A 127194-nucleotide genomic window follows, 5' to 3' on the forward strand; every position below is an offset into this window, starting at 1 on the left:
CATCATATTTCGCCATGAAAAAATGCCTTATATGTAACTCTGCATCGTCACTTCTCCACCATCATTTAGCATGTGTGGAAACCATTTAACACCAGTGTGATGAAAGAAAAAAGATCCAGTAAATCTGGGTAACTTTATTAAAATGATGACTTATCTCAAATAACGAGAAATCATTATTTTTAGAAAGTTTCTCATTATTTGGAGTTACTAAGTCATTATTTTGAGAAAAATTGAAAAAATGAAAATTCTTTCTATAATGACTAACAGGATCTTTGTTTTATCATCACACGACTGGCGGAAATTGTTACATCCCTCCCGTCGCTCACCTGCAGCTCAAGCATACCTACTCTTCTTTGACTTTGCTCATCAAACTCACAAACCTTTCATGGTTTAATGGGTAATAGATAGTATGACTACTTTGCAGCTAACATGCTAATAATGTTTTACAAAGATTAAATAAACCATGTTTCCCATCGCCAGCTCTGACAAGTTGAAGTGAATGTGAAACTTAGCTTGCAAAATACCGATACATAGCCTGGCTTTTCCTCTGATAGCCTTTGTTTCTCCATGGCGTTATGTCATTGGTTTCTTAGCTATGTGACATATGAAACCCTGGTCGTCAGGATCACTGCTTTTGGGACTGTGATTGGTAACTGCAGTTTCTAGGTGAGAATGCTCAGCCATGGTATCAACTGCTTATTTTGCTCATGATATATCTTGTAGTATGAACAACACATGGACATATTAACAGGGTTACAAACTTGATTTTCATATTTTCATCTTACAGTATCAGGCCAAAACAAATATGCAATAATACTTTGGTTTATGACCTCATTCCTGAAAAACTAATGATGTTCCTATTCAATTTTGTTTTTAATGCAAATTAGCAAATATAGGCAAGCTAGCATTACAGATAGTGGACAAGGTTAACATTACCTGCTAACCATGCATGTTAATATTGTCATTATGAGCATGTTAGCATGCTGATGTTAGCGTTTAGCTCAAAGCACCACTGTGTCCAAATATGGCCTCACTGGGCTGCTAGCATGGCTGTGGACACCTTAACATGTTTTATACATTAGTGTGTGTATTTCCTTTGTTATGTTGGCTCACTTCTGACATGTCTGTCCTCTTTGATTACAGCATGACCAGTCAAAGCTCCACTGGTGTTCAAGCGCCTTGCTTGTTGGCACCTCATCAGTGGTCAGCAACTAACATCTTGGGAGCAACTGACTTGCACTCAACATTTTCATACCAAGTTTACATGATGCAAATTCAGTCAGAAACAAAGCTAAATTTGTTCCCACAGTCCATCTGTATGAAACTTAGTACGATGATATCAGTTTACCACAAAATGAAACACGATGATCTATACATGTTACGGCATTACTGAAACAATATTAGCACATGAAGCTCGTCATCCCGTCTGCTGACTCTTTGTCTTTGTAAATAAGCTTATAATTAACTAGGATTGGTCAGGCTGAATAGAAAGCCTGCCTCTCCTGTCTTTTCCATTGCAGAGTCACTGCTGATTCATGCACTCCACTGTCAACAGAAAAGCCTTTCATTCATGCTGCCTCCCCCCACTGATGAAGTCAACATGGCACCACTCACCAAAAAAAAAGTGTTTTGAATTGCATCATCTTCAGTTTACCAGGACCTCTTGAACACTGACAATGGCCTTTGTCTTAGACTGTGCTGTATTTTAAACTTGTCTGTTAACCATTTATACAGTAAATCATTTTCAGACCAACAACATTTTGTAATATACTGTGTGATATTCAGAGAAAATTCAGAGATTAAAATTGTGAATTTACAAGACAAAAATGTAAATAATTTCTCAGAAGTTTGCCTTTTGGGTTTTCTGTCAGAAAGTCAGATGACGGAGCATAAAGAGCGTCAAAGTCCATAAAGGGAGGACGTTGTGGTGGATAAATGGATAAATAAACACAATGTCTTTATTGGGCATTCAAACAACGTTCACTCAACATCTCAATGTTTGCTAGGATTCCTGATTTACCGATGAGGTTGAGCCAACATTGCAAGGTAAAGACGCAATGTGGTCCCTTGACAAAACAAATAAAAAAATAAAACACTGTTTTTCCGAGTTTATTTCTTGTAAATCTGTGCCTTTATCATCCCAGTGAATAGTTTTTCCTCAGAGATTTGTTTTTTTTTTACTCTTAAATTTACCACTTAAATCTTACTGGATATCCAAGTTTTTCTCGTAAATTTGTGAGTTTTTCACATAAAATTACCATTTTAATCTCAGAGAATATCCATGTTTTTCCTCCTAAATTTGTGATTTTTTTTCTCATAAACTTATTACTTAAATTTAAAGAATATTCAAGTGTTTTTAGCGGAAATTTGCGGGGGGGTTTTTCTCTGAAATTTAACACATATCTTATTAAATAGCCAAGTTTTTTCTCCTAAATTTATGACTTTTTCATGTAAAATTACAAGTGTTTTCTCGTACATTTACCACTTAAATCTTACAGAATATCCCAGTTTTCTTTCCCATAAATTTACCACTTTGATCTCAGGGAATATCCTTTTTTTTCCTTATAATTTTGTCACTTAAATCTTACAAAATATCCAATTTTTTGCTTGTAAAATTACCATTTTAATCTCAGAGAATATCCATGTTTTTCCTCCTAAATTTGTGATTTTTTTTCATAAACTTATTACTTAAATTTAAAGAATATTCAAGTGTTTTAAGCGTACATTTTTTTTCCTCTGAAATTTAACACTTAAATCTTATTAAATATCCAAGTTTTTTCTCCTAAATTTGTGACTTTTTCACGTAATATTACAATCACGTGTTTTCTTGTACATTTACCACTTAAATCTTTCTTTTTCTTATAAATTTGTCACTTAAATTTGAAAGAATATCTACGGTTTTTCCTTGTAAATTTTAGATTCTTGCAAATCTACCACTTAAATCTTACAGAACATTCAAGTTTTTTTTTCTCGTAAAATTACCACTTTACTCTCTGAGAATATCCAAGTTTTTCCTTGTAAATTTGTGAGTTTTTTTTACACATAAAATTACCACTTTACTCTCTGAGAATATCCAAGATTTTCCTCGTAAATTTGTGAGTTTTTTTACACATAAAATTACCACTTTACTCTCTGAGAATATCCAAGTGTTTTCTCATAAATTTGTGTTTACTTTTTCTTATAAATTTGTCACTTAAATTTCAAAGAATATCTAAGTTTTTTCCTTGTAAATTTGTGATTTTTTTTCTTCAAATCTACCACTTAAATCTTACAGAACATCCAATATTTTGTTTCTCGTAAAATTACCACTTTAATCTCAAAGAATATCCAGATTTTTCCACATAAAATTTCCCCTTTAATCTTTAAGAATATCCAAGTGTTTTTAGCGTAAATTTGCGATTTCTTTTTTCTCGGAAATTTAACACTTAAATCTTACAGAATATCCACATTTTCTTGTAAAATTGTTTTTTCTCTGAATACTTCCCCCTCCCTGGCTCTTTTTTTTAACCTGCGATGGTCCTACTACACCATCGTACTTATGACACTTACTTAACCATAGAATTAAAACCTGACATGGTATATGTGTAATATATTAACTTCTGATTTAGTTTCTTAACAGAACTCTTGTTTTGATGATGTTTCTATAGACACTGAATGACAATACTTCCATGATCAGGCTACTATGGTAATAAGAGCTGAACTAGTTGGCCAGGCCAACTCTATTCTCTCCTGAGGACAAAGCAAAGCTGCAATGAGGAAGACGAGACACCATGAAGAGGTGAGAGGAGTGAAACACAATCTTCTCCCACCAACAGAGGAGACAGTCCAGGAAAACCAGGACTCTCTCTACAGCTGTGTCTCACACTCACACAGCTATAGTGTGTGAGTAACACAGTGGACAGAAAAGAAGAATAAACCACAGTGTAACATCGTCAATAGACTTTCACTAACAACTCGTCATGTTTAGACATTACTGCAAACTTTAAACTTGATAAATTAGAGCCTTGTTCACCTAATCAGTTGTTAGTTACTATATCAGATGGGCACCATGACTACATTAACACGCACACTAATATCCCATTATTATTCCCAATATGACAATATTTTGAATTTGATGAGGGTCATGTGAACAGCATATTCTGTTCAGATATCCCAAATTAGGCCTTATTCCAAATGTAGCATTTTCCAATTAAGACCTGTGGGATATATCAGCATTTTTCACTTTTTAGGATCATTCTTTGGACACGTACACAGCATATTCTGAACATGAGTTTTAACAGGGTTTTTTCCACAGTTTGTGACATACGAGAAACACACTTACATTTAACATTATAAAAGACTTGCATATCAACAGGTTTTTGAATGTGCGCAAATTTCAAGAAGGTGACCTAAGCAATTAAAGAGGGAGGCTGTCCAACAAGTCTGCCATCGGGGGAAAACTGCGAAAAATTCCTATTTTAATGCAAAGAAGTAAAATGGCATAAGCTGCTAAAGCCGTTCAACTTTTCCATATTTTGAAGTGATAAATGACAGATAAGGGCGCGTTAATCGGAGTATGCACAGCTGCGTGTAAGCAGGAATATTAGTGGAATATTCATTTTCAGCATCTATGTAAACAGCTGAGTGGGCATATTGTCTCTTCAAGAGTAAGACTGGAATGTCTGGTGCAAGTAAACTTGGTCAACGAATCTTACCGTCGCTAGTAGTGACAGATCAACAGCTACAATTAATTTGTATTTGTCTTACTGTCAACAAACCTCATGAGAAGACCAAAATTTGTAGGGCTACACCTGATTCTGCATTTAGTCACGCAAATCAGAAACGACTGTTCAATATGAAATATTTGACTATCCATTCCTCTTTTTCCACACAGAGTTTGAGAGTTTATATGAGGTTCAGCAGGATGCTCAGGGTGACGGTGATGTTCACGTAACATAGTTAACAAGCCAAGTTAACCCTTCGAGCATGCTAACTATGCTAACGTTGGAACAGAAATGTGCAACAAAAGCTAGAGACTATATTGTATTAAGTGGCTGTGAGCTTTTAATTCATCCTTTCTAAGCACAAGGCAGAATCTAACATTATCTAACAGCCTGACTGGGCAAATTATTTCAGCCCTCTGCCCTCTCGGGACAGCTGCCTCAGTCTTACTCAGCTTCAGCCTGGGTCTGGGTCTGCAGCTGCCTGTACCAGAGAGCAGAGCAGCATGAACATGAGGAGCACTCACTCTCTCAAGAAGTATACTCACTGACCAAAAACCCACAACTGCTCGACTTCAAAAAAAATATCTCATTCGACTGAGGGGTCTCTGACTGATGATTCGAATCTTCAGCTTTAAGGGGGCAGCCTTTAAAACTAGACCACTTCTTAATACTTTCCAACATCCCTACCCTTCTGTGGCAAGTTTTTTTTTTTTTTAAAAAGGTTAACAAATAATTAATAATAATTTTTTTAGAAGATTTTTCTTAAATGACACTGGATGCTGTCATTTTTTAAATCAAATGTAACTCAAAACAGGAGTAAATAGTGCTTTTGTTGGGGACTATTTTCAGATGCGGGTTAATACAGATTTGGTGTTCTGGCGAGTATTTACAGCCCCAGGACGGCTTATGATTGACTCCAAATAAACTACACTGCTTGTGGTTATCATAATGAAGGAACATGACAACAGTGCTGTTCACTGTTTAGTTTTTAATACCTTTTTTCACAAAACAATACAAAGTATAAAAAATTGCTAACTGCTAAATCTGGTACATTTCTTCTGTTTAAAGAGATGTATGATTTCTGTACATGGTCTCCAAGGAGTAAACCAGCTTCAAGTCTTCATATCATTTTACTGTTCATTCTCTCCAGCACTGTAAAACTTGCACACTGACATCGTATCCCCCGGCTGTCATTCTGAATTACCATTTTGGTCTTGCACTATAAACTACAGCTTGAATTGCTCTGAGTCATCGAGTGTTTAACTCCTGCAGGAAGGTGGTGTAACACTGCTGTTAACTGTCACATCCTGTTGGGGAGTTGCCCTCATTTGACACTATTCCTGTATTTCTAACTGCTTGCTGGGCATCGAGCCAGCGCTGACAGATAGTTTCCTCTCAATAGATCTCATATGTCCAATCACCTGTAATTATACTGTCTCAGGGCAGTAATAAGAGTTTTAATGCTACCATCTTTAAAGGGCTGTGTTTGAACATGTCTGGTTCCTTTCATTTTCAAAGACCCTTACGAGGAATTACAATGCAGGAGGAAGTACCTTGACATCCACTATGACAGACACACACACAGCCTTACAACAACACAGGAGTGGTGGTTGTACAGATTTCAGCTCCTTCATTTCAAAAATTGTGACATACTGTAATTACCGTAACCCACCCTCTTTTTTAGGGTCTCATGTACCCACACAGATGTGTTTCCCTGTGTCCAACACACTATTTTACCGACAGCTTCTCACCCTCAACCAGAGCTACAGCAAGTACCCTCTGCTTGAACATTTTAGTAACTAGCTGCTAATTACTGTAAAATAAAAAAATTAAATACAGTAAAAAATGGTAGATTGATTACAGAAAAAAGACATAGACAGTGATCAGGGCCTAATGCTTCATGTGTCTTGACCCTGAAAGTCAGCAGAGGCCTTTCAAGTTTACAGCATTTTTGTTTAATTAGTAAAAAGCCATAAATCACAATCTCATAAAACGGCCCATATAAAACACACGCAGGAAACCAACTGTCAACCCTTCATGTAAATGTTAACATCAGTAAGAGTCATACAACTGTGGCCTGTGTGTCTGCCACTGAATTAGTCTTTAGTGAGGAGAGCATGACTGACATTGTGTCAGTAAATGTGTTTAACTGCATTTATGTCATATGACTGTCAGCCTCACCCTACTAGTTTAGTGGTTAATTGAACATCCTGCGAGGAATAACATCAGAGCTGGATTTTTGAGCAGCAATCAAAACAGAGTCGTTTACAAAATATAACAGAAGACTAAGAGAAAACAAACCATTTTTTCTAAAGGATGAATATATTACCTATTTCAGCATTTTAAAAACGTGTAAATCTGATGGTTTTACAAGTTTCTGGTGTTTCAAAGGGTTAGTTCAGATTCACCAAAGTCACACAATAACACTAACTAACTGATACAGGCAGCAGTAGACCAGCAACTCCTGTGTTCTGGAGGTAAAATGACTGTTTTTGTCAGTGGAGTTTGGCTTTGAAGAGAGCATAGATAGATATAGGAACAGGTAATATGACCTATAAATCATATTGCAATATTTTTAGGCTATTTTGCAACACACAATTTATATCTTTATATTTTGAAATCACCTCTTAAATAGACTACTAAAATACTTAACTACTAAATTAGGCCTGTCACGATAACAATTTTGCTGGGCGATTAATTGTGTCAGAAATTATTGCGATAAGCGATGCTGTTTTTAGGCCATTTTTTAAACTTATATAATGATAATAAAGGCATAATGATGCAAGTACAGCCTTTAAAAGAGAAATAAACATTTATTTAACATAATATTAAGGACTGCAAAAAAGAAAATTTAAATATCCGAAATAACATGTAAAAATATCTAAATAAATAAATAAATACAAAAAATAGACTCTCAGTCTCTCACTCTCAGCTGTGCAGTTAAGTTCTTCGTATTCACTCTTTTTGTTGAGATAGTTTTCAGAACAAACCCAGCATACCGGCTCGTCCAAATTACTGGGCTCCCCTCTGTCATTTGGTTTAAATCCAAAACACTCCCACACAGGGGCTGTGGCATTTGGTTTAGGAACAAGTTCCCTGTCTTTCTCTTACGCTCAACTCTCTGTTTTTTTCTCCGCCTCGTCTCCCCCTCACGAAGATCGCACTGTGTCTGTAGCCCATAGCCCCGCCACCCCCACAGAGACAAAGACACTCGATGACAAGAGCTTTCCCTTCGTTCATTACGCTAATGAACCAACTCACCTGGCTGCCAGACAATGCATGGCAGTGAACACTCTTGTCGTCCAGTCTCTTTGGTGGAGAGAGACGAGGAAAACAACACGCATGAATATGGCAATTAATTGCAGCCAGAAAAGTTATCGTCTCCCTTTTAATTTATTGTGCAATTAACCGACTTATCGCATATCGCGACAGACCTATACTAAATAAAGTACTGTTAAAATAAAGTTAAAAAAAGTTCTGTTACACTTGAGTTAAATTAAATATTTTTATAATGAAACAAATCAAAGCGGTACCACTGGTGCTTTTATAATCTGAAGTATCTGGCTCGTTTCATGCTTGACGTGTTTGCTGTGAACTTAAATTCCGTTAACAGTTGGGAGCAGTTAGGGGAAAGTTAAACCATAAAGCGGCACTGTTAAACGTGAGGATTCATTCACTGTGAGCTGAAAACAAACTAACAGCTCTCAAGTTCATATATTGATAATATTTTGAAGTCGTACTGGTGCTCCATGGTTGCAAAATGAGACAAAACGGTTGCGGTCTAGAGCCCTTCACGCATCGCCTGCTCACACACCATCGTCCAGGAAAAAATGGTCTGAATGGGTGATGGAGTGCGTGTGACATATCATGTTTGTGAGTCTTTTTTTTGTGTGTCTGTGAGAAGTAGAGTTGAAAGGAGAGAGCAGGAGGACCGAAATGCTGAGGCAAGCTTAAAAAAGAAGATGTGACAATTTATATTCAACGTTTGTGATAAAGTCATTTTATATATCCCATGTGGAACAAGCTGCGGAACATCAAGTATAATTGATATATTGCTCACCTCTTGATGGATTTAACAGCTTCAGTTCCCCGTAGGAAAGAGCTATCTGACGGCAAGGTAAAGCAGTGAAAATATTAGAAATGTAGAACTTTTAACTGACACCGAATTTATTTAGGTGGCTAGAATAGGTTTTGCTGCTGCTGCTCCCATCCAGTCCAAAGATGGAAGTTCAATTTTCCCCTCAAAGACACTTTCGCAGGACATGTGGGCTGCACAATATCAAGCCCCTCTGATGACTAGATGACATCACGAGCACTTCACAGGAAGTCTGGAAATACCTCAACAAGATACAGCATCAGTATTTATGTGAGCACTCCCATTACGACCAGAGACCAACAGTGTGTCATATTCAGTCGAAAACTGGATCATGTCCACCTCAAACACGGAGTAAACCTGCAGAGATGTTTACAAGGTACAGCAGGTGAAAAGTGGAAGCAGTTACAGCCATATCTAGGTGTGTGACGATGTGAAGGGTCAAGGTAGGGGCAGGAGATAAAGGAAATCATACTCTTCCTATAATCAACAGCATGCAACCCTGATAGCAGAAACCAAGACCAGACATCATAGTGGCGACAAAACTGTAGTGCCGAATTTAATAAATTTGTATTTAGAATATTAAATATGGCCTCATAACTTGTGTTCAGATGACTCTACGGTATTGGAAGGAACCTCAAACTCCTCACTAAATATGTGGATAATTCAAATGATGCGTGTGAAAAGATGCTGGGAAGATTAAATTGGAAAAATGATATGGTTAATGAACAACGGAACGTTTCAGCAGATGAATGTCTGGAGGGAACTATTTGATCATGTAAAGACACTGATAATGCCATGTGGTACACTTGTAAGTGACACGTTGCACTAATGATTGGCTTACCACTGCAATGATTAGCTGCCTTTCCTGTACTAATGTCTGTGAATATTTACTGTGCTCCCTGCAAGTCTGTTTTTGTTTTTGAATGTCATGTAATTTTGTTAATGATTTCCATGTTTAAATGAAATAAAAATGTTAATAACAAAAAAATAATGTCAGCATTAAAAATGACTCAAATTCATGTTGTATTGATGGATGTGGTATTATTTGTATTTCCACTAAGAAAAAGATCAGTGCAGCTTTGCTTTCACATCTAATGAAATCATACAGCTTCCTGCTACAATACCAGACCCAAAAAGTGCTGTGAAGCCATGCAGCCTGTGTGCTGAAGCTTGTGTTTAATAACAGCCTTTGCATGACACTATCATACTGACTAAAAGACAGCTCGACAACAGCGTGTCTGACACTTCAACCACACCAAAGCTTCAACACAGTGGCAGGAACATCACATCAGACATTTCCTCTAGCATCATTTTCTGTCTTTGTCTATTGTCCAAAGTGTGCAACAGTACCATGTATATAACACTGACTTATCCAGCAGAGTTTTGTGGTAAAATACAAATACAGAGACCATGGAATAATAAGAGTAGTTCAGAAAATCCTGCATTAAATCAGCAAGTGAGGTAACATTTCAGTTTGAGTTCCCATTGCTTTAAATGTCCCTTTCAAGACCTTTACAAGCTCAAAATAATTTGTCTTGTAACTGTCACTGTCATTATTCTTCTGTACTGATTCTCTCATTTATATTACTTACTGGTGTTTGTTTCTTACTTTTACTTATATTACCATCTACTGTCTTTTTATTGTCTAATTTTACTGTCTATTTGCCCTTGTTTTAATGTGTGTCATTTTTAAAACTTCATTAAAAGCACTTTGAGATTCATCTCTCTATAATTTAAGTTTATTATTATCAACTAGTGAAATATTGATTCTGTCAAACTGAAAGCCAATAATTATCATCACACTAGGGGCGGGTGTATGGCCCTAAAATAATATCACAATATTTCATGGTATTTTTGTGAAAACGATACTCTTGACGATACAACAAATTAGTTTAAAATATATAATTTTATTTATAATTTAAGAACACAGAATTGCAACAAAATAGGTGATATCGTTTTACAGTTTTCTTCAAATATTCAGTAAAAACTAAAATGATCTCTCATTTCAGTAACTCACAGTGAGATTCAGATTCTGTATACAATATCAATAGTTCAATAAAATAAAATATACCACAAATTACACATTTAAGCAGCTCCCAAATACAAGAAAATTTTCCCCTGGGATCTATATATATATATAAATCAACAGGTGATTTCCTTCTTTTAGTAAAATCCTAAATGATTGAGTTGTTTATTTTTCCACCTGGACCTTTATGCTCTGCCATTTCTCCTCTAATCATCACGCTGTAACCTGTGACAGGCTGTTATGATACCACAACTATTGCACATTCACATATACAGAGTTTTTTGTCGAGAGTCACATAGGTTTGCATTTCCAAGGGTTTATGACAAAATCATTTGACAACACCGACTCCTGTGTGTGCACGGCGAGAGAGGAGAGGGAGAGACACTGTGCTGCTGCCAGAGGAGCCGCTGAATGAGTTCCCTCTGAGTGGTAATCCGCTAAAAAAGTCTGAGAAGTCCGGGGCTGTTCATAAAATATTCAGGACGCCACAGTTTATTCCACACTACTGAAGCTGCTCCTCTTTTTGGAACCACCGCAGAGTCGGTAGTAATTTAGCTTTCAGCCATGCTTGTTGTCGCCGTGGGTAACAGTATGACATCGATATATCAACAAGTCAAAATATTGCAAATATCACGATATGAATTTTTCCTATCATATTTTCCTATCACATATCATTTATAAAAATTATACACAATATGTTATGGCAACATCCCTACATCACACTACAAGCTTTTGAAAGTCAGACACTCAAATGTGTATCGACTGACTGCGCCAAGCTAAATTCATGCAAGTTAGACATTCTTATACTTTACTGTAAACATTAAAACACACAGTTAATCAAATCACACGAGCTGTATGGCGTTCAGCAACGACTACCTGATTCATCAACGGTCTACTGTACAAGAGTAACCTGGACTTTACCCTGTCGGACGACAGTGGGTCAGTCGGATGTTATAGTCAAACACTGGCAACATTAAGGTTAATAGTACCAATAAAAACAGTAATGGGCAAAAGGGTTACATAATGCTGAGCATAAAACTATGAGCATTACTCACAGATCTACAGATAATGACAGCTGTTAGTACAGAAAGCTGGCAGTGTGTGTGTGTGTGTGTGTGTGTGAGTGTGTGAGCGCGCGCGCGTGTGTGTGTTTTGTAGGATTTAGAGAGGCTAGGCCCAGCTGAGGTGGTTAATCTGAAGAGTAGGAGTAGAAACTTTGTTCTGACGCCCTCAGGCCTCGTATCTGACACCAGGTGTGTCAGGTGTGTGTGTCAGGGAGAGAGAGAAAGAAAGAGAAAAAGGAAGAGAAGAAGAAGAAAAAAGGGAAATAACGCACAACAAGTGGAAACAAGAAAACCACCATAGAGCTAAACTACGTATTTTGTCTTTCTGACGTCCAACACATGCAGGTATTTTATTCATCCTGTGTGATTTGATTTTTTGGATGAGATACTTTTTATATACTTACATAATAGCTTCAGTTTTATAAAGCTGCACGACACACAAAAAAAGTCATATTGCGGTTATTTTGACAGATATTGGTGGAAATGGTATTTTTTGAGTTGTTTGAGTATTTTTTTGCCTGTAAAGTCCCCGTGGAGTTTATCCACATTTAACCCTTAGATTTTCAGTCCTTTAAGGGTCATTCAGACTAACAATAATATAATTTCAAGGAATGCGCGATAATATGAGCACGTCATCGGTATTGACTGATATTGGCTTTAAAATGAATCGACAAACGCACTTTTTCTTAATTTGCACAATGAATGAATATTACATACATTGAAAAGTATTGTATTTCATGTCTCCATCAGCTGGTGGGCCATCATGATAAGAGCATGCATGCATAATATGAACTTAACTCCAGTACAGAAGAAACCTGATGATCACTAAAATTAGGTGAGGAAAAAGTGGATATATTGATATCCGTATTGCTTATCAGCCAAATGAGTAGTTATATATTGGCATATCAGTTATCGTTAAAAAAAAATCCAAAATTGTGCATTTTTAATGAATTCTGTAATACTGTGATACCATGAATCCGTGATATCTTCTGAGGCATTTATCATACTGTGAAAATCTCAGACCACTGCAACACTATTACCAATAAAATAAGGGCAGTTTCCTTCACAGTCAGACAGAAATATTATCCTGCAAGCCATTATCTACTTAGATTTGAGAAAGACATTTTTGTTAACTGTTAATTTTGTTTAATGTATCCAGAAACAATGCTTAATCTGTTTTGGCAATGTCTTAGCAATTTTGGAAAGATGTATTTTGTTGATAACTGTGGGTTTTCTCTTTACTGGGAAAATGTGCTGTTTGGTATATGCAATAACAATAATAAACTTACGTATAATCAATTTCATGATCATTGTAGCAAAGTACTGTATTCATAAATCCAAATTTATTCTGAACCTTCATATTTAGTATTTGAAAATTTTAAACTAAACAGTACATTAAGACCATTTTTTACTCAATAGATAAGAAAGCTACAAAGGCTTGTTTGTGTATTTTCTGGACTGTCTACAAAGATTTAATATAAAAACAGAGTTAGCATTTAAATTTGTGCTTTTCTTACAGTCACATGTCAAAAATGTCTTCATGAAAAGGGCATGTTAATCAATTAAAGCACAGTGTTTTGCTACTTGGAGTCTCCTTGTCTATTTCTGGTTAACGTTATGCTACCTAACATTACCTGTTGTTAGCTAGCATACTGTAGGTGGCGCTACATGTAGTTAGCTATTGTAGCTAACAACATGTAGCGCCACCTCGGGTTTACAAATTAAATCTTTTACAACAAGTAGTGACAGCAGCTCTCACCTGTTGGCTCCTTCCCGCCATGCAGCGTCATAACGAGCTAAACAGCTAGCAGGAAATATTCGAGCCCACTCCGTTAACTCAGGCGGAGTTTCCGGTGAGATTGAGGCACGCGCCGCGGCGTAACTCCGGTTTAACCGACCTCACGGCTCGATTTCGCCTCTCATCTTTTCATTACTTGCATAAATTAGTTTTAAATAAATAATTAAGCTATACAAAGTTCTCAGAATCACTGCTGATAAAAATGAAGCCGAGCTGTAACCGGCATTTCTAAAAACAGCGCTTCATCTGTAAATCGTCACGCCATTGGCTCTTATTTTGCGCAACCGGAAGTAAACAAGGAATCTGATTGGACAATTGAACACCGACGCCCACAATGAACGTGATTGGACAAACGCACTGTCCATTTTGTTTACACTCAGGTAGAGTGGATTTAAAGTGTCCTCTTGCCTCTGTGTTTACATGTAGAGGAGGTTAACTTTTAACTTCTATACATATAACATATATACTGCCAATATATTATTAACATTATTTTTTATGTTATTACTAAAATTAATGTTATTGCAGCTCATTACTGCCATGCCTCTCTCTGTCTCTGTCAACTCAATTCAATAAGCTTTATTGGCATAACATTTCTTATGTGTTACTAAAGCACAATTACAATTTAAGACAGTGAAAATTCAAAAACAACTGACAACAATTTTATCTTATTTCATATTTAATTTTTGAAAAGAACTTTTTTGTGATGTCTTCATATGTGCTACACTGTAGCAGAACATGTTGCTGTGTCTCCACCTGTCTCTGAGGACAGAGCTGACACAGCCTGTCTTCTCAGGTCTGCCTGTGTCTGCTGATCTATATGTCCAGGCTGTGATCACTACATAGTCGGTATCTTTCTTAGTGTCTGATCTGTCACAGTGGTCAGATAGTTTGTCATCATGTACTGTCTCTTTAGGGCCAAATAGCATTGAAGTATATTTTGGATTTTTGTGGTAGATGTCCAATAGATGATGTAGTTTTCTTTTTCTTTAGCTATAATTTGGTTGGGCTGGATTGCATGAGGGTTGTCTGTCTCTCCCTCTCTTAATATATACTTTTGTCATATGGATCACTGCACATTTATTATGTTGATCTGATATGTACACACTACATCTATTTCAAGAGGGATCCCTACTCAGTTGCTCTTCCTGAAGTTTCTACCATTTTTTTCCCCTGTTAAATGTTTTTTTGGGATGTTTTCCCTTATCCGCTGTGAGGGTCCTAAGGACAGAGGGATGTCGTAAGCTGTAAAACCCTGTGAGGCAAACTGTGATTTGTGATATTGGGCTTTATAAATAAAATAGAATTCAAATTGAATCTTAACAAGAGGATGTGGTGACGCAGCACTGTCATTTCAATTTAAAATCTCTCTGTCACCACAGGCTACACCTCTTCTCCTCCATGGCTTGTATAAAGACATGTATACAGGCTGTTTTTACCATTTGGTTTGAAGGTACAGGTGTGTGAGTCAGGCATGTAAATTGCTGACTGTTAAAATCCACTGGAACAAATCATTTTAAACTAAACGCCACCATTTTCAAGGCATACAACTATAATATTATGCCTTTTTGTTTGTTTGTTTGTTTGTTTGTTTTTCCTCCACTTGATCTCTTTGTTTTGGTTGTTGTCAGTGTCCAGTATCCTTTTTTTTTTGCACATAAATGCAACTTGAGATGACAACCTATGTTAATGTTTTGTACGTTAATGAAAAATCTCTATAAGTAAAGTGTTTAAAAAACCTCTTTCCATGCATTAGATTTAGTGCTTCTCCATTGAAATACACAGATATGTTGCCATTATTCATCTGTTATTGACAGGTCTCCTTCCTTTTTCCATCTGACCTTTATATATTTTGTCGAATAAACTTTTAGACTGTGGGGAGATTTACAGAATCGGGAGATGACCCCTCTGTTAGTATCTGATTTATATGCATTTATAAATAGTTAAATAAAGGGTTCACTGGCTTCTCTGATATTCTTCTTTTTGATTTTTTGGTTGTAATAATTTCTTAGTTAGAAGTATATAAAATGCTCTGAAGAGAATTAAGTGCACCAAACATCCACTTTTAATCTGTTTAAATAAGGTCACCAGTGCATTTTCTTATTCTTATCATTATTATCATTATTACCATTTTATTTATTCATCTATTTATAAATTTTCAAATGTTTCATTCCAGCAATTTTTATCATCACAGTGTTTGTGTTTGGTGCATTGCCTGCACTAAACACCCATTTTTAAAAATCTATTTAAGACAGACAACCAGTGCATAATATTATTATTATTGTCATTATCATTATTATTATTATTATTATTATCATTACCATCATTTTATCTTATTTTATTTCATTTATTTATTTAAGAGACAATCCCCAACCAGTGTATCTTAATATTATTATTATTATTATTTTTTATTATTTCTATAATTATTATCATTATTATTATTATTATTATTATCTTCATCTTCATCATCACCATCATTTTATTTTATTTTATTTTATTTTTTTATTTAAGAGACAATTCCTAAGTCTGACAAAGAACCACTAAAACTTTTTTCCTGTTTCATTTCAGCAATTTCATCATCATTACATTTTAATTAACCTTTCATTTTTCGTTTCCTCCTGTTATTAACTCTTTCAGTGTCATCAGCACAGTGTCAGCATGGAACCATAAAAGTTGTCTCGCGACATTGTGTCAAAAAATAAAAGTTTTGTGACTCACGAGGCAAAGTTTCCCCGCAAACACTGCAAACAAACCAACAGCGTGCCTGCGGACACTACAAGACTGGCAAGCGGTCAAATCCCAAAGTAGCATCCTCTGTCCTGACTTCATGTTGCTTAGTTCAGACTTTACAACGGAAATGATTAATAAAGCTCTGGTTGTGTTTGCCTCCCAGTGAGTGCGCTACCTGTCAATCTCAGCTCCTGTTCCGGTGTGTCCTGGCACTCCAACAAACCGGCTACAAGTCCACAAGTCCCGACATCTGCGAGTCTGTACAGGGCCTGGGCCGTGGAGTGGAGGAGGCTGGGTGAAGTTTGCAGCAGTCGGTGCTGAATGGTTCACTGACACTGCAGCCCTGTCCGAAAACACAGCCCGGGTCTGAGCTCAGGCTGCTGGCGTCACTTCTTTGCTGTCTTTGTACAACACAAAGATCGTCTGTGTATCTCAAGATGGATCACTACACTCACAGAGACTTTGGTTAGTTAATGAAACCTCTTTCTCTTATGGGTGGCTTGAGCCCTGAGCTTTAAAGGGATAGTTCGACCCCAAATAAAAAATACATAATTTCCCTCTTACCTGTAGTTCTATTTATCAGTCTAGATTGTTTTGCTGTGAGTTGCAGAGTGTTGGAGATATCAGCCATAGAGATGTCTGCCTTCTCTCCAATATAATGGAACTAGATGGCACTCAGCTTGTGGTGCTCAAAGCGCCCAAAAAATACATTTGGAAAAACTCAACATCAATGTCTCTTTACAGAAATCATGACCTGGTTACTCAAGATAATCCACAGACCTTGTTGTGAGCAGCTTCATGTAGGAACTATTTTCTTTCTATCAAACTACACCTGCCAACCATATCACCGCGCAGAGGGAAGCGTGCATCTACTCACAGACAAGCGAGAGGCTTGTGCTTGTGACAGCACAATATGTAAATATTAATGCCGTCGTCCTCAGATAAGCTGTAACGTTAGCTAGCTCAGTGTTGCTAAGTGAGCTAGCAGTTACTACAAACTACACTCACCAACTATATCACTGTGCAGAAGGAAGCGTGTATCTACTCATGGACAAGAGGCTCATGTGAGCGTGACATGTATACATTAATGGCGTCCACTTCAGGTGAGAGGGAGCTGTCCCTTTAATGTATAGTTTTGTTAAAATTCACCTTTTTATTTTGTGATATTTTCCCACTGGAAATTCTAATGAATAAACATGTTTAGTAAACATCCTTGTTTTCTATATTTTATTGCACTATACTTTATGATTTTTGGTCCAAATGGCTCTTTTGATGACACACTTTGTGGGGCCTGAGTGTCATTGTAAAAGATCTGTGATATAAGATGGGACCTGATCATTAACAGCCTTGAAAGCAGCACCAGGAGCCGAGAAGAGACGTTGGTACTAAGGGTGGTGAGCTCACACTTTTTACCATCAGTCAATATCCTTGCAGCCTCCTGTCAGGAAACCAGGTTTAGTTCAAACTAAAGCTAATGCAGCTTTGTTGCACATTGTCGTTACATATTTCCTGTGACACTACAAGAAGATTTCTCTGTAGAGTTTGGATGTTGCTTCTGTGTTCATGTACATGTCCTCACTGTTCTAGGTCCTACTCATAGCAGTGACAGGCTTTGTTAATCTGTCTTAGCCCTGTCATTGGCTGGTGACAGCTGGAAACATTTACACATTTCCCTTTGTTCCGTTTTTAGTTCCTGTCTTTTCTCATTTCATTTGATCTAAGACTTTGTTTTGCATTTCTTGCTCCACTCTTTGCGATAACATTTTTTAGCACCGAGTGAGAGCTCTTCGTGTTTCTGTTATCTCTGGTCCACAGTCAGGCTGTCAGCCCACTCTTAAAGGAACATGACACAATTTTGCAATATTGCTCCACTGTGTGGCTGCAACTCTCCACAACAAACAAGTTTAGTGCTTTGGTTTGTCAAATGTATTTAGACATATGATTTTAAATCATGGCTGCTGTTTCACTCACAGGCAGTAAAACCTTGGCTTCAAAACAGACAGAATTTGTAAAGTTATTAAGGGTTTCTTTCATTCAAGCTGAAGTGCAACAAGTGATGGGAGTCAATGGTAAATAATTCTTAAAAAAAATGTTTGGACCCTTCACTTGGACTATTCACTTCACCAATAACAACACTAAAAGTGGTATACCAGTTTGAAATAGTTGAATAAGAATATATGGTTTACGTTGTCTCCATCATCTGGTCAAACATTGTCACTACAGCTGTTTATTCTGGGTTATGCCTGTCAGGTCCTTCAGTAAAAGGGTCCTCACTGATTGGACAGGAATCACCAATGAAACAAGAAAAATATAAGACCTTGTTCTGCTTTGAACAGTAACTTACGAGTTAAGAATTCTTGAAATTACGTCTTCTACTTCTTTCTTATTCTCTCAAAAATACATAATGTAAGCACATGCTAACATTCTTCATTTCAAAAGTTTAACTTATGCATACAAGATGTCTCTACTTCACTGAAAAGTCCAATCTCAGAGTTTAATATGTGCACTGGAGGCTTCATGTTTCCAAATCACACTTGTCGAAGTTACATATTGGACCATGACTGGCTTTCAAACTATTTGTGATTACACATAATCATGTTGTACAGACACATCTTAAAGAGACAGTTCACCCAAAAATCAAAAATACATATTTTTCCTCTTACCTATAGTGCTGTTTATCAGGCTAGATTGTTTTGGTGTGTGTTGCCAAGTGTTGGAGATATCAGCTGTAGAGACATCTGCCTTCTCTCCAATATAATGGAACTAGATGGCACTCAGCTTGTGGTGCTCAAAGCGCCAAAAAAATAAATTTTTAAAACTCAACATCAATGTCTCTTTACAGAAATCATGACCTGGTTACTCAAGATAATCCACAGACCTTGTTGTGAGCAGTTTCATGTAGGAACTATTTTCTTTCTACCAAATTACACCTGCCAACTGTATCACAGGGAAGTGTGTGCATCAACTGCTAGCTCACCTAGCACCACCAAGCTAGCTAACATTACAGCTCAGCTGAAGAGGACGCCATTAATGTTTAAATCCCAAGCTGACACGAGCAAGAGCACACTTCCTTTACTACTCAAGCTCTGTCTGTATGTTGTAGACGCATAAAGGCCAAGGCCTTCAATGTGGCGCTGGAAGAGAAGCTGAAAGTTGTGACTCAGACCGCACTTAGTGAGGAGGGAAGGGCTGCACAGGACAAACTCCTCAAGGATGAGGAACAGAGGTCAGACGAGAAGTAGCCACGCTGGCCCTCGTTTGATATGCACAGACAAGTTCATCCCACCTCTTCCACAAGATCGCTTTGGAGACACCACAGCGCTTGCGTCTCAGGTCCCGGCACCCCTTTGCCACACATGCCCAAGAACTGCTCCATACAACATCATCTGATACCTTGAAGATTGCCTGGGTCAAGGCAAGATGGAGGGACCAGTGAAAGTCAGCAGAACCATCAGGCTCCACCACTACACTGAAGACCCCACAGATGTGCCCCGCCAGCACTTGACCCGAAAGCAATGGACAACCCTCAATCGCCTAAGCACAGGCTCAGGACGCGCCGGGGCAGCAATGCAAAAACGGGGTCTCGTGGACAGTGCCAACTACGAATGCGGGATCCTCTACAAACTGTGGAACACATAATGACCAGCTGCCCAAACACCAGCCACCGAATGGCAAGCATGGTCTTATTGACCTGGACGTTGAAACACTGGACTGGCGTAACTCAACGGAGCTGAAGGTCTATGGACATATGCCAGAGGATGTAGTTTTGTAAAAAGAAAACAGTTCCTACATGAAACTGCTCACAACAAGGTCTGTGGATTATCTTGAGTAACCAGGTCATGATTTCTGGAAAGAGACATTGATGTTGAGTTTTTCAAATAGATTTTTTGGCGCTTTGAGCACCACAAGCTGAGTGCCCTCTAGTTCCATTATACTGGAGAGAAGGCAGACATCTCTACAGCTGATATCTCCAACACTCTGCAACTCACACTAAAATAATCTAGATTGATAACAGCACTACAAGTAAGAGGAAAAATATGTATTTTGATTTGGGGTGAACTGTCCCTTTAATGCTTTATGTAACTCTAAAAGAAAAAAGGAACAACTGATAGCAGATAGATAATTTAGAGGAATAATCAAACCATGACTCGACAGTTGTGATGTGATCGTTTATTGCAGCAACAAAAAAGTGAAGCTAAGCAAATCTGTATAAAGAAAAAAAAAATGTATTGTTATTTTAACAATTTCCAAATATCTTTATCCATGTTGTCATTGTCAAACATGAACCAATACTGTAGATCAACTCTTATGTGTGCATGTAGAACATATCTCATTATATCCCAGCAATCCCAGAAATCACTCAAACCATGAATGTAGGAATGGTTAACACATCATTTTAAAATTGTTACTGATTCAGGGTTTTCTGCTGAGACATGGTGGTTTTCATACAATAAAACAAAAAACTAAATATGAGTGACCAGATTTAGCAGATTAGCTAAAGGACTGTAACATTAAATATGTAATTTTTAAATCCCATTTACATTGATTTTTACTTTCTATTTCACAAATTCTCATACTTTATCTAAAGCTGCTATAGCATAACAGGCCTTTAAACCAGTAACTTGATTCTAGCCAGCAACAGGGGGGAAAAAATACAGAAATGTCAAAACTAAACAAAACAAGCCAAATACACATCCTCCAAAACTTCTGTAGTACTGTACTGTAGAAACTCAGCTCTAAAATGCAGTCGTGAAACAAAAAGGCACAAGGAAAAATCTCTGAATGAATAAACACATCAAAACAGCAGGAACAACTTTCAAAACACGAATTTTCAGAGTGGTGATCTCTGGAAGTATGGACCACACCACTGTAACCAGTGGTCCCAACATGTCTAACATTTTCTTTCTTTAAAGCAAAGACCCTCCAAATCATGAAGCCCAAAGAAAAGACAACACATAATCAGCGTGTGATTAAAATGAGCTCACAAAGGAAACCCAGACAAAGCAAAGACGGCCTCTTCACCTCGCTAATGAGACGGACGGGAGATGCTTTCATAAGAGCTGATGTTAAAACTTTTCCTCGCAGGAAACTACACAAGCATGGAAAGTGATCTAAAGATGTGGAGAACATGTAGCAATGTACCGTATATACAGACATTATGGGAAACACTGTTCCCGATAATAAAAACATCCACTCCTACAGTGAAATATGGAGGGCACTGCCTCCGATACGAACGCACACTGGTAGGCAAAAACTACCTTCTTCTTTTTCTTCACATTATGGAAGACACTGCTCCCGATAATGCTGTCAGGACAAGAGGCGTACGTGTACCAAGGGACCGCTACTGACACTCAGAGGTGTTCGGTAATACTTTCCAAGGTGTGATATGTGAGCTGATCTTGTCTTAAAGACCAATCCAGTGTCAGTTATTAAAAAAATTACCTCAGAGTTGTGCGGTGATCGTTCAGTGCTCAGTACCGGCCGTCGGTCGACACGTACGCTTCTGTTAGCAGATGCTGCTTTTGTCATTTCGACAGTATAACTGTCATAATTATGGAAGGCACTGCTCCCGATAATTATACACTATTATTATTTTTTTCTTATAAAAGGCAATAAAAAAACTATTTATAGTGAACCCTGCCACTGATAAATAAATAACACAATAAATACGACGTACGGTTTGTTTCAGTGCCACATGGTTGGAGACCTTCTCCCCATTTTTTGAAAGGCCTACAGAAAATTAATGTCAGGAGGCGGCCGATTGAGGTAATTATCAAATTCAGATTTCTTTTTTTAAATTGCTGCATGAAGTTAGGACTTTTAGATCAACACTTCACTCACAAAAAAATGACAGTTACTCACCACGTTAGGTTGAATTCATGAAGAAAACTTTGAATTTCTCACATGCCTTCACTGTGAACGAAGAATCCAAAAAAAGGCGAACATGCCTCATGAATTGAACTAAACGGGGACAGCGTTCAACAACAGCAAAACTATATTAAAAGAGCTGTTTACAAACTCACACAGCTGGTGCGGTATAATCCAAGTCTCATTTATCCAGTCATATTCTCAGCACTTCACAAAAACACGCATTTCTGCTAGGACCTTACAATTCCCAATACGTCAGTACCAACAGTCTCATGTATGGATGAGTAGCATGGATGGTTAGCATTGTCCCCTCAAAGTAAGATGGTCCCTGGTCTGGTGACCTGTCCAGGGTGTACCCTGCCTTTAGCACATCTTCCTAAACATTCAAACAGTGCTAACGGCATAGCACCAGGCAGACAATGAAGATATTCATCTCAAATCGATCGCAGATCAAAATCGTATCAGACTTTGTGATTGTCCTCTAACACAGAAACAGGCCTGCAGTCCATTTTGCAACGGAGTGAGTTAGTCGGTCACAGGCAGTCACACTCAGCTTGTGTCTGAACGCCTGGCTGAGTGTGGCTTGACGAGGCTGGCTGCTAGCGCTATCATCATAAGCTGTGCTAGCTCGGACCTCCTGGTTCACTGCTAAATGCTTTGTGTTGAGGTGATATTTCAGACTTTAAGTGCTCGGGTGGTACGATATTCCTTACTCCAGAAACTGCAGAGAACAGTGCTCCTATCAACTGTTCCATTTGGGCATTTTTTTTTTTTTTTTTAATGTAAATGTTCCATTCATGGGTCCAAGCAGCATCGCCTCGTCTGCTTCTGTCATAGGAAAAAGCCACTGTGGCACACCAGGTCAAAGGGCACCATGGACCAGTATTTCGACAGCCTTAGTTTTAACAAAAGTGCATGTGTTTGGGAAGTACTGAGCATATGACTGGATTAATGAGACTTGGATTATACTACACGAGTTGTTTGTAAACAGATGTATTGATAAAATTTTGCTGTTGTTACACGCCACCCCTTTTAACTTTAATTCATGAAGAATATTCGCCTTTTTGGATTCTTTGTTCACTGTGGAGGCAATCAAGAAAATCAAAGTTTTCTTCGCGAACTCAAGGTGACATGGTGAGTAACTGATACACAAAAGCTCATTTTGAAGGTGAAGAACTCTTTTAAAAGATAAATGCAGCACAGGTGTAACGGTGCCAAGTAACATCAGCTGATTGTCCAAAATCTACTCCTAGTTGTGTTCTGTGAAAAACACTGCTGCTGTGTTATTGTTAATTAATCTGCGGTCCTTTTCAGCAACTTGTGAATCTCTGATGGTGAGTCAAGTAGTAGATTTCGGCACAGTATGAAATTAGAGCTACCAACAGAAACCAGCTCAGATGTGAACACAAGGATTAGGCAGCACCAGTGGGTTTAATACCAGCAGTTTAGATTTGTATTAATTATGGTAAACAGGTGGATGTTAGCTTATAATGTCTTATTGGCCTTTTGAATTTCATTCATCTCTGAGCTGGAGAATACAGCCTCTCCTGTATTAATGACCTGATACTGTGCTGAAAAAGCCTCAATGTCACTACATTCAACTCATTCGTTGGGTAACACCAATTCAAGAAGTGCTGCCACATGACGTGGTGATGTGAAGGTAGACGTTAGTAGCACCAAAGTATTCAGAATGCGGCAATTATTGAAGTATTTTTTTTTCTAAAGTGAAGAAAAGAAAAGAAAATGACCCACTAAACTTTTTTGTTAAGGCGTAAGGCTTAAGTACATCTTTATCATTAATGTTTGGCTTCATGGAAATAAAATGAGCTCATCACTCGAGCGTTGAAATTATGGAACAGAGGTGATTCTCATTTAGTAATGGCTCCACTTTGATCATTTCCTCATCTTAAATTTAAAAAGCTGTGCATCTGTGACTGTTAATGATCACAGCCGACTGTCAGTTGTAATAAGAGGGTCAAATTATTAACAGAGGAGACTGGGGGGAAACTACTTTTTCTTAGATTGCATTATCCATAGCCCAGATGTCCCCTGCCAGCGAGTTGGCACAGCCCTGAATGGTCCAGGTCGCCAGGGCAAACTGGTTACGGAACAGGTCGGCGTCTGCGTCAGGGTGGTCGGTCCTGAGAGCTTCAAGGTGGTTGGACAGGGCCTTGAGAGTGGGAGGTCCGGAGCCCAGCAGGATGTGGCGGAAAGGACTCTCTCTGGGAGACACGTAGGGGGACAGGAAGTTCCTTTCCACCTACAGAAACAAGAGCAGGAAAATGAGATGATGGACAGAAGGAAGACCACGATGGTTTCCAAAAGTCATTGATCATCATTAATTATATCTAGTCTAAAATAGAGTTATAGTTACTCAAGATAACACATAAATCCTATCACTTCCTGTGTCTGTCCTTTCAAATTAAATTCCCACATGGTCCAGTCATATAGTTTTTGATTTATTTTGACAAGGCGCAGCTCCTAATAGAGCTTTATGGGTTTTTTTAAAGTTTGTTTTTTTCGTGCACCTAAGTGACAGATGACATCTTGCCGACTAATGACCTTTCTGGACAACTAATGTCTGGTCAACTATTAGGGGACAGCCCTATTAGCTAGCTCAATGGTGCCAGGTGAGCTAGCACTAGATACATGCTTCCTTTTGCGTGGTGATACAGTTAGTGGGTGTAATTTAGTAGAAAGAAAATAGTTCCTATATATATATATTATATAAATATATATATATATATATATATATATATATATATATATATATATATATATATATATATATATATATATATATATTCAAGAGAAGGCAGACATCTCTGTGACTAATATCTCCGACACTTTGCAACTCACCCCAAAGCTAGACTGATAAATAGCACTACAGGTAAGAGGAAATATATGTATTTTTGGGTGAACTCTCCCTTTAAGAATTTCTCTGCACTATAAATATGGATGACTATAAAAGCGACAATCAACATTAAAGATCGTAAAAACAGCTTTTTAGTTAAACACTCTAAAACTGATGATGACGCTGATCTGCTTCATCGGGACTGTGTACATGACGTTCGATCAGGTTTGACTGACCTCTAGTGACCTGGCAAAATAAGCCACCAACTTTATTAACATAATCATATTTTCGGATTCTGGTTAAGTGTGAGGAAGTAGGTGACATCACTTTTTCTCAACTGCCCCATCAACTTCCATCCAGTGAAAACAAAACAACACAAAAACCCCAGAACCTCTGTTCCAACCTTGTCTTACTATGAGCAATGACTGTCCTACATGAACACACTACTTCCTGCCAGCAGCAAGAGTGCAGAACAGTAAAGTACATACAACTTGGATTATTTATATCTCATACCTCACACTTGAGGCACATTAAGGGTTGAACATGGGTGCATAACCACAGAATATACAGCAATAATTTTGTTATTGCACTTATCTAGTCTTGGTCTTACCGTCATTATGCGGTCATTGATGACACGGCACATCTCAATGTCCTCCAGGTCACTGTTCTGGATGTCTGACGCCAGCTGGCGAGAGGCACGGCTGTAGGAGCCGGAGGCCGACATCAACCACTGCATTGTCAGAGCCTTGGGCAGCAGCTGGGGCTGCATCTGGAAGCACATGGAGCATCCACAGGGGATATTTAGTGCTCTGAATAAACAAAACTAAATGGATGTGCGTCTGGGCACGTTGGGGTTACATAATCAAAGCAGCAATTAAAGGAGTACTTCACCCACCAAATGATGATTGGTATATCAATTATTGACCACGCGTTATGTTGATTTTCGAACAAAAAATGTTTTTCTCACATGCCTCCACAGTGAACGAAGGATCCAAAAACTGAAAATTCTTGATTAAATGGAACTAAAGAGGGGCTGCATTTCAGAACAGCAACACTATATAAAACAAATCAGCTTACAAACTCTCACAAAACTCGTGCCGTATAATTTCCTCTTCTCTCGCACTCCATGCAGAGTCGGTGTCGTCAAGTGATTTCTATTAATATTGTATACAGAATCTGAGTTACTGTTGTTGTTTACAAGCTAAAGAAATTAGATCATCTTTGTTTAGTTTTTACTGAATATTTGAAGCAAACTGTAAAACTATATCACTTATTTTGTTGAAATTCTTTTTTTTTTTTTTTTTACTAATTTGTCATATTGTTAAGAATATTGTTATCGCAAGAATACCCTGAAATATCGTGATATTATTTTAGGGCCATATTGCCCACCCTTAGTTTTGATATAGTTTTGCTGTTGTTAAACACGGTCTCCTTTTATTTAAAGTCATCAAAAATTTTCCCCATTTTTTTGGATTCTTTGCTCACTGTGGAGGCAAACAATGTTCTTTATGAATTCAACACAACAGACGGTGAGTAATTTATATACAAATCATATTCAGGGGGTGAAGTATTCCTTTAAGACAAAAAACAGCAACAAAATCAATTAAAATGCATCAAAACAGTTAAACTGTTTCCTTTACAAAGCCTGTATTTAAAATGGTGAGTTAAATATACCAAGTTTACTGTTTAACTATCTCTATGCAGACAGACACGGCATGCACATGCTGAGTCTTTGAGGTAACGACGATAACAATCAACTGTTGGGAAAATTTAATCCAAGTCAGCAAGAAAACAACGGGACACTCACCCTCTGAACAGCCTTGACCTTCCCGTTGATCTGAGCCACGTGAGTACGTATGATCTTGTCGTACTTCATCAGGTCCATCCGCAGCAGATGATCATGGACCAGCCTGAGCACCATGTGACCTGCGAACTGGGTCGATGTTTTAGCCAGCTGAGGAACCTGGTTGCCCGTAGCTATGTTCAGTCTGTCCCGGGTGTCCAGCTTTGTGCCAAAGAACTGGTAGTCCTGAGAGGGACAAGGAAGATGTGTTGAGAGTTATAGTGAGGAAAAATAAATTCCAAGATGAACCAAACGGCTCAGTGTTCAAGGATGTCCATGACTATGGGTATTGACTTAAAAGGATTTATTTTAAGAGTAATTTCAACATTTTCAACCTGGACTGTGTTTTCCCATGTTTTTGTGTCTAAGGCGATTTCATGGCTGTTTCTGGTTAAACAAAATGCATCTCAGTCTCTAACAAAAAAATCTATCTCTGTAGGGATCCTTTCCATAATGTTATCAGACACTTAGAATAACAATCTGAGCCCGTCAGTGGCATAAACAAACACTTTTTGCAGCCTGTTTTTGAAGCTCTTTCGCTCAGTACTGGACAAGTTTCAAAGAAACCTTGTCTTCGTTAGTCACTTAGACACAAAAACACAGGAAAAGGGTCCAAGTTGAAAAATACCAAAGTTATTTTTTAAATAATAGTAGTAAAAGAGGATGACTTACTGAGTTACCAGCGGTGAAACCAAAAGAGACTGAGGGAATGCCAGTAAAGGCAAGGAAAGGATAGGCAGCACTATCCAACTTCAGAGGCTCCAACCTGTAAAATAAAGGCATGCAAGATGAAGCTTTCGCTGCCCTTTCTCCCAGCATAGGTAAATATTTGGATTAAGAAGATTAGGTTGCGAACATTTGCCAAGCATGTGAATGACAGCTATTCTACACATTCCAGCTGTGGATGTAATACTAGTGCGAACAGCTTGGATGTCATGGTGATGTATAAACACTGTGGACGTGACTGGACCAACAGCCTGGTCAGACTTACACATTTGATTCCCAGTTTCCCCTTGCATATTGAGAAGAGAGAGTCCCTGTCTTGGTCTTCACCTAAGGAGAAGACAATTATATGTATTTAATATTCACAAATAAATTGATAATAGTGCTGGCTTGTATTAAATGTGCTTCATTAATACAGATGTGGCCTTACCTCAGTCAGAGTGCTCTCGATCAGGCTGTGCATCAAAGGACTGGCCGCCACTTTAAATCCTTTCTGACCTGGAAAGGAAGACTTATAATCAGTCTTTCTGAAAACCACACAAATACATACATACATACATACATACATACATACAGACATATTGAAGGAAGTGTAGTCGCTTTACTGGAATTTCTTACTTTGATACAGTGCCACTAACAGGATAAGCGATTACCGAAATATTACTCAATGAAAGATTGAATAATGTTCCGATAAATTCATATTTTTGATTTGACAAAATGTTGGTATAGTAGGCTGTTAAATATTTAAAAGCCTTAAGAATAAGAAGAAGAAGAAGAAGAAGAAGAAGAAGAAGAAGAAGAAAAAGAAGAAGAAAATACCTGTTACAACTCCATCCAGATCGATGTAGGCGAATGCTTTCATGCTCAGAGAGGAAAGATAGCCCTGGATATATAGAAAAAAATAAATAAATGCATTAACAGAATTAAGGAGGAGTACTAACACTTATCAGAACTATTATTGCAAAAAAAAGATGCTGATTCTCACCTCCAGCCACTCGGTGGCACCAACACTCCCATATTCTCCAGCACTCCAGCTCGCAAACACAATGCTTCTCCGCGGTTTGAATCCGTCTGAAAAGGAGATAAGATATGCACGTTAACAGAAGAGCAGAGCCCTCACTAAACAGGACATGCTCATTTTGATTAAATATTTCTTCAGTTGCTCAGTGACTCATGTTGATATGATCTCAAGTGATCCATCAGTAATATCTCAAAATCTAGCACTGTCTGACATTACACACTAAACACCAGCTGCCACTGAGACTCACCATTCTTCACCATATCTGAGATGGAACGTGCCAGTTCAACGAGGACGCTGGTGCCAACTGTCGATGTGGCAAAACCTGGACCCCATGCGTCCCTCTGGGCGCCAATAACAACATATCGATCTACAAAAACCAGACAGGGTACATTCATCATTCAAACTGTTTATTTAACAACCGAGAGAAAACGATCGGTAAACTGAAAATGAATAGCTCGTTGTACCTGCATCCACAAAGCCTTTGATGACCCCAAAGACGTTGTTTATCTTTTTCTCAGTGAGGACGTTCCTGACTTCCACGGTGATAACATCGCTCAAGTCTCCCAGTTTGTTGAGACCGCCCCACCCATCCGGCACATTCTGACCCCCCAGCTGCCTGGGGGATGCAGACAGTAAAAATGAATGCTATGTAAGATCCTGCAGTCAACTGTAGCAGATAATCAGAGTACATACATACATTGTTTTAAATGGTACACAGTGCATATGAATCATACCTCAGAATATTGGTGGCCATGCCTGCTGTGATGGTCTGGGCCAAGATTTTCGGAAGACCTGAAGACTGGACAGGTGGAAACTGGGTGTGGTTGAAGGAGGGGAAGCCTGGGGTGTAGGGATCACCTGAACCCATGTGGACCTGCGGGAAACAGAAAGAAGATAGTTATTTGAAAAACATAGAAGTTTTACCAAGTTTGCCAACAGCTATGATTTGACTGTGACATTTTTAATGCTTTCGTGCATACTTCTAAATTTAAAATTAGGAAAATTACATGAAAACTAGAATTACTGCCTCGCAGTTGTTTGCCTCCGCGAACCTGTTAAGTTGCAGTTACAGTTTGCATCTATGTCTGTGAATTGGATGGTTCACACACACATCTTCCCTCCCGACAGTACAGCAATCTATACTATCAGCTCAGTTTCAGAAATTTGACATAATTAGCCTGTGAATTATTGAGTTAGGGCCAAAAACATATTTTGTGAGGTCACAATGATCTTTGACCACCAAATTCTATTCACTTCATTGGAGTCCAAGTGGATGTTTGTGCCGAAATAGAAGTAATTCCCTCAAAGTGTTCTTGAGATATCACGTTCACTAGAATGAGAATGATGCAAGGTCACAGTGGCTTTGACATGTGACCATTGACTACCAAAATCTAATCAGATCATCCTAAACTCAAAGCAGACAAAAAGTTACCTTTGACCACCAAATTCTATTCACTTCATTCTTGAGTACAAGTGGAAGTTTGTGCCAAATTTGGAGAAACTCTTAAGGTGTTCTTGAGATAGTGTTCACAAGAATTAGAATGATGCAAGGCCACAGTAGCCTTGACATTGGACCTTTGACCACCAAACTCTAATCACATCATCCTTGACCAAAAGCGTACGTTTGTGCTAAATTTGATGGGCAGAGACGATGCGTTTATGAGAATGAAACACAGTGACCTTTGATCACCACAATCTGATCGGTTCATTGTTGAGCCCAAGTGGATCTTTGTGCCAAAGGTATTCTTGAGATATCGCGTTCATGAGAATGGAACACACAGACAGATAATCCCCCCGGGGATTAATAAAGTATTCTGTTCATTGACAAAAAACAAATTACTCCCATTAGAAATAATCCTGTTCAAGTACTAGTTTTAAGGCTTTGGCTCCCCCCATCTGGCTTATTATTAAGTGGCTGGCTTGTACTTGTGACAAATGTTTATTTTTAGAAAAGTACTGTGTCAAGTTTTCAGGTTAAAAAAAAAAAACAAAAAAAAAAAACTATTACCATGGCTCCAAAAACAGATTTAAAACTGATGGACTGATAAAACTGATGCATTTCACCTTCACCAGATTTTAAGTTGCTCCAAGGTAACCAAGATAACTTTTAACCAAATTTAAAACTGATTTTTAGACAAATCACTTTATTCCTATTAAAACACTGCAGGTAAGTATGAAAGTGAGTAGTATATGTGGTCCTGCGTAGAGGCAGGTTTTATGTAGGAATATGGTTATTAGAGTGAGTAAGGTTATGCCACATTTGACCAAAACGTTTGTACAAGTATTAAGTAATAAGACAGTATTAGGTTCAGTGATTTTGACAAAAAGTAATTAAAAGATGGATAAATTAAATTAGACAAAATGTTTATGGCAATTAAACTCAGAAATTCAATTAATTTACGAACATTTATTGACCTTTAAGGCCTAAAAACTGACATTCTGAGTTTTTAAGGACCTGCAGACACCCTCTTGATGTTTTAAGTGGAGCACTTTGCCTTGCTGCTGAAACGTGCTACATAAATAAACTGTCCTTGGCGTGCTGGAACCTGTTTTCTCTCATGGACAGTTTTGCTTACATTCAGTGGTCAGTGTATGAACTGTCCTTGAGTCCAAACAAGCATGTCAAATACATTTTCTTCCTCACAAAACATTGGCAAAGCTTATCTTTTTTAATACTTGCAAACCTACATTGTAAACTTCCATGTTTACAACGACAAGTCATCCCTTCTTCCCTGCTTTTTGCTCACTACAATTCTACGCAAATGACCACCACCACTAATGGACTAATGTGGAACCATTAGCAGTTTCATCCCGTGCTTGGTTTTGAATGGACTTCCTTTCAGTCAGAAGAAAAAGCCATCTCATATTACCACAGTACACGTTTCATAACCACTTAACCTTAGATATCCCGCATGTCCCAACTAATAAAGGCAGAACTGGTTCCAGGTGCTACACGCCTTTACCTTTCTTTACCTGGAATGAACTGCCCTCAAACTTGAGTCTCATGTTCCACTAGGTGATTTTAAAGTTTAAGTCTCCAATGTTGATTTTTATTTGTAGTACTGAAACTGTTATTGTAGCTGTGTTGTTTCTGTTTTGCTGATTATGTTCTTAAGTTGTTTTTTTGTTCTGAGGTCTTAACCTCAATGTGACTGCCCACACTCACATGTCCAAAAAGCGGAGTGTTGTCTCCGATAGGGTAATCCTCGGGGTCTGGGTAGATCAAAACAGCAGAGGCACCCATTTTGGCAGCATTGGCCACCTGAAAATAGAAAGAAAAACAGGTCATGGAAATTACTATTATCAATGACAGCAAAAGAATTTGGACAAAAATCACACACTGATGAAGGGAAAAAGAAGTAGTTTACAGTGATATTAAAAGGTCATACTACACGCGATCACATCACTCCAGTTTTAGCCTCTTAAAGCGGAATTTATACTTTTGTGACAGACCCTACACTGTAGCCTATGGCATCACCTTCTCTGTTGTGAGCATTTATACTTGTGTGGTGGTGTGTCTGTGTCACTCTGCAGTTACACCATCAAAACACTAGTCGGCAGTAGGCTTTCTATGAAGTGCTGTTAAGTTCACAAATCAGCTTCACTATAACTCACAGCATTCACAGACAAAGCATTTGTCTTTTGTTGGACACATTTTCCCCACAAACACAACATGCTAATGTTATTAGCACAAGCCTATCGCATTTTACATTGTATAAATTAGCCTAGCAGCTAGCGGAGATTTCCCCTACTCATATGAGCTTCATTTCCATGGAGGGAAACGGTTTTAGCTAGCTTTTAAGAGGAGGTCTGCGACGCTGCAACGTGTAGTTACATTCTGGAGAGGTGCATGTCAGGCTATGGCATAGGCTCTACATCGATGCAGAGCCTATGCCATAGCTACGGCATCGATTCAACACATAAGTATAAATTCCAACTTACACTGGCACCCAGTATGTTTCAGAATAGATTTTACTGATTACTTTTAAGACTCTTCATGGTCTCTCTCAGTTATATCTCTGACCTCTTACTGTGTGCCGTACACACTAGGACATACTTTGAGGTCCTGCGGCAGCTGTCTTTTGTCTGTTCCAGAGGCCCAGCTGAAAACTAAAGGGGATAGAGCGTTTGCCGTCACGGCCCCGAGGCTCTGAAGCAGTCTGCCTGAGGAAATCAGGTCGGTCGAGTCAGCGATCTCTTTTAAGTCCCTTCTAAAAACACACTTTATTGGAGATTTTACCTTTTTCAAGGTTTTCAAGTTCATTTAAACTGTCTTTTATTTTCACAGTTTTTATACACTAAAGTGTTTTTATCAGTTCTTTTAAAAGTGCTTGATAAAGAAAGATTATTAGAATTATTACTATATATTATTTTTACCAAAACCACTCACCTTCTCGGCAAAGCTGATCCGACCAGCTCTGACCAGCAGCACCCTGCCAGTCAGGTTAATGCTCTTGTCCCGCAGCAACTTCAAGTCATTTTCCTGCCCGTAAAATCCATACAAGACAGCACCCTGGAGCAAATACAAATACATTTACTGCCTTTTTCTCCGCTTAATTTTCAAAAACCTTCTCTACTTCATTCAGCTCATAGATTACCGTTACTACTCCGTTGGCACTGTAGGACAGGAATCCCTCTGGGCGCTCATCGCTCCCATTCTTGAAACTAAATCTGTTGGAGCCAGTAGCTGGGGGGTCCTGAACCTTAACAAAGTGCTCATCGGTCCAGGTCATCATGCCGTACTCTTTAAACTTCTTGACCACCTTGTTCGCCAGAAACTCGTCACCCGAAGAACCAGCCCGGTGTTCGTTAAGGGACAACTCACTAGGATTGGTAGAAACAAGAGCTCACGTTTAAAATTGTAAGACAAGTAAAGACATTTTGCCTCAATGCAGCGTGGGATTCATATTTACTTGAAGACAGATTCAAATTTGTCTGCAGAGACTTTCTGAGCGAGGAGGTTTTTGACATCGTCCCAGTCCATCAGGGCGGCAGCACCTGTCTCATGGGGAATGGGCCCCTTGACACGGACCATGGAGGCTGAGCAGATAGGAGCTGCATCCTTCTTCCGATGAACCAGGTAGCCAATCAAGTACCCTGTAAGTGGCATAGGTTTTAAATGAGGAACCAGGGAACGAGAGAGCACACAGACAGAAAGGACAGTACACATCCAAGGGCAGACTAAAGGCATCAAGTTACAAGTCTAAAGGGCACAGTCAGCATTTTGAAATGCTATACCACCAGCTGACTACAACAGCACTGTACAATATGTACAACTGAAACCGCCCAAGAACGTTCCTACATACACACCCAGTAAATTACATTTCATTGAATCAACTGCTCAGTATAAAAGCTTACCTCAGTCTCTCTGTGTTGCTCAGAGAGACATGGTCACACTTACACTACAGATTTTAGATAAGGAGCAGACACTCTTTCTGAGACTTAGAACATTAACTAATTACGTTTTTTCCTGGTTTCAGTGTAAAAAGAGTTATATCTAAAATATAGTTTAAAGCGCAAAGCTGTGTGTCATCAATAAGGGCGAAGGCATCCGGCGTTTCCTGGTGACACCATCAATATATATTGAAAGTAGTGGCCCTAAGATTGATCCTTGAGGAACACCAAGTCATTTTAGAGTGATGCAAACTTAATGACAGTGACAGTCTCTCCCATGTTATGGCTTGTCTCAATGAGTCCAAATCTGAGGTCCTTGTTTTTGGACCACCAACCCGACCTAACCAAGGTTGTGCAATCATGCTGTCATCAAATTAGAAACACTGCAAAAGTAAAACTTTTTTTTTTAATCTCAAGCAGACCTTGACCTTGTTTCTATCCTTCTTTTATTAATTTTATTATTAATATATTTTTATTACACACTCTGATTTATCTAGTCTTAGCCTATGTTCAATGTTTTTATTGCTGTTTTTATCTTAATGGTGTACACTGTTTTATTTGTCTCATAAAGCACTTTGTAACTGTGTTCTGAAAAGTATTATTATAATTATTAATAATACCATAAATGCAGCATCTTCATTAATGACCCCCTCTTACCGATGATAAAGATGAGGAGGATGGCTGCTGCCATGAAGCAGAGGTTCTTCGGTGTGCGTCCAAGCTTTTGAGCCACGTAAGGTTTGCGGGTGGAGTTGTGATTGAGGTGCTCTCCCACGCCATTTCCTCCAACCTCTTCGTCCACGTCGGACGCCAGCTTCATCTCCACCTGGCTGTTATCGCCTTCCATGTTCTGGGTCAGGTTGAAACGGGTGTAGGAGTGGGGCTCCCCGTTAAACTGTAATGACAGACCGATGCAGGTATGAGGAGAAAATAAAGTTTATAATTTAGCTAAGAACGTATATTTTTTGAAGATGGAACCTTTGATTGCAAGATATTCAGCTGGAATCTCTGACCATTAGGAATTTGCATAAAGTGTTTTTGTAAAGTTATGACTCGATTGATGTATAATGAATGAATGAATGAATGAATGTATAAAGGATCATCCTTGTATGTTCCAACATCAGCACTCAAGTCTTTAGTACCACTTTCTGATGAACCCTTCTTTAAATAAATGGGTATAAAAGCTTGTAGCTAATGACTTAAAGCTGCAGTAGGCAGATTTCCAGAAAAGGCAAAAACAAAAACCACTAAAATTTGAGGATAGACCCCCAGAGCTGGGGTTTACGATGGCTGAATTTAGGTTGCTGTGGCCGCTAACTAGGCATCTGTCTCTAGAGCTGCTGCCTGTTGTCCTACCGGCGACATAGTCTGTAGCAGCAGAGAATTAGGTGGAGGACACACTACTTTGGTCAGTGATGAAGACCAATTTTTGGGCTACCAGGTCACAGCAACTAGAGTTAATTGTTATTTATAAAGTAAAAAACAGTAAAATACTAAAACAAAAAGAACCAAAAGAGCTCAGTTTCTGTTTTGACTCACTTTTGTGATCACCCACTCTTTCTAGCTGTTTTTTATTCTCTGTCTTTTCACAAAGTATGGTAATTAACTAATCCCTCAGTGGCGTTCACTATTTTGATCACTGTTTCACTATTTTGATCAGAATGTCTTGCACTCGAACAGGCTACGGTTTCTGACAAACCACAGAAAGGCTTTTGGGCCTAAGAACATGGCAGATAATCCTCAAAGCACAACTTCATCACGTGCCAATAATCAAAAACAGAGATATAGAATGTCAAACAAATGGATAACAAAATTAACTTACATCAGTTGCTTTCTGAGGGCTCTTAAAGAAGGATGGTAGATGACTAAGTATGAGCACCACGTAGCAGACCTTCTACCTTGATCCGTCAAAGGGGAAATGGGAACTACACTCTGTTTTTGTTATAGTCTCCGTGTCTACTTCTTATTTCAATGTATATGTAATTTCAAAAATATTGTAACAAACCAACACAAACAGCTTGTGCTGGGTAAATGCAAATGTAAAAGTAAATAAATAAAAATATACATTTAAATGGTGAATAATGTTTATTTTGCCATTTGTCTGACAGGAAGTAGTTCACCACTGACAGGAAGTAGTTCACCATTGGTCAAACCAGGACTACGTGATGTTCATTTTCAGTCTCCTTACTTTCTGTGACAGTTGTCAAAATCTCAGGGATTATTTATTTTATTTATATTATAGAATTTTTTTTGCTGTATTTATTTTTGTTGTTATTTTGTTGTTGTTGTTGTTGTTGTAGTAATGTATTCACCATTTTGTGCCAGGGAAATAAAGATATCTTCTTCTTCAAAAAGCTTCAAATGTGCATAAATTTAATTATACAAATTTATGAAACATTTGAAATAACCTTCAGGCTTTAAAAGCCTTTACTACATTTAATGTATCATATCCCCTCTCTAAAGTTTGATATTGCTGTGAAAACAAATTTCTCCTTCAAACAACTATTTATTCAAGGTTTTGGCCAAAAAACAAAATTTACAAGATTACATTTGAACACATTATGTTATAATTTACCTTTGCTTAATATTTTTTATTGAATAGAGCTTAAAGCATCAATCCAGTGCAACCTCAGTTTGCAGCTCGCATTAACTAGCTCTCCCGCCAATTTCAACAAGGATTTGTTGTTCCCTTTTTAGCATTATCAGGGAAACAAAAGGGCACATCATCTGACATGTCCATAGTGAGTTCACAGCGTTCTTTCGTCCTGAAGACGTCCCCCGGAAGATCTGTCGCCCCAACGCGTTTTCTATGGTCCCTGGGGAGACGGGATGCTGTTAAACTCAAGCCCTGCTTTTGAGCCTGAGCAAAACTGATTTGACACAACAGAAAAACATCGGCCACTGCCATCGGTGAAGATCATTTTAACTGCCAACAGGCCGATGGTAGCCAACAAGGCAAATACAAGCCAATGGGACAATCATGAAATGGTTCTATTCTGCTTTTACTGAGTCAGTTCGTTCTTTTAACATCGTCTGTTGGTTTGGTCATCTGAGCCTTGAAACAAGAACAAGTTGGAAAAAGTGATCAAGTTGTTCTGTAAGATCACCGGTGTTGCTTTGAATAACCTACAGCGTCTGTATGAAGAGAGGGTCACCTCTAAAGCTCGGTCTCTTGCCTCAGACTCTCAACAACCCCTCCATGTTGAGTTTCAGATCTATCCATCAGGGCGGAGGGTTTGCCTCCCTAAATGCAGCACTAAGCGTTACAGATCGTCCTTTGTCCCGTCTGCTATCGCTCATCTTAACCAACAGTGACACTAATTGTCCATGATTTACCCCTGACATTTAAGTTTTACCTTACCTTACCTTAATGCAGATGTTCGGCTGATAACTCAGTGCATCTCTATTTAATGATGCATGATACTTAACTATTGCAGATTTTTTTTTAGTTCATATTGGCACATGGTTGTTTTTCAAGAGCAAAAAAAAAGAAACAAAAACATTTTATAAAATACAACTCATTTAAAAGTGGTATTTTATGACCCTTGTAGTGATTAGAAAAATACTCTCATCACTAACTCAACAGGAATTTACAGCACTTAATATGCAACTTAACTGCAGTAAAAAAAATTTCAAGTCACTTTGCCTAATAATCATTCAGCATGCTGTTGATAAGTCATAATTATTTGTTCACAAGATGGAAAAAATATTCAATAATGCAACACGGGCAGTTACAATAATACTAATTTCATTAGTGGTGGTAAGGAGAATTCTTTGGAGCAAAGCTTGTTATTTTCGGATTTAGGATGTTATACTCACAATTTTGGATATCGTTGACCTTGCCTGGTCCATTGCTGCTTCAATCTAAAAAGGGAAACAAACAGGAGAAGTCTGTTAATAAATCATCTCACCTAGAGACAGAATGATTGTCGTCGTCTTTTTAAAAATGTCACTCCACCTTGAGTATTAAACACTCATCCCCTGCAGACTTGATGGCTATAAATAAAATGTCTCCTTTCCACAGCCCTTTTTCCGATGAGTGTTTCAGCCTCACATGGCAGATTTTAGGTGGAATTTTGTGGAGTGTGGTCTTATTTCAGTACAGTGTGTTACTGTCTCACTTCTAGGAATAATGGGGTGTCCACAGAACACGTCCCACCTCTTGTCCAAACATCCATGGGGTTTCCTCTGCTGCTAACTTGAAAGGCAGCACTCTTCCTGGGCACAAAAGACCAGTGTCCAGCACAGGTCAACACAGACTCGGTGCCTCCGTGTGAACTCTTTTGCCAGAAGAGTACAATAACAGAATAACTAGCTTCCCACTAGCTTCGATTCGAAAGAGGAGCCAAACAAAGCAGGGTTTCAAATTAACAGGGGAACAAGACCCGAAATACAAGTCTTTTGTATATATATTTTTTTTTAAGTATTTTCATATACTATCAGTGGAATAAGAGCTATGTATGTGATCGCCCTCAGAAGAGATGCCCGTTATGTAAGGTGCTTCAGCTATGGATGGTCAGATAGGTCAAATCCTGCATCTCTTAACACAGAGTTTCTCAAACTTTAGTGTATGATAAGGGTGGGAATCACCAGAGGCCACACAATAAGATATTATCACAATACTCAACTCATGATACAACATTATTGCGATTTTAAACATGTTGAGATGCTGATTAGTGCGATAAAATATATTGCAATTTATTACCTTTTTTCAACTGCAGATTATGTCCCCAAAGGAAAACTTTGTCAACGTCTGTTTTAGCCAATAAGATAGTTTTCAGGCTGTCCGTGTCACTTGAGTCATTTTTATCACAGCAAACTGAATCTAGTGGACTGAAAAAGCAGCAGCAAATCAAAAGTGTAATTTGTATTTCTAATATTCATAATTTATACAATCATTTAAAAAAAAACTGCACTGCCATCGGCCACCTTCAGCGATGAGGGTGTTGGAAAAACACTTAAAAAAAAAAAAAAAAAATGACATGAAACTGCTTTATTCAGCAGTCTTACTGGTTTAAATCACCTGGGTTCTCATTATAAAACAATGCGCAGGATCCTTACTAAATATGTGCGCATGGACAAAACCTTAAAATGGCGTGCACCAAAAAATATTCAATTTCTTCAGTCATGTTTCCACCTCACCATCTGTGTCGCCAATTTCCTGTCTCCATAATGTTTGGAAAAGTTGTGATCTATAAAAACAGACTGATGGGAGAAACATTGACCCATGCTTAGACAGGAAATGGCGTACGCCTCTCTCAGGCCTCGTTTTGTGCGTACGCAAAGAAAGATGGTAAATGGGCCTGCCTTTCTAGTCATCCGACCACTCAAAGCACATTTTACAGTACGAGTCATATTCACCCGTTCACACACATTCATACTACCACACAAGGTGCCACCTGCTACTCAGTTTTTGGCATACTTTCTTTTATAGATGGAACAGCCATCAGGAGCAATTTGGGCTTCAGTATTGCTCAAGGATACTTCGGCATGCCTGGAGGTGCCGGGGATTGAACCACTGATGTTCCAAATTGTGGACAACCCCTTCTACCTCTGAGCTACAGCCGCCTCCAAAGACTGCACTGGATAATGCAGCTCCCGGTAAAAATCTCCTTAACAATAAACACTGAAGGAATCCTAACTAGGAGAAGTTTCAGCTGGTTACAATCTGCACATGACACTGCATTTACTACAAAACAAGTGTTTGACAATGTCTAATCATAAACCAAATTTGCTTTCATACCTCATTCTTCTCTGCACATTTCTTCAGATTACACCCGTATCAGAAGAATCATCATTTCTGTTACAAATGCAGATTAAGGAGCGAGACAAATGATGCTACAGTATACAATTTCTGACCACTCAGTGAGATTTCTATTGATTCACTGATATCTGACACTGCACAGTCACTTCATGCCCTTCTGTAGCTGTGGTCCTTTTGAGTCACAATAGTAACCATCCAACTGACAACACGACCTGAGCCACAATATAAGCAAATACCTACAGTAACCAAATAAAAAGTCATTATTATTATTATTATTATTATTATTATTATTATTAGTATAACTTCAAAAAGGTGACACAGGTCAGTAACGTCAGTGAGATACACAGAATTTAGCTGTGGCTTGGTAGAAGACACTGTATGCAACTACAGTAGTCAACAAGTCTAAACAAGGCTCATCACACCCATAAACATCCCTTGTGATAAGGTTCACAGGATAACAGCACATGTAGCAACACATGCACTGAGATAATTAAATTGATTTCATAATAACAGTCAAAGGTGTGAGAAAAGGAAGAGTAAACATGTTCAGGCTTGGCATACTAAAGAAGCTTCACTGGAAACATACTTGTTGAGTGACAGGTCTGAGGTCTTTGTGCCCTTTTGGGTACTTACCCAACGAACAACACAAACGCTGCACAACAATCACAGTGGCATCACTTCCTCGTTCACCATAAAAACACAAAGTTGGGGTTTTATAACGTGGCCCATACAACAAGGGATGCAGACAATAGAAGCAGGGCAAAGTTACACCATGTTTCTATGACAATACACACGGACAACAATGCAGATGTTGAAAACACACATGGGGTTAGAGGAAGGCCGTCTGATAGTTAACACGGAAACATTACAGACAACAAAAGGCCACGTAACCAGGTTAGAAAACCGTGACCTTTTGTTTCCATCTCTCTGGCTACACAGGGCTCTTTTTAAAACTCCTTTAAAAAAGTATTTTTAAATACACATTGGAGAGAGGAAACCAGTGTCAACTGCACAACAACTTTATTTTCTAGGTCCAGGGATCCTTTTCACCAGAACAAGACCTCCACGTTCAATACATATGCAAGATACCTCAGTAGGTGACATGTCCAGGGTTCCCACAACAAGATTTCAAAACTGTTCCATGACTTTTAATAAAGCTAGATTTAAAATTCTGTTGGAGCAGCACATTTGATGAAGACTTAGATTATCCATAAAACAGACAAAAGCATAGCTGTCAAAGCATAATCAATTGATAAAGGTAAGTGACTGTGTCATGTGTCTCAGGATGTGATGGGTCTGTCTTTGTTTGTAGTGCAGGGACATTTAGCTAGTGATGGTTTCTGTCAGTATGCTAATCTAATTTTCATGTATTACATACGAGACTACAAGAAAAGCTGACCTATATAATATGATTCGTACACTGTAATGAACTTCATGCATGGTAAAAATTGTTTTTCCTGGGAACTATTTATTTTAATGCAAACATAATGTGTGTCTTATTTAATTACTTGGTCTAATATTACAATAATGGAGCATCATCATGTAATCAGAGCAAAATTTAGCCCCAAATTGATGGTTATTGTCCAAATGAAATCATGAAAAAGTAAGTGTTATATGGGAGTTGTTTTGTGTACTGTCACACATGTAAAGCTGTTGTGGACTGCTGGAAGAAAAGCTGCTGCAACGCAGTGCCAAATGGGGATCCCAAAAAAGTTACCTTTCAAGGACCCATAACAATTTTATTTCCTCTTGTCCCACTTGCCCACCGCTTTTCAAACATAGATTGAAACTATTCAAACATTATTTCAACTGTCTGGAAAACATGAAGGGAGAGAAGGAGCGCAGGGATAAAATGAAGCAACTTTCGTGATGTTAAACAAAACTTTGTCACACAGACGCATATTAGAGCTACTTTACGTCGACAGCTACAGAAAATACATTTGCCGTTATGTTACATTATGTGGAAGGTTATCCATGCAAGATTACTGTAACAATTTCATTACACACAACAAAATTCAATGACTTTACCAAAGCATTCAAGGATTTTTATTAATTCTATGACATTTCTGGGCCTAGAAAATGTGACTGAAATCTCATGACTATTTCAGTCTTTCCATGACCTTGGAAAACCTGCATATAAGGGTCCTGACACACCAATCCGGTCGGCCGTTGATCAATGTCAGGTCGCCGCCGAGTGTCTGTCACCATAGTTTTTGCGATGTGTCTGTTGGCACTAGCCGGTCCTTGTCAGCTGTTTTTCAGCCAATTCAGTGTGTTGGAATTAGCATCGGACACGACAGAGCCTGTCAGTGAATGAAATCACTCTAATCGACAGTTCATCTTAGTACACGAGACGGAAAACGAAAGTGATGAAAGCAAACAAACTTCATCCTTTGCTCTTTTAACATCAGGTTGTGTTGTTAATGTGCTAACTGGCTAACTAGCATCTTGAATCCGTCCTATCAGTCGTCTGGTTTCCCCTTTTTGAATGGCGAATACACACTACCACCACCCGCTGGTATGGTATCTCCTCTTGCAGGCGCAGAATGTACTATGAGTACAGTTGGTTGTAGTCTTTGCGATGTGTAAGATGATGAGACACATGCAATTTGAGATGACACAACAGTCGGCCTTTGTCACCACGAGTTCTTTGATGTCGCTTTGGTGTGTCTGGGCCTCTGGGCCTCCTTTTTAACAAAAGGCGTTTCCATGAAAAGGTAGCAGTATTTCACACATCTCCACCTTAAACCATCCAGCTAACTTCTTCAGACACAAGCAAGGCATGATGTGACTGAGAGCGCTGTCTGACCTTAAAAGAAGAACATAACAGACCAAAACTTGTCAAACAACCCCGGTCTTATCAAGCTCTGTAGGTTTATCAGCAGCTTTTCACAGTTCACTTATATGTAAGAATTATATGGACGCAGGGGTTAAACCTTTACCACACTTGCCGAACTTTGGACTGAATTAAACACTGCTTTGTTGACAGTGGGCTCATGCACAAACCACATACCCCAAGCATAGTGAAATTTGGCTCACAACTTTATTTGTGCACCCTCTGTTCAGTGTATTCTGTGATGAAACAGAAGTAAAGCTAAAACTAAAACTGAAAACATGGAGCTCGTCCGCACTGATTATGATTTGTGCTGTGCCATCACACAGCAGAGAAGGAAACTCTTAATGATCCCTTCGGGCCAACTCACAAGCTCCACTGGAAGGAGATCCTAAACTAGGGTTTGCGTGAGGAGAGCCTGTGTGGGCCAATGCCAAGGGGACACAAACGATCAAGCAGGCCTGCACTAATCTGCAGAACCAAAGCATGGTCCTTGGTCCTCTCTGACAGCATGCTCCCATGCCAGCACAGATAAAACGCCCAACACGTACTCTCAAGTGTGTATCAATCAAGCAAATGAGGACACAGTCATGTTGGAACCCAGCCATATAATAACTTAGCTTGGAAAACACTTTGGCTATGACAGGCATTATGAAGCACAGCTAACTTTAGAACCTGGCCTCATTTAACCCCAGGACTTCCTCGAGCTTGACAACCTTGAGGGTTGGTAGAACCAAGTGCATTAGACTTAAAGGTCACAAACTAAAAGGAATGAGCACCCTGCTTTGCAACACAACTTAAAGACACTTGGGTAATATGGACTTGTAAAAGGTATCAGACCAGGCTTAGCTGTTTTGTAAAGCTAATAGCTCTCTAAGGTGGGCAGAGCTATGTCTATAATCTTACATACCAAACATACCGGGCCTTAATACTTTAATCTGATTAGCTACTCTTTCAGTTGAGAGACCTATGGATATGAGCAACATAAAACAGAACACAAATCAAGAATAAATAGCTGCGCACACAGCATATGAACAACTTTTAACACCGCACTGACAACTCCACTAGAAGGTGATAGAGTGTGCTTCATGTCCTTGACGGGGTCAACGAGTGAGAGGCTCGACTTGTATCTCCATTGAATAATTTTTAGCCAAGTGTGTGCAGGAGAGAGATAGTAAGAGTAAACTTGAGTCACGCCCTTCTCACACTCGCACCCTTAAACCTGTTAGGCAGTTGAACTGAATGACAGCAGGACCACACAGTTCCCTGAACCTTAGCCAAAGTAATTGGACAGAGTTGATCTGCACTCATTCGAACATTCATAGTCAAGGCCAAAACAATGAGACGTGGAGCAGCCTGCCATTCTGTTATCAGGACTTGTTTTCCTCAACATAATGCAAACTGAATGGGAAAGAAACTAAACTTAAAAAAACATGTGAGACACTGGAAAAAGTGTCCAAGTAAGAAGTCAAACTTGTCTTAATTTTTGTCTAAAAATGTATGAAACTTTACAATACATATCTTTAAAGCCATTTTCTCCAAATTTGTTTTTTCTCATATTCTGAGCCAAGAATCTTAACTTCAGTAGCACTAACATACACCAAACTTTACAGTTTTATTTCCATTTATGTTCTGAAGGTTTTCACTGCCGGTTTATTCATATATTATTCATAGCCTGGTTTATGTAACTTTTGTTCCTAAAAACACAGTGAAGATTGATATTTTTTTTTAAACAGTAGTAGACATTATTTTCTAATTTATGTGCTGATAAGAGATATCCAAAATTCCTTCTGTAAAAACCTTTGACTCCAATATGTCAACAAAATGAAATTTCTGCTCTGGAAATTAATGCAAACTATGCATTTAATTAAATAATGTATCCTTTGCCAAGTTATACATACAACTTAAGAACAACTGGGGAAGTTTCAAGGTGATATCTATTAGTTAAAATTTTACCTTATTCACCTGAGGTGTCTCCCCTTAAGAAAAAGTTAAAATTCTCTGATTCCCGCTTCTTGAATGTGACTATTTTCTGGTTCCTTTACTCCTTGGTGACAGGAAACTGAATGTCTTTGGGTTGTGGATCAAGCGAGAAATTTGAGGACGTCAACTTTTGCTTTGGAAAACACTGATCAATATTTTTCACCATTTTCTGACATTTTACAGACCAAACAACTAATCGAAAAATAATTGACAATAAAAATAATCATTAGTTGAAGCCCTACTGTCAGTGTTTGACAGGTGAATTCGTCTCTGGTTTCCAGGGTCAAACATGTTGCAAAAGTAGCTTCCTCATAGCGTTCTTAGTAACTTAACAAATCCCCTTGAAAAAAAAAAAAAAACACGTAGTCATTGCTTCATAAATAGGTTACTGAAGCTGTAGCAAGAAGACCATTGTTCAAACATTACAACAGAACTATTGTGAAGTCAGTGAAGGGTCACTGAGGGGGGGCGAAGAAGTCAGAGGTGAACACGCCCTCCCTACAATAACTGAGTGAATCACACTCATTCACTAATTAACTTAACTGAACATGCACGCGAGTCCACTGTTAGTGGACAGCCCAGTGTAGATGTTTTATAATGCTGACGTGATCACTACACTCAAACAACAAGCGAAGTCATACCTTACACTGCATAATTATTATTGCTCATCAGTGCAAACATACATTTGCCACAACGATGAAAACATATCATTATATGTTAAAGACTGAACCTATTTGTTTACAGGGCTCTGCCTTTAGCAAATGATCAGGTTCCTAATGCACCGTCTTTATGTGGAAAGTCAGGACCTGGTGCAGAAGGCAAACTGCATCCTAACCCTGCATGGTGGGAGCAGTTCAACTCATCCAAGAATAATCTGTTATCAGATTTCATTAAATGGTACGACGGCATTTTATCAGATGTTCTCAACCAAAAGGAAAAGCCATATCGACTTCTTCCTGTTAGAGTAAAAGTCTTGAGGGATTCCTGGAGCCATGCAATTAAGTGAAAACCCTGTCTAACTAGTGGTTGAGCTTTAACTGGAAACATGCACAAAGCATCAGGAAATAGCAGCGTTGCTGTGGAGAAGCACTGGACTTGACTTAATTGTTTTAAATCAATGGTATTTTGAGCATTGTACGTGCCTGTGTGTAGCTTGAGATCTATTCAAATTATTTGAGAAATCGTACGTGCAACAGGAGAGCAATCCCAACTACACGGCATTGTATATATCTGTATAGGGTGGAGCAGGAATAATTCCTAATCCAGGAAATGAGTTGCATTTTTGCACTCTCAGTTTCCTTGTCTCGAAGTCAGAGGAATTTTTGAGTAGTTTTCCGTTAGACGCCTTAAATAAGGTCTGTGGTTAACAAAGGTTCAGCGACTTTCACGTATTGTTCTACGACAAATGTACGACATTTTGAAGCCTTTACATGTCTTTAAAAAGACGGTTGCTAACAAGTGGCTAATGAGACTACAGAGGGTCATCCTGCTAAACACAGCGTTACAGCCTCTTTGCGGTGACAACGTTGAAGCCATGCCACAGTAGTGTAGTTCATTTATAGCATAACATTAGTTTTCTACTTCAGGTGATTGGACATACGCTTCAAAAAAAAAAAAAAAAAAAAAAAATCACATAAGCGATGTTCATTTGTGGAGATTATCTTGCTAAAGAAAACATTTAGGCATCAAACACACAGAGCTTATTTTCTGCAATAATCCAAATCCGATGGAAGAATACTTTTGGCATTTTGACGAGGCCACCAAGGTAAAACTAACTTTGGTGTCGCCCTAGAAAAATGTGTCAGCACTCTATATGTAGATACAAATCATTACTTCAATTAAATTATTATCACATAGTGTACCCTTTCATCATAGTCAGAGACAACAGAACAACCTGCAGCTCACTGGTGTCAATTGTATCACCAATAAGCTGGTTTACTTTGTAAATAAACACTTGGAAAACTGACAATTATACGGTTTAACAAAAGGTTATTATAGACATGTACAAAGCAGCATAAGATATTTTCTAAGACTCGATTGATTAGATAATTCCTCAAATTAAGAAATTTAATGTCAAATGTTTCTCTCTGATTAAAATCCTCTTGAACATTATCACTTTTAAAAAGTGATAATGGTGGCAAAAACTTTTTTAACATTCAGGGCTTAACGAGAGAGATCATCCGATTGCCTGGAGGAGGAACAAAACCTCGCTGGACTAGTAATTCCAACACCTCACTTGCCTGTGGTAAAACAGAATTTAACAGCTTTTGTTTTGTAGTGCTGATGATGAAAGTAGACAAAGACTGAGTCATCTTGCTTTCTTCTCATTTCAGTTGGAAGCTGCACATGTATAGTACTGATCGGGTACTTCCTAGAAAATAGCAGCCAGTAATGAAAATTTCGAAACTGAGGTGTCCTGGAAACAGGAGTTTGGTTGGGTGATGTTAGAGGATGTGGGTGAAGCTACATGTTGCGCAATGTGTTGTAAGTTTGAGAGCAAGAAGGATGAAACGGTTGTTTTAAAGGCACATCAAGATGAGGATTAAACATGACAATTAACTAGTTTTGTTGTTTTTTGAGAACTGCTAATAAGTAAAACAATTTGGGCACATAAAAGTTGACTTTGGGACTGATGTTGACACTGACACTAAATCACACATTGGTCTAATCCTGCTGGCATCTTGCAACATAGCCAAACTATTTCCACCCCATTTTGTCCAGTTTTGCAGAGTGAACTCAGGCACAGACAGACAGACAGACAGACAGACAGACAGACAGACAGACAGACAGACGGATAGACGGACGTAGGAAACTCTGTCGAGGGGGGAAAAACTTAGGTGTGGTGGACAAATACCAGCGGTGAGAAAAGGGAACAAAGATAGGGGTAGCACGAGAGGAGAAGGGGAGAGGGGTCAGGGGTGCGGAGGAGTCATTGTGCCGTGGGGGAATCATGTGAGAGTCACATTGGGGAAAAGCTCCAAGTAGCTCATGGGAAAAAAAGACCAAGAAGTAGAACAGTGTGGCAGACAAATCCCATTTATTAGGGCCTGCACAAGTATTTCTATTACAGCAGGACATTCTGAATTACAGACCTGAGCTGCAACACAGAGGAGACAATGAAAACTTGTCAGCTTTAGGTAGATTTTTTTCTGTAGTGCATGTTCTGGTGGTCACTTTAGTGGGTCCTACCTTTATATGCAGGGGATCCACCGAGCAGCACCACATTGTGTGCATGTCACACAGCCTTTGTGGCAGTATGGAGATAGATTTGTCTCAGCGTTTTTATGTGAACGCATCAACAGTCTGTGTGTTAATGTGTTATCTGTAAATATAAAACAAATTCTACAAATACAAAGATTTGTAAACTTAAAAAAAATATTTTGCAAATATGAAACGACTCTGCAAATACCCAAATTCCAAAACTAAAAAAATAAAAAGACTCGGTGTGCATGAAATAAAAAGCTGCAGGCACAGAATTGAGATTCACAAATAAAAACTGGATTCACAAATATCTGTTCGCTAGCTGAAAATGCTAGAAAGATACTCAAATACTTTTCATGTATTTGTAAATTAACTGAATGTATTCACAGATATTTTCATTTATTTCTGGAATTTGTGTATTTGCAGCTGTGTTTTTGTACTTTTGTTTTATATTTACAGATCACAGACTGTTGGTCTGTTCTCACAAATAATATTAAGACAAATCTATCTCTAGTCAAGTTAAGGCGGTAAAAGATACTTTCAGATGACTAACACCACTGCAGATGCGATTACAATTGCAAGCAGGTCTTTCTTTATTACTGCTGTAATAAAAAACAAGTCATACCTCATTTACTGTGTATGTGACCTTACATGCAACAGTAATTTATTGCACTTTTCAAGACAATGAAAGGCAACAGCTTGTCGAGTTCACCTGCTACTAGTCTGAACAGCATGTTGAATGTTTCAGTAATGACTAATAGCACACTATTCCCCTTAGGGACAGCTCATCCATAAACAAATATAGCTCCGCTTCTACCACATATTCACATAACGTCTAAGAGAGACATTTTCAGCATCAAATCAAAACCGTTTTGTCCACCTGCCATTGTGCCAGATGGATTGTGAGCTTGTGAGTGAAGTAAATCAAGCAGTCACTTTCATATTTCACCAGCATTTGCCTGGTGCTTATTTCCAATCTCTTTTTAGCTGCCTCTAAATGAGCACAAGCAGGTTGGTTTATTTAAAAAGCAGTCTAGACTGAAGGATCCAGCTATGAATATTGTGGTAAAGATAGCTTATCTGTGCAGCAGTCCTATTGCTGCCTGTCAAGGTCAGTAAACAGGGCCAGTGTCATGTCTACCCACTGACACGGTTACCTCTGAGCAGGAAGGGTCACTCAGGGGAGGCTAGCTGTGTTTAACACACCGCACAGTGCGGATCACTCAGCAGATCTGCAGGACCTGCTAACGTGACTACTGGCTACCCTCATTATGGCGCCGTTGTTGCATTGGCAACGTGACAGCGATGTGGATACAGATTCATATCGACAGTACGATGAAGAGGAAACGTGTCCTAACACATGTGACAGGTGGTGTGACTGCCTCCGCAACATGCCAGGACGCGCCAACGTTAGTATTACATTCACGAGGGTAGCAAACTTACAGCTACTTAAAGGAGTTAACAAGATATATAATATGTTTGGCATTAGTTAACATGTTCTCCAAAGACAAACGAGGGTTTTCTGTCTTTCAGCAGAGCAGTCTTAGCACAGTAGTTGAAGATAAATCTGTACAATAAGAATTAACACCCCTCAGTTTGAAACCTCTGTAACTAAGTAACCGTTAGCTTCGTTAGCTCCGTTAGTCGCGGATAAATGTCTCACCTTCTCTTCACCACAGCTTCTCTGTCAGCCTTTGACACGAGGTTCCTCTGCTTGCTGCTTCCACGATATGTGCTCTGGTTCAGCCGGTGTCCTTGACCACGCTGCTTCCAGTTATACCTATCAGATTGGACCAACCAGCGTACTACTTTAACGTCACTTCCTTGTAGCGTGCGCCAAATTACACACAGAACTATCGCGAGATCTCAGTGGGGGCTCCACGTGCTGTTTGACATTGGTGTGTCAGAGAAGTGGCTGTGGATGTGTATAACATGGAGCAAGTGGTTTTTCTTGCCTCAAATGTTTGCACTCATATTATAGATGAAAAACAAGATCCTGTGAGTTATTATAGTGACAAACTTTATCACAATAATGACTTAGTGTCTTAAAATGATGAGTTAGTAACTCAAAGTAATAAGAAACTTTGTCAAAATAATGAGTTATAGCTCAAATTAATGACTTACTCATCTCAACATACTGACTTGTTATCTCAGAATAATAAGAAGCTTTATGAAAATAATGACTTAGTACCTAAAAAACATTAAAACTGTCACAAAAATTTGACTTGCTATCTCAATATACGGAGTTGGTATCTTAAAATTATGACTTGGTATACCAAAATAATAAGAAACTCTCTCAGACTAATAACTTAGTATTTCAGAGTAATGAATTCGTAACTCAAAATAATGAGACTTTATCAAAATAATGAGTTAGTATCTCAAAATAATTAAAAGTGTCTCAAAATAATGACTTACCATTTTGAAATACTGAGTTGGTATCTCAAAGAATGAGAAACTTTCTGAAATAAAAAAATAAATAAAAAATGAGTTAATATCTCAAAATAATGAGAAACATTCCAAAAATAATGACTTACTCATCTAAAAAAAATGACGTAGTATCTCAAAGTAATGAGCTAGTATCTCAGAATCACTAAAACTGTCTCAAAATAATGACTCACTATCTGGAAATACTGAGTTGGTATCTCAAAATGAAAAGAGGCTTTCTCAAAATAATCAGAAGTTCTCTTAAAATAATAAGTATCTCAAAAAATGATCGATTTTTTTTTTCAATTTTTTTAATGTGTCAAAATATTGAGAAACGTTCTCATTCAATGAGTTGTTTCTAAAACTAATGTCTTACTCATCTCAAAAAAAAAGACTTACTATTTCAAAATCGTTAAAACAGACTTAAAATAATGAGTTACTAACTAGAAATACTGAGTTGGTGACATGTTATTTATGACATTTATGACATGGTATCTCAAAATAATGAGAAACATTCTCAAAATAGTGAGTTATAGCTAAAAAACAAAAAAATCAGCAATTCAACATAATGAGAAACGTTCTGAAAATACTTATCTAAAAAAAATTAGAAACATTACTTAGTCAATATTTTGAAACCATTTCTCATTATTTCAAGATATTACCTAAATCATTATTTTCAGAACTTACAGGATTTTTTCATTCATCATCATATTGGTGAAAATGGGCTTCTATACTTATTTTAATGAAGACGTTTATGTGAGCAGATAACTTTAAATGTTAAAACAGACAGCTCTTTTGGATAGTAAACAGAAAACCATGAAATTAAATAAGGTCATTGTCAGTGGTGAGAAGTTATTACATTTATATAGTCCCATGTCACAAATCACAGTTCGCTTTACAATCTGTGCAGCACACAACTCCTTCTGTTCTCAGACCCTCACAGTGGAGATGGAAAAATTCCCTCCAATGGAAGAAGGATGGAAAAAACCTCAGGAAGAGCGACTGAGGAAGGATCCCTCCCCCAGGACGAACAGAGGTGCAACAGATGTGCAGAATAACCAGCACGATAAAATTACAATATGGATAATCCATGTGACATGATGATACATATAAAGACGAGTCTATATTTATGAAAACTCCACACCAGTAGAGATAAAATGAGTAAAGCTTATGTTGCATAATAAACTTTTTGGGTTCCTGTATAGTATTTTGCATCGGGGAGAAGCCACCTCAGTCATGGATTACCTTGAATGACCCCCAGTGTGTCACAGACAGGTCGGCGACTTCAATGTGCAGCTCACCTTGAAATGAGAACAAGCACAACACCAGTGTGCCAAGCGCTAGTACCTTTCAGACCCACAGTCCAGCTGTGAAAACATCAGCTCTGGTAAAGGAAAGTGAGTGCATGCCTATTTAGTTTGGTCATCAGCGTGCTGACTAAGTCAGACACACAGATTTTTTCCAGTTAAGATGTCTGGGACCTTTTGGGCTCCTTCTTTTCTAATATCCACAAGTAATGCAGTTTTATACAACTTTAGTTAAACGTGCAGGATTTGGAAGCCAACAAAATTATTTAGTCAAAGTTAAAGTCAGTGTTTGATTGACCTTTACTCATCAGAAAAACAGCACATCTGTTCCAGCAGCTTGAAACCCAGACAGTATCAATAATTTGGTAATTATACCCCCAGGTGTTGTGTCCATACAGACAGGGCTGATACATCTACAGCTCCTGGGATTGGGCATTTGTGGTGGGCAGCAGCAGAGCAGACGCCAGTGGTAGTAAATTATTAGTAAGTCTTTGTAAACAGGTGGCTCTTTCTATTTTTTGAAGTATGGTTTTGCAATCTCATTACAACCCTGATTCCAAAGAAGCTGGGACACTGTGTAAAAATGTAAATAAAAACAGAATGCAGTGATTTGCAAATCTTTTTGGGGCTTTATCCAGGGGAAAGTTGTGACATGCTCACAAAAGTCTGGAACATGTCACACATAAACAGGAACTGGTAAAAGATTAATGTATCATGACTGGGTTGAAAAGAGGCATCCTCAAAAGGCTCAGCTGTTTACTGCATGGACTTTGTAATGAAATTAAAGATTTCACCATCTACAAGCCATGATATCATCAAGAGATTCAGACAATCTGCAGAAATCTCTGCATTCAAGGAGCAAGGCTGAAAACAAACACTCAATGTCTGTGACCTTGATGATGGTATAAAGGATATGACTACACAGGCTCAGGAACACTTTGGAAAACCATTGTCAGTAAACACAGCTCATCTCTGAAGCTACCAATGCATGTTCAGACTCTACCATGCAAAGTGAAAGCCATTTATCAACAACATCCAGAGACGCAGCCGACTTCTCTGGAATCTCATCTGAGATGGACTGATAGGAGGAAAGTGTGCTGTGGCCTGACGAGTCCATCATAGACGCTGTGTCCTCCGAACTACAGAGGAAAAAGACCATCCAAATTGTTACCAGCATAAAGTTCAAAACCAGCATCTGAGATGGTATGGGGATGTGTTAGTGCCCATGGCATCATGGGTAGCTTTGCATCTGTGAAGGCACCATGAAAAGTACATATAGGTTTTGGAGCAACATATGCTGCCATCCAGACAACGTCTGTTTCAGGGATGTCCCTGAGTGTCCCAGCAAGACAATCAGACACATTCTGCTTTTAAGTAACCGCCCAGGTACTATACCAGACCGGTGTCTCTCTGAAGTTGTCAAAAACTAACACTGTTCTTTCATGTTGGTATGATATGCTGCCGGTTGCCAGTCTCTCAGGTGAAAGCCGATGGTTGTTGGACACAACCACACCACCTTAGTTGGATTTTTTGCCCCATTAAAGTTTGTTGTTGTCCCAACATTGATGCTGCATGACGCTGTTAAACAATAATGGCCGGTACTGACTTCCTGTTTGAATGTAAATCCTCATGACACACAAAATAAGACAAAGGAGACCCCAAACTGTTGAGCAACTATAGTCGCATTTCAAGTAAGAATGGGAAAGCATTTCACATTCACAACTTCAACAGTTACTGTCCTCAGCTCCCAAACACTTACTGAGTGTTGTTAAAAGAAAAGGTGATGTCACACAGTGGTAAACATGCTCCTGTCCCAACTTGTGTTGCAGGTATCAACATTAAAGTTCATCAGTTTGAACATTAAATATCTTGTCTTTGTGCTGAATATAGGTCAGAAAGGATTTACAAACCATCACATTCTATTTGTATTTGCAGTGTCCCAGCTCTTGTTGAATCGGGGTTGTGTTTACCGTCACTTTTAATTATTGATTCTTGAACCTAAACAGCCTCTGTAAGGTTGTGTTATTGTCCCTCTAATTGTTCTTTTGGGTGTCTTCAGTAATTACATGTTTATGCCCAGTGCAGGCTGCTAATGTATATTTTGTGCAAACCAGTCTTTGGGAGGTCTGAGCTCAGGTTTAATAATTTTCCCACATTGTAATGTTCCCACATTTTGGGCCAAGGTCCATCAAGTGACATAAAATTATATCATGATACTATACTTTTTTCAGGTAGCTGTATTCAACAACCACCCCTTGTTTTCAGACACTTAAAGCAACTGTATATCTCCTGCTGAACAAAACAGTCGACTCCATGGGAAGATATTTCTGTCCTTTCCTATAAGGAGCCGTCTCACAGTCAAGGATTTAGAGTTCTGAAAGTTCAACAGCATTTTTCACAGCGAGTCGTCGTTGTAGTTTCATGCAGTCGCAGGCCAAGAATGTAAAGTCGCCATAGAGACTGTCGGCAGATTGAACTGTCTCTTTTTTTCTGTGTAATCATTACATGACACTCTGATGTGGCTGTTGTCGAGCAACAGCTAATAATGCCTGAGCCTGTGTTGTTTGGTTGAATTGTTAACTCGGAGGCAAATATGTTGGACGTGAACAGCACAGCAAGCTTTCCACATTACAGTACATGAAACTGCCACCCCGGCACCTCTCAGAATGAATATTAATGCAAGGTGGAGGTGGCTCTTTGCTTTCACTGGAAATGTCTGACCTCTTTTTTAAGCAACTAATAAACACATGACACAGACTCAGGAGGCTGCAAGACTAAACCACAGCGGTGAAATGATCAAGAAACACCTCATGCAACACCTTAGTTCCTTCCTTCATGTGAAAACATCCTCTTTGGTGAATGAATATAGGAACAGGCTTTTAGATTAGCACTAGATCTTGTTTTACTTGAAGTGCTGAGACAAAAAGTGTGGAAGCTACCTTTCAGTCTGTGATTGATTATGTTGACATACACTCACTGTTAATGCAAACAGCTAATCAGCCAATCACATGGCAGCAACTCAATGCATTTAGGTATGTAGACATGGTCAAGACGACTTGCTGAAGTTCAAACTGAGCATCAGAATGATTTAAGTGACTTTGAACGTGGCAAGGTTGTTGGTGCCAGACGGGCTGGTCTTTAAAAACTGCTGATCTACTGGGATTTTCACACACAACCATCTCTAGGGTTTACAGAGCATGGTCTGACAAAGAGAAAATATCCAGTGAGCAGCAGTTCTCTGGGTGAAAATGCCTTGTTGATGCCAGAGGTCAGAGGAGAATGGCCAGACTGGTTCAAGATGATAGAAAGGCAACAGTGACTCAAATAACCACTGGTTATAACCAAGGTCTGCAGAAGACCATCTCTAAACCAACAACACGTCCAACCTTGAAGCAGATGGGCTACAGCAGCAGAAGACCACACCAGGTGCCACTCATGTCAGCTAATAACAGGAAACTGAGGCTACAGTTCACACAGGATCACCAAAACTGGACAATAGAAGATTGGAAAAACGTTGCCTGGTCTGATGAGTCTGGATTTCTGCTGCCACATTCAGATGGTAGGGTCAGAATTTGGTGTGAACAACATGAAAGCATGGATCCATCCTGCCTTGTATCAACGGTTCAGCCTGGTGGTGGTGTAATGGTGTGGGGGATATTTTCTTGGCACACTTTGGGCCCCTTAGTACCAACTGAGAATGATTTAAACACCACAGCCTACCTGAGTATTGTTGCTGACCGTGTCCATCCCTTTATGACCACAGTGTACCCATCTTCTGATGGCTACTTCCAGCAGGATAACGCACCATGTCACAAAGCTCAAATCATCTCAAACTGGTTTCTTGAACATGACAATGAGTTCACTGTACTCCAATGGCCTCCACAGTCACCAGATCTCCGTCCAATAGAGCACCTTTGGGATGTGGCGGAACGGGAGATTCGCATCATGGATGTGCAGCCCACAAATCTGCAGCAACTGTGTGATGTATTCTTTATGATTTGGCAGGTTGGATATCAGTGACCACCCACAGACAACAGCACTGGTATATTTTCATCTATAAAGAAATATTGGGCAAACTTCCAGCCTACCTCTGCACCTTCTGTGTGTCAGCTCTGGTAGTTTCCAGCTACACTCCTCCAAGTGGTTGCCTATCAATGAATCCTGTGTTTTAACAGATCAGGGGAAAACCACATTTTCCTATTGTGCACAAGGAGATGGAACAATCTTCAGAAAGATCTAAAATTAGAAACACTTATTTCCATCAATGAATTGAAAGAATGTGGTGACAGAGACGTGTGCTTGTTTTTACTGAGAGGCCACTATGTTTGAATAGTTGTTATTTTACCGTGGATTTTTGTATTATGTGTTGTATTTGTTGCATTTTAATTGATTTTGATCCGTCTCAATGGGACTTCCTTGTTAAACAACGTAAAATTACATATTTCTAAATAATAAACTGTTCGTTGAAGTCCAAAGCAAAAGCTCAAGACATCAATGGGTAATCGACTAAGGAAGCTCATAAACAAGACGTTAGATAAGAGAGTCTGTGCAGTATATGTTAACAATTAACATCATTGAGGAAACACAGACGAGCTCCTGACTGTCTGAGTTGTAAAATATCTGCAAATAAACAAACAAAAGTGATTGCAGAATTGATTTGTTCCACACACACAATGCCGACATTTTGGTTCACAGTCAAATGCACTCAGTGCTCTCTTTACACACCCACAGTCCAACACGACATCTTTACAAAACTCATAACAGCCTGTGTGTGTGACTGAGCTCATAGCTAAAGGTGGTGTTGTTCTGTCCTACATTATACTGAGAGTTGTCCTCTTCATTTACATACAGGAGGGGTGCAGCACCTCTAAATATAATGCAGTCACGCACAACACCACCTCTGACGATGACCTCAGTGACAAAACATATAATATTAGTAACACCTACATGACAGTGTCGACAGAAATAGAACATTACAGGCATCGTGAAGATAGACAATTTGGCAGAACAATTGTAGTGGACCGTATGTGTACCTAATAAAGTGGACACTGACTGTATATTGACAACTATTGAATGCATTAAATTTCCTACAGATATTCAGGGACCACCTGCCAAATGAATTCCCTTCAGCCTCAGCTGTACTTTGTGTTAAAGGTCCAACGTGTCAGATTTTTTGCCATCTAGTGGTGAGGTTGCAACCAACCGAATACGACTCGCTCATCCCTACTTTTCCAAGCATGTAGAGCAACACATCCTCACTCCGACCTCGTCACATATCGACGTTTGGGTCATGGACTTTCCACGTCGAGATCCAACATGGAAGGTACCCTAAGTGTGTTGGTTGTTGAAGTTCTGGGACGCCATGTCAAGTTCAGCTTGTTACTTGCATTGTCATCTTTCAAGATACACTCCTGTTTTCACAGGACATGTACAGTTTGCACACAAAATGAATGCACTATGTCTGTAAGACACCACAAATTTATGTTTTTTTCCTTCAGCCACAAATGCTCGTGGTTATATTTAGCCAACCCACACACGTGGTTGGGTTTAGGAAAAAAGAACAGGGTTTGGTTTTATATTCATACGGGAAGTGAGCGCCGGCCTCCATGTGTGAAAGTCGGTGGTTGTTGGAGTGCTGATTGCACTATAAGACATCAACAATATGCTTTCACTATCGGGGTCATCATGAATATCATGTCCAGCATCACTCAAAGAGACTGCTGGGCCGAAGAGACTCTGCAAAAACAAGCTGCACCAATATTAAAAATGCATAAGATCTTAATCAAGCACTGGCATTTTTCATAACAAAAGTTACAGTTCAATGCCATTTCATGTACTTAAAAATCCTGGATTTTTAAGACTGTTTGCTTCTCACTAAAAAGGATATGTTTACTAAAAAAAAAAAAAGGTGACAACTGTGCTGCTGCTAGAGAAACCCACTCTGATCTTAGAGAAAGCTTCAGTTTCTTGGAGGAGCACAATCCTCTCTGAGTCGAGAAGAAGCATTTTCCGTTTCCCATAATGCTGCTAAATCCCATTAAAACCCTCTTTGGTGAACACTGATCTGTTTGTTTATGACGTGAAGTCAATAATGAGATCAGATTTTTCAGGATATAAACTCAGTGACAGGGATCCTTTCTTTGAGAGAAGCACATGAGGGTGGTCTCACTACAACCACAGCTGGACTTATAATCTACTTCGGATAAATCCTATGTTGCAGGATCTGACAAAACAAGCCTGTTAATGATAACTTACACTGTGTACACATGTCTTACAGGGCACCGTTAATTAGATGATTCCCAAACGCCAGGTGAAAGAGATTTGTTTTTATTCTTTGTCTTCCTGCAATAAAAGTTTGCAAGTATTCATACGTATGAAACTGCAGGTGATTTATTGTGTTGATGACAGAGGAAGTGTAAATACTTGAACCCCTGAACACCTGTGTTCTAGTTATGCAAAATCACAACAAAGAGGGGAAGAAGTCAATGAAAGTCTCTTCTCTATTTCTGTGTTCTGTTACTTCTAGTACTTCTTTGTGACATTCATCTGATAACACTCCATGCACAGCAGATATTCGTTGTATAATAACCGACAAGGCTCAGAGTGGCTCAAAACGAGGACTCACCCTCTGGTTTTTAGTCAGCACGGAAAATAGAGCTCTTCTGAAGTTTAGATTTGGTGTTTGGCCTTGGGAGAGGTGTTTTTTTTCCTACAGGAAACCATGAAGGTGCTGACACAGACAGTCGCAACCACAGCGCACACCTGCAAGGCAAGGGGGAGGTGGACCAACTCAAACCAAGATCTCCTCTGAAACCCATTATGACCTTATATAACCGTGCACAGGCGAAACCAGCTTCGGCCAGCGTGTTTGGAGTCACGCTACACCGGCAAAACAATTGATTAATGTTGGATGAATAATCAGGCAACACAAGATGCAGTAGAAGAAGAAAAAATGTTCCAACCACGTGATTAGAAAACTTTCACATATATTAGGTGGAAAACAAGGTCATTTTAAGTGTCTAATTTCCTGTCTCTTCAAGCCTGCAACCACCCAACATCTGCTGTATGATTCATAAGAACAAACCTGACACACACTCTTTTACATGCTCTCTTCCATCCCGCCTTTTTCACATGAATATTATCAGCTGTCGCCGTCCAGAAGCCTAACAGTCAATGCATCACTTTCGCAGAAAAGATATCGTTATCGCTGACCCACCCATGAGCTCTGCAGGGGGGAGACTCACAGATGGTACAATCTACAGTACAGTATAATCAGCGTGTAACAGTACCCTCTGTACGCTTGTGAGAGACAATGTGAGGTGACAGCTGGAAAGATCTGAGACTTGATGTTAAAAAAATTTACAGCTGCACGACTGTAAGATTTTACTGGGCCATATGCATGAAAAGCATCTGTATAATACTTTATATTATCTTGCAAAATGTCCTGCACTTTGTCCTAATTGCAATTTAAAGATACATCGTCGAGAACGTTAATAAAAACTACACAGAAAATTGCGCGACTATATTTCCAATTCGGACACAAAATTTGTTTTTTCTCATTGGAAATTCATAATGTTTTAGTTCAAATAGTTGTGTCCCCAGGTTTCCACACTACTGTTACCCTACACATTCCCCCCTCCAAAAGATCTGAGATGTTACAGAAGTCAAATGATCAACGGAGAAGCATCATTTGAGTCTCCTGAAGGCCATGGGAAGGCTAGTTCTCTTACTTTAATTTCTTTCTTTCTTTTTGATGATATTTTTAAGTATGAGTGAGAATGTCAGTCCCAACATGCAGTCCTGTTCAGAGGCGTCATAGTGGAGGGCAAAGTGGGACTGATTACCCGGGGCCCCAGTTGGGGGTGGGGCTCGAGAAGCTTGGAATGCAAAGTTTGGTTTTGTTTGCAGTTTTTATTTCTTAGCAGGGACATAGCATCAAATTCTGGGCCCTATGCATAAGCAGTCTCTGTAGGCCCCATGTCCTTGATCCATGTCTCTCTCAGTCAGTTTGTGATCTTTCCCTTTCCATTCTATCTTTTCCTTTTTGGACCCTTGATTTCCCTTTCTTGTGGGACTGCATGAGAGTGTGTGTTGGTGCTCCAGCAACATAAACAGTCACTTACTCGGCTCAAGCTATGTTTAAAGACAGAGCCTAGTGCAGGGTTGAACTAAACCATTTTGCACTTTTAAGGGGTTGAGAGGGTCGTCAGAGAGCTTTTCAGGCAGTTAGTTTGAAGAAAGATACTCACACATCCAACTGTCTCAGATGCAGGTGCGTTGTAAAATATCAGTTGAGTCTTTGAACAGAAAGTCCTGCACATTGTTCTTCTTCAGCTTCACAATTTAATAGCAACACTAAAGTTTCGGTCCTCCTGGACCTTCGTCAAGAGTGTTGAACACTCTCGATGGAAACGATAGTGTTACAAATAAATTGTGAAGCTGAGCAAGAGCAGTGTGCATGATTTTCTGTTCAAAGGCTCAACTGATTTATTCGGCAAATAATTAGAAATATAAAAACCAACTTTTTATTCCAGGCTTTTAGAGGGCTGCCCTCCAACTGCTGCACGGGGTAATCGGTCCAACTTTTCCCCCCACTATAATGCCCTGTTTCTGAGTAAACAGTGCCATAACTAAATTAAAATTTGATGACAAAAGCTGTTGAAAGACTGAATTTATATATAAAAAGACAGTGGAAGCTCACTGAGGCCCCTCTCAGCCCTTAAAGGCGCAAAATGGTTTAGTCCACCGCGTCTTTACATGCAGCTACAGCTGAGTGATGACTGCTTATGCTGCTGGAGCACCAACGTACACTGTCATGTCTCTCCCCAAGAAAGAAAGGGAGACAAAGCAAAAGGACTTTGTGAATAAAAAATTCAAAAGGTGCGAGAAAGACATGAAACAAGAAAGGACAGGCAGGGGGCCCACACAGACTGATCCTGTTACTTAAATAATTTCTTAAAATTTATAGTGTTTTTTTTTTCTTTCAAATATAATTTTGGTAAACCCCTTAAAGGTGCCAGTGTCATCATGCTGTCATCACTGATGTCACGTGGCTATGTTTCACGTATTTTGGAATGATATACTAAAACGTCAGTCCTGTTACTTTCAGTGCTGTTTCTCACATCCTCCATGTAGAAACCTACTGAAAAAATATAAATGAAAAGGCCTCAGACTGACCATTACACATTCCAATTAATTAAAATGTGTGTTTTTAGATACAGTGCTGAAAAATGATAAAACACAAAGTTTGATTCTCGTTACAACATGCAAATGGCACCGATTTGGCTGAATGTACTAATAGAATAGATAAGGAAGTAGTGACTGCTAATTATGGCCACATGTCTCAGTGTGTTATTTCCTTCTCAGCACACGTAGACCACACATTAAAGATTATGAGGAAGTAAGGTGAGATACAGAGGGATGTACACACATCACGCATGTCCATTAGATCCCCAAAACCTAACTGTTCATACAAAATCTGAAATTTGCACCTGTTCTAATGCACAAATTACTTAAATATTGAAGCAGTCACAGACACAGTGCAGAGACCATCATGGATGATGCAATTCTGACCCTGGATGAGAGCAGCCAGGGTCCTTGAGGGGGGGGCGGGGTGAACATCTTTTTTTTGGCGAGCTGCAAAGGAATGATATGCTATCTGTCTAATAACACTGCCAAGCTTATGTACACAGGGTTTGGCTCCAGAAGGCTCTCTGGTTATGTAATGACCTTGGTTGGTTTGGGACAGAGGTGAACAGTCTACCTTGTGCTCAACATCATGTCATGCAGCCTCTGATGGTGTGTACGCCTGCATTTACATGGGTCAAATTATACTATAGGTGTTTCTGTATCTCCTCTTATTCCATTTTTTCTTCTTTAAATGCAGGAGTTTTGCTTGGTGCTGATTATAAAAGGACTTTAGTCTAATCTAACCATGACTCTTGCTCTGTACCGTAAAATGAAACCAGCAAGTACATTTTGCATTACTCATAATTACAGCTTCTCTTTCCATCTTGTACTTTGCAGTAATTCAAATAAAGCCCCAACGTGCATGACATTTGAAAGCTGGTGTGCAGTATCTGCAGCTGTGACAACAGTGACCACAAGTGGTCGGTACAAAGAACAACACCCAGAGTGAGGTAAAAAAAAATATTTATTGGACAAACATGTTCGCCTCAGAGACTTTCAGCAGAAGCAGATCTGCTCATTAACACCATAACACATCACTCACACATGAATTCATTCAACAAACAGACACCAACACTCATTATCTAACACACACACACATAAACACACAACTTCATATCTGCAAACAGGTTGGACATTATTTTTTTTAGTGGCTGGGTCTGAAGGGGAATGGCATCCCCGTCATGAAAGGCTGAGCGGGGTACTGAGGGTGAGAGGAGGGGTGGGTGGCCAGAGGTGTGTGTGGGGTGTGTGCTGGGTGTGCGGGGTGTGTCGGGTGCGAGGCGATGGGGGAATGAGCTGCGTGCGGGCTGAAGGCCAGTGGAGGGGTGTGGATGTTGTTGTAGTACATCACTGGGCCTGACAACACCAGCTGGAGCAAACTGTGGGGACAGAGGACGCACAGAGACGACAAAGAGGAGAGGACAGAGAAGAAATGTTGAGATGGGACAGGAAACATTTTGTTCATCGCAATTAAAGTCTGAGAGTTGAGACACATCAACAGTGCAAAGGACCCTCATGAGGATGACTACTTGTCTGGCTTCAAAACTGGATTACTGTTCTAAACTTGCCACTTTATATATATTTTCTTTTACCTGACTAAAATGTACACAAACTTATGTGGGTGTGGAATTAACCTGACACTCTTTGGCAGGGTGTTTACTGCAATTGTGCTGATGGTCCTAAAACTGATCCCACTGTGTTGTCAGTGAAATTAAACACACAGCAGGCTGAGGACAGCACTATTTCTTTTGAGGGAAAGCAGCTGGAAATGGCAGCAGAAATGATGTGTACATGTCTTTAAGGCTGTCCTGAGTGCAAAATTGTGAATCCTAGGATGGTGAAGGAATGACCCTCTGTACTCTCCCTATGATTGGCTAGTACTTGTTGCCTTCCTTGGTTAGGTTTCGGCAAGAGGAGTAGGACTGCTTAAGGTTAGGGTAAGAATGTCAGGGTAAAGCCCCGATCATACAGAAAATGTTTTAGCAGCTGTGAATGAGAATGAAGCTTTTTGCTTGCTGGTTTTGTGTTGCGACGTGTCTCGCATTTCTGCGCTCTAGGCGCCTGGCATTTTTGCCAAAGCACTCTGAACTCCTCGAGTTTAAAAAAACTTCAACTCAGAGCAGAAAAGCGCTTCATGTCATCTCTTAATTTATCATCTTTTTTCCCATTGTCCAATCAGATGATTCGAGAGGGGGCCCTTCTGCGGTGGTCACAACAAGTTTACAGTTGGTAAACAATGGAGGAGAAACTGGTGGTAGCGGTTGCTGGATACCCAGAGCTATACGGCCTGACGATATACACCAGGTTGTCAAACTGCCCCTGAGTCATCCTAAAATATGCCTGGAAACAGCATCATGGAAGCAAAACTCCTGGACCAACTGGTGGTACTCCCCATGATCCGCCCTCTTTTTTAGGGTCTCATGTACCCACACAGATCTCTGTTTCCCTGTGTCCGACAAACTATTTACTTAGGTTTTCCGCCTCTTGAGCAAAAGCGAAATGCCACTGTCCCTTTTCTCTGATTTCTCCGGTTATGTAGCACCAATTTCAAAGTTGCATCTTTCTACTGCATCTTTCCAGCACTGAAATACTTCTCTAACATGGGGGCATCGATTATAACCATAGAACTACATCGGTATATAACACTAAACTTCTACTCTTTAGTTCTAGCTGAAACCAGGTGACCATGGAAATGACTGTAAGGTAAATGGGTAATAGGCAGTAAATGGTTCTTACTTGTTGTGTGGCAAGCGGGAACAGATGGCTCTCAGGTCCTCTGTAGAGACAAGGCAGCATGAAATAAGCACTCGAACATCACCACAGCATGATGACATAATCCATACGACAAGCGATCAAACCAGTCAGTCAGTTACGTGTTTAGTCAGTGCTTAAAGCTCAAATCTATGTCTCTTCGCACACTGTTGCCCTCTGCAGCTCTACAGCAGAGGAGGTGGAGATGCTGAAAGGTTATGTGGAAGCCTGATTTTTTTTTGAGTTTGAGTCCCTATAAAAACTGAAAATTTCACTGGCTAGGAAACAGTGATCCTGTTTGGCTTCTGCTTAACTTTCATTCATGAAAATACAAACAGGGCATGAAATGTGTAGCTTCAATGAAATAAAACAAGGAAACACTTTCATCGTAGCAAAGCACCTCGAAGGCAGACGACCAGAGTTATTCCAAGAATTCAAAGTTTAAGGCATTTTTAAGCCCATGGCATTTATTTTTTTGTTGTTTTTCTTACAGTGGTACTGAATTGGGTATCTAGAATAGTGGAATTTCACTGGTATTGAATTCCTGGTATCAAGACATGTCCTCTCACTGATCTACATTACGATAGAAAGAGCAGGGACTCTCCACCTATTGTAAAAGTGGCTATTTGTTTTATGATACTCCACCACACAGATGGATTTAACGTATCACAAGACACTTCCTGGATAAATACAGGGTTCCTGAAGCTTGAGGCAAATCAGATTTAAGACTTTTTAAGATTTTTTTAATGCCAGAACGAAACATCACAATGAAATATAAAACCCAATTACTAAGGGATTGGAAAAATCCCTAAAAAAAAAAAAAAAAAAAAAAAAAAAATTATTTAATCCAAAAACATGACTTTTGTCTCGTGGCAGAGACAAGGGTTAAATTATTTAAAAAAAAATAGATGTCATCAACTATTTTAAGATTTTAAAATGCAAGGCCAGACATAAATCATTCAGAAAAACCTACTTCTCATGTCTGAGCATTTTTAAGACTTCTGGAAGACTGATTTCAGACATTTTTATACAATGTAAAGCCTTATTTTTAGATTAAATGCAATGCTCTTTAAGATTTTTAAGAATCTGTGGGGAACCTGAAATAAAAGCTGAATAGATAAATTGACAATTTGTAATTTAAAAATTACATTGGCCAGAAAAATAAATAAAAAACTTGTCTGGAGCATATTTGAGTCTTACAATGTCAGTAACAGCCTATTAAGTCTAATTCGGTACTTTAACTTTGCAGCATTAACGGTGAAAGCAAACAAATCTATCGACATGCTATTAAATTCTCTATTTTCCTTCAAGACTTTTCAGCTTGTCTAGCTACGAAAAAACTTAGGACAAACCACTGCTGTTTACGGTCAGCAAAATTCATAAGAAAAGGAAGGAATTCCAAAATAAAGATGTTAAAATAAAATAAAAAACCCCAACTGTGATTAACGTAATATCATTTTTGTTAAACCCCCAGGGAGCCACTGGAGAGGGGCTGAAGAGCCGTATGCAGCTCTGGAGCCTCAGGTTGCCGACCCCTGTCTTAGGCAGACAGCACAGTGGAAACTGACAGTACAGAGAGAAACAGAGCTCACACACTGAGCTTGATTTGAATATGTCAAGTTAATTTTCAGTCTCAGGTCCATTAATGCAGCGACCTTTTTCTTTAAGGTAACCTATAACAAGGCAAGAATCTGTAATGTAAATCTAATCCCCCTCCTTTATCCACTTTTCTAGCCTCTAACTTCTGCACCACATTTATCTTTTCCCATCTTACCTCTCGAGCAGAGCAGAGCTCCGTTGGCCATGGCCACCTGCAGGGCCTGTGCCAGCCGGTCCAGGGCCAGCTGAGACTGTGCACGTGTATCTGTGGATGACGTGTGTGTGTGTTTGTCGGCCTGGTCCAACAGCCTGGAGAGGTCTGAGGTCAGTGCGGCCAGGGACTCCAACTGGAGCAGCGCCAGGCGACCAAAGAGCCCCTTCTCATTGAGTATGTTTGGCAACAGCATGAGGACCTGAAAGTGACAGGAGACGGGAAATTGAGTGTTGGAGTTGTTTATTTATATGCATAAAAATGTGTTCTGTAGGTGAATTTATCTAAACAGACCACACACCTGTAGGACACTCAGATGGAGAGCGGAGAAAAGAGGCCCCACCTCTGGCTCCCTCTCAGTGGTGCCGTTGGTTAAAACCTGCTTGTTGTCTCTCCTGTAGGCCAGGGGGGCTTTGACGCACCAGCGCACCAGCCCCCCTAAAGGTGTGACATCAAGCGAGCTGATTGGCTGGTTGCCAGAGAGGGGCGTGTTCAGGAAGGTGATGAGGACCAGACGGGGGTCGTCTTGGATCCACGACACGATCATCTGGAGGAGTTCTAAAGGAGGGGTGAGCTCTTCTGAAAACACAAACACACACACACACACACACACACACACACAAAGATGATGTTCAGGATAGAAACACTCCAGGGTATTTCAGATTTTAGAGAGGTCAAATCTCTAGGTTTTTTTTTTTTACAGCCCCTTCAGAATGTTGCAGTCTCAACAATTAACACAAATGTAACCAGTCCCTATGAATCCTATCCCTATGGTCCCAGTTTTTACATGTTTTTGTACTTTTGTGTTCTCCCACCTGTGTTGAGGTCATAGAGGGTGGTGACAGCAGTGATAAACTGGCAGCAGAAGCGTGGGCTGGCGCTGTGGATGTTCTGCAGGGTGGGCCCCGAGCCTGGCACCATACTGCAGTAGTCATCCACCAGCACCTGGGCCAGGCGCACACAGTAGACCCGGTGTGTTCTCTGCAGGACACAAACACAACCAGAGGCACTTAGGTTCAGTACGTCCACAAACACATATCCACACATGGAGACACTGAGGAGTTGAAATCAGGACTTTGTGAGGACTAGCATCACACTCAAGGGTCTAAAACTCAAATTGAAAAGAAGTGTAAAACACACACAGAACACAGTTAAATGCACATGTACGTATGTAAGTGTGGTTGAATTAGGGCTGGATCAAATACTATTTTTTTGTAGATGCGGGTTAAAAAAAGGATTAAATGAAGGTATCGTTTGACTGAAGAAGTTTCGATACTTCTTGGCACTGGGTTAAACGGATACCCCGCCCCAGTCTGAGTCCTCACCTGTAACCACGTCGCAGCACATTCCAAGATCGGAACCCTGCCCACGGCGATTGCCATGGAGACCAGCTTGCCTAACAGCGCCATGCGACTTTCATCTGCCTGGTTGCCTTGGAGACTGAAGAGGGCGGAGAACATGAGCTGACGGACCGTATCACGGCTCTGCTCCTGGAAACAGCTGCACATGATCTCCAACAGCTGGAGCTCCTGGAGCGCACTCATCCGCTGGAAGAAAGACACAGATCAGATTTATTGGCTGTTCGTATGTGTGTGTTAATATACTGTAAATTGGTGCACAAGTGTTTGAGGGTCATTTCTTACCCTGGCGGGAGTGTTTCTGTCTTTAGGTGCATGCAGAATGAACTCTTCCACCAGCTCCTGGGTTTTGGAGTCGACCTGAGGAGGCTGCCTCCCGGACTGCACCAGGTTACAGATGTAGATGTCCAGGTGATACAGCAGCTCCTTGGCTGCACTCAGCACATCGCGAGGCAGCAACGACTGACGGATGTCACCCATCACCACCTGACAGAGACCCGTACAGAATGTGACACATTTTAAATCTTCATTACAAGAAAAATGTGTTGATGAAAGTTCAAGAGTGACAAAGAACTGTTTTAAAACTCATTCTTGAGAAAAGGGACAAAACTTTTTCACTTAAGTATATGGACATATATGGATGAAATGTGGTTATGTATATGTGATTAAGTATTATTACTTTGCAAGGAAACTAAATATATATAATTACTTAGTGCTAGTTTTACATTTTCTAGATTTAGACGGCTTTTAACACATTTTTTTTAATTGTTTGAAGTTGTGAATTCTTGTCTGGGATAAGACAGTTTTCTAGCACAGGGCAAGTGTATTGGTTAAAAAAATGAAAGCAGATCAAAATATTTTATAAATCATTCGTTTTTTCATATTAATAAATCCTTTAAAAATATAATTTCACAACAAAAGCCGAATGTGTGTGTTAATAAGTCATTATTTTAAGGCATTTTTGGTAGGTGAGTAGTCCAAATTCTCAAGAATGGGTGAATAAATTGGAATTTGCAACATTCAATTTATGTAACATAGCATGGATTTGTAGACTTGACTTAACACAGTCTTGAATTAATTTGAAGATGTGCCTGCAGAGAAAACAACAATAAACTAAATACATCTAACTGTAACACAACACTGCTCTGATCCTAAAGGTATGTGTACTTATTCATGTACGAAAAAAAACTTAAAAGACAGTAAAATAAACACTGTTTAAAGACTATTAATTTAAAAAGTTGAGTTTAAATGTTACATGTCTATGTATATGTGTTGTGAACGGTATGTTCACAGCTGTAACTCAACTCCTTTCGGGTAGAGCAGCTCCACAGTCAGTCCGTCTCCTCCATCCTGCTACAGCTAGCTAACGTTAGCATGGTTAGCTAACATGACGTGTCTCTGCTCCACAACAAATCTTACGTGTGTTTAATATCGTCGGAGCCTTTTCTGGAAAACACATGTATGTAGTGAAGGTCTTACCTGAGCTAAAAGCTCTTAATATCCTTGATAAATCTGCCGACGACAAGACTAGTGGGTGGTCTCAGAACGACGACGGAACCACTTCCTGTTTCTACGGAAGCCTGTCAGGGATAAAACACTACAGCCGTTGACGTTTTCAGCGGAGTTAGTGCACGTGCTGTTTATTAAATGTAAATAAAGACAGTTTCCATCTATTGAAATAAAACAACGGCGCGACTTTATTTTACCTGAGCTGAGATATTTTACCCATAAAATACCGTAAGGTTTTAAAATATTAAAATGTATTTTATTATCTCACACAGGATTACACGAGGAAGAAAAGTTATGTCTTTTTTTTGGCATCTACATTTATAAGTTCGCCTATTTCAGTTTACAAAGACAGACATATATCATCTCAAACATACATACATAAAACGTACAGAAAATAGAAATATAAAATATAATACAGACGGAGCTATCACGAGGGTTAAAGAAAATAGAAAATAGTAAGCAAAGTAGGCCTATCACCAGAACACTTTGTAGCCTACAATATACACCATAGGCTACAAATATACATGGGTTGTATTGTACTTTGATTTATTCCATGACATATTTAAATTGTAAATTGGCCTGTTTTATCCAACAAGACTTTGTCTTTGTCATTAGTCAAACTCAACATTCTTTTAACAGGACTATCTGACACAGAATTAGGCCTGTATATGTTGCAGCTATTGATATTCCACATATTTATTATATGATTTCTCTGCCTTTCTCTCTTTTTGTGTGATTCTTTTTCTCTTTTTGTGTGATTTTTTTTCCTATTTTGAGTTTTTCTGCCTTTTTTCTTTGTTTGTGATTTTTTTCTGTTTTTTCTTTCTTTTTCATGTTTTTTCTCTTTTTATTTTTTGTATTTTCTCTTTTTATTTTTTCTCTTTTTATTTTTTATATATTTTTTCTTTTTGTATGATGATTTTTTTCTGCCTTTTCCCTTTTTGTGTAATTTTTTTTGTCTTTTTTTCCTTCATTATATTATTTTTTGTTTTCTGTATGATGATTTTTTCTTCCTTTTTTGTATGTTTTTTCTGTCTTTTTTATTTTTTATATATACTTTTTTCTTTTGTATGATGATTTTTTCTGTCTTTTTTCTTTTTGTATGATATTTTTCTTTTTTAAATGATTTTTTTCTACCTTTTCTCTTTTTGTATGATTTTTTCTGTCTTTTTTCTGTTTATAAAACAAATGCTGACTAGCAGTGCTGCTGGCTGGCCAAAACAAACTGAACTTTAAGGCAGTGTCATTGTGTTACAACACTGCATTACCCAGTCGTTTTTGCTCTGTCACAAAATGCCTTGTTTAAATATAATTTGTAAATATATTTGTATCCTTATCACATAAAGTATATTCCACGTGATAGTTTTATTTTTGAGAAGTTGCTGATATTTAGTTCCATTGTCATGGGTTTAAATTTATCAGTTTAAACACAGACATAAACAAGTTGTTTTTCGCCTCTGTGCATAAATTATATATCATATTGAAAATCACTTAGCTCACTGTAATCCCTTCTAATCTACACAGGGGCGCGCCCGCAGGCACCGGAGCGGCTGATGGGATAAAAAAAAACAAAAACGGAAACGGTGGTGCACTCTCTGCCGCGCGCTCCCGACACCACTTCGGTTTTGCACTTTACACCGTCCCGTCGAGTGATCCGGAGCATCCCGCAAGATGACCATCAACACCCTGGCTAAAGGAGGCTGGAACCGGGAGCAGATGACATGCTTTCGGAAGGTGAGACTGAAACACACTCTGCTGTAGTTTGATTTTATAATGTAACATATTATAGTGTGGATTTATTAAAATCGTGTGTGTGTGTGTGTGTGTGTGTGTGTGTGTGTGTGTGTGTTGGCTGTGTGTGACTGTGTGTGTTGCCCTGACAGATGGAGAAAGTGATAGTGGCCATGCAGGACCCTGACATGGGCATAAAGATGAGGAACCAGAGGCTCCTCATCACTGTCATCCCACACGCAATGACAGGTGTGTGTGTGTAGCCTATATATATATATATATATATATATATATATATATATATATGTGTGTGTGTGTGTGTGTGTGTGTGTCCCTTTATGTCAGTGTGCATTAGCATCTGTGTGTGGACATGCACGGTGCAGCTTGTGTTTGTCCCAGCTGTCATGCATAATGCAGCAGTGAATTTGGGAGAATGCTGTGTGCTTTTTGCAGAGTACATGGAGGAAGTTTGTCCTCTTTTTCTTGTCTCCTTTATTTCTGTCTCTCTCTTTTTTTCCTCCTCCAGGCCATGACATAATTGACTGGCTGATCCAGAAATATACCATTTGTGAGGAGGGTAGGTAGCTGTGTTAATACATACATTTAGTGTTAGTGGTTTGCTGTGATTCTGTGTTTCCACTTTCCCCGCTTGTTGTGTGTCGTTGCTAGCGTGTTGCCAGGATATGGTGTTTTCTCTCAAGCTGACGTGGTAGTGATGTGCAATGTGGGGGGATGCTGTTTCCAGTAAACAGGAATGGGGTGAGCCCCAGAGGATCCGAGTTTGATTAACTCACCTGATGATCTGGGTTTGATTAGCGTCCCTGTGGAGGCCTTCACCTCAGGAGCCTTCACCCAGCCTGAAGTAAATTAGAGGTTGGGGAAAATAAAGAGTAGCCCGCTGGTCCCTTTTGCCTCAGAGCAGACTAGAGGAGGAAAGAGATGAGCCAGTCAGCGAGGGAGGGAGACAGAGTGCTAAGAGCTGATTAAAATGCATCACACAGCTTTTTTTGGTTGCTGTCAGTCATAAAAGTAGGGCTCTTTAACAAATGAGGAGAGACTGAAGATTGATGATGCAGTTCATCACTGGGACAAAGGCTTGATTTGAGACAGACCGCTGACAGGGTGCAGGAGGTCAATAAAAAAAGACAAGTGTGATGAACTAAATCCACAGCATTGTTTAATAATTAACTTCCTTCTGGCAAATTGATTAATTACTGATTTATTTCACATTCAGTTTGTTCACTTTGAGAGCTTTATCACTACTGAAACAGCCTTTTCAAGTCCCATCAAATAATATATGAGTGTTTTCTATATCCTCCTGGGACCTGAACTTTTGTTTGGTATGAATTTTAATTTCCTCTAGATATTTGGGATCAGTAGGACCTGATGAATATAAAAAAAACATAATATTATCAACAATTATTAAGTCACAATGGCATCACACATGAGATAATAAAGCCCACTGTCAAACCAGTACTCTTTTCTTTTTGACTTTTTTCTCTTTTATTTCTTTTTTCCTGTGATTTTTTTCCTTTTTGTATCATTTTTTAATATCTTATTTGTATGATGTTTTTGTCTTTTTTCTACAATTTTAACATCTTTTTTTCTATGATTTTCTTTCTCTTTTTCCTTTGTGTATGGATTTTTAACATCTTTTTTCTATAAAAATGTTGTCTTTTTCTTTTTTGTATTATTTTTTAATATCTTTTTTATGTTTTTTTCTCTTATTTATTTTTGTATGACTTCTTCTGTCTTTTTAAAATCTTTTCTGTATGATTTTTTTTTAATTTATTTTTTGTATGATTTTTTTTCTCAGAATGTGCAACTATAAAACTAAATAAGTACTTCCTAATCAACAGTGTCTTAGCTTGTTACTGATGCTACTATAAAAAACTAGAAATTTTGGGCGGGGCAACACAATGGTTTGAGTTGAAGGTGTGAGGAAGAATAGTATCAGTAACATTGTTAACACTGTGCTACATTACAGAGAAATACAAAACCGTACTAATGAACCTTCATTAATATAGGCCTATATTTTATCTACAAGTGCACGTCACACACTGAGCGAGCCGCCTGTTAATGACGCTGTCGGCAAAGCAGTAATGATTGTGCTAAGTGGCTAATGGGCATGTAGCTACTTCATGTTTCAGATGATACGTCATGTTTGTAGTCGACCAATGAAGATGAATTTACATATCACCTTAGGTTCATCCTTCACCTTCTCAAAATGATCCCACACTTTGGATTTCCTGCCCGACATGTTATTAACTAGCCTGTGTAGTAACCACAGATACCAGGTATCTGTTTTTGGATTCTTCGTTCATCTGCAGCATGCATGAAAAACAAAGTTTTCTTTACAATTTCAACATAACACGGGGTGAGTAATTGATATACAAATGGTCATTTGGGGGGTGAAGTATCCTCTAAAGGTGTGCAAGCCTTAATATAAAGCAGGTAAACTACTTTACAGCCCCAACAGTCACCTAAATAAACTGTGACACTCCAGTGATTATTTTTTCTGTGGTGTTTCACAGAGGCACTGCACCTCAGCGCCATGCTGGTGAAATACGGGTACATTTACCCTCTCAAGGAGCCGAGATCTCTCGTGTTGAAGCCTGATGAGTCACCCTACCGCTTCCAGGTAAGTTCGTCATCCCCCATGCAGTAGGTTCATTTTGAGTGCCTGTAAAAACCCACGCCTCGCCCCTCCTTGTTTTAATGCTGTACCACTTTTGGCTAAACCCTCTCATTCTACCTGTAACACTGGTTATCTCCTGTTCCCCCTCTCTTTCTCCATTAGCCCACTTTCTAATCCCCCATCCATCTGCCACTCTCCACTGCCACTTTTTCATCGCACGCTTCACTTTCAGCCTTGGTCAGAAATGTAAAAAATGTCACTTGTTTTTCTCAGACTCCATACTTCTGGACTAGTACTCGGTGGCCTGCCTCAGAGCTGGACTATGGTGAGATAATGCCAAAAACAATCTCAGTAATGCCCATTTATACATTATACATTTGTGAGGCAAAACAAACATTTTCCACACATCATCACACTACAAAATGTGACAAACTACCAATAATTCAAAGAAAGAAAGCTTCCACTTAGAATGTAACTTCTTAGATTTCTGCTAATCATTTGCAGGAGTTTTGGGCAAAACATACATTTGTGCAGCAGATCAGGGCTCAAATTTATTAACATCTGTTTTCATTTCTCTCTGGACTGTTTTTGTATCCTTCCTTTATGCCATCAGCAATCTATTTGGCTAAAAAGAACATAAGAAAACAAGGAGAACTGATGGAATATGAAAAGGTGAGGAAAGTGTGTGTCTGTGTGTGTCAGTAAGTGAGAGAACCTGTGCGTCTTTTATGAATTATTCAGTAGTCTGGGGTACCAGGCCTACGTCGTTATTACTTTTCTAAATTCTAGTCCTCTTTCTTTCTTTCCTCATCCCTCATCTTTTTTTCCTCCTCTGTTTTAGGAGAGGTACAGTGTGTTACATAAGAGAATCAACCACACCTGGGACTTTGTGGTGATGCAAGCCAGAGAGCAACTCAGGTACACACACAAAAACACATGCTCTCTCTCACACTCACACACACACACACACACACACACACACAAACACAAACACAAACACAGATATTAACTTACAGTGTGATTTATGTTTAGAGCATCCAAACAGAGGCGGAAGGCTGACCGCATTGTTCTAGAATGTCAGGAGCAGGCCTACTGGCTCATCAACAGACCCCCGGTATGTTCACTCCTATTCTACTCCACTGTGTTTATGTCAGATTATGTACTTTATTATAGTATACTATACTAAGGGAAAAGGAAGAGATTATACTATACCATACCATACCATGCCATGCCATGCCATGCTATGCTATGCTATGCTATGCTATGCCATGCGATGCCATGCTATGCTATACTATACTATACTATACTAAGAAGATGAAGAGGGTATACCATACTATACTACATTATACACCACTGTTCTAAGAAGAAGAAAGTAGCCTATGCCATATCATAATACACTACACTATACTATACAAAGAAGAAAAAAAAGGCATACTATATTATACCATGCCATGCCATGCTATGCTATGCTACACTGAGAAAAAGAAAAAGGCAAACTATACTATGCTATACCATACCATGCCATGCCATGCCATGCCATGCTATACTAAGAAGATGAAGGGGGTATACCATACTGTACTATATTATATTATACACTACTGTACTAAGGAGAAGAAAAAGGTATACTATACTATACTTTGCTATACTAGACTATGCTATGCTATGCTGTACTGAAGAAGGTGAAGAGGGTATACTGTACTATTTTATACACCACTGTACAATGAAGAAGAAGAAGAAAGTATGCCATATTGTACTACACTACACTATACTATACGAACAAGAAAAAGGTTACTATACTATACTATACTATACTATAATATAATAATAATAATAATAAGAAGAAGAAGAAGAAGAAGAAGAATACTATACCATACTATACTACACTTTACTACACTATACTATAATATAATAATAATAATAAGAAGAAGAAGAAGAAGAAGAAGAATACTATACCATACTATACTATACTACACTTTACTACACTATACTATACTATAAGAAGAAGAAGAAGAAGAAGAATACTATACCATACTATACTATACTACACTTTACTACACTATACTATACTATAATAATAATAAGAAAAATACTATACTATACTATACTATACTATACTACACTATACTATAGTATACTGCAATACTTACTATACTTACTATGCTGTAATAATAATCATGAGAACGTATGCCATATCACACTATACTACACTATACTATAATATAAGAAAAATACTATACTACACTATACTATAATATAATAAGAAAATACTGTACTACACTATACTATAATATAATAAGAAAAATACTATACTACACTATACTATAATATAAGAAGAAGAAGAAGAAAAATACTATACTATACTATACTGCAATACTTACTATACTTACTATGCTGTAATAATAATCATGAGAATGTATGCCATATCACACTATACTACACTATACTATAATATAAGAAAAATACTATACTACACTATACTATAATATAATAAGAAAATACTGTACTACACTATACTATAATATAATAAGAAAAATACTATACTACACTATACTATAGTATACTGCAATACTGACTGTACTTACTATGCTGTAATAATAATCATGAGAACGTATGCCATATCACACTATACTACACTATACTATAATATAATAATAAAATAAAGTAGTAGTAAAAAATACTATACTGTACTTTGTTACTCTATACTATACTGCATGATACTATATTAAGCTATACTACACTATACAATACTGTACTACACTAAATCTCAATATACTTTACTATATTATAGAAGAAGAAAAAGGTATACCATACTGTGCTATGCTATACTATAATATCTAACCATATCTAACTACTAAAATATACTATAATGTTCTCAAGAATATATACTACATTACACTGTTCTCTACTGATTAGAATATATACTATAGTACATGACACTATCTTATACAACTCTATACAATTCGATACTGTACCATACTATACTGCTCTACACCACAGTGTTCTAAACTGTGTTGGGCTGGAATATACTACACTATTCTAGTCTACACTATACTTTACAATATTTTATTACTCTATACTGTACTACACTAAACCTCAATGTACTACACTACACAATACTCTTTCATACTGTTCTACAATATAAGGTTCTTTTCTGTGTTGGATGAGAATATTATACTATCTCATGCTACTCTGTATAGTACAGTACTGTTTTATACTCTGCTGTTCCACAGTATAGTGTTCTCTACTATACCATGCTATATTATTTATATGGCTCTACACTATACTGTACTACAGTTTTATTCTACTATACTATAGTGTTCTCTAGTGTGTTGGATTATAATAAAATACTATACTTTACTAAACAATGATAGAAACATGTATGTATTACAGTATCTACAACAGTCAGAGGTCCCACTAATGTTCACTCACAGTCCCTTCTGCCTCCTACATGAAATATTCAGCCCATCTGGTAAAAGCCTGAGCTGACAACAGGAAAACATAGAGACAGAGAGACAGTGAGGAATAGAAACAGTTATCATCATATTCCACTTTCTTTATGTTGCCTTAACATCACAGCAGCCCATTTGATTCTCAGACAGACAGAGGTAGAGAGCAATAGGGACTAAGTAGGGGGAAACAGGAAGAGACAGAGGAAAGGGATCAAGGGAAGAGTGGAGGTACTGTGGGGGAGAGGAGAGGGTGAAGCAGAGGACAAGGGTTTGGAGGAAGGACGCCATCTTGTCTTGCCCTTATGAATTAGGGACGAGGACGTGGAGAAAAAGAAAGAGAAACTTGAGTAATAAAAATCAGAGCCAGTGGAGTGGAAAGCTCAGGGAAGGATAAGTGCTCACACATACGCACACACACACACACACACACACACACACACACGCACACACAAAACACTTAGTTATTATTGTGTGCGTGTGTGTGTATTTTCAGCCTGGGGCACATAATGTGTTGGACATGGGTCTGGACAGACCAAATAACTTCAGTGCACGAGTAACACTGGTCAGTGAAATCACTCCTCACCTTCTGTTTTACTGTTTATTTGCCTCTAAAAAAAATATAATGTCATAACACGTCTGCTATCTGTCTCTTCTCTCTTTTGTTTTATCGTTTTTTCTCTTTCTCGCTGCTCGGATTGTTTCAAAGTAAGTGTCCAAGTGAGCTGTGCTATACTATGGGCAATTACAGTTCATTACAATATTTTTATATTTATCAATTCTAACTAACTATCTAACTGCACTCCCTGAGGAAATATCATATTTCTGGAAAAATGAAAGAGTGATTCCAGAGAGAAGCAGACAGAGGGGTCTACAGTCTGTGTTTGAAGGATATATCCAGGATGTCAAACTGACTCAGCAGCAACAACAGGTTAAAAAGACAAAGATAGTTAGAAGCTAAAGCCGAACTATAGGCTATAGATCACAATATATGTTATTGCAATACCCATAATATCACAAAAAAAAATAAATTTGCAATAGTAGTGGAAGATACGACTAATTAGAACAATTTCTAATAAGCAACAGCCCAGAAAAATATCCATCTTTGACAATAATTAAATATATAACACATATAAACACCAGAAAGCTGCCTTTTACTACTGATATGACTGTATACATGTATAATGCAGTTATAATGTGACCCTGAGTGATGTCACTGTGTTTCTCTCAACAGCACTAGAACAGCGAGTACTACAAAAGTGAGGTAAACATCATGTATAATTTAAATACCCTCACTTAAAATACATTGGGTGCATATAATTGCTCTATTTGTTTGTGTTTACATCGTGCTTTTTGCCTTTGTTCACAGATTGATACCTGTCGAAGGGCCCTTGGAAGAAACCGTGTAAAGTCATCCATCTGCCTAGAGGGGTATGTGTCAGTGTGATGATGCTGCAGACACACACACATGCACATGTAAACATGCACACAAGGGCTAACAGACATGCAGTGCCTGGACCGAACTCTGCGTCCCAAGCACGCACATGCACACATGCACATAAGGCTTAGTGCTCCCACTGAAAGAGCCACTAATGGACGCTTCCTGAGGCAAGTTGGAATTAGTGGCCATTAACTCTTATGATCTGCAGCACTAATACAATAATGCTGTGTGTGTGTTTGTGTGTGCATTCAACTGCCTTTGTGTGTGTATGTGCAGTTTTCTGAAATACAGCGAGCAGTACCAGAACCACGACCCCATTATGCAAGGCTGCCTTCCCAGTAACCCCTGGATCTCTGATGACACGGCACACTGGACAATGAATTCTGAAATGTGAGGAAATACACACAGATACACACACTGTAACAAACACACAGTGCAGTCCACTCTAGTTCACAGGAAGTCATTTAGTTCAGCTGGTTTCAGATTTTCTTGTAGCATCTCTTAACATGTCTGTTAATTGTTTGTGTGTGCAGGGTGCCTACACCGACACGTCTTCGAGTGGAACGTTGGAGCTTCAGCTTCATGGAGCTTCTCAATGACGCCATGGGGAGGCGGGAGTTCATGACCTACCTGGAGAAAGAGTTTAGTGGTAAAGAAGAGTGACTGCAGTGTTGGAATATATACAAAATACAAATGCTAAAGGACAGTTCACCCTAAATCAGTCATGTTTCCTCTTACCTTTGCTGTGAGTTGCAGAGTGTTAAAGATATCAGCTGTAGAGATGTCTGTCTTCTCTCCAGTATAATGAAACTAGATAGCACTCAGCTTGTGGTGCTCAAAGCGCCAAAAAAATACATTTGAAAAACTCAACATCAGTGTGTCTTTCCAGAAATCATGACCTGGTTACTCAAGATAATCCACAGACCTTGTTGTGAGCAGTTTCATGTAGGAACTATTTTCTTTCTACTGAACTACACCTGCCAACCATATCACCGCACAAAAGGAAGTTTGCATCTACTGCTAGCTCACATAGCACCACTGAGCTAGCTACAAATCATTAGCTCTGTTATGTTGTGTTCATACCGGGCACGAATAAAACATGTAAAGTCAATGTAAAGACACAATTAGATGCGAATTCCCAGCTGGCAGCACAATGGATGCGACACAAATGACGCAAAATATGTGAATTAAGCATCACGAATGAAGTTAAGTTTGTGATTTCACGTCATACATACAGAAAAACTTCAGCGACTAATTTGATAGCCAATCCGCATTGAGATCCTCCAGGAACATACGACACCAAGGACGTACAGGCAGAAGTTCATTTATCGATTCAGAGATTTCACGTATGTACGACGTGAGTTGTTCGTGCTCATCAAGCGAGTCAACACAAAATATTCTAGCGTTCAAACTTGCATGAGTGACGTGACGCGAAAATTCAAACTGCATTTGGTGTGAACACATTAGATTCTCCACAATTCAATACTCAAGCTCAATTCATGGAAACAGTGAGCAACAAAGTGTAATGCATTCAGATTTACCAGCATGGTAAACAAGAGAGACGTTAAAAAAAAAACAAAAAAAAAACAAAAAAAAAACGCTGAAGTGGCCCTTAAGTCTGAATATCCATCCAGTCCTCAATTGTCTTAATTCCTTTAGTCTGTATGGGTCCACCGATCAAAAGAATCAAAAGAGTTCTTCATAAATTAATCCAAGTTCTGAGTACTGTCCGTTGCTAACTATGTATGCTAGTTAGCAATGAGTACTGCAGTTTTTGTGACATATTATTCTTGTCCTCCTGCAGAGTGTAGTTGGGTATGCTTGTTTTTGTTCCCTTGTTGGCTACAAAATAAAAGTGTCCCCAAGCTTTTCTGTGTATTTCTTACTCTGGACAGCATGTGCTCCCAGTTTAGAAGGCCAATGGGCTCTGTCATGTATCCTTGTGGCCACTGTACTATGACCTCTAAAGGTCTTTTTCCTCAAATTCATTAATGTTTACATCTCAAACTGTCAAGAGCACGAGCCTCTCGTCCATGAGTAGACGCACTCTTCCCTCTGCGTGGAGATACAGTTGGCGGGTGTAGTTTGGTAGAAAGAAAATAGTTCCTACGTGAAACTGCTCACAACAAGGTCTGTGGATTATCTTGAGTAACCAGGTCATGATTTCTGGAAAGAGACATTGATGTTGAGTTTTTCAAATGTATTTGTCACTTTGAGCACCACAAGCTGAGTGCCATGTAGTTCCATTATATTGGAGAGAAGGCAGACATCTCTACGGCTGATATTTCCAACACTCAGCAACTCACACCAAAACAATCTAGACTGACAAATAGCACTACAGGTAAGAGGATAAATCTGTGTTTTTGATTTTGGGGTGAACTGTCCCTTATAAACATTTGATGATAAGGGTTTGCTAATCGGTCCCAACTCGGTCAAAGGAAGTGAGATGATTAAATCACAATCACATGGTATAAATTGGTAATTAGATGCTGCAAACAGAATTATGTAAGCTTATTAAGATAATAAAGAGAGAAACATGAATGTAATTATCATTGGACAATCATCTTAAATTGATTCTTGCTTTCATTAGCATTCAGAATTCCATTACCTGCTCTAATGACACTCTCTAATCCCAGCGGTGAGAGATGGAGGGACTGAGGTAGTGGAACAAAGATCAATTTAATGTTATGGTTGGTTGAGAGGATGGAAAGAGGAGATAAGGAAGGAGAACAGAGACATAAAGCAGGAAAGAGATTTGTTCATCCATGTGGACATATTAAGTATTGCCAGGGGGCAAGGTTTTCCACAGAGGCCAGCCATGCTATAAAAAGTCTGCAATTGTTTGTGGTGTAATTTGGCTCCATTTATACCCAACACCTCATTGTCTGTCTCTCTCTGCTAGCGGAGAACCTGTGTTTCTGGCAGGCCTGTGAGGAGGTTAGACACGGAGAAAGTTCCAGAATCATTGAGAAAGTTGAGGAGATCTACAAGTAAGTGTACGACACGCACACAGACACTCTTATATTTTCTGTCAGGTGACTGACACTCTTTTGTGTGTGTGGTTCAGAAACTTCCTGGCTCCTGGAGCTGCCCGCTGGGTCAACATCGACAGTAAGACGATGGATAAAACTCTGGAGGGGATCAGACACCCACATCGTTTTGTCATGGACGACGCACAAATGCACATCTACTTTCTCATGAAGAAGGTTTGACCTCTGACACACTGATATTTAAAAGTTTGGGTGTGGAAAGACAAGACAATCCTTATAACAATTCTGCAGGTTGCAAAAAGCGCTGCCTTTTTAAAAAATTGAATCCCACCAGTAAAAAAAAAAAAAACGCTTGCTGCCCATTTTTATTGTTGAGGGCACTTGCTGTAGCAAGTAGTCAGCAGATAGTTTGTTGGTCACAGGGAAACAGATCTGCGTGGGTACATGAGACCCTAAAAAAGGGGGTGGATCATGGGGAGTACCACCAGTTGGTCCAGGAGCTTCTCCTCGATGATGGCCGTTTCCAGGCATAGTCTAGGATGACTTGGGGGCAGTTTGACAACCTACTGTCTATCATTGGCACATATAGCTCTAGGTATCCAGCAACCGCTACAACAAGTTTCTCCTCCATTATCGACCACCACAGAAGGCCTGCCTCTCAAATCATTGAAAAAAGATGACACAAAAAGATGGGACGTGGGGCATTTTCCGCTCTGAGTTGAAGTTTTTTCAGCTTGAGGAGTTCAGAGTGCTACGGCAAAAATGCCAGGCACCTGGAGTGAAGAAACGCAAGGCATGCCGCAACGCAAAAACAGCAAGCAAAAAGCTTCATTCTCATTAAAAATAATTACAAAAAGGCACCTGCGACATTCTCCTCTGACCTCTGGCATCAACCATGCCACGTTCAAAGTCACTCAAATCACATTACTTCCACATTCTGATGCTCGGTTTGGACTTCAACAGGTCGTCTTCACCATGTCTACATTCATAAATGCATTGAGGTGCTGCCACATGATTGGCTGATAGGCTATTTGCATTAACAAGCAGCTGAACAGGTGTACCTAATAAAGTGGCTGGTGAGCATAGATTCTAATTCTGTGGCAAACACTGGTAATGGTGTGTGTTTGTGTGTGTGTGTGTTTGCATATACAGGACTCCTATCCAAGATACCTCAAGTCTGATCTGTACAAGAACATGCTGGCCAAAGCTGTCGTCCCCCAGGAGACAAAGAAGAGGTAACATTTCACTTTAATCACCACTTTTACTTTCCTTTAACTTCAGTACATCATCCTCTAACACTCTTCCTTTCCTTCTCTCCTTCCTCTCAGTGTGTTCCCCTTCATGAGACGCCAGCGGCACTCTAGCCCCTCCCCCGCTCAGGCTGTCACCCATGCGACAGAGGAAGACGGGCACGCCAAGGGGGCCGGGCAAGCAGGTACCAACTCTGCAGCCGGCTCCCATGTCTGATGCGTGTCAGACTCGATCTCAGTCTCTATTGTCTCTGTTGGTCAACCATAGCAACCACCCAAGGTGCTCTCCTCTGCTTTTTCTTTCGAGTCAGTCCACAGCTAGGATTTCAGCGTTAGGAATTCCTCTCAGAGCACAGGCGTTACTGCAAACCTCAGTAGCAGCACATCTTATTCCCAAAGCACAGAACGAAGGAGAGCTTTTAGTGTTTCTGTTAGAGCCTTTACTGCTGCACAGACATCCTGCGTCTACATCCCATCTCAGTCCAGAAACTCTGTCCTGTTGTACATGATATTAACTCCTAACACCAGATCTTCCTTCCTTAGCATTTAAATAGAATCTACACTGAGACAAAATGATTGTTTATAGAGCAATAGGATGTGAAATATGTATTTAGTCAAAACTTTAGCTCAGCATGTCCGTGATTATCGTACAGTTTGCTTGTTTTGTTCATTCCATGCCGGAGCTTCACATCGTGTGATGGTTGTTGCTGTTAATTTTTGCTCGAGCATGTTTTCATCCTAATAAAATGTCACAACAGCGTTCAGTGTTGTGTTGTGCTCTCAGCTCTGCATGCTGTGGTAAACTGTGAGTGGATCTGTGATCAGGCTTTGATTATTTTTCTCCTTTTATTTTGACTTCCTGTCATTTCTATCACGTTCTTTTTCTTTGTGGCCTTTGGGTTTATTCTAAACACTCATATGGTTTGTTTTAGCATTTATTAAACTCCAGATGTGAAGGTTTTGGAATTATAGAGCTCCAGTAACTCAGCTCCTTTGACAGCTACTCCCAGGAGCTTAAAAACCAGATGCTAGACATGCACAAGACATCGGCTGAGGTTTGTTTCCCGCAGTGACATCTGTCTGCACATGCTCTTCTCTTTCATTTTCTCTACTGCGTCTGAACATAGTAACTTCTTTTAACACTTTTCACCATCTTAATAACCTCTCAGGTTTTACTTCCTCCATTCCTTCCTCCTGTAGGAGCTGCAGTCTCTCCTACTGGACTGGCTCCCTCTACTGGCTGCAAGTGGTCAAAGTAACTCAAGATTTAACACTCCCTGTAAATTAGTGGGTCCGGACCTTTTAGGCTTTTGACCCCCCAGAACTAACAGTACCATTCATTACAGCCATGAGGTGAACACTAGTTCATTCTCAGACCATTTTATTTAAATGGAAACCTCAATATTTTCCAACATGGACGCTTTTTCTCATATTTTTATGTCAAAGGGACGAATGTGTACAACAATTTTTTAAACTGGTCCAGTGTTGAAAGAGAGCGCGATGGCTGCGGGCTGCGACTCTGAGCATGTGTGCACTGTCAATTTATGTCCTCTGAAAGTGCTTGTTTTTGCCACTGAGAGACTCAGATTGTTATTACAAGTGTCTGACAACACAACACAAAGGATCCCTACAGAGATAGACCTTTTCGTTAAAGAGTAAGATCCTTTTTGTTTGACCAGAAACAGCCCTGAAATCTCCATCACCAAACCCACCAGACTCCATTTAAATAAACAGTAATTTTATAATCGTAAAACGCGGATCACTTAGAGTCGATAGAAACAAAATAAAATTCACAAAACCCATCTTGGTTCATCCTTCCACTGTTCCAACAATCACCAACTCTGGTTTGATTGAAATAAACCTTTAATTCACCCAGTTAGATGTGAAAATATGCTGGCTTTATACATGTTAAAATTACTGTTTATTTAAATGGAGTCTGGTGGATTTGGCGATGCCGATTTTGTGGCTTTTTTTGGTTACACAAAAAGGATCTTACTCTTTAACAAAAGGCTCTATCTCTGTAGGGATCCTTTCCATAATGTTGCCAAACACTTAAAAAAAGAATAATCGGAGCCTGTCAGTGATAAAAAGGCACTTTTAGCGGATGTGAATTGACGGTGCGAACATGCCCTGAGTGGTTACATTGCAGCCAGTTTTGCCTGACAGTTTAAGTTAACTGTTTGAAACCTGAGCAATTCGGCTTGATTTCTTTTAAAACGTGGGAAGAAACCATTGAGCAATGAAAAAAGAAATGACCCAGCAAAAAAAAAAAATAGTAAAAAAAGAAAATTAAAAACAAGGAAATTAGTTAATAAAAATAAATAAATAAATAAATAAATCAGAAATTAAAAACAAACAAGGAAATGACCGGAAAATAGTGCTTAGAAATTATAATAATTCTGTAACCTATAAAATAAAATGTATATGAAAATAAATATGACAATAATTATAAATATAGTTTGTCCCTAGCTATTTTAAATAATAGTAATGATAAAAAAAATAATAATAAAATAATTTTCTATATGTATTACTTGTTTTGCAATTTGTGGGACATTTCTTACCAAGTTGCTCAGTGCCTTTCAACCCATATTTTGAAATAAATCGCAACAACTTGCTCAGAGTCACATTTTCGTGCCCCAATTAGTTAAACATAATTCCAGGTTGCTGGCATACAAAGAGGGAGAGACACAATCTTGGGAGAAAATGAAGAAATGTGTGCGATTGCAAACAAAACGTCACGCATCAACGCATATTAGACCAACGTTGGGTCAACAGCCACAGAAAATAGATTCACCGTTGTTACATTACATGGAAGATTACTGTAACAATTCCATTACACTCAACAATATTCCAGAAATTTTCCAAACGTTTAAAGACTTTTCAAGACCTGGAAAACAAGACCTTGACCTTAGGAACCCTGACTATCAGACACACAATGAGCAGTTAGGCTTGATGCTGTTGCACTGATCTGTGGCAGCTTTGCAGGATCTGAGAGCCCATCAAATTTACTAATGGAGGTAAGCCATATACTGCACCGGCACAGGCGCGCACACGCGCACACACACACACACACACACACACACACACACACACACACACACACACACACTGTGAACTGTGTGTCTCAGCACTCCAAATAAACACTTTCTATATTTCTGAGGATTATGATAATCCGCTTCCCTCCATGGTCCCATCTACTCGAGAGAGAGTGTGTGTGTGTGTGTGTATGGTGAGTGCCTGAGGAAAGAAAAACAGTATGAGAGTGTGTCCATGTGAAGAGCAAAAATAGATAAATAAATAAATAAATACATCATGAAACTGTTCTCCTTATACAACAGGTTTATTTTTGGTGGCTAGATGCTGTTTGGATTTTTTAAGGATTGAAAAGTATGTGTCCAGTACAAGGAAGTAAAATTACATTGAACGTTACATTTCTTTATGTTTACACACAATGGGAGCTACAGTGTGTTAAAGTGGTAGAACGCCTTTCATACTTTGTACTTAAATGTGACGAGTAAACAAAGTGATTCACACTCTCACACAAACATTTCAAAAATGAGAGGAAGGCTATGAGAGTTACAGTTCAATCTGAATCTGTGCAAAACCACAATGAGAAAAGAACATCGAAGGACGCTGAGAAATAAACACATGGACTTTGTGTCTAACTTTAAATAAAGTACGGAAAGTGCTCAGTAGCTTCGCTGGTGCAAGAGACAAAACACACATTCACACACACACACTCGTACAGTACATAGAGTTCACTCATTCACAAAGATGATGACAAGAGGAGGCACTGGACACAGTAATCTGAATATACATTCATAAAGTGCCCGTTCATACACACATGGGCTATGTACATGTACATTACACAGAGGAACCAGCTTCTTAATAATCAAAGTGCTTCAGAATGAGTGGTGGAGAAAGGTAAAGGACTGGTCAGGTTTTAGAGAGGAGAGACGAGACAATAAAAGAAAGGACACTGAGTCATTCACTTTCAATACAGTCTGTGCGTGAACATAACTTCCTGTTATGAACAGTACAGGATGTAAAGATGTGGATTATGGGAAGGCATTATCAAGGTGTTGAGAGGAAAGCGTAATTAACTGGTTTTAAATCATTTCAATTATACTGAAGCTGAGAGCAGCCGTGCGTGCAATTTAAGAAGAAAAAAAAAAGATTTTTTTGAGGCTTTTTGCCTTTATTTGATAGGACAGCTACAGCGTGAGAGGAGGAATGACATGCAGCAAAGGGGGTGGAATTGAGCCCGTGGCCATCCCCTCTATCCCCCCCATTTCACGCTGTATCTGTCCTATAAAATAACGGCAAAAAGCCCCCAAAAATATCTCTAAAAAATGAAAACAATAAAATCAACCAGACACTCATTTAAGTTATTCAAACTTATTCCGGATCTCAGAAAAACAAAAGTTGTTTTCTCGTGATAAATTATCTCATTATCTTGAGAATTTGGACTTTTGTTTTCTTGTGGTAACAAGATGATTACAGGGTTGAGCCGAACATGAAACAAGTGTCCTGTACAGATGAAACAAGTGTCCTGTACAAATAATGTACTTTTTCATACGAGTAAAATGTGTCAATATCTGTACTTGTGAAGAAGGAAAATCCTCGCTAGAGTAGCTGTGTTCCAACTCTTACTCTCGGGATCAAAATTATCTGAAGCTCAATTCTGAGATTGTTCTGTAAATACTTTTATAATAAACAATAAACATAGCAACTTCCAATCGAGCCTTATCAATCTCAGCTTTCAAACAACTACTTCTGGTAAGACTCCACCCACTCCGGATTGGAACCACACTCATTTTCAGTTTAAACCCCGCCCATTCAGAGTACAGATGCAGCTGTACTCTCTCATCTCTAGATGATTATCTTGTTTTCCTAAGAAAACAAAGCTTGTTTTTCTCTAGAAAACAAAATAATTTATATGTGATCTCGAGATAAAGGCATTAAAAAAATAACTGTGAGCACGGCTGTTCTCAGCTTCTGCACCATTTCTATGTTCTTTATAACTTTTCTGCTCTGCAATGACACATCTCAAAGATAAAAAGCTAATGTCATCCTCTGATGAGGACCATGTCATATGGTTGAAAGTTCCAGAACAAAGCTGAAAAGCCAAACTATTTCAAAGGTTGTTAAAATACCTGGCAGTTAATAATCAAGCACATTTAAAATGGATCAAAAACTATTTTCAGACTTTGCCCCGGCCTGTGTAGAAAAAAAAAAATACAAGAGGAAACAAGAATGAGGAGTGTTTACATAAATATATAGTGTACTTTTTCAGCAACAACAGGCTGAATATAAAGATTTAAAAGAGCCCCACAAAGTGCTATTCCTTATAAATATTTCAAACATTGATTTCCTAGCCTATAGGTACATACACAATATGTACAAACTCCTGGTCATGAGGTCAAAGGTCAGGTGGTCTGCTACCTGAAGGTTTTGCTGTTCAGAGTGAAGCTTGTGGAACGGACCACCTCAGAGGTTTCAGTAGGTTTGATTTGGGTTTAAGTGTGTGTGTGTGTGTGTGTGTTTCAGGATGTTGCGAGTTAAGACTTTTACAGATTTTTTTTATTCAATTTCAGAAGAGTTTTAAACCATCTGTCAGTGCGACTATAAAATATTAGACCTATGAGAATATAGGAATAAATCTGAATTTATATTGCTTTATTCAAGTTATTAAGAAACTTTGAAGAGTCACAGTCTTAAAGGGACAGTTCACCCCAAAATTAAAAATAATGTGAATTGCAGATTGTTGGATATATCACCCGTAGAGATGTCTGCCTTCTCTCCAATATAATGGAACTAGATAGCACTCAGCTTGTGGTGCTCAAACCCTCAAAAAAAAAAAAAACATTTCAAAAACTCAACAGCAATGTCTCTCTCCAGAAATCAGGCTGATAAACAGCACTACAGGTAAGCGGAAATGTGTGTTTTTGATTTGTGGTGAACTGTCCCTTTAAGGATTTTGTAAGGTTCCGACACCCTGTGTGTCGTTTTACCTGTTACGTGAATGTTTGCAGTTCTGTTTAACAATCAATGTCTGGTCACTTTGCTTCCTTACAGAATCTCCTGTCCCACTATGTGACAGTGTAGAGTTCATCCTTGCTGCTCTGACAGAGCGTGTACCCACAAACCCGGGGTCTCCAGCTCCAGCTCCAGCCGCGGCTCCAGCCCATTGCCTCCCTGTCCTTCTCCTTCGGCGGCAGCAGGAACACCACGCAGCTGGCCACCAGGATGTGCCACAGCGAGTGTGTGTAGTAGTAGTTGTCCTCTGTCTCGGCAAAAATGTATAAACATACCCCGATCAGGGCACAGAGTGCTCCTGGGAGGAGGAAGAAGACCCAGCGTCTCCAAGAAGGCGGGTAGCACTGTCGTCGCTTTGCCCCTCGGTACACCTGTAAACCAAACAGAGCTAGATTCAGAAAAACTCAGCAGCAGCAACTAAGACGTCAGCAGCAGATTCCAGTCAGGTAGTGTTTTATAAATTTCCTATGTCTTACCCAGGCAATGACCATGAACAGTATGGCACACAGGACAGGGCCCAGCAGGTTCCACAGGCCTTTGCGGTCCAGCTGCATTGACATGGCTATCAGCAGAGCCCCGAGCATGAACAGAGTCTGCAAACACAAGGTGATCATATAAAGACATTTTTAAACAAATCTTAGCACTGAAAATATCATATTAAAGGAACACTTCAGCCCCAAAATGCCCATGTTACACTGAATTCAAGTTCAACGTGGACCCCTATAACTTCAACTCATCAAGAATGTTTGCTTTTTTTGGATTCCATGTGGAGGTATGCAAGAAAAACTAATTCTTCCTCACAAATTTAACGTACCATAGGGTGAGTCATCGATATACAAATGATTATTTTGCCAGCGAAGTGTTCCTTTAATCCTCAGTTCAGTGTTTTAATAGTATTACAGGCCATAGTCAGTGTCTTACATATTTGAAAGTGTCTCTGATGCGAGCCATGCACAGGATGGTGACCCAGATGGAGCAGACCGACCCCAGGAAGTCACAGTATTGTAGGGTATCGTAGTCCATTATACACAGTACAGCTACACCGGGCTGGTCACACGCGTGATAGAACTGGAATATGAAAAGAATAGACACGGAAAAAGATGAATCATTCTACTTATGACACATGACACATACACATGGTATAGAATATATAATTAAAGGAAAAATTCACCACCTTTTAAATGGAAGCCCAGTCAGTGTTGATGGTAGATGGAGTCAAGTGAAGCAATAACTTCCTCAGTGTGTGTATTGACAGAGAAAGCTGAGCTCCAGCAGTGCCTACGTGTGCCTGGTTGCCTTGTATATGAGCTTCTGACGCCCATAACTATCACTAGCCTGCTAGCATGTAGCCCTCTGTTACCTACTTTGATGGCTAAAACATGGTGTAGCTGAGGTCTATAAGTAGAGCCTATTCTTCTGCAGGTAACAAAACAAAAGATGGATGCTCTGCAGTCTGCAGCAGCGTGAACCAACACAGCAACACTCTTCAGTATTTTTCACATTGTCCACGGCAGCGCATCACTGCTTCACTTCTTCTGTTTTTCACCTTTCAATTGAAATGAATCATCTTTTTTGTAAAGAGGCTACTCAACAAAATTAGGTGACAAAAATACTCACTTACTAGTCAATTGGTTATCTTTTCCAGTTTATCTTCAGGATCCCAAATGTCTGTGGCACACCTTTGTCCAAGTGAGGAGTTAAATTTTCATCCATATTAATGTAACGCACACATGGGCTCTCTCAGCATCAGCTACAGCATCCAACAAAAGCCCATGCTGGAATTAACTGCAGCATAATGATTCTGTTTCTGTTGGCATCGGCGGGCAACTGGAGTAAAAGCACCACCGGTTGCTGTTTGCTCTCGGCAGCTCAGGTTCTGGAGGGTCCCCACCGTTCATATCCTCTCACAAGGCAGCCCTGCCTCAGCCATTCTCCACTGCATTTCTTCAGGTATATACTCTGGCTCGAATAAATATGGCCGCATGTCCAAGTCTGCCAAAACTCTCTGAAATGTATCCTCATCCGTAACATCCTCTGAACTCATATTTTATGATGACATTTCCACTGTTTGAGACATATCTAGTTTGCAATACAAGTGAAAAGAACAAGGAAGTTTTGTTTTTGAGTGGCATCTAGAGCACTCTACTGGGCTACCTGGAGAACAAAACCAGCTTGTAGTTTTTCCTGCGTCTAACTATATCACTGTTACGTCAAAAGATGGCGCTGCAAGCAGGAAGAACAGATTTTGCTTGTGAGCTCAGCTTTCTAGGTCAATAAGGATCACACTGAGGGGTTTATTGCTTTAATCAACTACATTTACCATCAACACTGATTGGATAAACATGTAAAGGTGGCAAATTTTCCCTTTAAGTCCTAAAAATATTAGCAGGTGTAAAAGGTACACTTTGTGCCTTAACTGTACATGATCAGAATATAAAACTCTGGATGGCAGTCTTCACTGTCTTGTAAGGAGGATCAGTTTTTGTTTAGGTCTCCTGGGCTCACTGAAAGTATAATGACTCAAGTAAAAACTTGCAAAGCTTGAGCTAACAAGTTTTCACACATTGTAAACTCCGACAAAATTCTTGCTTTGATTTCTCGAAACGTCCCTCTTACGTAGCATTACACCATAACGACAATCCTCAAGGAATAAATGTAATATGTATTCCCACATGTATGCACGAGTGTGTGTGTTACCGTGGAGAAGAACATTGTGAAGAGGTAGACAGAGGCCTCAGTGATGTAGCAGCGTTTGATGGCCACCACCATGGCAGGCAGGAAGGAGAGGTTACTGAGCGTGAGCAGAAGAGTTGCTGCCAGCTGGCGGCGGTACGACTGAGCTGTCGAATCATCGGTGCAGCCCCAACCGCTCCAGCCTGCAAACACACACACACACAAACTGAAGTCAAATAAATACAAAACAGAATGAATCAGTAAATAGCAGGAAAGAATACAGCGAGGAAACTTATTATTTTTGTTTGAGTAGCAACCAAATCACCTGAAGAAAATGTTGGCATTGCACGTTTCTGCAAACCATGGATACGTTACATTGGCATGTTATGTAGCGGATAAGTTGAAACTTTCACAACGCTGTGGTTAATGTGCGATTATGTTTAGGGACAAAAACCACTTGGTTATGGTTAGGAAAAGATCGAGTTTTGGCTTAGGATACCCAGTTTTAAGGGCAGGGTACCCCCTGGAAAAGAAGCATATGTCTGTAAAAAACAACCGCTTTTCATGCCACTATTCCCACTGAAATAAATAAAAAACAAGAACAAATAAAAAAACAGCTATGGGTTGCTAAAAAACACCCACGTTAGGGGGCTAAAAAAAGCTGGAAACACAGCAGTGATTTACTCAAAAACAACTGTTTTTGTTGTTTTTTTGGTCTTGAACAGTGGTCTGCAGAGCATAGGTGTTGTTGAAAATGCATTAATGTCTCTCTAAAAAAAACAGCTGCTTTTTGTGACACTATCTTTGCTAGAAAAACAGCTACAGGTCTCTGAATAACACCCATGTTTGGTGCCTAAAAAGCTGCTGGAAACACAGCAACCACTTGCTCATAAACAACCGGTTTGTTGCCTGTTGATCTAAAACAGGGGTCTGCAGCTTGGCTAGTGTCTCACCTAGATGTTACACCATCCACCATCCCATCAACCTCCCGATGAGAAAGTCAGCTTATATACTATGTCGCTCTAGAAATGTTGATACGTATGAATCATGCAAATGTAGCGCATCAGTGGTTTGCAGAAGTGTGCAACACCACTGAGCTGTAGACTAGTTATTCAGGTTATTTAAGTGAAAGCAAAGTACCTTTATGTTTGTTTGTGTGTGTGTGTGTGTGTGTGTGTGTCGTACCAGCCTTGCAGACACAGGCAGCGTACAGGTAGCTGTAGGATCTCAGCAGTCTACATTCACCATATGTCCCACAGTCCTCTACACAGGCGCTGATGAACACCTCTGGGAGCACAGACACCAACGATGTATTACCACAGTCGCTGCTGCAAGAAAAGCACACACATTTTACATTTTAACCATGAGACCAGCCCATAACACTATCAAAACACAATCTAGTAAAGGAAAACAGTAAACATCTACTGTGTGTTGAGAGTAGTGTGATCCTTATCTGAGGGAGGATGCACACACAATACAAGATAGACATATAATATTTGCATGTGTCTGTGTTACCTGTTGCATGTTAGCTGCAGGGTGAGGTACCATGTTGTCGACTGAGGAAAAGGCAGCCTGACCACAGCTTTAGGAACGCTGACATTCACATGAACACCGTATCCTCCAAACAAAGCTGCAGATACACACAAGACAAAGTCAAGCTCCCATTTGCTACTTTTAATCAGCTGGACTATTTTCTGCTGTTCTATCTTGATGTTGCCTGGTTCATTAAAGGGATAGTGTGAATGTTTTAGAGTGAGGTTGTATGAAGCATCTAGTAGATGGCTGTTGGCATGTCCCCAGTTTGGAGAAGCAGGTAGGAGTATCAACAGTGAAGCTAGGCAATGGTAAAGGGTGAAATTCACCCTAATTCACCCTTTTAAACACCAAAGTCACACAAACAAACTAACTGATAAGAGGCAGCAGGAGACCAGCAACTCCTGTGTTCAGCGATGTAAAAGTACTGCTTTTGTCAAAGGAGTCTGGAGGCTTTGAAGACAGTGTTAGGAGCTTAGTCTATTACTTGCAGCTACATGGATGTTTCACCCGGCCTGACCTGGCTGACATGCTTTGCACGGTCGATGACACAGCTTCCTTTGTTGTGTTGGGTTCAGACAATAAACGGCCGGCTCCAGTTGCAGAGCAATCAAACCACGAAACATACGTTGAATAAATGGCTATTTGTTTATCTTTTATCCAAACTGAACACACAGCACGTTGCACACTATCCTTTTTTTCCTCGGCCTGCCAGTGTTGACTTGCTGTGTGCTGTTTCTGGCTTCTGTGGTAGATTATGTAGATTCTACCGAAGACAGAGTGCAGCAAGCAGTGTGACTGCTAGTCAGTCAGTTGCAGCTGCTGCTACAATAGTTCTCAGAGTCCGCAGCCTACCTAAAATGGACAATAAAGCAGCAAGAATTTCAGCCAGTCCCGTCTCCATTGAAGGTGAGCGTTGTGGTGCACTTTTGATTCCACATTCTCCCACGAAAGAGGCAGCTTGACATAACTTATTCAATATGCAAGGTTTGCAAAATGAAAGTCACATACTTCAGGAACACTGAAGTATGTGACCCAGAGATGAAAGCGTAAGGTTTGCCTTTGTGTGTTTACATTGTTGCATCAGTTGAGGTCTAACTATTTCAAATATAAAAACTATGATATACACACTTTACTCTTTCTTCATACCATCATTTGCCACACTGCCTTACTTAGCTTACAGCAGACTGGAGTATCCTGAAGTTAGCACCCTTATGTACTGAATCAAGAATCAATTTTGAATCATAATACCAGATACTATGACTGACTATACCCACTTTTCCACTGCACAAAAAACCTGCTAACACCCACTCACATCTCGCTTTTGTATTTAATGGGAAAGGTTATAATTGGCAGGGTCAAATGACTCCACAGTAGTCACGGGTATTTATCGGCTCTGGCTTCTACTGGCAGTGACAGAAATGCAAAACCAGGCTGAACAGGCTCATTTTAGCCCTTTAATTGGCAAGATGCAATGACGTGCCACTACAAAATACTGTCCATCTCCGCCCAAGCAGCCCTCAAACATCGTTCAAAATTAATCTTCACCGAGTTAGAAAGAGAGACTGAATAATTATACAAAAAGAAGCAGCCACTGTAAAGTTCTCCATGCTGCTTTCTAGCCTGTCCATGAAGTGGAACATGACACACAAAAGCTGAGAACATGGCTCTGGTCTACTGGCAATGCAAAAGGAGTGTGTCGCCTATTTTTAGCAGGTTTACCCATGTTTAAAAAACCTGTGTGCACACACTTATGTTGGTAGAAAAGGGGTATATGTTTAACTACACACAACCCCACTTGAAAAAACCCAAACTATCCCTTTAAGCCATGGTTGTTCTTTCCAGGTGTTTATTATGCATCATTCATCATTTCCTCAGTACGAATATAAATAACTCAGGTTATCTGTGTTACCTGTGCGACAGGGTTGAGAGTGGTTGAGCTCGAGGACTGGAGCCCATGGAGAGAGACAGGCCACCACACTGCTGCCGTTCCCCAGGGTTACATTAGTCTAAACACACACACACATATCAAAGTAAAACAGCATGAAAGCTCAACTCTGTTAAACTCAAATTTAACAGGCTTCATCAGATGTTCAGTGACTCAGTTGTACTCACAGTGTTGAGTGTGAGCTGTAGGTTGAGTGTGCCACCGGTGGCCTGTGGGTGCAGGGGGTAAGTGAGCAGTGTGGGGTGTGTATCTGTGACACTGACATTTGGTCCGTTGACAGGTGTGAATCGGAGCGACAGTACGTCCACCTCCTCGTAGAGCACGGGGATGTTCCACACACACGCCGACGGCAACAGAGGTGTTAACAGTGATACTGATTCGTTGTATAAGGCGGCTGCGTCTGTGACCACTGAGCTGTTGCCTGCTGATGTTGAGTTGGCGTAGCTGCTGTTGCCGCGGAGCTTGGTGATGTCATCATCCACTTTAAGGCCTACGCTTTTTGGCTTACACCCCACTGAGGCACACACACAGGTAGTAAATTAGAACAGAATATAATGTGTTTAAACTCATGTTGATGGACGTGTGTGTATCTGTGATCACCTGTGTAGTTTGAGACGATACTAAAGGTCACAGTGCGGTTGTCGAGGCTGCTCTCCACAACAACCCGTAACCAGGTATCCCAAGGTGGGTTGGAAAGAGCTGCGGAGCAGGTAATCCCTGAGCAGTTCACTGTTACTGGGCGCTGCTGCAGAGAGGTGGAGCCGAGCCTGAGGAGCAGTGAACAGTTTTCACCGTCTGCTCCCTCCCCTGACGAACAGTCAGCCACGGAGACGGAGAGAGAGGAGGCAAACTCTGGAACATACAACCTGAGACAGACACAAAGATATATGAACTGGAGTTATATAGACTGATAAAAAAATAAGGATAATGTATTGTCATTTCAGAACATATGCACATGAAAGATCTAAATTAGGTCCCGTGCAGGTAAAGAAAGAAGAGTCTACACCATAACCAGGAGCCAGATAGATCACTGCACCAGCAAATATAAAACAGAACACAGGATGGGAACAGAGTAAATAAAATTCCTCCACATGCACACACAGACAGTTTTACTTACTTAAGGCGTGCAGGTTTGTCAGGTGCTGCAGTCTGCTGGAGGAATGTGCCCTGCTGTAAAATGGGTGTGTCCACCGCTCTCCTGATTGACAGCTGAGGCTGGAAGAAGTAGGAGCAGGACGGAAAGCCCTAACAGATAAAGACAAAAGATAAATACATATACACACACAGGTTCATAATTCTCTTCAGTCAATCGACCCTGTCAACCACCTCTCATAAAGGCCGTTCAAAGTTTGTCAGATGACTAATAAACTGATAAGATTAATAAATCAGGAGGACGATAAACAGAAAAAACAATGGGCGGCTAATGGAGATATAATGTTAAAGCCTTAGTTTCAAGTTTCAGTTACTGGATTTTACATCTTTTTTTATCTCTATGGTTTATTTTACTGATTTTAATTTATTGATTTTTTAAAATGTTATTGTTTTATCTGTGCTATTTTTAGTCTTGAAAAAATGATATATATATACACATTTTGGTCTGTGTTGTTTCAAGTTTGCTAAATGAAGCATTTTGTGCTGCAAGTTTGTGTGAAATAAATAAAGTGGAGTGGAGTTGAATTGAGCTGATAAGACAAAATACAAAAAGAAGTTTTCTTTCAAGGCCAGCCCTCGGTAAACAAGACTGCACTACGAGCTGCAATTCTGCAATATGGACAGAGGCCAAGAAAAGGAATAAGAGGAAGAATGTGGTTTAGCTACTTTGTGTAATAATCAATCCACCTACACCCCCCCCCCCCCCCCCCCCCCGCTCCGGTGGAACAGGTCGGGGTAAAAGGGAAAGAGGAATACTGAGACTTTACCTTGGTATTTCAATGCAAAACAAAGTTCTTATTTGGACAAATATGATGAACACACAGTCCAGTAATGGGACAACAAATTTAAGAAAGCCAAAAACCATAATGACAAGCACATGCTGTGTTTACATCTCCATACAAACCTTCTGCTCAATGCGCCCATCATCTTCAGGCAAGTGGGCACCGATGTACCAATCACCGGGAGCAGGATTGGAGAGGTTAAAGGTTGTGGAGCTGTGTGATGTCACCGGCAGGATCAGAGACAGACAGGGGCTCCATAGTGTTGCATTTGGAAACTTTGTCCCTGTTGGGTTTATAACTGGAGGGGCACCATATTGAATATGGCTACAAAGGAGAGAGTTTCAAAGTAAGTTTCAACAAAATAAAAGGCAGAAAATTCAGCAGAGAAACTGAGAAGAGGATAAATAGAAGCTGATAAAATGTTTTTATGATGCAGAGCTCAGTGTGTCTCACATGGTGACGTTGTGCTGTCCACAGTGGAAGCTGTGGCCCTTGGTGACGGTGAACAGCCAGCGAGCGACAGCACTTTCCTCTGGAATATGAAACCTCTGCAGCCTCACGTTGCCGTACCAACCGTACTTTGACAACTTCTGGGCCGGTTTGGACGAGAGCTCGGATACAAATGTCACCTGTCCATCTGTAGAAAAGAAAGAGGCCTCGTTATCAAGATGAACTGTAAACATTTGGTAGTTCCTGGTGTGGCCAGTTCATTTGGTATATGTGAGGCTTTTTGTGTTGTTTTTGATTTGCGTTTCTTTTGTTTGTTTTCAGTTCCACATTTTAGTTTGTACATGCAAGACCACAAGATGGTTGTGAAATAACAGTGTTATGTAATCCCATGTTCTCCCTGTGTCAGCTTGGGTTTTCTCCAGGTACTCCGGCTTCCTCCCACAGTCCAAAGACATGCAGGTTAACTGGTGACTCTAAATTGTCCGTAGGTGTTAATGTGAGTGTGAATGGTTGTCTGTCTCTATGTGTCAGCCCTGTGATAGTCTGGCGACCTGTCCAGGGTGTACCCTGCCTTTCGCCCAGTGTCAGCTGGGATAGGCTCCAGCACACCTGCAACCCCTAACAGGATAAGCAGTCACAGAAAATGAATGAATTTAATACCATAGATGATGACATAATACTCACTAAAATGAAAAGGTATGGAATCAGAGAGGTTGTGCTAAACTGGTTAAAAAACTGTGAAGAAAGCCAGCAACATGGGGCCTTGGTGGTTTAGTGGGTGTAGCGGGGTTCTTCTGGGAAAAATATAACGTAGTCAGGAAGATACGTTTTAAAGTGTTTATTCCACCAAACCAACCAAAACAGTAAAAAAAAAAAAAAATGTACAAAGTAACAACAAAATATTTACAAAAAGGTACACTGGGTTCAGAGTTCTTCAGTAGCCCAAATTACAGCTGGACCACCGGCCAAAAAAACAAGGACAATAGTCCAAAAACACGCTCACTCAATACTTTCTCTTGTTGTCAAATACCTGCCATGTACCACCAACTCTCCACACCAACGTGGACAAGATGGCTGCCTTATAAATCATAAGCCCCTCCCACTGGGCATGACACAAAAAGAATAATTAACTGTGAAATCAGTGTTTCCCTACAAATAGAAACAAATAAAAATGTATTGACAAATAGTTAAATACAGAGAAAAAGCTCCTTTAAATATTCACTGTTCAACATGTCAACATACAGTCTCCAATACTGCAAAATAAACATAATTAGCGCAAACACACATTTAAATTAATCAGGTGACCATTTTCCCGCTATGTCCCCTTTAAACCCCAGGAACTCGATACGCCCCTGTTTGGCGGATTCGGCGTCTGACAAGAGGGCAGCGGGGAGGACAACCTGGCGACTGCGGTGAGTGTCTATGTGATATAAATGGATATGAACAGGCGTGCAGAACGGCGAGTGTGCACCCTCGTGCGAACTACAGAACTGTGGGGCGGTGAATTATGGCGATAATTGCAACCAATGTAGTGGACCAGAACGGGGCTCGGAAATGTTTGATGAGTGGTGTGTAATGTGTAGCGCATAGCGCGTAGCATGTGTGTCTGTGTGTGTGTGTGTATGGTTGCACTGCCCGCACTCAGTGACGGGGCCGCTCCGTCACAGTGGGTAAAGCAGGCGCCCCATGTACAAGGCTGTTGCCGCAGCGGCCCAGGTTCGAATCCAGCCTGTGGCCCTTTGCTGCATGTCATCCCCCTTTCACGCTTACCTGTCCTGTCCATTAAAGGCAAAATGCCCCAAAAAAATCTGAACAAAAAAAAAAGAAAGAAAGCCAGCAACATTTAGTGCAGATTGGTAATTACAAATCAAATTGTCTAGACATTACTTGTGGAGTTCCATAGGGGTCTGTACTAGGTACTATAAATGATATGGGGAGAGTATCAAACTGTTTTATTTGCAGACAACACTGTAGTGACATTCTCTCTGAGTCCCAAAACAAGCAACTAACGAGTTGTAGGCACAGTAACTTCAGTGTGACAGGAATGACAGTTGATGTAATCCAGTTTTAAACATTTACTGAAAAAGTTTATATTACCTTTAGAAACACAGTAGAAAAATTACTACTACTTTTACCTATTTCTATATAATGTATGGAATAAAATTCTGTATGCAGTTTAAATGAACAAATTTCAAAATGTGGTTTGACGCAAACAAACTAGGGATGCACGATAATATCAGCACATCATCACATTACAGCGGTATCTGCCAATATTGGCTTGGAGTCAAATATCAAAATCAGCCAACATGCCAATTTCTGCCGATGTGAAAAACCAATATATATAGGCCTACATTTTTTTTTAATATCAATCGTAGATCAAAACCTTGTGTCCAGTGCCCATGGAGATCGGTAAACTACAGGATACACAGGAAGGAAACACAGGCACTCCAAAAATATAGAAAATGAGCAAGGAAGTATTAAAAAGCCTTAATTGTAGTGGTTAACTCATTAAAGAGCCAACTTGTTTAGACCACTGCAGGTCTTCGTCAGGGCTTTAAAAATACGTTTTTACATCTGTTTTACAAATTTCTTAAACCACCACAACCTCAAACAACTATTGTAGAAAACAAAAGGCTGTGAGTTATTATTGTCCTCAGGACTTCGCAGATTTTAAAGGAAACACTCTTTATAAACGCATATAAATCAGACAATGAAATAACAATAGTACACAATGCAAACAAGACTGATCCAAGACTCCTAACATTTCATTGGTTCATTTGTAATGCATTTCAGTTTGTAAATTGTACCTCTCTAACAATTTTATATTACCTCTTAGTCTGTAACTCTTACTTGCTTTTATCTTTCTCTGATGTTATTCAATAAGGGAGGTATCTTCATGAGCCATTTTTGGCTTCTAACCTCTCCTGCACAATCTTTTAGCTTTTAATTTCTTCTTTCTGTCTTTTCTATAAAAGTGTGTGCAAATAAATCAACTAAAATAATGGGACAAATGATTAGAAATATTCATTTTGAAGAATTATACAATGGAGAAATTTAACCAGAGACATTAAGAGATGCAAACACGTGCAGTTAAAATGACGAATCTGACACTGGAATAGAAAACAAACCCAGCTGCATGCAGCAGACAGTGCTGGACATGCAACTGACTTTAAACGTTACCAAGTTAAATAGCCAAATAGCGGCACGGTTTATTGAGAGATACAATAAAGATACACATTGTCACCTTCATATTATTTATAAGGTTGATAAAAATATCACTTTAACAATGTTCATGTGAATGTTAGAGTAGTTTGAGACCATTTAGCAGAGCGCGGATTATACGAAACGTCCCTGTATCCAGGTGAACGCGCACATCGAGACAGTTAGCAAACATGCTAATACCAGTTTCCTCTGACTTCGTCTTTTTCAGTGAAAACACTCACCGTCTGCTAACGTCCAGGCCCACAGGACGACCAACAGGAGCCCACGGAGAAAACAAACTTCCATGTTTCCGTTGCGAGTGTCTGAAACATTACATCGTCCTTTATAAACCTGTAATGTCACACCAGTCCATCGCTACTGAGAAATCATCCTTCCCGCACGGCACTTCCTGAATTCCATGTAAATATCGACGTCACTAAAGTCGTCGGGTGCTGCCTTTGGGGTCTGTCGGAAAGATGAATATTATTCGCATTGACGAAGTCGAGAGGTAGCAGTTCAGTTAGAATTTGTGTCATTTTAAAAAAAGATGATGTTTAAATGTTATAAAAGCAACATAAATACCTTATTCAACATTATTTTGTTATAAGACAAAACATAATGCCAAAATATAAATCAGATAGTTCACAAATACAGCACGTGTGTTAACTACAATGTGAACTCTTGAAAGTACAAACTAGGGATTATCCAGGAAGGCAACACTTGCATGATAAACTGTATAGCTGAGTTGAACTTATTGTTTGATAAATCTCTGCATGCTAAATTTGATATACATAAATTTGTGTTGACCAAGTCATTGCCCTCTTAAAAAGTTTTTTTTAGGACAGATTTTAATATTTCAATGCAGTCTCTAGAACAGTGGTTCCCAACTGCTGGGTCCTGATCCAAAAATGGGCCCCGATTCCATTCTGAATGGACCACAAGTGACTCACAAATGTGTTAAATTTGTAAAAAAACGCACTTTATTTTGAAGTACAATGAATTTCTAGCGCAAAGCTTTTACTTTGAAGTGCTGTTTCCTGCTATAGAGTGAGTGACTAATGGACAGCTATATGATGGAGACAGCAAACTCGCCCAAGGACATGGTCAAACACAAGGATGATGCTGAATATATTAAACTGTGTGGACCTTGAACAAATGACTAAGGAGAAATCTGGACATTGTGGCTGGACCAGTTTGGAACCAGTTCTCTAGGACATAAACAACATTTTATTGTATGACGGAGCACAAACACAGTTCTGTAACGACTGTGGTTACTTTCCCAGTTCTCCAAGATATTGAAAAAGCTCTTTATTGACAGGTTATACAATTTCATAGAAAAGCACAAACTGTCACTGGATAGTCAGTGCGGATTCAGAACAAACCGATCAACATCCATGGCGTTAATTGAGTAAACAGAAGAAACAACCAGTTGTATTGATAACAAAACATATGCAGTGGGAGTATTTATAGATTTTTAAAAAAGCATTTGATACCATACATCATGAAAGTGGCTAAAAAGCTATATTGTAAACCAGTACCATTTGTGTAGATTGGTAATTACAAATCCAAATGTCTGAATATTACTTGTGGAGTTCCACAGGGGTCTGTACTAGGTCCTTAGCTGTTTGTTTTGAATATATATGAAATATGTAAAGTATGAAGTATTTATCAAGTATTTATAGATCAGTGGTTTTCAAATTTTTTAAGCACGCCATAGGACAAGCCAAATTCTCAAGGCACAACGATAGATAGATAGATAGATAGATAGATAGATAGATAGATAGATAGATAGATAGATAGATAGATAGATACTTTATTAATCCCCGTAGGTAAATTGTCGTGTCCAGTGGCTAAGGCACATATAAGACACATAAAAGAGTACAAGAACGAGTAATATAAATACAAATATAAATATAAAAGTAAAAATAAAATAAAATAAAATAGAAATAATCTACATGTAAACAGTGTACACTATCAGAAGGTACAAAGTGCAAAAGTGCAGGAGGGTATGCGGGTGTAGTGAGGAAATGCGCTATGTGCTCCCTCTCCCATTGAAGTCTGATGGCTGTCGGGATGAAGGACCTCCTGAACCTCTCAGTCCAGCACCGCAGTGACAGGAGATGATGGCTGCGGCTGCTTTTCTGTCCAGCCAAGATGCAGTGCAGTGGATGATTATCACAGTCTAGTATGCCCTGCATCCTGCTCCTCGGGCATCTCTCTGTGATGGTCTCCACCGAGTCCAGGCTCCTGCCCAGCACTGAGCCTGCTTTCCGGATGAGCTTATCTAGCCGTTTCCTGTTTCTGTCCATCAGGCTTCCTCCCCAGCAGACTGCAGCGTATAGCAGAGAGCTCTCCACTGCTTATTTATAAAACATAAAACGACCTCTATAACAAGTGTTATCACTCTTATCGTGACGTAAATGTTTGATTTTATTTACTTATATCAAATAACAATCGACAACCAACCATTTTACTCATTAAATATTTATTAACAAAATGATTTGAGAATTCATTTTAAACCTTTTTTAAAATTGCATAAAAGAACCAATAGCAGATCCATTTAAACAAGAAATAATGTCATATAATGTAGGAGAGAAGATATGAGAAATAAGCACAGGAGAGAAGTGACAGCTGTTCTTGTCTATTGAATGTGATTAGACATTTAAATAAAATTTAGTGCAATCGAATTAAAAAGACAGAAAGACAGACTTCATGATATCTCTGCAATTCCAGTGCCAACTGTGTAAAACATTTACTGGACATAACATTTCTACATATCTTCTAAAAGAGCTTCTTCATATTTATGGTTTCCTTCATTTTAAATAAAGGTTTTGTGTCATGTGGAACTCCTAAAATAGGCAGAATAAACTGTAAACATCTTAATCTTTAGAGTAGTGAATAAGAGACTGTGACACATTCATCATTAAGCATCATTCATAATTCATCCATCAAAGTGCATTTAAATCTCACTGCATTACAGGCAGTAACTGTTGAAGAGCTTAAAGAGAATGTATTTAAACTGTGCTCAAAGATCATACAAACGTCACATCATCCTGAGACTCCACCCAGCACCACTGAGCATCATAGCCCAGCAAAGATGTCTCACTATCAGGTGCATGCTCCTCCTCTTTTGTCATATTGTTCTGAGAGGCTCTGAAACTCTCCTGAGTTTGTTGCTCTGTCTGTTTCTCCCCCGACTCTTTAGTGAGGGATAAACTACCATTATTTGCTTTCACTTCTCTTCTTGCCCTGTTCGATCTGAGGAGAGCTCTCCTGATGGTGTCAGCACCGCCTTTGATGTCATGTAATGGAACTACATCCGAGTCCTTTTGTAAGTTGGCGCTAACCAAACCATTGGCGGGGCTAGATGAGGCCTGGCCATGACTGGAAGGACTCAGAGGTCTTGCTTCGGTAGAGTCGGGGATCAGCATGTCGAAGTAGGTCTTGTGGTTTGAAACGCCATCTTCAGTGTGTGCTGGTGGGTCTGCTGATTCCTCACCAGAGGTTTCAATCAAGTCTGGAGTTGGACTCAGGCTCTCTCTGCGGGAGCGGTAGTGGAAATAGTCAGACCCATACTGTCATTTTATTTACTCCTTCGCTTAATGGTTTTTTCTTTAAAATGTATGTCTATGATTTTGTATTAATACATTGTTGTTCATTGTTTCTTTAATAATCTAATTACCTATCATATTCCAGTCCTGTTAATTGAATTCACTGTCTTAAACTGTAATTGTGCTTTGGCAACACATATGAAATGTCATGCCATTAAAGCTTATTGAATTGTACTGAATTGGAAACTACCAGCAGGATGTTAGGGTATTCTTAATTCAAGTCCAAGAGTTTGATGATATCCTTTATAAGTATACATTTATCATATCGTATCTTGAAAATCCACTGTCATATACTAAAGTGATCCCCGCACACCCTGGGCCCCGCCCCTGCTTGTGGCCCAAGGATACTACTCCTACATATATAAATAATATTACAAAATGATCTAGTGAAGTGGCCGTCGTAGATACATCTAAAAAAACACGTCTTGATATGTCACAGTTGCTGTTCACAACTTTTTGTCATACTAGTGGAAACTGTCACGATGACATAGCTAACTTTCATCTAACACAGCTGTCAATCATGTCAGTCACTGTTCGTGAACTTCAGTCAGGCTGTCAAACTTGACAGTGCTGATCAAATATGAATCAACATTCTATCACTGCATTGCATATTTCTCACCTTACATGTTTTCAAAGACATATTTTAGTGACTGTTGAAGATTATTTTTTGGCATTTTTGCCTTTATTAGCTAGGAGAGTTTCATGTGAAATGGGGAGAAAAGAGACGAGATGACATGCAGCAAAGGGCAAGAGCTGGAATCGAATCAGCAGCTGCTGCGGCAAGGACATAGCCTTTGTGCATGGGGACCAGCACTACCAGGTGAGCTAGTGTCTACATTCTGTTACTGCATTCCGTATTTCTCATATCTGATGTTTTCAAAAACATATTTTAGTGATTGTTTAAGATTATTTTTCGGCATTGTTGCCTTTATTAGATAAGAGAATTTTGTGTGAAATGGGGAGAAAGAGACAAGGTGACATGCAGCAAAGTGCCAGAGTTGGAACTGAACCTGCAGCTGCTGAGGCAAGGACATTGCCATTGTGCATGCGGCACCCACACCACCAGGTGAGCTAGTGGGCACCGGATAGCATATTGTTTAGCTGTAAAATAAAAAGTGTGCTCCAGCCATGTTTCCAACATGGCAGCTGGGTCACAAACTTTCTCATTTTACAGCTAAACAGTACACTACTGTCTCTGACAACATTTGAGGGAAGACACAGGTAATGCAGTAAAAGAATTTTGATGCATATTTTATCTGTGCTGCCTATTTGCAAAGATACAAACTCCGGTCACATGACTTAGACTCGAGTTAGGCTCAAGTCACAAATTCTATGACTTTAGACTCGACTTGACAAAATCAAAAAAGACTTGCAACTCCACATGCACTTTAACACCAATGATGGGTGACTTCACTTGGATTTGAGCCTTTTGACTTAAAAATATTTGATACCTTACCCAAAACTCAAAGACTAAAAATGTTACTTAAAAAGTATGCCATGAATCAATTCATGTCCCATAATATCCTGAATCAACTAATGTTAATGCTACTGATTCCCAGCAAGTCGACATTTAGTTCCCCAGCTCCATTTTTGTTTGAATGCGTCTGACAGCATCCAGTCAAGTTGCAGGAGAGAACCCTGAACGCCAGTTGGAAAAAAATGATACCAAAAATAATTTTGTTCATGTACAAAAACAACACAGTAGTTGACAAAAAACAAATTGCAGTAACTGGGACCTGAGCGCAAAGACTAGAGACTTATTTGTGACTTGCAAAACAATGACTTGGTCCCACCTCTGCTAGTTTGACAGCTTGACTTCAATTCACCAGCAGTGACTGACATAACTGACAGCTGTCTAAGAAACTCCTCAGCTCTGACTGGTTGTTGGAAACACAGGGAAGAGGAGGAGGGACATGATTTGTTGTTTTTACAAATTATCTGTCTCATGTAATACTGCATGGATGTGACAGTGTCAACAAATACAATAAAAACATATTTTCAAAGTTACTAACTGTAGCTTTAATGCATGTCTTTGTACATATAACCTGATTTTAGTTTGCCTAAAAATACTGTAAGTGCACATTTTCAATGAGAATATCGTCCTGTACACCTGTTAAACTAAACACGTTAGGTCAGTGGTTTCCAACTGGTGGGTCATGAGTCCATTCTAAATGGACTGCAATGTGTCAAGGTGTCAGGTTTATAAAAAACACACTTCATTTTAAATTACAGTGAATTTCAGTGCAGTTTCCTGCTGTAGAGTGAGTGACTAATGGACAGCTACTTGACAGAGGCAGCAAAGTAGATGGACGACATGGCCAAATGCAAGTATGATGCTGAATATATCAAACTGTGTGGACCTTGAACTAATGACTAAGGAGAAATCTGGACCCTGTGGCTGGACCAGTTAGGAACCACTGCTGTAGACTGTACCTGCAGGGGGACATGGAGGGCCCGTGCTCTTCCACAGTCACCAGGCTGCTCAGGCTGCCTGTCAAGCTGCTGCCGTGGCTGGCGAAGGCGCCCCGCTCCTCCATCAGCCAACGCATGGCCTCAATACCCTCGTGCACGGCTACCAGCTGGCGCAGAATCCTCACATCGGCTGAACGCAACCACCTCTGCACAGATAGTGAGGAGTTAGATAAGCGTGATGTAGGTGTGAATATGGGAACTGGATTGTGTGTGTGCATGGCAGGTATGTAGGTGGGAGAGCTGAGAGATGTGTGTGCATTTAACATCAGTCAGGGGCCCCGCAAATAACATGCCCCCCCCACTAGTGAGGCCCTGCTTGTGTGCTCATTTGACTACAACACATGAAGCAGAACAACAGAGCAAAAGAATGGAAAAGACTGAGGGAGGGTCTGAGCTGAGGAGCAGAGACTGAGCAGAGGAATCCAATCAGAATGTGTGAAATGAATGGAGGTGAATGAGACGGAGGCAGGTGGGGGGTGTGGCAGAGAGACAGGTGACACAGTCTGTCATTAGATATTACACATGAGCAGGTGAAGAGGCTGAGAGTGAAGCTCAGATGCGTTGACATTTCTGCAGTTCACTGAAAAACATGCGGTTTGAATAAACAAAGCAGTGATGGCTGAAACAAGTTGTGCCAGTTGTGGCAGTGCCAAATACGGAAAGAGGCGCGGGTATATACGGGTAAATATAGGCGCACTCAAATGATACAAAGTCATGCTGAGTCACTACAAAATAGGATTTATATAATGTGATGTATTTATTGCTGAGAACATATATATTACCATCTCTTGTTTTAAGTTGCTTATCTTGTCAGAAAAGCTGTCGCTCAAGGCAGAGCCGCGGTCTCCTCTGTCCACCACATCAGACCTCCAACCATCCTCACAGTCCGCAGCATCCCTCATCCAAATCAGAAGACTCTCCGGTGTTTTCCTGCCAACCTTATTTTCCACTTCTCTCAGATCTGGGAAGGAATCGTTAAGGATTTCCTCTGCCATCCCACCGCGCAGTAATCACTCCAAGTCTTCGGATGGAGTTTGTGCGTAAAGTCACCTCACTCCACTGTGAGAAGTGACACCCCTCCAGCGGGTGAATCACCATAAACTTCACTTTCTCGACTTACAGCACAGTCCCACACGTTGTATTCCCGTACAGTCCACAGTAAACCACGATCACAAACGACCGAGCGGCCACAGAGGCGCAGAACGAGCCTTGAAAACGCTGGAAGTGTGAACGCGCATATCACCTGTCCCGCTGCCTGCTGTCACCATTCATGCTCCAGAGGTATTGATGGTATGCGGCCCAGAATGTGATGCTGGAAAGTGGAAATGTTCTTTGTGTTGCTCTCAAACAATGGTGGGAGTTTCATACCGGCTGTCACATGGAGAGGCTTCAGTTAACACCTGTGCGCACTGAGCTGTAGAGAGCGCACATTAAATCTGTGAAATCACATCATGATTGACTGTTTTTATCAGAATCATTTAACCCTGAGGCACCACATAAAGACAAACAAGAATTTCATACAGAGTATTATTTAATCTAACCTGTGATTTAGGCCTGTATTTGATTGAATGTAATCCTGGGATGAACGCCTACATTAAAGGAAAAGTTCTGATTTTTTGGAGTGGGGTTGTGTGAGGTTCTAATTCACAGAGTATTACACACAGTAGATGTTGGCCTCCAGTTTGGAGAAGCAGCAGGAGCACCGTCACAAAAAGCAATGTAGCCTACTGATGTGGATGGGGCAAAGCAATACTATTCTAGCCACCTAAAAAAAATCCCACGTAAAAAGAAAATCTGTGGTGCCATTTGTAAAGTGGCTCTCACTGAAATTAACAGCAACATTTTGGCACATTTAGCTTCAAACAACATTAAAAAAAAGAAAACATATTTCAAATATTCAAGATATTTGAAATATGTTAAATATAATATCACAGTTAAATCTAAATATTAAATGTTGAGCCTAAATGTCAAATCTAAATGTAAATGTTAAATATAAATCCAAATGTTACATCTAAATGTTAAATCTAAATCTAAATTTAAATGTTAAATCTAGATGTGCTTGGTTAATATTGAGCTAATATGCAATACGCACTGCTGGTCAATGGAAGTACCAAAAAAAAAGCCCAGGTTGTCAAACTGTGTTTATAGCATCAAATAACGAATTAAAACCAAAGTAATTGGAAAAAATGAACACTTGAACATACATCAGTGTGATAAGAACTACCTAAAATGACAGAAACCATGTTTGGGGAAATTTTATTTGACGTGTACTTTGAGTTTTTAGCTCAGTTGTATGTAGTATGACGTATTCACTGTCATCACGTAAAGTCTGCCAGGGCCGAGACTGCAAATGGCTAATAGACAGCCCTCGGACTGTTTTATGCAGCGTGTTTTGCCAAGGACATGCTCCTGGATCAACATCCCAAATGCATTCCAGGACCAACATTGCGATCAACCAATCACAGCCTTCTGACATCATCGCTGTGCTGCTCCTGTGCTTCTTTCAGACTTTATAAAGCTAGTTTTCCAAATTGAAGTTAATACAGTTGAACAAAATCCTTAGAAACACTGAACAAAAACCCTATAAGCTACTGCAGGGTTAGCGAGTTAGCCTGCTAACTAGCTGGGGTAATGTTAACTGTCGACTGAAAATTACAAGCTCCCTGTAACAAAACTTTGAGGTGACCAAGCAGCATGGTGATATGAATGTAGAAACAGTCCTATGAGTAATTTTATGCCATCTTTCAGTTTTTATATGAGATATTTTGTTCCAAGGAAGTAGCTTTGCTAATGTTAATACCTGCTAACATTAGCCATTTCAGTAAGCTAACATTTACTGAATAGCTAGCCTACATGAGTAAATGAAGTGTATTCAGTGCTGGTTAAAAGCATACAACACGTGAAATTATAGGCAATTGTAAATAGAAGAAGAAGAAGTAATTTTGTGTCATTAAAACATGTTTAATTTGTACTTTGCTGCATGGAAGCCCTTGAAACTTTCCAAAGTTACTCTATAAGAGAAACAGGTCTGTGCAGTTGCACAACCCACTTTCAGACACAGAGACGGGGCCAAATAAGCAGCGAGGAAGCTAACATCTGCCACCCTCTCAAATAGATGATTTATTTTTATTCATCTGTCATCTTGTCCCCTTTCAAAACCAGGGCAACGGTAATGGGAGCTTCCTGCTTCCTCGTGATTGAGGTTACGACCAGTTGTTGTGCATTAAATGCATTGTTTAAGGCGTCTGTGCAGCACAGTGGAGCCTGAATAAAAAGTAGAGCAACTTGAATGCATGGCTGTAAATAAGTTTATGATGCTTCATCGGCTTATAGAAAACTCAGCTGAGACCTCAGGAGGAGAAAGTTATTTTCATCACTGGAGCTATAAGACCTATCACTGTGATTTGTATGTTAAGGTTGGGTCGCCCTCTCTCTGTGTCAGACGTGAAAGATGCTGGGTTCAGTTTATTTATAAAGCTCTTATCGGTCTGTTACCTTCTTATATCAGTTCAATGCTGTCTTTTAATGTGGGCTCTTACCAAACTCAGTCTTGTGATTGGATTTCACTCCAGGTGTCAGCTTGGAAAATCCAGTTTTTCATATTGTGCACCTGCAACGTGCACAACAGTTTAAAGCTTTCCACATTTTTATCCATAGGGCAAATTTAATCTTTAACTGTGTCATATTTTACTTCTAGGTGTTCCTGTTTAACCGTATTAATGTGTTCTACATTTTAACAGTTTTTATTCATCACTGATGCTTTTATTCATTTATTTTTGTTATTATTGTTTTATCTTTATTTCTATTTTTATTTTCTATTTTATTTATTTATTTTTTATTATTCTTTTTTAATTTCTATTTTTATTCATTTATTTTATTATTTATATTTTTATTTTATTTATTTATTTATTTATTTATTTTTACATTTTTAATTGTGGTTTTTATTTTATTGCTTTTTACTTTTTGTTGCCACTTTTATGTAAGTTTCTCCTTGTGTTTTTTATCTGTGTCTAAGTACTTTTATTTTATATTGTTTTACTCGGCTAGGTCTCTGCCTCAGTGAATGCCTGAGTTACAGTAAAATAAGGGCTGAATGAATGAATGAAAAACAGTGGGACATTGGGAGAGAACTTTGAGGAGTGTTTTACCACTGGCCGCTGTTAGAGGGAGACAAACACTGCTGCATCCAACACAGACCTGGAGAGAAGTTAGGACCAATAAGAGCCAGCAGTACATTACAACAAACATTCAGACTATAAGTAGGGTAGGATTGTGTTTTAAATAATGAATCTTGATCTCACATGTGATTTAAAAGATGACATTTTACTAGCCTCCCTCTGTTGGTCGCTCCACAGTTTAGAGCCTCATAAAGTTCACTCACCTTTCCTCTTAAATCTCAACAGTGGAACAGAATCCTCTTTTACTGGAGCTGCTCCGCAGAGACCTGTATATCACCGTAGTTACAGCGTCCCAGGTGAAAAAATGAATATGAATACAAGGTAGCATTGTGTTGAAAATTTATTGTGTATCACCCACTGAACTCTTAGATGAAGCAGAGAGCAAAGGCACACACCGAGAGCCTTTGGAGAGATTTTACATTTGGTTTAAAGGGACAGTTCACCTATGAATCAGAAATACTTATTGTTCCTCTTACCTGTAGTTCTGTTTATCAGTCTAGATTGTTTTGGTGTGAGTTGCAGAGTGTTGGCGATATCAGCTGTAGAGATGTCTGCCTTCTCTCCAATATAATGGAACTAGATGGCACTCAGCTTGTGGTGCTTAAAGTCCCAAAAAATACATTTATGAAAACTTAACATCAATGTCTCTTTGCAGAAATCATGACCTGGTTACTCAAGATAATCCACAGACCTTGTTGTGAGCAGTTTCACGTAGGAACTATTTTCTTTCTACCGAACTACACCTGCCAACTGTATCACTACACAGGAGGAAGTATGAATCTACTCATGGACAAGAGGCTCATATTTGTGACTTTATATTTGACCAAAGGCAGATGACAAAGGTAGGACCAAGTCGTTGTTTTGCAAGTCACAAGCAAATCTTTGCATGTCAAGTCCCAAGTCAAGTACCAAAACCTGAATTTTGAGCCTCAAGTCCCAAACAAGTCATAATGTGCTCTACACAAAATGTAATACCATTTTTAAAAACAGTGTAATAATATATTATATTCACAAAAATTATGGATGCTTCTTGAAATTTGTATTTAATTGCTAAATCAAGTTTGCTGGAAGTTGCTGCAACATGAGGCAAAGCAACAGTTGGCTTTTATTACCACTAGTTCTCTGAAGGTGTTCTAGTGTGTCTAGGCCTTTAGACCCGATTTGACAACATCTGTAAATCTAGAAAGACTTTCAACTCAACTTGGACTCCGACACCAGTTACTCATGTCTTCACTTGGACTTTTGACTTGAAAGCACTTGATGCCTTTCCCCAAGGCCAAAGATTAAAAGTATGTTATTTAAAACATTTGCCAGAAATCAGTTAATTTCCGAATTGACTGTGTGTCAAATTTGTGACTCAAGTCCACACCTCTGACGGACGATATCGCCAACACTCGGCAACTCGCACCAAAAAAAATCTAGACTGATAAATAGCACTACAGGTAAGAGGAAAAATATGTATTTTTGATTTGGGGTGAACTGTCCCTTTAAGATGATAATAAATGTTTGTGTAGATATGAAACTGTTAGTCACTGCACTGTTACAGCTGTCGATTATGTTCATGATTTAAAAGCTTTAAATTGATTTCCATTTAGTTGTAATGGACATAATATGAAGCATTAATATTCCCTCCACAGTTGCTGTCTGCTGCAGCAACAGAGGGGACATCTGCTCAGCCACACTCTCTGACTTTTGGTCATAAGGTTCAGCTTCTCCTGACGTGATCTGATAATTGATGTGTTCTGGGGAATGATCCAACATGATTCAAACAGCTTGTTGTCCCTGAAACGGCCTGCAGATGGCAGCAGACATTCAATATTTCCAAGCACTCAGGTGTTTGATGACATTCTCAGAGGCTGAACAATGAAGTCTGATTCCTGCACCTCTGGGATTTCATTCATCAGCTCTGTTTACTCAAGAGTACAGATCAAGTTTCGCAGATGAGGCTGTCGAAACTACAGCAACCCTGAAAACTGAGCCTGAATCAACACTCTGAGGTCATCCCATCTACTTAGCAATCATAAAGAATATGTTTTCTGTAATCTTATATGAGAGTCTCGGCCATTAATTCTCCATGTTTCCTGACAAATATGCTGCAAACACATTCCATGATTTCATCAGAGAGGCATAACACTGACAGCAAATATGTCATACTCGACACAACATACTTGTCATTTCCTTGGAATGAAAAAGCGAGTGGGAAGTTGGAATCAAGTGGATAAAAACTCTGGTTACGGCGACCCCAGGGGCGGCTGTAAAACATTACCCACGTATAAGCAAGTGTTTTCAGGGCAGTTTGCAGTGACCCGCAGGTCGGCGTTACATGAGGTAGAGGGTGAGCATAAAAACGTTACACACAGAAAGAGTTATGTTTTTTACGAGTCGGGGCCTCTCACTTCCAGTTTTAGGGAAATCATAAACTTACACAAACATTAAAAAATGGGCAAAGTGTGCATGTCACTGAAAGGCCAGCATTATGAGCAGATAGGATTTTATGGCATCTGTCAGTGCAATCAGGAGTGATTTATCATAAAGAGGATGTGGGGGTTTATTAGGGGAGTCGCCCTAAATCTTTTGCCAAACCACCTGAAACGTGACATGCAGAGAAATGAAGAAACATTCACCCATGTGAGTTTATCCTTACACACAGAGAACATGTTAATAGAAACAGAGGAATAGATATCTCACCATCCTCTTGGTGCAGCCTGATTCCCCAGTGATTCTGCCTGAGGCATGGCATGTGTGTTTTTTGCATGCATTGAGTTCAGGGTCAGAAAAACAGCATAACAACTGAGGCCACTGGGCCAGGAAATCCTCCAGGTTCACATGGTCTGTGCAAAGACCCTCACATGCAAACAAAGCCAATCAGGGAGGCAGGGGAGCGCTGGGCTTTGCAGCACAATTAGGTCAGAAAACACTCAACGGTTTGTAGATGTTTCCCAAGAAAAATAAGCTCTAAAGTGTGGAAGTCTTCACATGTCAGATGTACAGTACATAAGAAACTTTACAGCTGCAGAGGTGCTGGTTTGTGGATTTTTGTTACCTTTAGACTGGTCCTGCATAGCCAGGCCTATCTAGTACTGTCCCAGTGCTGGAGAAAGATCTGTGCACATTTATGCTCAAAATTAGATATGTATATGGACACAAATGATGTTTTTGTCCGTGTTTGTGCACGTTTTCTGAAAGCTTATGGATACAGACTAAACGGGGGCATGGTAAAGTAGTTCACAGAGAAATGACCCTAGAACACCGCTAACCACTGTTGTCGACAAGGCTGGCTACGTTAAAAAGAACGTTACTACTACTACTCTGCCAATGTCACCAAATTTGCCTTCATCAGAAACTTCTGACTCTGCCCTCTAGTGCCATCTATTGGCTGTATCTATGTCAGCATAAAGGACACAGAAGTATGAGGGCAGTGAAGTTTACAAGGGTTGAGATAAATGGATCTGTTTTGATATGTAACAGGAGCATAAATGAACTTTAATTCCACACTGAGGGAAAAATCGTTACTGTTTGTATTTCTTTGAATCAATCAAAATCCTCTTGGGCGGAGCTAGGCCCCAGATGCATGGATGTATGAACAGAACTGGATACAGCGTCAGAGGTGGGGCCTCATTTACTACCCCACTTCGTGGACCCCATAGAGCAGGCACACCAGAGACTTCTGCCAGCGGAGTGGCTGACTTTGGGTTTAGCCCGTTTACTTGAACGGGGATAAAATGATTTAATCGTGCAGCTCTTCTACACTTTCAAAATGTTATCAGACCATATCCTGTTAGTGAAACGAGTCATTTCACAGGGGACGTGGCGCTTAAAAAATGTATCCACAGATTTACCCATGTCTCTTTCACAATGAACTCCTCAGATGTCCTGTTTCCCCAGTTCGAAGTCATTCCTCCAACTTTGATATGTTTTTGAGTTTTAAGTCGTAATATGGAAACAACATGAACATTATAAAGATGATTTGTTGTATTTTATAGCAGTTTGAAGCTTTATTTTACAGAGTGATTTGGTTCCATACTTGTTGCTGCACCAGTACCTCCCCTGAAACTACTAAAATATTACTTTACCTGACGAATTCTATGAATAACTTTTCTAACTAATCTAGGTCACACTATGTGGACAACAACCTAATACTATTTTACATAGTGTTAAAACAAAGTGTGGAGATCGGTCTGGCTATGTGAGAGTAGTTTCACAAGGCAACTGGGATTTGAAACACAGTAACACACAGGAAGTATGTTACTGTCTCCGATAGGTCGCCAATAAAAAGCCTCATACTCACAGTCCACATCCTGTAAGCTACCTTTGGACAGAGCTAGGCTAGCCGTTTCCCCCTGTTTCCAGTCTTTATGCTAAGCTAAGTTAGCCAGCTGCTAATTTAGCTTCATATTTACTGTAGATAACAGAATGGTATCAATTTCCTAAACTTATTGGCAGTAAGAAAGCAATTCAGCATAATTCCCAAAACGTTGAACTCTTCCTTTAAAGCTCTGCCTGACATATTTAAGAATTATGTAAAAACTGTTTGAGATTAAAAGAGAATCAGTTAGTTAATAACTCCCACTGCTCGTGAATTTTTAGTTAGGTGATCATGCTGCTCTGTGGCATCTGTTTCCATTTAGGAACCTACAGAGAGATTAAATGAGTGTGGAGAAGTAATGGATCTCATATGTACGCAGAGGGGCCCATTTACATCCTGTAATTGTGTTTATTCAAACCATGACATAAAGCAAAGATCCCCGAGCTGAGAAGACACATAAATAAAGTGTTTACAGTGCGTGAGACTCATACCAAAAAGTCCATTAATTTCTACTGAAAGGCTCGAAACACCAACTTCCAAGGTGTATAGTGCAACAGTGTCAGACTGAGGAAAAACAAATGTGAATGCACACGCAGATAGGCCGTGCCGTCTGACTGCAGGGTCATCAATAGATTCCTGCTGCATCAATCTTTGTTGTCTAAACAGATGGCAGCGGCACCAAAGAGCTTGTGCTGTGCCTGATCGAATGCTTGATAGGAGAGCCCAGAGGAGCCCGTGTCAGAGGCCATGGGGGCCAGTAGATTCTAAGCACATTAACATTCCTGAATAAATAACCCCAGGGAACGTTATTGTGGAGACGTTAAACAGGATTTTCCTCCCAGAGCCCAGGAGAACGGCCAGGCATCACTCTGGCGTCTCCATCGCCCGGGGTTAGGAGGAGCTAAAGCACCCAGTGCCAAAAGAAGAGCTTTTTAAACCCCTTATATCCCATCCTTCCTTAGAGAAAAATTGCAGCAAATTGCACCACATGAGAGAAGTCTGGTGATTCAGGTTTAATTTACTTCCTGTTACAGCTTCATTTCTCATTTCCTTCTTTGTTGTTCTTTATATCGATATTCAAACACATCTGATAGATAGTGATATCATGAAGCACAAAACTCTATGATATGCCAGCAGGAATTCTAAAGTTACCTTGTATATTTTTTGTATATTTCCAGATAAGTGGCATGGTACTCTATTTTGCATTTTGCTTAATTCCACTGTCTTGACTACACAGGACATCCAAAGCACCTGATGCGACATTTCCCACTGTTTTCTTTTTACTACATTTAACATGATCTTGTACTTAATTGAATTCGTGAAGGATCAAGTGTTTCCTGGCAGTTTTGTTACTCGTATTCATGCTCTGTTCACATAGTGACATTTAGGATATGTCACTGACTGCAACATCAGGGCGCTCCATTTTCTCATAGCATATTATACCTGCTTAGTCGTACACAGTTAGAACAAATTATGTAATATTGATTAAAATCTAAATCGATGTTGGTACCATAGGGAGAGGATGTGAAAGTTTCAATCAATGCTGCATCTCATTTTAAGAACTGTCGATGTCACTTCCTCTTCTTAACAAAGATCTGCATTAATTGTTTGATTTTTTTGGCGACAATATTGATTGAAACATGTGAGCAAACAGTCATCCATATGACAAAAATTAAACAAATATTTACTCTACTTATTGCTCTGATTTGGTCTCCACCACCTCCTGAAAGAAATATGAGGCTCTTTAGCGGCTTACCATTAACTTTGTCTGCTGTTTAAAGGGACAGTTCACACCCAAATCAAAAATACATACTTTTCCTGATACCTGTAGTGCTATTTATCAGATTTATCAGTCTAGATTGTTTTGGTGTGAGTTGCAGAGTGTTGGAGATATCGGCCGTAGAGATGTCTGTCTTCTCTCCAATATAACGGAACTAGATGGCACTCAGCTTGTGGTGCTTAAAGCACCAAAAATACATTTGAAAAACTCAAAAGCAGTGTCTCTCTCACAACCTCAGGATACTCAAGATAATTCACAGACCTTGTTGTGAGCAGTTTCATGCAGGAACTATTTTCTTTCTACAGAATTACACCCACCAACCGTATCACAGCACAGAGGGAAATGTGTATCTACTGCTAGCAAGCCTTGCAGTACTTCCCTCTGCGCTCTGATACAGTTGGGGTCTAGTATGGTACAGTTTGCTCCCATTCCTACAGCAGTAGTATCATGATAGAGAGAGAATGAAAAAAGCAAGTAGGGGCTGAGTGAATTAATACACTGCGTGCAGCTCTACATTGCTAACACCCTGGAGGGGCCGACTACAGCTGAGAGGAACAAAATGCTTTTTAAATGTGGGGTTGAACTGTCCCTTTAAGTTGCTGGGTGTGAAACCAAAACAATTAGCTGAAAGAGGCTAATACGCTCTGTAGAAATAAGCAAAAATTCATGGTTGGCTGATGTTGCTTTTCCACATGATTACATTGTTATAGAAATATTGATAGTTTAGTGCAGCTTTAACACGCAACTAGAGTTCTCAACATGCTGGAAAAATTACAACCTGAACCAAACTGACCCATGTGAGTTGAAGCCTGAACCCGGCCCATCCGAGATCATCACATAAAATACTGAGCCTGACACTCCAAAAAGCACTAGTTGGCTTCTAAAGCCCGGGACACACCAGCTGTTTGGCGGTGCAAACCATGTGATTCTCAAATGAAAAATGGACCAGCTTAGTGAATCACAGACTCTCCACACTGTATTTCCAGCCTGTTTTTATTCCAAAGTCGTCAAATACTGCCGCTTTATCAGTGATTTCGGCTTCAGACATCAACACCAAAAACTACCCTTAGTGGTGGTATGATACAGTGCCGGTTGGTGTCAGTTTGTAACATGGCCAGATGGCACCAGTTGCGTCGGTATGACATACAGCTGGACGGAGTCAGTTGGAAATGTTGTCAGTAACATCGTAATATAAGGTGGTGGATAGTTCCTATAGGGTGGGTGGGAGAGATGATGAATGGGTCCAACAAACCAGGACCTCCAACAAACCCTGACCTTTAATCCAACAAACCCTGGAATTTAACCCAACAAACCCTGACCTTTCACCCAACAAACCTTGAACTTTCACCCAACAAACCCTGGATTTCCACCCAACAAACCCTGACCTTTCACACAACAAACCCTGGACTTTTACCCAATCAACCCTGAACTCTCAACCAACAAACCCTGACCTTTCACCCAACAAATCCTGGACTTTCACCCAGCAAACCCTGGACTTTCACCCAGCAAACCCTGGACTTTCACCCAACAAACCCTGAACTTAAACCAACAAACCCTGACCTTTCACCCAACAAATCCTGGACTTTCACCCAGCAAACCCTGGACTTTCACCCAACAAACCCTGAACTTAAACCAACAAACCCTGACCTTTCACCCAACAAATCCTGGACTTTCACCCAACAAACCCTGGACTTTCTCCCAACAAACCCTGACCTTTCACCCAACAAACCCTGGACTTTCACCCAACAAACCCTGAACTTAAACCAACAAACCCTGACCTTTCACCCAACAAACCCTGGACTTTCACCCAACAAACCCTGAACTTAAACCAACAAACCCTGACCTTTTACCCAACAAACCTTGAACTTTCACCCAACAAACCCTGGACTTTTACCCAAAAGACTCAAGTTCCCTTCCTGTGTGATCGTCCTGGAACGTCAAAAGCAGATGCTGATGGATACCCAGCATGTAATATGTAGATGCGAAAGTCCAGTGACAAAGCAGTGATATGTGGTGTGTGACGACTTGGGATGAGAACATGTTGGTATTTCCCTACCAGAGAAGCTCCCTGCTCTGGCTGGGAGGAAGGACAGAGAGCCTGGAACAGAGCCTGGCTTCTCCCTCTCCTCCTGTCCTTGCATGCACTTTTTAATATTATATAATTATTTATTGAAAAATAAGCCGAGCCCTACCCGACCTGGCCAATCAGCGCACATTTTCAGCCTGAACCGGGTCCAACCTGTCAGACTTTTTGGGTTCGTCGGGCTTAGGGTAAGATTGAGAACTCTAGAACAGACTGAGGCATCACACACTGTGTTTTCATTGATGATGACAGTTAGTTCATACCTGAAGTCATCGTCCTGTGGTTCAAATAAGGTGAGTCGACAGCCGCTGCTTTCACTGTTGCCAAATATATTGCCAAGTCAGCATTTAGAGTGTGATTTGGAAAAACATTCTCCACCACATCATCAGTTATGAAAGTTAATATGATCAGTCAAAATGAAGTGTTAAATTGGCCCTCAAAGACATTTTACTTGTCGAGTGACAACATTAATAGACACGATCAAGCAGCTGTTTTGTTTTACAGTTCTTCAGTCTTACGTCAGCTGTTGGATTCATACTGTGCTCTCTAATCACCATTAAACAGCCTGTCAAACAGCTGAGTAGTGGATCTAAATGGAGTGCTACACAATGAAACCCCCCGCAATTTCATAGCCCAACTTCTACGCACAACGGCTGTTATTGCCAAACCCTTAACAGTCTCTCCCCCTCACTCTCTCTGTGCATGTTGTGGTGTTAGACACATCCGAGGAGGAGGATTCCTCTGGATCAACCTGTAGCTCTATTACACTGCAGCTTAGATAGGAGCCGAGTCCACCCTTCTCCTCCCCCGGTGAATCACACATTCCTAATGTTGGAGGTCAGCGTGGAGGATGAACTACAGCTCCAGACACATTGATGACTGAGTGAAATATAGCTCATGTTGATTGGGTGATTTTTCTCTGTAAGGCCCTGTAAGTGATCATTCTCCAGAGACATGTATTCATTGCCTGAAGGGTCACAAGCGAGCACCTGCGGAGTGACGTGAGAAAGAAAGCGAACAAGGTCAAAAGCCTCTGGCCAGGTGCCAAAGGAAATACAAGTTTCAGTGAGAACGAGCGTGGCACCTGAGATTTAATGTTAATCACACGGGGAAAGTTATACCCTGTCTTCCTTCTCTGCTCCTTTTTCTTCCCCCTTTCCCCCAATTTTCTGTCCTGTCTAATGCTTCCTCCTGTGCCGTTTCTCTGGTTACTAACTGAAAACACATGAGGCCCTATAGTGGGGCTGTGGGATATCGTTCACCTCCGTTCCATACATACGAAACATTTGACTGACACATTAAATCTTTGTTATCTCTCAATGACGTTATCACGTGAAGGCCTGAGGAAAAACAAACCCTCCTGTATACAGTGACGTGTTGCCTCACTGGTGATAGCAGCCAACATGACCTCCATCCGCCTCCTCATCTCAGATACTAAACAACATGTGGCATAAGAAGATAAAGAGCCTCACTGGCGAGATGTTGCTGTGCTGTCAACAAATGGCTGCCGGTGCCAGGTGAGCATATGGAGAGCATCAGAGCACGCAGCTCGCGATGTTTGATGAAGTCAGTGTTTGTGTTCCGTCAGCAGTATATTCTTCTTGGCTTCGTTCCCATGGGGCTCCTTCAGACACATATGGAGGTAATTTGTTCAAATTCTTCAGCAGAGAGAGAAATAAGAGGGGGAAAATGGCCTTGGGATTTTGGGGTTGGAAATCAGTTTGAGAGGTTGAGGGTGAGTGGGGGTATACATCTTTGGGGGTACAGGGAACGTACAGGTCTCTGTGAGAAATGGCTTCTAAAGAGCTTCAAGTAACATGTTAGTGTGCCATTAGAGATTTTATGGAGGTCACCACATGACTGTAAATAGAAAACAACAGTCTAAAGCCCTGCTAGTAGAGTGTTCATTGTTCTTTAGTCCCCACAATAATTGCTTGAAAAAAGTCCAACAAGAAATGTCACTTTTGGTTTTCTTACTCCGTTGCGGTTAAGTGAGCTAACACTGCAAACTCTGGCCCAATGTCATTACTAGAAAACAAAGCAGTTTTATAGGACTTGACATAATTGATATGAGCAGAGAACAAGCAGTCAGTGGCTTCCATTTAAAAGCATTTATTCTCTCGTCAATCAGCCCAGTTCAGACCAAAGATTTGTGGTGAGAGAGTTGAAACAGACAACTACTTGCAATGCGCCGTTCTGCAACGTTCTAAAAACCTGCCAGTTCACACCAATGCAACTAGATACAACAGTGTATCATCTCTATGCAACATCTCTTTGTACCTCCGTTCTGATTTCCAGCTTTTCAGGTTTATTTTGTGGCTGAATGTAATTTGTAGCTTCTTGAAATATGAATGAGGATATTGATAGTAAGATACTGGCTACAGTTATGGCAGCAGTAGCGACCCACTGTCCAACACTGGCACACCATGAGGACAGAAACAGAGGGCTTGGCGGGTAGGGAGCACCTGTACCTGCAGCAAGCAAACACGCCGTCTGCGATCATTTTGACTTGACCGGCTGACTTCACTAAAGGCCGATTGTTGAAACACGTGACAGCTTTACGTTCCAAAACCAGCTGCCTGCAATTTGATTAGCTGAGTTGCAGGTGACACCATCAGCCAGCTTGAGTCGAGCTCAGACAGTTCACACCACTGCAACTTTTCTCTGCAACGTTCTAAAATGGTTTTGTCTCGTTGCAATCTTTGGTCTGGACTGGGCTTAAGGTCTATAATTGTCCATTATTCTCTCTTGAATACAGAAATCAACAAGAAAAGTGCACTCAATAGAATGCAGATCTCTGCCAGGTGGCCGCCCAGGCTGATCACGGCCATGTTAGACAATTCTTATAAATTCAACACACACGTCGCAGCACATTTCAGAAGCGTCCCAGAAGCTAAGAAAAATACACCTCACCTATTTTTGATGGAGCTATGACACATTGCACAGAGCAGATTGATTTCTCCTGCTAACAGACACCGTATACAGTATGAAATATGGATACAACATGAGGATGGATGTACTTTTGACAACTAAAACACATCCACAAATGTTTGATCCATGTCATCCATGAGTGGACTTTGAAAGGTGTTAACTTTGTAAGCTGCAGCACAACTAAGTAAGAAATAACAACACACAGCACAAATATCAAGAAAAAATGACCAAATCAACAAAATCTCAAAGTGCATGCATCGACCAGGCTTCACTTTTGAAATGCTCCAGGTGTGGTATGAGGCTGTGAGGCAGACAGAACAAACCTGGGTCGCTGCACCTGCTGGAATTGTCCCTCCTGCCTCCTTTACAGTCAAGAAGGTGGCTAGCATAACAAAAACAGGGACTAATTCATCTGGTACCATGCCAAACTTTAGTGAATCATAACATATCGGGTACAGAAATAATCTGCAGATGCCAAATGTGGCCTGCAACGGACAGTATGACTTGTTGTTTTAAGCCGAGACAATTTCCAGAGAACTTCTGGCCCCTACCAACCAGTTAAAATGAGTCAGCAGTCAGTGACTCCATGAAACAGTTGTTTTTAACAATTATTAATCATCACAACCACGAAAGGTTTTTGAGCATAAATCTGCACAGATAATATCATTGGTCCTGTGGCCTGTGAGATTAGCTGCAGACAGATGGATACACACACTCACACGCATGCACGCACACACAGGATGCATGATCCCCTCCAGGCTCATGTCTGTCAGAGATAATAAACAACTCTGAATCACATCAGAACATCCCAACATTAGTAGATCATCATGATGTCAGAATTCGCCAGGGAGTTCAGATGTAAAACATTGCAGTGACAGAGTAAACATGATTTTGAAGATCAAATAAAATGGAATCAACTACTCACTCGATGCACTCAGGGAAAAAGGACAAAGGGAACTTCCACAATCAAAGTGCAAACAGTGAATGAATTCAGGATACTCAGTGCACCTGTGTCAGCTGCCCAATCAGCACACCTGTGCCTGCCTACATGGAGTGTGCTCCTCAGTCCAGCAGTCATGTGACCTCCACAGAGCAAATGTCATGAAGACTTTTGCATTTTGTGTGCAAGAGAAAATTGCCAAAAGCCACAGGATCACCAAATTCTTTTTTTTTTAAATTTTATTTTCCTTGTTTTCAACAACATAACATCTGTAATACATTCAGAGTGGAAAACATAAATACTAAAACTTGCATGTTGTCCATTTTTATATCCTCAGGTGCTGTAAAATGAGCTTTGTGAACTGTCATGTAAATAAACAATGCTCATGTTCAAGTTCAAAGTTGCAAACATTCAGTTCACTGCTAAACACAAATATGAGCATGTTCAATAAATGCACACGTAAAGCATGTTCATGTACAACACCGGACACTGGATACTTTGAAATGAAGTCCATCAAGGGAAAACGGTGACCTAATGATGGCACCAGACAAACCAGTGGGGCGGTCATTAGGTGCAATTCTTTGAGGAATATCCAGAGCAAAGGTCAAGGCAGTTGTTTCCCAGATGTTATGTATGACTGACTGATAGACGAGCCGATGTCATCATCCATCGGTCCCCGTCAGGGCCGCTTCCTCCTTTACTTCCATCATTGTTCACGTGATCGCAGCCTTACAAAATATGTAGGTTATGCACAAATTATTGGCTCATCATTACGTGGGACACGAATTTTGGTGGAATAGTTCTGATTGTTAACTCTGCATCCATGCTGTGACTTCCATGGCAAACACTTCAAGAGATGTGGTCCGCGTAGATGGATGCTGAACTGTTGATGTTGAGCTGGAAAGGTTCCAGGATAGGGTTACACTGTCAGCAACATGTTGCAGCATCAGGATCCAAACACTAATCACACTTTACCCTCTGTATATGTTAGACTGTTCAGGCTCAGAGTCCCGGTCAGTGTAGCCTGTCTCCATATCAGCTGCAAGAAAGGTTGTGATTGCAGAGATTTGGCCTCCCTCTTGATGTTTACATTCTCCAGACACAGAGGAGGATGAGGAGAAGGAGAAAGAGGGAAAAAGAGAGAATTACTTACAGCTGCAGCGCTGCAGCCCAAAGTCTGAGGGCTTCTGGGCACGGACACAACATATTATGGCTAACATTAGGGTTTAGAGCCGTTTTTATAAGGGGCGTTTGTGTGTATTGTGTGTGGATGAGTGAGGGGCAGATAGAGGAGACTTACGTAACATGTTAAAAGCCTGCTGTCTTCGCCTCGTCTTTGTCTAGTTAAACAGAACATCTACAAGCAGTGAATGTCCTGGTAAACAACTAGCGAAGCGGGATTAAAGATGTGGTGCATAAGAGTGTGTTTAAGTGTTTCGGGCTGATACTGATAGTCCTGGAAACGGATCGTGTGCCATAAGCCAAGCAAAGAAAAACTCTCAGAAAGTCTGAAAGCTTGGCACAGCTCGAAAGCCAAGGTCTCCCGGGGAGCCAGCCATCATCGTGGTGTTCTGTGAATAAGAAAAACAAGCCCAGAAGAGCTGTAATGAGGTCACTTATCAGCCAGGGCATTTGGAGGGTGTGCCTCGCTTCCTCTCAGCATCCCTCCATCTGTCAGGGAGAGGACAAATGACCTCAGTGACGACTGCCAATAATGTCATGTGGCGTCAGACTCCATGACAGGCTTCAAGTTGACTGAAGGAGCAGACAGGCCAAACTTTCGGAAGTATGGATTTGTAGCAGAATAAACCAGGCCAGATTGTTTGCCTTTTGCTTCTAATGCCGAGTACACACTACATGAGCATTTTGGGCCGGATTGCCCCCTCCTGACAATCGTCAGCAAAGTCCTGATGTTTTGATGGTTCTAAAGATCATCTTGCCACAATTTCCTGCAGTGTGACGTATGTTAAGAATGTTTTTTGACATTCCCTGATCTGCTAGAAAGTCAACCATGGCTGCACTGATTTCAAATCGCAAATATTTAACATGTTCAATACCTAGCAAACATTGAGACGTTAATCGTAAGTGCTACTTTGTAGGCAAATGGACTTGCTTGAGTTTCTTGAAAACGTTTCACCTCTCATCCAAGAGACTTCTTCAGTTCTGATTACCTTTATCTTACCGTGACTGAGAATCTCAATTGTTTGAACATCCATTCAAGATGTCTCCTTATGGTTTAAAAATATTTCCAAAATGAAAGTTGTGCCGACATCTGTCACGTTATCTAGCTGTCAGCTAGACGTCTTTCCTGAGCATCCTAGCGATGTCAAAATATGACCAAATAATGAACTAACACTGACCCACATTGAGACTTGAAACCTGGTCTGCTGGGTAAAAGCCCTGTGCTTCAGCCATTCATCCACCTCTACTCTCTATCTACATGGACTTTGTTGCTCTTTATGTCACCTGACTTTTTGGCAAAAAGCCCTGCAGGCTACTTCTCTCATGTGCAATCAAAGACAGCTTGGATGAAGATTTTTCACTCTTAAAATTGTCCACAAAACTGGGCATTTTTCAGCCCAGGACACTTATGTGATTACCTCTGCTCTTCAAAATGAGAAAATAAGGTCTTAACAGAGATTAGATACAAAATAGATGTAGAAATATGATTGATTGGATTTATATTCACAGGAACTATGGAATTTTGCTTCGTTTTGATTTGTATCTCCTTGCGAGAAGGTCTTTTTGGGCCTAATGACATCACGTGACAGACCTGGAAGTTGTAATTCCATGTTTGGCCACCATGTCAAATTGGCTTTGGTACAGACTCTTTTACTGTTAGTAAACACTGTGATGTATTTGGTGGGCGGGGCTTAGCTGGAGGCAAAACCATTCTCCACAGACATTAGCTAGTGCTAGCTAGCAAGTTCTGTTGGCTTGTTTTAGACAGTGGAGGAAGATGATGCGAGTGGTGCATTCAGAAATACTTATTCTGAGTGACACAAACCGGACTGTTCTTACATTCGGAGCGCTGTATGAATGTACCGTTCAGTTACCCAGAGTACTGCACTCTCCGAGTGGCAAAGTGCATTCTGGGCACTCTGTCTGGGGAGATGGCGCAGCAGAGCGCCGAGCAGAGTGAATGTGTTATTAACTTAACTGTTCGTTAATTCATGTAGGAATATAACGCTCCGTTTCTTCGACCAACAGGGCTCTCATTTTAGTGTAGAGCGTCAGACTGAATTTACAAACGCACCATGTCAGGTCACTCACTCTCTGGGACCGTGAGTGTTACTTGAATTAGTAAACACTGACCAATGGGACCAGACTGGCCGACCCGTATGCTCTCACTCAGTGGATTGAGAATGTCACAGGAAGCTTTGTGGTTGATTACTATGCCAATCTTACAAAGGAGGACGACACTTGAACGGTTTCCTCCAGTTTGTTTTGCTAACGAAGCCAACGTTAGCTAATGCACTAAAAAGATAGCGTTACAGAGAAATCCAATAATTCTCCTAATACCTCCCCAATTCCTGATGAGGTGGACATGATAACCCTTAATACACTTAACATTATTCATCCCTATAACAGGAAATACTTTTTCCCTAACCTGATATGAAGTGTGTGCTGCACATGTGAGTATTTTTGATGATCGCCTCCGTCTAGTCCTTTCGTCTTATCACATTTAACCATAGTTGTCTTTGTTGATGGGCAGTGGCGACTGGTATGTGATAAATTTAAGTTTGAGCCATGACTCCTTGTATTCTGGCTCCCAATAACACAACAAGACATTTTAAGACTCCTATGTAGCCTACAGCCCTGTGGTGAAAACTACAAAACTACAAATTGATTATTGCTGTTTTTCTTCAATAGCTAAATCACACCACCACAGGAACAGCCAAAAACAGCTCTCACACTGTAAAAAGACGACTACAAAAGCACATAAGCAGACTAATGTGTGTGGGAGATGAGAAAATAAATCAGTTTACTCATTTAAGTGGTAACAGTTGGAACAGTCTGACTGGGAATGGAGATGGTGATTTAATTGTGTGTGTATGTGTGTGTGTGTGTTGGGATTAAACAAGAAAGAAAATAAGTCATCACTTAAGAGCAACCACAACAGTGCTACAGAGTTCATGAGAAGAATTTATAAATCACACAGGGTAATTACTTCACAGACGATAGGGGTTAAACTGCGGTGGGAAAACACAACAGCAGTTTTTTCCTCCGAACCACATGATAAGGATTCCATTATTAGAATGTTAAGCACTGCTGATCAAGAAAACCCCTTTGAATCCTAACAAGAAAAATGGATCCAGCTACAAATGTGAAAAAAAAAAACCTTGGACTGTGCCATGTGTTGGTCTGCTGAGTACTAAAAATATACTCAGCATGCAGCCGCCATCACTTTCAATTACATGTGAAGATATCTTTGAGGAAATCTCTCACCACTGATGGTTTAATGGAGTGGGTCAGGACTGGTTCACAAAGATAAACATTATGTCAAGCCTTTTTGGCACTGGATGTGGACGTTTGTTGAACCGAGAGAGCAACACTCATGGACTTATTAAAGGCACTGCCATGTTTGGTAGCAGGGGTCTTTACACCTCCATTAGATCTCTTAGATCAAATGCGCTCCATGTTTGGTTTACAGAGAAGAAGAGGCAGAGAGAGATGGAAACTATGTGCTCAGAGGATGGTACCAAGAAAACATACGAGTAGAAAACCGAATATCTATTAAAAGGAACACACACTCTGTAGGGTGTAGTCTTTTACCCAATTAAGAAACTGAGGAAAGTCATTAGTAATAGTCATAACACGAGGAAACTGCTACACAACAGTGCATCGCTGCTGAAATGGTCATTACAAGAAAAAAGCAGCTACATGAAGCCTGGCTTTGAGCTAAATGCTAATATCAGTATGCTAACATGCTCACATAAACCTTTTTACTGTTAGTAAACAGTATGATGGTTTTTGGTGGGCGGGGCTTAGCTGGAGGCAAAACAATTCTCCAGAAACATTAGCTTGCGCTAGCTAACAAGTTCTGTTGGCTTGTTTTAGACAGTGGAGGATGATGATGCTAGTGGTGCATTCAGAAATATAATGCTCTGTTTCTTTGATAGTATCGGTTCGATTGGGCGGGGAATGCAGAAAAATTTCACACCTTCATTTGGTTCACTTTCACACTGCACTTTATTAAGTGGACCAAACCGCCTGGACAACATCATGCAGTTACAACAGCTGCTCATTTGGGGGTGGTATTGCCCGAAATAACCACTGACCAGGAAGAAAAAAAGCATGAGGAAGAAGAAAACCCGGCTCAGGACCAAAAAAAGGAAATCCATCCCCTTCAGCCGGCTTGGTCACCATAAA

The 127194-nt window shown here is 39.8% G+C and overlaps 5 protein-coding genes across 6 annotated transcripts; 1 reads left to right on the forward strand and 4 right to left on the reverse strand.

Moving 5' to 3' along the window:
* Positions 1 to 22931: 22931 nt before the first annotated feature.
* On the reverse strand, positions 22932 to 49701 carry LOC117271418 (transferrin receptor protein 1). Its single transcript, XM_033649556.2, has 18 exons — positions 49562 to 49701; positions 37937 to 37981; positions 34775 to 35012; positions 33637 to 33820; positions 33322 to 33547; positions 33114 to 33236; positions 31890 to 31985; positions 29458 to 29597; positions 29188 to 29339; positions 28971 to 29090; positions 28688 to 28773; positions 28522 to 28585; positions 28133 to 28200; positions 27971 to 28032; positions 27652 to 27745; positions 26944 to 27165; positions 25747 to 25905; positions 22932 to 24542 (listed from the first exon to the last, which is right to left on the reverse strand). The coding sequence occupies exons 2-18, from the start codon at positions 37967 to 37969 to the stop codon at positions 24300 to 24302; spliced, it is 2310 nt and encodes a 769-aa protein (XP_033505447.1). The 5' UTR covers positions 37970 to 37981; positions 49562 to 49701; the 3' UTR covers positions 22932 to 24299.
* Positions 49702 to 61764: 12063 nt separating this feature from the next.
* On the reverse strand, positions 61765 to 68316 carry ints15 (integrator complex subunit 15). 2 transcript variants are annotated; one of them, XM_033649829.2, is made up of 8 exons: positions 68217 to 68316; positions 67023 to 67223; positions 66705 to 66926; positions 66195 to 66360; positions 65681 to 65958; positions 65344 to 65581; positions 63555 to 63594; positions 61765 to 62197 (listed from the first exon to the last, which is right to left on the reverse strand). In XM_033649829.2, the coding sequence occupies exons 2-8, from the start codon at positions 67215 to 67217 to the stop codon at positions 61963 to 61965; spliced, it is 1374 nt and encodes a 457-aa protein (XP_033505720.1). In that variant the 5' UTR covers positions 67218 to 67223; positions 68217 to 68316; the 3' UTR covers positions 61765 to 61962. The 2 variants fall into 2 exon arrangements, with proteins under 2 accessions (XP_033505720.1, XP_078029269.1); XM_078173143.1 differs by having other exon boundaries at positions 67023 to 67232; positions 68215 to 68311.
* Positions 68317 to 69779: 1463 nt separating this feature from the next.
* Positions 69780 to 82500, forward strand: rgs11 (regulator of G protein signaling 11). Its single transcript, XM_033649883.2, has 17 exons — positions 69780 to 69980; positions 70130 to 70226; positions 70504 to 70554; positions 72512 to 72618; positions 72889 to 72940; positions 73229 to 73287; positions 73457 to 73533; positions 73648 to 73729; positions 76558 to 76626; positions 77302 to 77325; positions 77431 to 77492; positions 77779 to 77892; positions 78036 to 78151; positions 80405 to 80492; positions 80570 to 80708; positions 81645 to 81727; positions 81821 to 82500. The coding sequence occupies exons 1-17, from the start codon at positions 69918 to 69920 to the stop codon at positions 81957 to 81959; spliced, it is 1422 nt and encodes a 473-aa protein (XP_033505774.1). The 5' UTR covers positions 69780 to 69917; the 3' UTR covers positions 81960 to 82500.
* Positions 82501 to 85061: 2561 nt separating this feature from the next.
* pgap6 (post-glycosylphosphatidylinositol attachment to proteins 6) lies at positions 85062 to 99932 on the reverse strand. The gene is made up of 13 exons (XM_033651290.2): positions 99763 to 99932; positions 96323 to 96506; positions 95992 to 96193; positions 95053 to 95180; positions 94536 to 94801; positions 94103 to 94449; positions 93900 to 93996; positions 91970 to 92084; positions 91640 to 91782; positions 90479 to 90657; positions 88703 to 88849; positions 88258 to 88374; positions 85062 to 88152 (listed from the first exon to the last, which is right to left on the reverse strand). Exons 1-13 carry the CDS (start codon positions 99824 to 99826, stop codon positions 87835 to 87837), a joined length of 2307 nt encoding a protein of 768 aa, XP_033507181.1. The 5' UTR covers positions 99827 to 99932; the 3' UTR covers positions 85062 to 87834.
* Positions 99933 to 101998: 2066 nt separating this feature from the next.
* Positions 101999 to 106932, reverse strand: LOC117272370 (uncharacterized). Its single transcript, XM_033651265.2, has 3 exons — positions 106386 to 106932; positions 105565 to 105749; positions 101999 to 103060 (listed from the first exon to the last, which is right to left on the reverse strand). The coding sequence occupies exons 1-3, from the start codon at positions 106596 to 106598 to the stop codon at positions 102553 to 102555; spliced, it is 906 nt and encodes a 301-aa protein (XP_033507156.1). The 5' UTR covers positions 106599 to 106932; the 3' UTR covers positions 101999 to 102552.
* Between the last annotated feature and the right edge of the window lie 20262 nt (positions 106933 to 127194).

The sequence above is a fragment of the Epinephelus lanceolatus genome, chromosome 12 (genome assembly GCF_041903045.1).
Source record: "Epinephelus lanceolatus isolate andai-2023 chromosome 12, ASM4190304v1, whole genome shotgun sequence".
NCBI lineage: Eukaryota > Metazoa > Chordata > Actinopteri > Perciformes > Serranidae > Epinephelus > Epinephelus lanceolatus.

Bases quoted from the DNA above. Each gene is read 5' to 3' on its own strand.
- LOC117272370 (XM_033651265.2), bottom strand. From the start codon at position 106,598: ATGGCAGAGGAAATCCTTAACGATTCCTTCCCAGATCTGAGAGAAGTG. The intron at 105,750-106,385 runs GTAATATATATG...CTATCTGTGCAG, and splicing joins GCAACTTAAAACAAGAGATG to AGGTGGTTGCGTTCAGCCGA. The intron at 103,061-105,564 runs GTACAGTCTACA...CCGCTCCCGCAG, and splicing joins CCCTCCATGTCCCCCTGCAG to AGAGAGCCTGAGTCCAACTC.
- LOC117271418 (XM_033649556.2), bottom strand. From the start codon at position 37,969: ATGGACCAGGCAAGGTCAACGATATCCAAAATT. The intron at 35,013-37,936 runs GTGAGTATAACA...CTGTCATTACAG, and splicing joins GGTCAACGATATCCAAAATT to TTTAACGGGGAGCCCCACTC. The intron at 24,543-25,746 runs GTAAGACCAAGA...TTGTTTCTGTAG, and splicing joins TCAATGACCGCATAATGACG to GTGGAAAGGAACTTCCTGTC.
- pgap6 (XM_033651290.2), bottom strand. From the start codon at position 99,826: ATGGAAGTTTGTTTTCTCCGTGGGCTCCTGTTGGTCGTCCTGTGGGCC. The intron at 95,181-95,991 runs GTTTGTATGGAG...TTTATCTGTTAG, and splicing joins ATGGGCGCATTGAGCAGAAG to GGCTTTCCGTCCTGCTCCTA. The intron at 93,997-94,102 runs GTGAGTACAACT...GTGTGTGTTTAG, and splicing joins TACAGCTCACACTCAACACT to ACTAATGTAACCCTGGGGAA.
- rgs11 (XM_033649883.2), top strand. From the start codon at position 69,918: ATGACCATCAACACCCTGGCTAAAGGAGGCTGGAACCGGGAGCAGATG. The intron at 72,941-73,228 runs GTGAGATAATGC...TTATGCCATCAG, and splicing joins TGCCTCAGAGCTGGACTATG to CAATCTATTTGGCTAAAAAG. The intron at 80,493-80,569 runs GTAAGTGTACGA...TGTGTGGTTCAG, and splicing joins AAAGTTGAGGAGATCTACAA to AAACTTCCTGGCTCCTGGAG.
- ints15 (XM_033649829.2), bottom strand. From the start codon at position 67,217: ATGGGTGACATCCGTCAGTCGTTGCTGCCTCGCGATGTGCTGAGTGCA. The intron at 65,582-65,680 runs GTGTGTGGTCTG...TGTCACTTTCAG, and splicing joins TCCATCTGAGTGTCCTACAG to GTCCTCATGCTGTTGCCAAA. The intron at 62,198-63,554 runs GTAAGAACCATT...CTGTCCCCACAG, and splicing joins TCCCGCTTGCCACACAACAA to TTTGCTCCAGCTGGTGTTGT.